This window comes from Cololabis saira, chromosome 9 (assembly GCF_033807715.1).
Source record: "Cololabis saira isolate AMF1-May2022 chromosome 9, fColSai1.1, whole genome shotgun sequence".
NCBI lineage: Eukaryota > Metazoa > Chordata > Actinopteri > Beloniformes > Belonidae > Cololabis > Cololabis saira.
In genome coordinates, this window is record NC_084595.1 from 24,413,499 (window position 1) to 24,552,264 (window position 138,766).

At 39.7% G+C, this 138,766-nt stretch overlaps 5 protein-coding genes across 7 annotated transcripts in view; 1 reads left to right on the plus strand and 4 right to left on the minus strand.

Annotated features, from left to right (window-relative positions):
- Positions 1–19,760, minus strand: part of bin3 (bridging integrator 3) — a 47,141-nt gene extending 27,381 nt beyond the window's left edge. Inside the window, exons 1-2 of the mRNA XM_061728913.1 lie at positions 19,642–19,760; positions 464–512 (exon numbers count right to left, since the gene is read on the minus strand). Coding sequence (XP_061584897.1) covers positions 464–512; positions 19,642–19,649 — 57 coding nt within the window. The 5' untranslated portion in view covers positions 19,650–19,760. The remainder of the gene's footprint in view (positions 1–463; positions 513–19,641) is intronic.
- A 314-nt stretch (positions 19,761–20,074) lies between these two features.
- On the minus strand, positions 20,075–28,426 carry egr3 (early growth response 3). The gene is given in 3 exon segments (XM_061728914.1): positions 20,075–24,500; positions 24,503–25,558; positions 27,960–28,426. Coding segments are annotated over 3 exon segments (1,257 nt in total). The 5' UTR covers positions 28,114–28,426; the 3' UTR covers positions 20,075–24,453.
- Positions 28,427–35,211: 6,785 nt separating this feature from the next.
- LOC133451019 (phosphatidylethanolamine-binding protein 4) lies at positions 35,212–98,288 on the minus strand (the record flags this gene model as incomplete). The annotated part of the gene is made up of 6 exons (XM_061729941.1): positions 35,212–35,309; positions 42,739–42,846; positions 43,468–43,513; positions 72,123–72,221; positions 97,920–98,052; positions 98,215–98,288. Coding segments are annotated over 6 exons (558 nt in total), but the record flags the coding sequence as incomplete, so codon positions are not given.
- A 2,369-nt stretch (positions 98,289–100,657) lies between these two features.
- On the minus strand, positions 100,658–110,299 carry LOC133450357 (rho-related BTB domain-containing protein 2-like). 2 transcript variants are annotated; one of them, XM_061728915.1, is made up of 10 exons: positions 109,994–110,299; positions 108,392–108,593; positions 108,184–108,287; positions 107,913–108,098; positions 106,867–107,807; positions 106,644–106,762; positions 105,712–105,862; positions 105,511–105,599; positions 104,545–104,650; positions 100,658–104,238 (listed from the first exon to the last, which is right to left on the minus strand). In XM_061728915.1, the coding sequence occupies exons 1-10, from the start codon at positions 110,056–110,058 to the stop codon at positions 104,036–104,038; spliced, it is 2,166 nt and encodes a 721-aa protein (XP_061584899.1). In that variant the 5' UTR covers positions 110,059–110,299; the 3' UTR covers positions 100,658–104,035. The 2 variants fall into 2 exon arrangements, with proteins under 2 accessions (XP_061584899.1, XP_061584900.1); XM_061728916.1 differs by lacking the exon at positions 109,994–110,299 and adding an exon at positions 109,837–109,855.
- ido1 (indoleamine 2,3-dioxygenase 1) lies at positions 110,091–117,967 on the plus strand. Of its 2 annotated transcripts, XM_061728918.1 has the most exons (11): positions 110,091–110,108; positions 115,254–115,327; positions 115,879–115,974; positions 116,055–116,174; positions 116,285–116,403; positions 116,510–116,524; positions 116,628–116,727; positions 116,896–117,013; positions 117,093–117,144; positions 117,261–117,409; positions 117,501–117,967. In XM_061728918.1, the coding sequence occupies exons 3-11, from the start codon at positions 115,909–115,911 to the stop codon at positions 117,878–117,880; spliced, it is 1,119 nt and encodes a 372-aa protein (XP_061584902.1). In that variant the 5' UTR covers positions 110,091–110,108; positions 115,254–115,327; positions 115,879–115,908; the 3' UTR covers positions 117,881–117,967. The 2 variants fall into 2 exon arrangements, with proteins under 2 accessions (XP_061584902.1, XP_061584901.1); XM_061728917.1 differs by lacking the exon at positions 110,091–110,108 and having other exon boundaries at positions 115,152–115,327.
- The last annotated feature ends 20,799 nt before the right edge of the window (positions 117,968–138,766 follow it).

A 138,766-nucleotide genomic window follows, 5' to 3' on the forward strand; every position in this document is an offset into this window, starting at 1 on the left:
ACATAGTGGCAAAAACAATGAAGGCAACAGTTGACAAAATGCCACAAATGGACCTCCTAACCAGGCTGCCTCTAATCCTCGCCAAGTTTTGTTTTTCCTTTGGATGGCAAAGGAAGCTGGAAACCCCGTCTTGGAGGGACTGCTGGCCTAAAAACCCATTACAGTGGAAGTGGTTTTTGCCAGCATGGGGAACTCCCACTCATTGTCACTTCAAGGTAATTGCCCCCTAAAATGGCTTAGACAAATTTGTACCCAAAAAGTTTTCAAGCTGAGGCATCAATTATAAAATATGGACTAATACTAGCAGCATGTATTCCCCTTGAAACTACAACTATGTTTTTAATGTATTTTTTTATTATTATTATTTTTTTGAATACCCATTTGATTTTTGATTTTTTTTTTTTTTTACTCATTGTTTGTGACTAATGTGTGAATGAAGTGAATGTTTCTTCAGGGGACTTACAGTTTTAGAGACAATCTGTTTTTTCGGTTGTCCAATCTTGAAGGGAATCCTGAAATGATACAAAAAGCAATGAGAGGTGACAGACATAAGCAAGTGGAAAATGACTACCTAAAAGGTGAGATTATTGAATACTTAGATTGTCATCAGCTGTATGATGCCTGACCAGAGGTCAGTACAGATCTTAGGGTGCACAAGTACTTCTTGTAGATCATTGACAGACAGCAGACGGCAGTTAATCCCAGTTTCTCTCAAGTACACACTCAGTGCCATGCACATTAACTTCATGTCATCACTGATCACATCTGGCTCCAATTGCATGCGGATATAACAAACCAGAAGTGGTTGTGCCCTCTTCTATGTGCAGTATTACTGCATGACCCCAGCTGGCACTCAAACACAGATGGTTTATTGTATATCAGGAAAATAGTAAGCCTTTTTCAGAATGTCAGGCAAGATCCAGCATATACTCGGACTCAAAAAGGAGCTAGAGAACAATGTCTTACCAATGGAATTTTTTTATGATGTCACAGATGTGGCATTAACGGTAGAGAACCTATCTGAGACAGTTGCTGCTGACAGGCAGGGTGAGGCAGCAGCTGCGTCAAAAGAAAGGTGTGTAGACTAATGAGATGGAAAAAAGGGGGTATGATATAGGGTTTCATTTTGCAAGCAGGAAATGCTTTTGATGTGTTGGGAAGACTATTTTGATGAGTTCAATCAAAAATACATTTTAAATAATGAAAAAATAAAAAAAGATTTAAAAAAAAAACAAAAAAAATGTTTTTTTATCTCTAAAAAGACAGCTTTAATGAGTGTGTCAGGCATGGCAATTTCCTTTGATTTCCTAGTTGTGTAGTACTTCAAGGTTACATTAGTTTTGAATCCATGACTTTTCAAAAGTTTTCAACTGGCTTGACCTGATTTCCAGAAACATTTGAATACAGAAGTTAAGTCATTTGATTGTAAAAACAAATTCTGCTTTTGTTAAAGAACTTTCACACACTACGTCGTAGTTTGAGCAAGCCAGCGTGGAAAATAACCACAGAAAAATTAGTCATCTGACATGACTCACATTTTAGTGATTACCTGAGAGATATACAATGACATCACACAAACATACAGTGCGTTTGTAGCTGTCAGACATTTGTATGGGATTTTTTTTTTACCTCCAAATACAAAAAGCTGAATGACTTAACAGAAAGTTCTTAGTGTAAACTTAGCTTGCAGATCAAATGGTGTCTACAACAAAGAGAATAGCTTCCCAAAACCACACAATAATTTAAAAAAATATAATATAATAGTTTTCATTTGTCAGTATACATTTCACAAAACACACTGAAATCAGTCGTCTGCTTTTAACCCATCACTGGTTGGGCAAAGAGCAGTTAGATCGAGGGCCTGGCTCAGGGGCGTATACTGGATCACCTGAATTGCCAACCCGGGGACTTGAACCTGGGTCCTCCAGATCCAAGCCCACCTCTGTGACCAATTTATTACTATTCTCAAGCCTCAAAATGTCACTTTTAAGACAAAAATCCCACTAGAGAATCATTTCATCTAGTCAGACAGACACCAACCAATCCCCAGAATATTTCTGCCGAATAAACTAGCTAATAAATTGAATGCAGATCCCAATAACCAGTTCTATCAGAGCTTTCAAGCTTCTACTTTCTGTGATGACTGCTCCACTTGCTGATGCAAAATGTGTAGTTTTTCCAAATGTCCTCATTATTTGTAAGCTGAGGGATCAGACTAGGGCTGCACGATTCTGGACAAAATGAGAATCACGATTTTTTTGCTTAGAATTGAGATCACGATTCTCTCACGATTTTTTTTCCAATATAACATTTATTGCACTTATTACTTTAACTTTGCAACAGCTGAACAAAAATATAATAACAATAAACATCTCTTGTCTTCTTTACACAAACCTTTGAATAATTTAAACAATACTAACAATTTTGAACAATATTTGTTCCTCCCTGAGTTGAACACCCTTTCAGAAAGGGGACTTGTAACAGATCCTTTAGTTCTGAGGCAACAAATTATTCCTCTGGCTGGGATGAACCCCCCATTGCCTTTTGCTGCTATTAAGAAGCTGCCGATACAAAAGGTAAACGTTACAAAAAATATGATGGTGCCTGATAAAATACTGGCATCAACTTTGTAACAGCTGACATTGAACATAAAAACAATAAACATCTCTCTTGTCTTTAAATAATTTAAACAATAATAAAAATTTAACAATATTTGTTCCTCCCTGAGTTGAACACCCTTTCAGAAAGGGGACTTGTAACAGATCCTGTAGTTCTGAGGCAACAAATTATTCCTCTGGCTGCTTTTTGCTGTAACAGCTGACATTGAACATAAAAACAATAAACATCTCTCTTGTCTTTAAATAATTTTAACAATAACAATTTTAACAATATTTATGTGCAATATGTGTCAGGTGATGAGAAAGGTAGATGTTTCTCCAAATGTAATCCACAATCATTAACAAAATATAACAAACACGACAACATGATAGTTGACCATGACAGGACTACAAAAACCTAGAACATAGGCCTAGTCCTTTTTTTATGCAGCCATCTTTAAAAAAAAAAAAAAAAAAAAAATTTAAATCGTCGTCATTTGGAAATGAGATTGCGTTCAAGCATGAATCGAGATCGCGATTTTTTAACGATTAATCGTGCAGCCCTAGATCAGACACACATCTAGAACTATGTAGGGTCTGCAAACACTCCATAGGGCCTCTCCAGCCAAGAGGCGGCACCAATGGTTGTTCATCAAAATGCCTTTGCAGCCAGTTGCTTAGCACTACGTCCAAACAGAACAACATACAAGATGACGTATTCAGATTGACAGAAATGGGAGAGAGTGTTGTGTAGAAGAGTAAATTAAATTTTTGCTCCAGCATGTCAGCAAATACATCTGCCTTGCAAGGGAATGATTTGAGTGCCATTTTTGGTTTAATTTTAAAGAAAAAGTCTTTACCTGTCAATGCCAAAGCCAATTCAACTGACGCTAATCCTCAACTACAGCCATTCAGACTTTACATCCACACTGCCGTCATCACGTAAAGCCCGCCCACAGATTCATTACTCACTACTGGTAAAGAAAAGTGAATTAAGGTAATAGCACTAATTTTATTTGATCAGATATTTTCTCGTTGCCGTATAAATATTTTATTTGATCAGATATTTTCTCGTTGCCGTATAAATATCTTTGTGGCTCTTCTTGATTGTATTATGACTTAACTGAACTACCAACAGTTCTCAGTATCTGACTACTAACTCAGAAAATTAGAAATAACACACACACACATCTCACTTGTTTGGGACACCGAAGCCTGAAAATATCAACTTTAGGCTACGTTCACACTGCAGCTCCCAAGTGACCCAAATCCGATTTTTTGCTCATATGTGACTCAGATCCGATTTGTTTATGACAGTGTGAACAGCACAAGTCACATGGAATCTGATCTTTTCAAATCAGATTCAGGTCGCTTCCATATGTGGTTCTAAATCGGATACAGGTCGGATGTTTTGCAATGCGACCTCAGTGTGAACGGGCAGGTCGGAATGAATGCGACTTTGACGTCACTTGAGAGCGACCGTCGTCATAAAACTGCGCTGGCGGGGCGGGGCGGGAGCGGGCGGGAGGCAGGAGTCACTTGGCAAACATGGAGGATAGCGGCGACGGAGCTAATCAGTGGAGGGACAGTGAGGTTTTGGACCTGATAAGTATTTGGGGGGACACGTCTATACAGGCTAAGTTAGAGGGGTCGTATCGTAACCGGTCTGTATTTGAGAACATATCCAAAGAAATGTACGAGCGCCGCGGCTACAGAAGGACGTGGCTGCAGTGCCAGAGAAAAATAAAGAGCCTGAAAGCTAAATTCAAAGAGGCTAAGGATTCAAACATGCGAAGCGGTCGTGGTCGCATAACCTGCCCGTTTTACATGGAGCTGGACCGTGTTCTAGGTGATAAACCCAGCTGTCAGCCAGTAGAGCTGCTGGATAGCTCTGTCGACACAGGCGAAGAGGAGCCTGAAACGCCGGAGAGCAGAGCTAACACTCCGGGGAGCGGAGCTACCTTTAGCCCAACATGGAGCTCGGAATTTGACGATGAAACAGGTAAGTGAACTAGCTGTCTCTCAGCTGTTTGTAGCCAACTAAATACGCAATTATTATTTATTATTTAGCGTTAAGAGATTATCACAGAGTAGTAAGTTACTGTGATTAATCTGTTAATTTTTTTTTAATCGTTTGACAGCCCTACTAACTACTGAGTCACTCCCATCGACATCTGGAGAAAGCGTATCTGTGCCTGCTACAGAGAGTGGAAAGGAATCAACAGCCACCAACTTCTCTGGAAGTAAGAAACCTAAAGTTGTGAAATCACTAATAAACTGTTGATTGCTGAGCTGAATGCTTAACCCCCCACCTCAAAAATGTGTGTTCCTACAGTTGAATGTTTGAGCTTCACTGTGCAGAATGATATGCAGAGTCTGTTTTCACATTCATCTGCTGAAAGTTTAAATTTTCTCTGAGCTAAATTAAAATCAGATATTAATAGAGTGGACCATGAACATTATTTGTGACATCACATATATTGGAGCTAATACTGATCAGATATTCAACTTACTTAAGTATGATGTGGAAACTTGAAGCCTATAGTGTACAAACATTGAGAGTGGACTTTACAGTGAAGTAGGAAATATCGTGTGTCCAGCAGTTAAACTTCTGAAATGGAAAATATTTGCGTAGTATATATTCTGGATTTTTTTAATGATGAAGGATATGTAATTGCAATGATTTTAACAAGATAATTGCACTTTTTGTGGAAAAATCATATCAGACACATTATTTTTCAAAGTAGATTGTTTGATATACATCTTAATACATGTCTAGGGGGATCTTTACCTGATCCATCCATGACTGTTTTGTACACTACTGTATTCTCTTATTACTGCACTGTATCACTGCAAACCTGTCTATTTATTTCTACCCTCCTTTGCTTGCCTAAGTATTTATTTTTGTAATTCTGCTACAGTAGCTTTTACCAAACACTTGCTCTCTTTTTTACAGCTTCATCTGCAAAGAGCAGAAAAAGAAAAACCAAGATGGAAACAACCCTAGAGGTCTTCGCGGAAAAGATCAGCACTGCCCTCAACACAGACGACACTGATCTTCACTTGAAGATGCAAGCAGCACAACATGAGCATGAGCTCAAACTGTTCTCGATGTTCACACAGTTTCTGGAAAGGTCAAACCAATCCATACGTCCACCTTTCTACCAGGCACCAGTCCAACCTCAACGCCTTTACAACCCAAGTCAACGGCTGCCTCAACACTCCTTCCACAACTTCACCATGGCTTCAGCTCAGTTTCCGTCATTCCCAGAGACATCCAACCAGCCTCAGTCCTTCCTGCAAGATCTGGCTCAACTACCCTTCAACCATACTCCTGCACATCCTCCAGATCTGGCACAGCCCCTCAGCCAGGCGCCAGCACACCCTCAACATTTGCCTCAGCCTGCACCCTTCATTCAGGCCTCAGCACATCCTCCATTCCACCGACCTCCAGAGGATGAGGATAACTAAATCACTAGTTTTCATCATAGACATATATACGTAGACGCCACATCGAGTGCTGAGCCGTACGTCAACGATGCCGCCATCTTGGATGTGGCAAGACTGCGCTGTCAGTTAGGCACCAAATATAATATATTTAATTTTCTCAGATGGCAAAAATAAGAACTTTATTGATCCCACATAGGAGTAATTCATGTTTATGTAAAATATGTTTTGTTGATGAGAAAATATGTTTCTCTATTTTTCTTATTTTTGTGAGGGGGATATATATTGTTTTTCGACACTACCTTGTTCTCTATAGCTGATATAACATTAATTACTCGTATGTGGGATCAATAAAGTTCTTATTTTTGCCATCTGAGAAAATTAAATATAATATATTTGGTGCCTAACTGTTTCCCAAGTATATTAGTGCGTGTGTGAATGAATAAATGAGATGTAAAACGTACATTTCTCTGTAGAAAGGCGCTTTATGAAAATAAGTCCGTTTACTTGTATTAGTTTACAGCGCAGTCTTGCCACATCCAATATGGCGGCGACGTTGACGTATCGCAGCAGTGGGCAAGAACACTCGATGCGGCGTCTACGTATATATGTCTGGTTTTCATAATCACAATATTGTGAAATGTTTTCAGTTTTGCAGAAGGATAAAGTTTTGTTCAGTTATTTTACCTTCAAGTATTTATGTTGCTCTGTAATGTTATTACACCTTATTACACATTTAATTTTGAACATGAGTTAGCCATTCCAGAGCAGAACTGAGGGACAAGCAGGATTTCTAAAAAATATATGTAATCCCTTCTATGGAGAACTATTTAATTTTATTTTTTTTTTTTGTAAATGAACACAATTTCTTTGTGACAAATTGTTTTGTATATTTTATTTTCCACAATGATCGCAGGTGGACATTGAACACGTAAAGTTGTAAATACAGAGCATTGTTACAGTTTTTATGTTGACTGTTTACATTAAAGAAAAAAAAAAATCATTACTCATTTCTATTTTTTTTTTCTGAGCCACTGAAGAAGGGATAAAGAGCTGCAGGTTGCCTACCCTTGAACTGAGGGAAAATAGTGGTTTTGTGGCTCTGTGGCTCAACGTTGGCTGTAAAAAAGTTCTGTCAGCGCCTCTCTGACCCTTGTTGGCTGAACATCTTGTGCAGCCCCTCCTTCTGCCCCTCTGTCGTCCTGAAGAACAGCTTCACCAGATTCCTCGTAGGCGTCTCCGTGCTTCTCACACAGGTTGTGAAGAGTGCAGCATGCACTTATGACGGTGGGGACAGAAGAGATGTCCACATCTAGGCGTTTCCCCAGGCACCTCCACCGCCCCTTTAGTCGGCCGAACGCGCACTCAACAGTCATTCTGGCCCTGCTGTGGCGCTCATTAAAATATCTTTGCGCATCTGTCAGGGCCCTTGCGTCAGTGTACCCTTTGAGCAGCCAGCTTCGCAGGGGGTAAGCAGGGTCGCCGAGCAGCATTATTGGTATTTGGACGCCGTTGATCTCTTCGGTGTCCTTAGATGATGGAAATATAAAATATGTTTAATTTATTTACCAGGGATATTATGTGTAAGTCTACCCATTTCTATTCACCCTATAATGTCACAAACTGCAATGTTAAAGTGACATTATGTGCTTTGTCTCCAAATAGAGGGGAGGGGTTGTGTTTCAGAAAAAACTCACTGGTGGAAAAAGCGCCCCTCTCTCTGCCATGGCGTAGATATGGGAATTCTTGAGAACCCTGGCATCGTGGACACTTCCAGGCCATCCAGTGTAGATGTTGGTGAAACTGTTGAGGGGACATGGAATTAATTGAACGTTTCATACTTAGACCAATGCAAACAATTATGAAAATAAGTACCAATCAATGATTAATCTTTGAGGCAATAGTGCACTATGATATAACATTTAAGTAATTTTGTAGGCCAAATGTTCAACTATCAATGAGTGTAAAAACAAAGAAGCAACTAGATCTAATACCAGTGAGTTAAGACGTCAAAAGAAAAAAAAAACACTGGTTTTATCTTTAACAATGTGTTGTATTTTAAAAGGTTGTTATATTATCCATTGTGTCAAATCTGCACCTGAAAAGTAACTAAAGCTGTCAAATAAATGTAGTGGAGTAGAAAGTACAATATTTCCCTATGAAAAGTAGGAGTGGAAGTATAAAGTAGCATCACATGGAAATACTCAAGTAAACTACAAGTACCTCAAAATTGTATTTCAGTACAGTACTTCAGTAAATGTATTTAGTTACTTTCCACCACTGATTAGAGTGCAGAGTGCACATTTTGTACTTTAGGTGAACAAAAGTATAAAGTAACAAGGATAAACAATTGATTCGTCAAAAATAATGACACTTCTCACGACTGGTTGTATCACAGTGCAGCAGCACTTTACATGTAACACTGATTACTCAATTAATGATGGTAGCACTAGTAGAATGACAAAACGATGTGGAAGAGATATTATTTCATAATAGACGTACCAGAACTGATGATCCACAACCCCCTGCAGAAGAACAGAGTGCCATCCTTTGCGATTGAAGTAGTCCGCATGATTGTCCTCGGGGGCAATGATGGGGATACGAGTCCCATCAATCGCTCCAGCGCACTGTGGGAAACCCCACCTCTGTCGGAAGCCTTGTAGGATGTCCCAGAGATCGTCTCCTTGAGGTAGCTTGATGTAGTCAGGCATAAGGACGTGGCGAACGGCCTTGCAAAAGTCGTGGACAATCATACAAACGGAGGACTTTGCAATGCCAAACAGGTTGGACATAGTCCGGTAACCTGCCCCTGTCGCCAGCCAATACAACCCAACTCCTACACGCTTTCTCAGGGAGATGGGTCGCCTGAACTGAGTGTCTTGTCTTGACAGTCTTGTGGAGAGGCGCTGACAGATATATTGAAAGGTAGCCCTCGACATCCTGAAATTCTGGATGAAATCTGTCTCGGTAAAGATGTTCATCACATCATGATCCCACCACTCCTGACTCCGAGTCCGCATCCACGCACATCTCTCTACAGACGAGGCAGCCATCGCTCCACAAAAAGCCATTATTAAGAATGCGGCTTTCTTTCTCCTCCTTCTCCTTTTCATCAACACTTGTTCGCAGTTTCGTCGGCTTCCACCACACAACAACTTTAAAATGTACCCCTGTACGCTCACTTCTGTTGCCTCCATGTTTACCGGCGTATGACAGGTGCTGCGCGTGACGTCTTTGTTATTGTTCTTCTGCGCATGCGGGTCACTTCAGGGCCGCGATGCGTTCACACTCGAGTCGGATATAGGACACATTTTAAAAGATAGTGTGAACAGCCACACAAAAAAATCGGAATTGGGAAAAAATCGGAATTGAGCATTAAGGACTGCAGTGTGAACGTAGCCTTAGTGAACAGTTTAGATTTCAACGGCCCTGTAACAGAGTAAAATTTCCCCACGTTCATCTCCCCCAACTTCACATCCTGCTGCACCTCTCAAGCGTGTAGCACGAAGGTCTAACAACAACTACGAAAAATAGGGCGGTGGAGAAGTATAAGAGCACAAAGGAATTTTTGCGATATTTAGCTTGGTAAGACCCACTATAGGCATGGTGGTTAAGTCACTTTTATGTCATCATTGAAGATTTACTCTTGTTTAGTCTCATCTTTGGTTACATTATATTTCTCTGCCATCATCAGTTTCTTGAGTCACTGAGTCATTTCATTCATGAAGTCAACTACAGCCCTGAGCTAGCCTCAACATTGGCTTTTCACATTACATGGGGTAGTTTTAAGAGGCCTGAATCATTCTGCGTCTCCAGTACTAGGAACGGCTGAGCAACAAGAATTTTTGGGAACCTCTATGAAGCCAAAACATGTACCTACTGTGGGTTAGTTACCAAGAGCAAAACTGAAAAACTGCTAGGAGGGATTGGTGTTGACCCGATGATGACTAGATATGATGTTAGCAGAAAATGACAGCATCTAGATATCTATGCTTTTAGAGTTGAGTTGTTCCTTCTTGTTCATTGGCACCATTGAGACTACAAAAAGTATCTCCAGTCCTTCATTGTTGATCTTGTCATTGCAGTTTGTTTTTTCATCTTTTTTTTCTTAAAGCGACACTACGTAACTTTTCCACCTTAATATCATATTTCAGAGTCATTGTGACGGTACATCAACTTCCAACAGGTTTAATGACACCTCTGTCATGGTCTGAGGGGTCTGTATCGCCTTCACTGGCACTATGTAACTTCGAGGTGCATGGTAGGAATCCTGCCACACTAAAAAACTACAAATTTTTACGGCTTTGACTGTTTTACGGCATTCATTTCCCCCTCCTTCCCGATTCGTAGTCGAGACGAAAGCTGGGCGGGACGTGGAGCGCAGAGCTCAGGTTGGTGGTGAGCTAAACGCGGAGCTGTTATCATGGCCGAAGCAGCAAAAAAAAACGAAGAAAATAAAAGTTTTATCGGAGGAGGCGAAAAAAGAAAGCGGGAGAGTAACAAGCTAAATGCCCGGACAAGAATAAACATTGGCCCGGCGTTCACTCGCTGGCGTGGTTTTGGTAATTCTAAAATTACTGACAATATCAACAACAGACATAGAATAATAATAGTAGGGCTGCAACTAACGACTATTTTAATAGTCGACTAGTCACCGACTATTGAAACGATTAGTCGACTAATCGGATAATTAGTAATTTTTTCTTAAATTTAGTATGTCGCTTTAATTATGTGGCAAATGATAATAAACACGAAAAATACAGGACTGTCTCAGTCAGAAAATTTGAATATCGTGATAAAGTCCTTTATTTTCTGTAATGCAAAAGGTCATACATTCTGGATTCATTACAAATCAACTGAAATATTGCAAGCCTTTTATTATTTTAATATTGCTGATCATGGCTTACAGCTTAAGAAAACTCAAATATCCTATCTAAAAAAATTAGAATATTCTGGGAATCTTAAGCTGTAAGCCATAATCAGCAATATTAAAATAATAAAAGGCTTGCAATATTTCAGTTGATTTGTAATGAATCCAGAATGTATGACATTTTTGTTGTTTTAATTGCATTACAGAAAATAGAAAAGAAATAAAGAACACAATATTCTAATTTTCTGAGACAGTCCTGTAGATATTTTATTCAACTTTGCCGCTGTTCATACAAAAAGTTAATAAAATGTCCTATTTAAAACCAAGGACAGGCACAGTGATCAGTCAGACATAAATCCATGAATAAATAAACATATATCCATTATTTTTCATTTTTTAAGGACAGGCAAATGTGTTATATAAAAAATAAAATAAAACGTCTCATATTTTTTCTGTATCAAGTGGGTGAAATGGGTTCTGGATGGCAGGACGTTCTCTGGGTTGAACTGGTGTATCATTTGTTGAAACCCGTCACCCAGACGTGCTTTCTCTTCAAATGCTTGTGCATTACCAACGTGCTCCCGTGATAAGCAAGGTCTGCTTTGCAAACCTTGCAAGTCATCTTTTTATTTACCGTATCGAGGCTAAAAGGTTCCAAAACTTTGGAAGTTTTGTTACATGCAGCTGCTCTAAAGGATGGGACGCCGTCATTATTGTTTACCCGTTACCGCTCGGCAGAGAACGTATTGAAGTGAGATGCCTCACTCCGTTGGAAAAACACGTCTGGCGACTATTGTCGACAATGGAATTCATTGTCGACAATTTTGATTATCGATTTTTGTCGACAACGTCGACGAATCGTTGCAGCCCTAAATAATAGTGATCATAAAATTGTGTAATTTGCAATGAGGAAGCTTTATAAAATAATACAATTGAATAGAATTACAGCACTAGAGGAAAAGCTTCAATACAAAGAAAATGTATAGAACATTTCTAGTATTTTTCCTGAGAACTGTAAAATTGTGCAGGGCTGATCTGCAAAATATAAGGAATGGGCATTCAGTTATTCACAGGTTATAAAGTATTTTTTTATTTTGTCAGTAAGTATGTTGGACTAGCGTATGAGTTTGTAATTTGGGGCGCATTATCTCGCTGAAACAGGACAGGGGGGCGGGGGTGACTTCACTAATAAAACCAAGTTGAACTTACATGTAGTGATTTTCAACATCGTCATATTATATTGTTTAGCCAAAAATAGATACATTATCTCTTCGCTATCCATCCTGAAAACAGAAAAGTAGTTTTGAAAGTCTGTCCCGTCTTCTCTCATCCACTATCAAAACAAATGCACGCGACGGGAGATCAGGATCTTTCCGGCAGTAAGCGCTGGTGCTCATGGGAAATGTAGTGTTCTTTCTGGTAAAGCACTACCGCTTTTGTCCAAAGGAGCCGCCAAACTCAACAAAAGCTGAAAGTTACATTGTGCTGCTTTAAACCGACTCGTCAGTCCATCCATTGATGCATTAACTGCCTCAAATGCACTCTTAGCAAAATGCCTCTGGTCCAAATGCTCAAATGATTTGCGGTCACATGATTTAAGTTCACGTGAGGGGGCTGAATGTAATTTCTTGCTTTTAGAGAGAGACCACTCACCAGGTACCCCCTGAAGGCCGAAAAATGGCCCTCTTTTAATACATGGCCCCTGTAAAGAGTCCAGAAGGCCACATTACAGGGGCCGTTTCTGGTAATGGAGACATGCGCAAACAGCCCAGCCCCGAAAAATCTCACCAGAACTCCCGCTAGTAGAAACGGCCCTAAAGTCACCACACAATTTTTTCAACAGGGTAAGCCATCTCCCTCCATTCCTATCTCTGCTGAAAGTTGAACATGCACAATAGAGTACAGCACATAAACAATACCGCGGCAGCCGACACAACACCACTGCAACTGGCAGCAAGGTTAATTAAAAACTCAGAATAGTCGTTATACAGCCCTATTTGGGATACTTTGATTTGCTAAATCCACCCCTGAAAATGTGCTGCTATGAACAGAAGTGAAAAAACAAGGTTGAAAAGGGTGCCTTTGCTCAGTATCATTGTGGACCTTTTGACCAAAAACTGTCTCAGAAATGTCATCACTGCCTCAGGAAAATAACAGCTAACTTGAATGTTTTCTACCACCACAAAAAAAAACATGTTGCAACGCTTCAATTATTTGCTCCTATTTGGTGGATGTGTTGGGGAGAAAATCTTGACTTCTACAGCAAAAAGTCATAAAACCAACTGAAGACCAAGTTAAGTTTTTATCTGCTCATGAGAAATGGAAAATATACCAAATGTAGTATGCTTTGGGAAGAAGAAGGAGATTGAGGAAAAGGGAATATAGTCGACACTGTGAGAATCCTTTAAAACGTCCACTCACACAGCTGTATTTCTGTTGGGAACCTCACATTTAGAAACATTGGTAAGTCTGATCCTGTGAACCCAGAACTCCTAACATAGCAAAGCCCAGCATCAAGACAGATGAAAACCGAAAATATTGTGCATAACACCAACTGAAGACCAATATATTTAGAAACCTAATTTTGGCCAAGAAGTGACAGGCCTGTCTATGAAGCATGAAGACTGTTTTTTTTTTCTTGTATATAACAGCTACACACAGCCCTTATGCCATCTCTGGTATTTATACTACTGCGTTGTTGTTTGCATTCCTCTGTAATTACTAGGGGTGCAAAAATGACTCGACATTATCAACAAAAGTTTATAATAAAAAAAGTTCCCAACGAATTCATTTGTCGACTATTGTCGGCAAAACAAAATTTCAACAGAGTGAGAGAGGCCAAGGGAACAGCGAGTCATCAAGTTACACACACCACCTCGATAATACCTCCTGAGTTGTCTTCCCTCCTCTAAACTCGGCTTCAGGCGCTAGCAAGGTAATACCTTACGCCTTATGTTTATATTGCCCCGTGCGGGTTAAACATGTGTTCTTCATCCAGGGATATTAGCAGGTTATGATCGAAAAACGCCTAATGAACATTTAACCCCACCAGTGTGGTGGATTACCTCCACGATTTACTCGCCAACCAGAAATTTCACCCACCATTGACACATGGGCAAATGTTAGTTTTGGACTTTGGCTGTGGAATACTAAAAAAAGGTTGGTTTTAGAAATTAGTCACATGAAAGCTAAAACCCTTGAACCCTAAAATGTGGTTCACTCTGTTCACTCTATGCTATTCCTGATGACTTCATCAATAAATTGAATCATTGTCAAACTGCATGGATGCAGTCCTTCAAGCTCATGGAAGTCATACAAGATATTAAATATGGATCATAGCATCACTACTTAATTCACTGCTGTTATGCAACATTAGGGGTGGGCAAAAATATCGATATGGCAATATATCGTGATACTTTTCCAGCCGATTCAATATCGATATTCAAAATTTGAATATCGATTTTTTTTTTTTTTTTATCCCCGATCTTTTTCCCATTATATCACCCTGTGCTCCTACCTAAGTGACAGTCCTGGGCATTGCCACTCTCTACCAACCCTGGGAGGGCCCTGCACTGAGCTCAGGTTTTATTTCACGTTTTATTTCATTTTATAATTTATTTTTTATATAACACAATTGCCTGTCCTTAAAAAATGAAAAATAATGGACAGAGGTTTATTTATTTATGGATTTATATCTATACTGACTGATCACTGCGCCTGTCCTTGGTTTTAGTACCCATCTTTCTTGTGTTTATTATCATTCGCCACATAATTAAAGCAACCTCATACTAAATTTAATGTTAATTTCATATGATGTAAATAACATGAAAAACATATACAAATATGTTGTAACTTTAGCTTGTATAGTTATAATAAAACATTGTTTTGACTCAGTTTGTCCCATGAATTGTCCCTATAATCTGATGAACGTGCAACTCGGATTTTAAGATCCATCACTATCATCTGATGTACATATATACAACTTGGATTTTAAGATGTGTAATGCATTTTTAAATTCTTCGGTGAACTATGTAGAATATAATAATCGGGATATCGCATAATCGGGATATCGCAATGTGTATCGTATCGGGGCTCAAGTATCGTGATGCGTATCGTATCGTGAGGTCCTTCCCAATACCCACCCCTATGCAACATATTTTTTTATTTGAAGTAGATTATTTGTTCAATTCTCAAATTACTCTCTGCAGGCAACAACACTTTTGTCTTGCCAAAATCTGACCTCTGTGTTCATGAAATGATCAATCTTTCTTCAGTGAAGCAAGTTTATTTTAGTATATTAAAACATAATATGGGAGGGTTTTAGCTTTCATATGAGACATTTCTAAAACCAATGGATTACGGTAATTAAAAGTCAGGTTATAAGCTGTTGTTTCTACAAAATGGATAAGTGACAAGACTTCTGTCAGGGACTGTAGTACACGTCACCACCATCATCTAAGCACGTAGGCAAGAACAAAGACATAAGTCTTCTCTATCCGGGAAATATGATGCACTAAGTGGAAGAACCAACGGCTTTTCACTGAAACTGCAAATCTGCACACCATTAGTGAGATAGAGCATAATTTGACCTTAGATATCCCATGAAGCACAGAGAGCCAGTTGAAGATGTTGGGAAGAGGAATTGTTTTGATGGTGACCCCAAAGTCAAACCTCTCACGTCATAGAAGCGAGTGAGCAGACCCTGCTGGAATTCATCAGTCAGCATAGCCCATAAAGAAATCCATTCAATTGTAGCTCACTCCACTCTTGACCTTGTGTTTGGCAGTGCATGATGGCAGAAGTTTTGCTTGCCAGCTTTTCACTGTTTGGCTGAACTGAATGACGCCATGTTGCTAACAGTCTTGACATTAAGAATTTGTAATCCATTATAAAGTGAGTTAATATACATACACGTCACAGTCACACCAAGAAAGTTAGTTTATCTTGCCTTCCTTATGAATTGCATTCATAAATACTAAGTAGTGAACTACGTAAATCTCACTATAAGCTCCAGTTGTTTTCAGATATGGGCTACAGAACATTAGTGTTGAAATGTATACCCCTTTTGTTAATTTCTCTAACAATTTTACATAAATGCATCCATGACATGAGTGCACAGAGCCATAACGTATGCATAATATGGTACAATACACAAAAGACTTGAGAATAAATCATTTGATGCATGAGGTCAAAATTTGGTTCGAGCAATATAGAACAAGTATGGGTTTCATTAAGATTTTATCAAGAGAGTATTGATACTTCTTAATGGTACTGATATTTTTTTATTATACTTTCTATAAATTCAAGCAAAACAAAGATATAATATGTGAATTGTTTCAACAGTCATGACATAATCAGTTTGAAATTTCTGCTTTTCTTTCACTTTCCCATTACCATGCTGTTTCATTTTATATCAACTTATCCGCATGACCCCAGACATACACTCTTCTGCTTAGTTCACTCTCCATACTGATCTCAGATCTGCATTGACTGTGTTCCTATACTTTGGTCTTGTCTGTTTACATTAAGTTCTCCCAATGCATTAGAAGCCATGTATAGCTTCTGCTGAAACTTAAGTTGGTTTTATTTCCCCTCTTTCTTTCAAAAGATGCAAAACTACAGGGCATTCTTATGGCACTGTCCCCAAACTCCATGTGATGTTACATGGACATGTCAACCATGCACATCAATGGACTGTGAATCTGAAGCTATCAAAGAATGAATCCCTAATTACTGAATAACCCCCGATCTCAAGACAGCAGAAGTATTGAAGCACAGATCAACTGCAGCCATCAACCCCGAAGCTCATCAGTCATTCAGCCCATTCAAGGGGAGAAAACATGCCACTGTGTAGCTTGGTGTCACTAAATGCAGTACACTGAACATGAATCAGATGTAAATGAGAGTTGCTGGAGGAGTTCAGAAAGAAAACTAGATAAGCACATTAAAGAAAAAATATACCAGCCAATTTCCACACTTCTTCATGTTTATGTAGCTACTGTGACACAGCAATCATGCTATGAAGACAAACTAGTGGATCCCTCTTCATTCCCCCTGTACGCTATAGCTCTGCATTTACAGCGATACCAGGAAAGTTCAATGGCTCTGTCACTACTTCCTAAGGCAGTACAGCCGCGGAGTGAAACGTTACACCATTACAGATCCTGTACAATTCACAGAGCATACCGTCAGCTTTCGTCATATTGTTATGGTCATTTTAACAGGACCGTGGTGCAAGTGTGCATGCGCAAGAGAAGCGCATGGACAAGAGAGTGATGCTGTGGTGTGTGTGTGTGTGTGTGTGTGTGTGTGTGTGTGTGTGTGTGTGTGTGTGTGTGTGTGTGTGTGTGTGTGTGTGTGTGTGTGTGTGTGTGTGTGTGTGTGTGTGTGTGTGTGTGTGTGTGTGTGTGTGTGTGTGTGTGTGTGTGTGTGTGTGTGTGTGTGTGTGTGTGTGTGTGTGTGTGTGTGTGTGTGTGTGTGTGTGTGTGTGTGTGTGTGTGTGTGTGTGTGTGTGTGTGTGTGTGTGTGTGTGTGGAGCATGCTGATGGGTGGAGAAGCTGACCGGGAAGGTTTGAACAGCGCAAGTAGACAGATTCAGCTGCATGTACAGCATCAGTACAGTAAATGAAAATGCTGCAGCTCCTCCAACTAGAAGTGTCTGGGTCTTTCTCACCAGCTGCTGTTTCATTTGTGAGCAGGTTTTAACCACGAGCGCTGCTTGTCCATGGAGCTAAGTGCAGCTCTGTGCTTAAGACCATGGTCGGCACAGGTATAACATGATAAGAAAGTTGTTAAATTCTCTCACTTCTCACTCGGTCATGGGATGGCCCTTCCTCTTACATACAGGCACCGTGGATGGCAAAGGGGGAAAATGTGCCGCAAAGAAATGCCAGTTTATAAGCGCCTAATGTGGCTTGTGATTACAGATTCAAATACTAATGTGAGGTCCAGGGAAGTGTAGCTAGCTCACATGACCATGAGAGGAAATGCAACCCAAGGATGACCGAAAAGATTATATGGATGGTAAGCAAGACTTGAATTTGCATTGAGACAGGGCAAAAATGTTTCTGGGAGAAGTCAAAGTCTAAAGCTGCGAGACAGGTGTACTGAAGCAAAACGTTTAAAGGGGACCTATTATGGCATCTAATACCTATTTTAAACAGGCCTTGAATGTCTTAAAAACAAGCTTTTGATTGTTTTTGCTAAATAAATTAGAAATTCAGCCTCTAAACCATGTCTTTATCATCCCATTCTCTAACCTCCTTCTCTATGCAGGATTCTGAGTGGGCGGGGAGGCTATGATGATGAGACACTGTGCTGATTGGCTGCCTGAATGACGCGATACACCGCTATGAAAAAATGGCGGAAGCTCCGGCCGGCGGAGTTACACCGTGTCCGTGTCTTCACGGTGTCCTAACTGCATGCGATGCGATGCGAGCGAGCGTCAGCGACAAAAATCAATTCCATTGCTTTATTTTCTATTGGACTGTCCTAACTGGCCGCGAGCGATGCTGCGCGACGCAGCGTTTTGAGCTTAACATTTGTCGGATGCAGGCTTCTATTTTCTTCCTGCCGCTCACATTGAAAGCCGGTTAAAAGCCGGTTGAAAGCGATGTAGGAAACGGTCACGGATGAGGAACGGCTGATCCAGTTAGTTGAAATGAGAAGTTATCTCTATGATACCTCCTCATTTCACTACAAAAACCTCAATAAAGTGGCAGCTGGCTGGAGGGAGATGGACAGAGAGCGTCCGATGTCACGCAGTGCGACGTGATAGTCGGACGCTCGCATGCGGTTAGGACACGGTGTTTAGTTGTGGCCCTTGTTTGCATTTTGGTTACGTAACTAAAGTGAGCAGAATCTGAACGGCTCGTAGAAGCCACATCACACTGGACGGCTCATCCGGGCAGCTGTACAGACACTGCAGAACTTGGTTGCTTTCCTCCTTCTCTGAGTTGGCAGGCTGAGGGGAGACCACTTTATATATGTTAAAGCAAGAAAATATGTTCCAATTAGATTTAGTGTAATAGTAGTAAAAGGGGGGACAACAACCACACCCAAGTACAGACAGCTCAACATACTCACGGTTTAACAATAGCATTAACTTCATAAAGGAGAGCAACATTAACAGATATCCTCTTAAGTTCTTAAGATCGTCACAAACTACAACCAGACAGCTGCTGTCCACTCATGATCAAATCCTTCTGAAAGGGTTCGTACCTGACCGGCAATCAGTTACTACTAATGATCTCTGTTTACTTTGAACAGTATGAACCAGTTGCCATAATTCAACCCCCTCTGAAAGACTCTCGTTTCTGCTCATTTGAGACAGTGATCTCACTACAAAACAAACTGTCAGCTATACCGTAGTAGCAGCTTTTGTTACACGACTTTCTGAGACAGACACGCGTTTAGATTGTGTTTTCCTTCGTCTAAACAACAAAAGTGTAAAGTTCACTAATAACTAAGAAGCTAAAGCTAATTACTTCTACTGTACGGGTCGTGTAGCACGTCCAGGACTAAAGGCTGATTTATGGTTCCGCGTTACACCAGTTAACCGTACGGTGCGCGTCGCCGCGTACCCTACGCCGTAGGCTCTGCGTCGATTTAACGCAGCACCATAATTCAGGCTTTAGCCGGAGCCCGCTCAACAAGCCTGTGAATAAACACACCTAAGACGGCATATGCTGGGAAATACCAAATCGGCGATGTAGAAAAAAAACCTACCAGCTCATTTTGAGTAAGCTTTTACTCCGGTTTCACATAAAAGTTGTATTATCTTCCGAATACCATCGCTTTCTACCACTTCCCAGTCGAGCTGTGAACAGGAAGTAGCCGGAGCTGAGCTGCTCCAGTTTCCTCCGGGGAAGTTTTTTTATTTTATTAATTTTTTTATTTTTTTATTTATTTTTTGACAGGAATAATGAAAACAAATAAAACAGTTAAACTTCTGTGCTAAAATGATAATAACTGCACCGACAGAAAGCGGCCACTTCTTGGTGTTGAATATATATAACTTTTTTTATTTTGTATTTGAATGTGTTTACTCGCGCGCATGGAGAGGCAAGTAATCTGAAGGTTTATTAGTTATATTTTTCTTTATTCAAGAACTTACATAGAAATAACAAAACAGTTGCATTACAACAAACGGAAGTGCCAGGTAAACAGGGGAGCACATCTCCCCACCACAAGGATATAGTAAAATTCATTTCAATATTCAGCTCATCATAAAAGGACCTTATTATAAGGTAATAAAAACATGAAATAGGCTAAAGACATCCACGACATTTTAACGAGTTCCCTTGTTTTCTTTAACAAAGAAAAAAAAAAGGCCAACAGAACAGTTTTCCCAATGTGTGTTTCTAATTGTCTGTCTTGCATTGTTGTTTGTCCCATTTCACCCAAATGTGACTTTTTATTGTCATGCATAATAAAGAAATGAGCACCACCCATCTGAGGGCAGCACGTTGGAACATTTCCGTGCACATGCAAACATGAGGATATACTTTTAATGAAATGAAACACAACACAACAGAAAACAGTGAGTATTGACTCCATCAGAACACCAGTGTCACTGCTGAAGATCACAAAATCCCTGAAGCCACCCTGTAGTCCATAAGATGACACGAGTTGCTTATAATATCTACACCATTATTTAATTTTTTTTTTCTCCTTTTTATTTCATTTAATTTTTATTTTTTTAAGAAAAATCCACATTTATTAATTGCCATAATTGAGCCAAAGCCCATGGCCTTGCCCAAGGCCAATTTCACGGAGACTAAATCAAACAGTTACACACAAACATTAGCACAAGGCTGCCTTCAGCTACAAGCAGACGGAGGTCACATTTATGATTTGTCACTCCTGTTGAGCTTTCGTCATGTATTGTTTGTGATCAGCCAACCCTGCAACCCAGTTTGGCACAAAGATGGCTGCTGATGTTGGCTTGCATCCAACATGGAGCAAAGAACGAGGATGAGGCAAAACCCATTTGCAGTACTTTCAGTGTCCTGCTTTTGGCCAACAGAACATAAATCACATATGATAAATAATTCTCGGAGCAACAGTATTGAGAGGCCTATTTCTGAGTTTAATCGTTTGTTTACGTATATATATATATCTATGGTATTCACATAGGGTGTTACATAGATAGGTGTTCTGAAGAAGTGGGGCAGCTTGTAGTACTTTAACTGCCATACTGCATTAAGGAAATAAATAAAGGACATAAAGGGGGTCATAAAGAATTTACAAAATCTACAAAAATATCACAACACAATTGTGATTGACACAGTGAGACTGATGAAAAATTATTTTTCCAAACTTGTACCGGTAATTACATTGCTTCATTCGGACGTGGAAATATTTTGGCGTCATCTCCAGCTTCCTTTGTATGGTTCTTCATTGGAAAGGAACACAAACACAGTTTTCTTTTGCAGGACAACATACATTTTGGTCAAATAAAGTATTAGTTATTAAAAGTTTACAGTAAACAATCAAGCATCAAATTATCCAACTCTTAAAGATAAACATTTTGGTTTTTATATCGCTTTAAGTGCTGTATATATGTTTTTTTTTCTTCTGATTCCAGATGGTTTTGTGTCAGGATGTTTAAGATTTCAGCTTAAACTCCACTTCTTTGACTTATTACCGAGCTAATTGTCTAGGATTATAGACAAGGAAGCAAATAAAATATGTGTATATTTTTAATTTTCAAGTAATTACATAGACTTTTGTTGCATTTGATCAAATTGGAATGCATACGGTTTATTTATCAATGCCCCCCCAGGCAATGGAACTGTGTTTTTATGATACAAACCCATTGATTTACGATATGATATGTTGCAGATTGCTTGAACTTTTTGAAGAAATGCAGGGAGGTCTGTTCAACCATTAAAATGAGTTGAGAAAAGACTCTCTGAGGCCAAATTAATTAGAAAGTAAATGGATACTTGCCAGGAAGCTCAACAGTAGAAACTGTTTGATACAGGAAAGGGAAAGTATAACCTTTCAACCTCATTTGTGCATGCACTGTATTCTCTGGGGCACAGTTTGTCAGAAAATTTCCTTTGGCCTCTGTTAGTTAGTTCATATCCTCTTGCAGCCCGATAGCTCTGTCTGTTGATGGGTCATATATTCTTTCTGCAGCTCTCATCAGTGTTTAAGTAAAATCTCTATGGTCGGAGAGCAAAGCCAGTCATCAGAAATACTCTCAAACAAAATGGCAAGAGGCAGGTTTTCTTTAAACTGTGGTATTTGAGAAATACTATAGGAATTTTGATATAATTGGAGTATATCCTATCACATTTAACAAGGTTACATTAAAAATATTTTTTTTTGATTGATGAATCCAGCACCACTATGTTGAACAGCTGTGTTTTATACCAGCTTTTGTTAAACTGCAGCATCACTGTTATTAGTTACTTATTCTTTTTTCCTTTTTTTTTTTCCTTTTTGACTACTGAACAGTAGTACGAGTTATTTGAAATATATGAATCGACCATACAGTGTCTGTTCTGCAAAATTCCCATTGAGTCAAAAAAACAAACTTAAATCAAATGTCCTTTTGCATTGCTATTTGTTAACACCATGACAATACTCTTAGCTCAAATTGGAAGAAATATTGGAAGAAATCAATCTATTTGGGACCCTGGCACCTGCAACCCTGGCATTTCCTTCCATCAGCCCAAAAATAAGTAAATGAAAAGTCAGTGAAAATCATTTGCATAACCGCCCCTGGGAGAACCAACAGTATCCCTGCAACCAGAAGGTTGTGGAAATTTAAATAACCACTTTTTTTTTTTTAAAGAGATTTTTTTTTAAATCAGAAAAACCTTGCCATTTATACAGAGAACATGCTAGATCATTTGCAAACTGAACCTTTCCACTCTGAAGTGTACCGATTATGCCATTGCTATTATTGTTATTATTGTTATTATTATTATTTTGCCTTGTCTTTTTTTCTGTGAAAGACATAAATCCATATTTGGCACTACTGGAGCAATCCAAAATGTTTAGTAATATTGTTTAGCAAATGTTTTGTATTATAACTATATAACTAAAAGCTTTAAGAGACATTTTACACAGGCGTTCAGTCAATTGAAAGATCTTCTTTATGTAGACATTTGTATTTACATAGTGTGCTTGAAGGAATGCACATAAATTAACAATTTAATACTGAATAATGGTGCACTTGAGTACAAAAAAGAAATTTCTACTTTAGCTACCTGCATACATATTTGTATACTGTACAAAAACACCAATGCGTTAGTTTACAGCTCAGTCTCTCTGTTTTAGAAAAGATGTAAACATGGATTTGGAGATTTTTATTATTCTCTTAAAATATAATGCTTATCTTCTGGTGTTTTAAACCAGGTAGTCTTTCCTCTTTTTTTTTACATTGAGAAGCACAGACAATGGGCTTCATTCATTTTAATCCTAATTCAACTTTGCTTTTATATACTGCTGGTTTGGAACCCAGTGTGCTTTAATTAAGTGGTTCAGTCTGTCTGAATGTGCTCTCAGTAAATTGGATTTACGGGTTGGTGGCATAAGTCATGACTGTATTTTATATAACTGCAGAGCTCAGGAAAACAGAGAAGTGAACAGCATCTATGAGCTTTTTTTAAAAAAAAAAAACAACAACCAAAAAAAGAAAAGAAAAGCTGAAATAATGTCTGGTAACATGACATAAAGTATCCATATAAAAAGTCAACAAAAACACACAGTGTCTCACAGTGACTACAAATAAATAGGAATTGGCAAAGGCATCAGTTGCTGCAGGCATGTTTGAACACGTAACTGGACAAAATTTCAGTTGACTTTGTGTGATCCAGACAGTCATCTAGATTTAACCGAACCATATCTGCTATTCTGTGAATGAATCTGGTCTTTCCGTGCTAAGCTGATACCACTGTTGGGTTTGGCAAATGTCAGGCACAAATATAAAAACAAGGTTGGCTGCATCACCACAATACATTTGGCACATTCTTTTGAGAAAACAACATTCAAATAGAAAAAGAAGAAGAAAATAAAACCCCACTACACCTCAACAAAAACAACAAAAAAAGACAGTCAAGTGCCACTAAGGTATTCATGACGTTACACAAATATAACCAATTGCACTTTTAAACAACTTAATAAAATCAATGCATACATCTCAGACAGCTGACCCTTAAACTGAGCTCCGTTTTGCCTATTTCCACCCCTGTCATAGACTCAGGCTTCTTTCCCATTAAGAAAATTACTGTAAAATTTACATATGTGTGGCCACCTCAAAGCCAAGAGATGAAAAAAGTAGCCTTTTTGACAGAATGTGCTTAACTTCCTTTCTTTGTGTTGACACTGTTACAGTAGCTGAGGCTCTGAATTGCTTGTTGTAAAGGAAAGCAGCCTTTCCTCTCTCTAAACTAAAGGCATCCATCTCAAAATAGAAGGAACTGAAAGGAGCAGGGGTGTAAAAGAGAAGAAAAGAGTCACCTATTTATCTGATAGTGGATGTGATCCCTTTTTCTTAAGTCCCTTTATGGTGTGTGGCAAGGGTCAAGTCCAAATACACGCAGTGACGGTCATGATGTCCCCACTGTTGGCGCCCCACAGGAGCTAGGCGGCGAGCTGTGGCTCCCAGCTGCCCCGCTGCTCTTGTCAGCTTGCTTCTTGTCCTTCTGTTTCAGGTGAACCTTTGCATGTCTCTTTCGCTCGTCACTTCTGGCAAACTTGCGTCCACAGAACTCACAGGAGAAGGGTTTCTCACCTGTGTGCGTGCGAATGTGCGTGGTCAGATGGTCGCTCCGGCTGAAGGAGCGCATGCATATTCGGCACTGGAAGGGTTTGTGACCTGTGTGGATGCGAAGGTGACGCGTGAGTTCATCTGAGCGCGAGAAGCGCCTGTCACAGTTCTCTGCTGGACAGGCGTGTGGCCGCTCATGGACCGGGGTTTTGCTGGGACGGTTCGGGTACTTCCGAGGTCGGATGGGCTTGAGGGTGAGAGTCTGAGGCGGGGGATGGTGCTGAGGCGGGTGCTGCTGCCCGCCGATGAACCCTGGGTGGATTTGTTGCTTGTCTTTGAATGCTCTGATGGTTTCCAGAGGGGTGATAGGTGGAGGGTTGACTCTGATGGGGTCCATGGTCTGGAAGGGCTTATGCTCCATCACGCCAACATCCCCTTGATGATGAAAAAGGTTGTAGTCAGGGATCATGGAGAAAAGGCTGCCGTCCATTGGCGCTTTAGATGTAGAGTGATAGTCATTGCCAGGGTAGGCTAGAGCTGTGCTGGTGGCGGGGCTGTGATGGAAGGAGACCTGATCTTGGTACAGGTCACCGCAGGTGGAATAGGCAGGCAGCGGAGGACCGTATACCTGCTCCATGTCTGACGTCTGTCCGCCCATGTTGGGTGCAGACGACGACGTCTGTGTAGTTACTGTGCCGGGCGATGGAGAGACACCTAGGATCCCTGCACTGACAAGACTGATGATGTTATTATCAGGGCACCAGCCGGAGCCCCCAATGCCACCTGACGGAGGAGTGTCAAAGGCAAACTTTCCCAGATAGGTGACGGTCTGCCCGCTGCGGTTGGACTGGAAGCTGGATCCATACTGAATCTCTGAAGTCCCCTTCTCGCTTCCCATGCCCAGATCCATGATATTATCTAGATGGGAAAAGAAACATAACAAAAACATAGGAACATAAATTAATTGTTCACCTAATTGCTCACACATAAATGTAAATCACATCACTTGAGAAGAAAAACCTGTGAAAGTGACAATAAAGAAAAAGTTGTGGAAAGAAAAGTCAAGAAAATGTACTTAAAAATGCCAAATGTATTTAAGTGGCAGTCCTAAATTTGTCTAAAATCCAACATATCTGTATATTTCTCTATTAAATGACAAAAGAAGAAGAATTAAATTTAAAAAAAGTCCCATACAGTTCATGAAGAAACGTGAGCGCTGGCAGACCTGCAAGTTAAGTGACTGAGTGCTGCATCTGAGAGAGTGGTGTCTCTCTCTCTCTAGCAGATCCCACAAGCTCTCATAAATCAAGACCTAAACACCCCCTTTGATCCAGTCATTGTGTCCCTCAGGAGGACAGCCAAACTGAATGGAGAGATTTGATGTCTTAACAGCAGGGAGGATTATAAGGCAGACGCCATATCTATCACGCTCAAGAATTTAAGACACATTTGCAACAAAGAACATCTGGAAGGAAATTCAAGTGCTTCCTTGCCTGTTTCAATATTATTTAATTTGCACATCTCAATTGTATATTTCACACGCACACTCCTACAAATATTTCACTTACTCCAAAGATGCCAAAAAAGCAATCATAATTCCAATGTATTAATGGAAATGTGTTGTAATGTCATGCTCTGATGGGTAAATGTGAGACAATGTCAAATTTGAAAAATAATTCTTTCCTAATTAGGAGATAAAGCAGACATTGTTTTTTCTCCATTTTAAAGAAATCATTTTCAGGGGTGATTGTATTCACTCCCAGCGGTGACAAACTGCTGGATTTTGGCTCAACACATACAGTATCGTGTTGTAATGAGGCAGCGACAAGTGTGTATGGCTCAATATCATATCATTTGACACATGATTCACATGAAACCTTGTGACCTTTTTATTTTTGGACATGACATTAAAAGATAAATCCCCACAATATTAATGAAACAAACATAAGATCTTTAGTCTTTTCAATTTTTAGTAATATTTTAATTTAAAAAAGGCTTTTTTCCCTTGTAAGTGCAGACACTCCTTTTCCATCTGTTAAACACAGCAAATGTGTGATTTAAAAAAAATATCCAAATTGCTACTTGCCAATAAATGAATAAAATAAAAATCATCGTCATGTATTAGCCTTTTTTCCATTTAAGGTCTGAAATTAAATCCGAAATGAAACATGAAATCATTTTATTATTGTAATTGGAGGGAAAAAAGAGACTAAAATGTTCATGCGTGCCATGCCTTTGCAGGCGCATAGACATCCTCAAAAAGTTTATTATCTGTAACACCTAGTGCGTGGATAAATTAAATATACACTTCTGGGATAAATAAAGGGAAGCAATTTCGTGGTAAATTCAAACCAAGCTTTTTGTCTCCTTTTTAAAAAACGCATAAGCAATAGAACTCAAGATCAAAATGATTTCCGCATAAGTCAAATTCGGTGAGATTTTTATTTAATATGTATTGTTATATTCCGCCCTGCGTTGACCTATCACCTTAACAGGTGAAGTTGCACAGTGAAGGACTGTTTAAGTGCCAGTGTGTGACTTTGAATTGGACCAGTCGGTCATGTTTCGGTGCTCAACAGCAGAACAATATATATATATAATATATATGAATCAGTGTCTTCGGCCTCGCAATTTCTTGAATATATGAGCGGGGTTCACCGGCCTGGCGTTCAAACGTGTTTCACGAATGAGAAAGCAGCCACACACGCCCACAAAAATCCAGTCGCACGCGCACATATAGTCGTGAATGACAGTCATTGTTGAGCTGACCCGCCTTTGCGAGTGGGTACAAAATATGACACATTGTAGTTTGGCCCCATAAGTGTCATCCTGATTTCATTCAGGAGCCGGATGCGTTTCAAATGGACTGCTGCGTGAAACAGTCTTTTCACAAACACTCACACCTGTACATTTCCTCAAACAGATTTGGTAAATTAAAATCTCCACACGTTTGTGAAAGCTTATTAGACGTAACATCTCAGTCATTGTGTAAGTTGTGGACTGAGTGGGTTGAATTTTGCACGTCGCGCTTGAAAGGCTGACACCTCGGCAACGCAGAAATGAATCAGGATACTATATAAAAAAAAGGGGAAAGTAATCACCCTGACTATTTTAATTTAAGATACTTTGATTTATACAAGGTGGTGTTACACCTGAAACCGAAAATACAGGCTTTATGAATCTGCCTTCATGCGCAACAGCCGGAGCGCAAACAGGTGCTTGGAGCGCGGAGACAACTGTTGCCGCGTCCTCGCACATCACAGCAAACTCTTCTCACAGGAGCACGCTTACACACACAAAAGTCAAACAAACTTCTTACCTGTGTTCATCTGGGAATAATGATTAATAGATTCCGTATTGGTGAAAATATTCATAGACGTCGGGATGTCCTCTTCTGGGTAGAGACTGTCAGGGATGGTGTTTATTAAACTGCTCATGGTAAGAGGGATCTTGTCCGCTAGTTTCCCTGTCATAGCAGTTGTATTCAGTCCGACATTTATAAAAGCACAACAAAACGCGCAGGTATCCAAACGCCGGGCAAATCACAGGTGTTGCTCGGGCGTGAAAACAAGGAGAGAGGAGCAGGGATGGATCCTGTTGCTGGAGCTATCCAAGTATCCCGCGGAGGACGAGTCGCTTATCTCCCCATGCAGTGTGCTCGCAGCCTGCTATTGTTGTTATTAATCTGATCGCTGTGGAAGCTGACGGGCTGCTTGTGGGAGAATTTGAAGTCTGTGAGTCAATGAAGGAGGAGGTGGTGGTGTTGCTTGAACAAGAGCGGCTCTACTTGCTCTATTGGAGCTGGATAGGGGACTCCAGTCTGCTTGTATTAAATAGGGGGATGGAACATTCGTGTGACGTAGATGCCCATATATGGACATGGGCGCCCAGCGCCAGGCTCTCCGCGCGTCAGTCGGTGGAAACTACAGTGGAGGCAAAAGGCTCCGACGGAGAGATAGCTGTAAAAAGTTAACCGAACCGAGAGATGCCACCGCAGCTGCGTCCTCCTTTCGGGATGAGCAGGCGGTTGTCTTCTGTTCCCGTCCTTGTGAAAATCAAAACAGGGATTTTAGCAGGGTTTTATCTTTATTAGAGCTCTGTTGTCAGTCCTTGTGATATCTGCAATACACTATCAGGCGGCGAGCTGTGTGCGCGCACGACCAAAACAAAGGGTGTGTTGTGTCTATAGGGGCTGTCACTCATTAAAAAAGGAAGAAAAAAAAAACAAACAAACACAAAACAAAAGTATTTTGTGTCAGTAGTTATACCTGTGCTGAATTAGATTACTGTAATATTAATAGTCAAATTATTAAAAAGTACATTATTGGCTTTATTTGGAGGCCTCCTCTTGTCCATTAAAGTTCAATATGTATAAGTGTTGTCACTTTTCTCCTGGAGAACTTTTCTTCCAACTAATTTCTAACAAATTTTCAAGTAGCAGCAACTGTCAAACAAAGGCAGTAACAGACCTAAGATAATCGTTTGTAAATATTGCAAGGCTTTGCACAGGCTTGCTTTGACTTGGAGCTCAAGTGACCGGTTGAGTGGAAACTCCTAATAAGGCAGTGTCCGGCCACGCCCCTTCATGACTGTATTTGGTCATGTAAGTTCCGGGTGAAGTAGTAGTGGAAAAGTGATCGGAAGCCACAGACGCTTAAAAAGATGACAGTGGACAAAGCGTCATGGCTCGCTTTTTTTTTGTAAACCAACTTGTTAAAAAAACACTCTTGTTTTCATAATGTTACAAAAATATCCCCCTGTTATTTAGTTTGATACACAAAAAGCCAAACAACTACTTGGGCTTTGGGGGTCATGAATGCATACATATATCATCAGAGGTGTCAAACGTATTCACATTCATTACTCAGGTAGAATATAGATACTAGAGTTTAAAAATACTCCTGTAGAAGTTGAAGTATCAACTCAAGTGTTTTACTCAAGTAAAAGTATAAAAGTACTGGTTTCAAAACTACTTAAAGTATAAAAGTAAAAGTAATATAAGGGGGAAAAAAGCCATTAAGGACAAAAGCCATTGAAAATGAATGCATCTTAGTATAATGCAAATATATTAAAGAACCATATATGTGTACTATTGAGCATTAACATATGTGTTTCAGAGAGCAGATATGACGACTAGTTGCCTATAAGTATTGTAATGGTGCAAAAAGTCAAACTTCAGAGGCATGTTATCATTTATCCTAACCTTTATTGGAATGTACATCCAAGTTTAGTTGCAGGAATCTGAGGCAACGGATGTAAGAACAAAACTGGACAAGAACATCTGAAACAACCACAACCAAATTCACTCTATCCGGATGGAGCAATTTAACTGGATAGTTTTTTTTTAAAGGCCAAAATGAAATAGAGTAACAAGGCTGTTTTTAAAATGTAAGAAGTAAAAAGTACAGAAAATTGCGTGAAAATGTAAGGAGTAAAAGTAAAAAGTCATCTGAAATATAATCACTCCAGTGAAGTATAGATAACCAAAATTTCTACTTAAGTAAGGTAACGAAGTATTTGTACTTCATTACTTGACACCTCTGTATATCATCATACTTATTAGTTAATATTACTTACACTCAAAATTAATAATACAATGAAATATTGGTCAGACTTCACATATTCAGTTTTGTGCCAGCAGCAAGGTGAAATAGCCCTTTGAATATTCTCAGAAAGTAGTGAATGAAATGCAATGATTGCATATACAGACCAGAGAAATTAATAGTAAGCATACCTCAATGAAGCAGAAGTGTAAACAGAGTGTGTGGGAGAATTAGTCTGAATCATGCTTGGTGTTTGGGGGCTTTCACAGACAGAGCAGCCAGTGATCAAGCCAGACTCACTGCTGTGGGCAAGTCGTCCATGTGCATGTGTTCATGTCATACCAGTAAAGTTGAGGATGTCTGGTCTGGTACCAATGTATTCATTTTAGTGTGAATACAGAGATATGTTTTGTATTTTGGTGTCGTCATCCTTCTAATGTTGAATTATAGTTTATTTTATGATAAAAGAAAAGCTGATTCTCAGTAATCCATGTCAGAGGAATCCTCAAAGGAATCTTCTTGTTGGTTCTAGGATGTTTCACCTTCCATCTAAAAGGTTTCTTCAGGCCAAACTGACTGGTAGGGTGTTCCAGGTTTGTAATAGATATATATCATAAAGCTGTTAACTTCCTACCATTCAGTTTGAACTATAAGGAAGCCTCCTAGATGGAACCTGGAACATCTCATAGTCAGGAACATCCAGTTGCCTCTGGGTTACATGATTATTCTCTCACACTTTGTGAATTGATCCATGGCAAACTGAAGTTAAAATTGTCTCTTGGGTTGAAACCAAAATATGCAAGAATTTAAACTGAATAAAAGAAGTATGATGCAGAATGATGACACAGTGTACAAACTAACATATTTCCCAGTTTAAACAATAAAATAGATACACTGGAAGCTTGCACAATTAATAGTCAGATATGACCCTGCATTGTGCTCTCTCCTCCTCCTGTTAATTCATCCATCCCAATAAGTGTCCAAGTTTGATCAATAGAGTGGAGGACTCATGGAAAAAGGCTTCCTCTATGGTTCATTTTATGGATGCAAATCAATGAGAACTCCCTCAGGTATTATTCAGGACTTACTGTACCATTGTGTCTTTCCTCGGGGGAAGTGTTTGTATAACTGGAAAGTTGGCCAGCCCATCTGGAACACTTACCTGTTGCAAGGCCTATTTCCTCGACTGTGAGCGGGATCACATGGGAAGGCACGCAGCGCTTGTCAGTGGCTCACGGTGTGAGGTCTCTCTGGCTCCAGCGGCCATCTCTTTTGCATATGGGGATTCCATGGAAGCACAGGTTCATTTAAATGACCAGTGGAAAACTCACCAGGCACCGTGGATGTACAGTCAAATTAGTTTTGTTTTTTCCATGTCTAGTGGGGAAGACTAAAATACATTTTTTGTTGTTGGTAAAGCAGATAGACAGATAAAACATTCCAAGTTACTACAGCAACTTTCCATCCTTTATTGGCTTCCTTAGAGTAAATGCTTTTATTATCATGAGTCTGCATCCTGCAGCACTATAGCAACAAAACATTAGAATATATATATAGTATATGATTATCAGCAGATGGGTAAATTAGGTGATGGAAAAAAACACACAAAGGAAAAGATGTAATAATAATAATATTAATAATAATATTCAATTTTATTTATATAGCACTTTTAAAAGATCTCAAAGAAGCTTATGTAGTGCACAAACATCATGCAAAATGGATTATTCGCCGATCCTTTTCACATTATATGTATCAAGATATAAGTAAAAAAATCATATGGTTCTTATTGGGTCATAAAATCAGGCAAACATAATCTAAGATAAACAAACACAACATATTAGACCATGTCATTATTTATTGAACAAAAACTAAGCTGAAATGCAGGAACAGTGTGTGAAAAACTGAACACCCCAGATTCATGTAAGACCTTTAGGAGCTACAACTTGAAGAAATAGTTTTGCGCTTGATGTTAACAGTCTCTTACATCACTGTGGAAGAATTTTGGCTCACTTTTCTTTAATACATTGCTTTAGATCATTGAGGTTCGCAGGCAATCGTTTATGCACACATTCACTTTTCCTCAGGTTGCAAGACAGCATTTCACTCAGGTTGTCTCTGACTGTCATTGTAACATTTTGATTCTTTTATTTTTCTGCCATTCTGCTGGAGATTTGCTGGTGTGCTGAGGATTATAGTCCCATTGCATGATTCAATTAATGCCAAGCTCTATCCATTGGACAGATGTCCTCACATGGTAAGGTACTTTGTACACGGATGACTGCATGGTCAACTCAGTGACTGCAAAGTGCCTAGGTCTTGTGGCTGCAAAAAACCCCTAAAATAAACAAAAAAAGGCCCAAATCATTACTCCTCTACCACCGACATGCTGTATAAAACAAGTTTATATGCATGTATCTAAATTCATTTAATTCATCAAACAAACAAATCAATCAAAATAAAGCTTTGTTAAATGAAACATTAGACCTGAGGAAGGTCAGGCTTAGATTACGATGTTATAAATAAATGACTTCTATGACACAGCGACCTCAAATCCCCAAACAATCTTTCTAAAGCACAACCAGCATCTCTCTTAAGGCTGACAAGCATCAAAATGTGACTTAAGCCCATGCACAAGATCTGATTAAAGTAAATACTTGTGTGAGCACAACGCCTCTAATGGCTATGGTTTCTAAGGATTAAATAAGAAAAGCAGTATAATTTTTCAGTTTTTTTAATCACATCGGTTACAAATCCATGATATTATGTGTTATGTCCACTATTTTGCAACAGTTTAAGTTGAAGATCGTTCAGTTTGTGCTGAGTCTGCTGTCTGTCTGTAGGGTTTTATTTTGCTCTGTTTATGGGAAGAAATAATAACACACATTCAGGGAACAAGACAAGCACAGACACCGTTGCCAAAAAAAAATAAAAAATCTTTAGACATCAGAAGGTACATTTAAAAATGTCTCATTTGTTCCTGGTGATAGTAAATAAGGGGTCATTGGTAACTAAAATGTGTATATTTATGTGCATTCTATTATTTAACAGGGCTCAAATCTCGAGGTAGTTTAAACTGTGGTCTGGGGTCAAAAAGCTAAATAAATAAAAGGTATAAAGTGGTGAGAAGATCATATTGTGGATATGCATTGAATGGATGTTAACCCCACATTCATTGTGCCACGGCCCCACTATAAACGAAGAACTGCAGTACTTGTGCAGTAAAACAAATCTTCTGCACTTCCTCAACATCAATTTCTACATTAGATATTTTTTTTCTTGCTTAGGCAGCAAACTTAATGTACAAAATCCTTTTAATGAATGTGTTGTAAGTCTGAATGTACATAACAAAAATAGTAACTACTTTTCTCATAATATCACTTGTTATAAGAAGCTGCTATTTCAGATAACCCAATATACTGCTTAGTGCTAAACTACAGCTGTCAGGTTTTTTTTAAATCATAATATTTAAACTCTGTTGACATTTGTAGTAAAAATAATCACATTTAAGGAAGTTGAGTGGCAAAACCCAGCTGTTTTGGCAGGATGGTTCCAAAATATAAAGGAGAGAAAAAAAATGTGCAGTGCATTTGGAAGTACAAAGCTTGGCATTTCAATCGCGTACTGATGGATTCAAGTAGGTGGTGTTTGGAAGAAATTTCTCCCACTTGGCATCCACCACAATGAGTGTGGAATTACAATCCACTTGCCTGTTGTTAGAAATGTGATTTCATAAGTCAAATAAGATGGACAAATCAAGGTCAAGAGCAGTAGACACAAAGACAGATATTTAACATTTGTTCAAAAGTGATGGATTCTTTCTCTCTAACTCTCTGCTCCTGTGCACTGTTTTGGTTGTTTTGTTTGTGAATTCAGATGCTTTGACTGCTAAGTCAGGGAGACAAACAAAGCAAACACAGGACAATTTGATCAATGATCTCCCAGAGTTCATGGAGAGGGCACATAGGGGTTTACCAAGGCTGGCTTAACCACCAAAGGAACAAAAAACTCCATTACCTACTCCTGCCTAGCCCACTGATGAGACACCAAACTGGGGTCAATGAAACCACCAACTAAAGATTGATCATAAGAACATCAAAGTCATTTCATGTAAATCCAGCCTTTTTCAGACATCTGGGGTATTGATACAAACAGTTCCCAGAGGAGAGTTGCTGGTTAGAAACCAATATTCCTCATGGGGAGAACTCTGACCCACCTTCTACACAGATCTTTAAGGTCTGAAAAGAATTTAATTGTGAAAGGGTTGAAAAGTTTACCCACACCATCCTCTGCAGACCTGCCAGGTGAGGCGCTTATGCAACTCTTTCAAAAGTTCAAAATGGGTTCATCATTCCAAAGTTACACTGAAGGACAAATTCAAACGGAGCATTTTTCTTTACTTCTGATAAATCAGTGGAGTACCTGAAAGTAGCTCATTGTTTCCAGTTGGGGTGAGAGTGGTCAATGGAAATATGATAAACAATTACACAATCAGCAAGTTCCCTTCACTTTGTGCATGACAGGCCCTGTAACCCCGCCCCCTGTCTTGTCACTCTAGAGTATTTTGGTTCAAGTTCCACTGCAGCATCCGGCTGTGTTGCGGTCTCGGTTTCACCTCCCACTTCCTTTTTTTGGCCCTGACGTGTTTCCGCCCCTTGAATTAGAATCAACTCTTTCCACACTGAGTTGTGATATCAGGCTGTCTTCCTTCTCTTGTCGACAGTGTTCGGAAACTATTAAGAAATCCCCAATGAAGTCGAAATCTATCTCCCAAATCCTTTGCTCTAGAGACCACGTGATGGAGATACGGTACAACATCAATACCTAGCATTTAGCGCAACACAAAGAGGAAATATCTCTCTAACGTAGCGATAAGATAGAAGCACAGAGGGCAGATATTTGTAATCTTTGAAGAACTTCTACAGTTTAATGCAGGGAAAGTGGAAAAACAATATAAGGGGGGAAGCCTTTCATTTTCAATACCTATACTGACACATTCCTCTTCATCCATGCCAGGCATCTGAGCATCTCTCAGTCTTTGAAGGTCTGGGTGAGAAACTGCAGAGTGGCCACAGGTTCTCCCAGATCAAACCTTGCGATGAAGTTCTGAAAATCCCATTTACCAGAGGGAATGAAAAGACAAGCAAACACAGATATTCATAAGTATTCACAACAATTTTGTAACTAAATGACTTCAGTCTGTCTTCAGTCTACTACGAGACAGCAAAATACTACATAAATGACATGCACTCTGAGTGCACTCTGATGCAGTATGAGAGCAATTCTTATGACCGCTTGGTCTGTGTTTAAGGGATCTGAGGCCTAACTGAGCAGCACATGGCTTTGGGATGTGAGTCACTGAGAACAGCTCTGCTGAAAATAAAACATGTTGCTGAAATGATGGAGGTGGGAACGCAAGGACGTATTGGCAAGAAGATATGATTCAATCGCCTGGACTGTTTTTTTTCTTCCCTCCCCTTTTAAACAAACACCAGACGGCCATCCGGCTGGTATGACAATATCACTTCTTAGATTTTGACAACCACCGATTCCCTGCCGCTTCCCCTCCTTTGACAAAAGAAGAAAAAAACAAAAAAAAAACAAATTTGGGCTTGCATTCTTTAAAACTGCAAACTTTAACAGAGTCTAGAACGAAAGACCGTCTCTATCTTAAATATTGTGAAAAAGAAAGTCCTTTGCTGCTTTGCATTGTAACCCAGGGAATCAGTGACATTCTGGTATTTCCATGTGCAGCGCAATTACATTAACAGCTGCTCAAGAAAAGAATCGGAAAGTTAATCTTTTGAGGAGAAGGCCAACTATTGAAATGGTCCAAATCTGTAGAGAGAATGGCCTCACAGTTAGGGGTCAAATCTGACAAAGTCTGGATTGAAAAATTACTGCTTTTGACCTCTTGCTGCAGCTGCTTTACAGGCCCTCTCTCTGCCTGTTTTTGCCATCAGAGAACCACATGTTGTATCCAGAAGACATATACATTGCCTGTGCCACGCACATTAAGCCCACTTATGATCACTGAAGAGACAAATCACAAGGATTAATTAAAATTTCTGATATTTTAAAACAAAGTGTATTGCTCAAAGTTATTTTGCATGTGTTCCAGGTTGAAGATTTAAGAAAGTACAGTGACAGCACTGCTGAATTATCACTAAACCATTTTGTTCTTACCTTGCCCACATGTTTAGCTTGAGACACTGACACCTCCATGTGTCTGGGTTTGCCATGAGCTCAGGTCATGCTCTGAGCTCAGCTGGGAAGGATGGTGAATAATAACTGGGAGATGAGCAGATGAGTACTCGAATCTCACCAGGTCCTCCTGTGAATGAGGATTGCCTGCAGAGAGGCCACCAATAATCAAGTGAGGGCAATGACCCATCTGTATGACAGGGCGAGCCCCAGTGGCCCCTCTGGCCTGTGCTTCAGACGCAGATAATGCACCGCCTCTGCACATCCCATCATATGTCAGAGGTAACACTTAAAAGAGAGCTGAAGGGTGAAACAGCTGAGAGACAAACTTTACACTAAATACTGTGACATAGTTGACGAGTCATGTTGCAAAAATGACGCTTATGACAGTCATGCATAGATGCATTTTTGTACCAGGAACATGCCTTACAGTAGTGTTGGGCAACATTTCCTCTAATAAGTATCAGTCGAAATCAGGCAGTGCTTTTAAGGCTTTACGTATAATCCTATCTAAAGCTGTGTAATCACTGGGCATGATCCAAAAGTGATGCAAATTGACAATATTTGGTGCTATCACACTGGCTGGTACCGTGCAAATACAGAGACTTGCAAGTGACCTTAAAATAGGCTGATGCCTGTTTGTAGTAGAGAGGCATGTTTCCGCCTCTCTCATCTTCGCGCTCATGGAAAGGACAGATAGTGTGGGACCTGAGGGCGATGTTAAAGTCTTCCTGCCTCTCCTTTTGTTTCCACCTTGCTTCTCTGTCTGGGCATGGCAGGAAGATCAGGACTGCTGCGAGGTAACACAGAACTGCTACATTTAGTGGTGTGGGCGGTGTCCCTGTTAAACCTCTCACAGTGTCTCAGAAATACTGAAAACCCAGTAATCTTTTTCTTCACAGTAGAGCCGTATCACGGTAAGAGTGTTGCTGAGGTTCTTCACTTGACATTTGTAGCAATAGCAAAGGATAATTTGATCATCATTTCATAATGGGTAAATGATTTGAGTCTCTTACAGGTCAGAGGGTCACCTAATAGACCCTGCCTCTGGAGAGGAAGTGTCTTAGATGCCTCAGCAGAGCAGATCCCTGTAGTAGTGGGATCTAGTCGGATGATGCTGACACACTGTTTGGCTGTCGATCTTGGCTCACAGCCCGCCGTGAGCATAGTATTGTATCATCCTGTAGGGATATGACACATGGTGAATCAAGTCTGATGTGTGGCTTTCACTTGTCACGCTGCAGTCGATGTTTTAGGAGACGTGTAGCATTTAGCAACACAAGGAAACATACCTTAACTGAGGGCTAAAAACTTATGTCCTCAGAGTTGATGTAAAGACACCCAACTCCATCCATCCTCTGTAGAGGAAGAAGTCAAATAATGACTGGCATCCATATATAAAATGTTGGATTTTCTTTCTTTTTTTATTTGAAAAGGGCGAAAAAAAGGACAACCAATTGAACATACTTTGACTCCGTCTAAATATCAGCTATCCCTGAGGGATCATCCTGTTAACTTCTTGGTTGCCTCTGACCACAAAACCCACAAAAAGCTTTAAAATCCTGGATATGATAGTTTTGATGGAAGGAATCAGAACTAAATAATAAAAGAATATCCAAATCATTAAATATCCCCTCGCATACAGTGAGGAGCAGTTATCAACAAGTAGAGCAAATGTGGTGCACCAGTGATGCTGGTGTCCACATACAAAAGGTAGGTTTGGTATGAAAACAGAACAACATTAAACAATGTATAAAAGTTAGAACCTCCTAATTTAATTCTCTGTTTTGGGTGTAAAATATAGTAAAACTCATCTGATCATAGTGGGTTTAAGTAGGAGACAAAAACAACCCCAGGCCTCGATGAACTGGTCCTCAGTAGCTGTGCAGATCTTTATAAAAGCAAATCCGTTTGCTGATCTGTAGCATTCAGATCCATGTTAACACAATGCCAGGAAGGAAAGACATGACTAGTGGTTTTAGAGTGGCATTTCTTTAGCTGTACATTCACCTCGAAAGGGTTATAAAACCATTCCTAAACAACCTGGAGTTGATTACTCACTAGTTGACATTATTCAAGATGGATAACAATCGTCTCAGGAAAGGATGTCCTGGCAAATGTACCCAGACCCTGCAGGCTGCACTGAATATTTTTGATGTTAAAGGCATGACCCAACGTCAATCCAACTGAAAACCTTCGTAGGACCTGACGCCGTTTTTTTGCATACACATTGCCTTTATAATTTGAGAAACCCAGAAGATTTCTGCTCTTAAGAGTAGGAAAATATTACCATGTTAAGGTATGTTGCTCCAGGAGAGTTTTACATTTTTTCGGTGTATGTCATCATTTCTTCCCTTTTCCCAATTTCTGATTTATTTTACACTTCTTTGTGTTTGGTAAGAAATAAGTACTGATGCATTAACAGGTTTATCATTCAACTATTTAAGCTCTATATACAACCTGATGATCATTTTCACTGAGAATTGATGTGATTACTTTATTGATTATAAGGATAAAAAAAGCAAAAAGCAAAATAAAGGAAATATTGTAATTTAACTTATACACATTCATATATCAACCTTCAGTTGTTTAAGTTTTCCTTTAATTATTGATTTCAGTTGAATTTATTTCACAATATTTGTAAGTACATCAAGAAAGTTAAGGAAAAACTAAGAAAATTGAGAAACTTTTACTCTAAACCTGTCAAGAAACAACGGATATAAAAAACCCTCAAAAAACCCCAAACTACATGCAGCCAAAATTCAGAGCATCAACATGTTCCTTTAAGGCTGCCGACTCCTGGCTGAAACTCAAGCTTGCTGTAGCAACCAAATCCTGGCTCTCTTGACTCCACGCAGCTCTGATTAATGGTAGAGGCTGTGGGTGGGTGGTAGACATGGATCTGCCCATTACCACACTGCAACATTGCAAATGGCTTCAATTACTGTGGAGTCTGCTGAGCTGGCAGTAGGGGCCCAACGAGGCAAGATGAGCAACGGGTGCGATCCAGCAGCTAACTCCACTGTGATCCATTCATCCACACAATATGATCGTCATACACGTCCCCTCCCTTCTAATTTACAGTGGGGGAAATGCAATCTCAACAATGAGTTATTTGGATCAAGAAGGCTAATTTCCCTAGAACAGGGGTCAGCAACCCGCGGCTCTAGAGCCGCATGCGGCTCTTTAGCGCCACCCTAGTGGCTCCTGGAGCTTTTTCAAAAATGTTTCACCTTTTTTTCCTTTTTTTCCCCTTTTTCTTCTTTTTTTCTTCTTTTTTTTCTTCCTTTTTTTCTCTTTCTTTCTCTTTCTTTTCTCTCTTTTTTCTCTTTTTTTCTTTCTTTTCTTGTTTTTTTTTTGCTTTTTTTCCCTTTTTTCTTCCTTTTTTCTCTTTCTTTGTCTTTATTTTCTCTTTTTTCTCTTTTTTTCCTTTTTTTCTTTCTTTTCTTGTTTTTTTTCTTTTTTCTTCTTTCTTTCCTTTTTTCCTCTTTTTTTTCTTCCTTTTTCCTTTCCTTTTTAATCTCGACATTTCTGCTTTTTTCTCGACATTTCGACTTTTTTCTCAACATTTCGACTTTTTTCTCAACATTTGAACTTTTTTCTCGAGATTGTACTTCAACATTAATCTCAACATTTTGACTTTTTTCTCCACATTTTGACTTTTTTTTCTCCGACATTTCTCCTTTCACCATTTGTCTTCATTCTAAGGTTTATACAAGACCTTTCATTTTTTGCGGCTCCAGACATATTCGTTTTTTGTGTTTTTGGTCCAATATGGCTCTTTCAACATTTTGGGTTGCCGACCCCTGCCCTAGAACCTTTTCTGCCATTTTCATCCAACAATTCTGAATTTGTTCCTCTTGTGATTTTCAACTTCTGCTTCTTAATCTTTGACGTCTGAGTCAGGAAATAGAGGGTTGCACCTGTGAGCAGTGTATATGCAAACTCTTGTGTAGAATGTAACGACACTAGTCGAACCCCTCTCGAGACCTCAGGGCTTCCCTCCCGGCATTGTAACACTGTTTCCCTTGACAAACTGACTTGTCAGCACCAAACAGTAGCAGGACATATCAAAGGCTTGCCAAGTGGCTGACAAGTATCATGAGGGCCTGAGCGCCCACGCGTGCCCACCCCCAACCTGGCACGGGGGCATCCTCGAGTCAGGGACAGCCAGAGCAACGGGGATTCCCTACGATAACGCCCATACACACGTTGCCAAGAGCACAGCCTCCCTGGAGATTCTTGTGTAACAAGCCAGCTGTCTCCATCAGTTCACTGACCCATATTCATAACCTTAACCTTGGAGGCACTGCAGACTCCCACGGTTCCCCACAACAGCTCTGCTCCACCTCTAATTGTTCATCCCCTTTATTACTTAAGTGATGGTCAGAGATGAAAAGAAAAAATAACAAATTTGAGATTAAATTGAGTCAATGACTGCACTACTGGAAGTGGAAAACGATCATTAGGAGTCTTCCACCCACGACTAAATGCTTTGCCTTCACAAATCGCATCAATTAATGTCATGGGCTATGAAAAATGCTCTCTGTATCACACCACATGGAGGGAGGACAGACGCTAATAAGTGAACATACTTAACGGAGGAGGTGGGGAGACATGGGATTCCCTTCGTTCTTCTTGGTGACCATGTTCACCACCATGACCATGTTGAGGCCAATAAAAACTCAGCAGGTACACCTCCAGATAAATGTGCTATTAACTATGAAATCAAATACATGTTCTCTATAAACTAGCAGGATTTAAAAAAAGGCAGCTACTCTTCTCAGTATAGACACATCAAGTCAGGCATTTGATTATCCAGAAGTGAATTTCTTCATTCAATCTGCCTTGAAAACAGAGAACAGCTTGTAGATGTTAGGGAGTGCTACAGCGGGAGTTAAACTCATCCATATGATTGAGGATGGGTGGATCATCTCAGTTGTATTGCTTCATAATGTAGGGGATTAGTCCTGAATTAGAGCTAGTGGCAGAAAATGCTTCATCTTATTATTCATAGAAAACATTAAAATATTCATGCTATTATTTCTTCAGGTTAATAAGCTGTGACATAGTGAATACCCTCACGTTGTGATACGGGGTTCATCTCAACCTCCCCAAATATGAGTTGGACAAAAAAAAAAAAAATACTACAAAGTACATCTCTTTTGACATTTCTTTTTCCAAAACTTTTAACATCAAACAGACTTCAGCCTAATGTGCCCGGATTGTTTGCTGACGAAGCTGTCAAAACTTCAAACGGCAGAGACTGGCAGCTCCACTTATTCACGGCCGCAGTGCTTGAAGTCTCAAACCGCCCTGATCTCCCCTCAAATCACCGGCTGTGACCCGAGTAGAACAGACAGGGAGTCACGCCTCCTGCGAGGTGCTGCGCTGTGCATCCAAGTGCTGTTTCCCACCTTCCCACAGACTTCAGAAGATGGAAAAGTAAGAAAAAAAAAACAACAAAAAAACACAACCTCAGAGAAAACAAAACAATAACTGCAAGACAAACAAGGTTGACTTCTGAGAGACACAAAGCAAAAGGTATGGTAACGATAGCAATGGTAATCAAGGTTAAGACTGTATATGTGTTTTGACATGGCTGACTGGGGATTGCAGATTTGGTAGAGGTTAACAACACATGGTCAGGCAGACTCGTGCAGGTGTGCGTGGGAGCCAGTAATACTTGTCTTGACCCCGCAGGCATTAACACAGCCGCAGACTCACTCACTAACCTCATTAACATTTCCCTTGTCAAGTTCAAGCACTTTGAGAAAATTATCTACCAACAGCAACTCCAAATACTGCGATTATAACCTCATATTTGTGTAAATGACATATCCAGACAAAACAAAGCCACTAATCCATATGTCTGAACCTAATTTCTTTGAACAACAGAAACCTATGGTTTTGCTAATTTGAGAGGAAACGATGAATTTATCCTATTTAGTTAAAAAGCCTTGCTGAAAAAAGGTCATCCGAAATCTCCTTGCTTTTCTGGAGAACCATCCACTGAAAGCCTTTATTTCTCTGCCTCTAAAGAAAAATGTCATTCAGAGGTTAAACATCAGTTTTTAATTTAAACAACTTACTTGTGCTTATAAGTCGCTTTTGTGAAATTAACTGTCTCCACAAATGATGCAACATTCACGTCCCATCAAGTTTGAAAGGTGAAAGCACACCAGCTGCATCAGGTCTGGAAGGGTCATATGACTTGTAATGTCTCCATCGGTAATTTAAAGACTAACTGCTGCCGGCTGTTTTGGTAACTGAGAATAATCACAGATGATATAAAAGCAGGCAGAAGTGCTGCAAACTGAAGATGTGGGTGAGCGGGGGGATTACCGCGGGAAGACTTCTCCTCCTCGGTGAGTGACACCGGTGTGTGTGGAGGCTGCTCAAACAACACGAACTGGTATCGGTGGAAACCAGACTTCTGCGGCGGCGTCGGTGGATGGTAGTCTGGTCTGCCGGGGAAAAAACAAAGAATCAGAATCAAGATAGCTGGGAGTGCTGAATGAAAGAGCAGCATCTGGATTGGCACGTCTATCTGATTTGTTTTAAGATTGCATGATACTAATAACACATGTAGAGCCATACAATTGTAACCTTGAATTGTGAGAATTTTTTCTGAAATCCTGGTTGTGGTTGATAAGCAGGATATCAAATCTATTTTTTATAAATTGTCTTTTGCCCTTATCAACACCGCAAGAGAGAAACCATGCCCTATTAGATGGGAGAGGGTGATGTTGGTCCGTTTCTGTGTGAATGTAAGTAGTTTTGCACTCATTATGCTTATTTACACTCACACAAGTAAATACAAACTAAATTTACTCAGGGGAAAGAGGTCATATAGTATCAACTAAAATGTTACACATAAATAATACTTAAAAAAACCCCTCTGTGAGCAACAGTGAAAAAACACATTTGAATTGATAATAATTCAATATTATTACAATAATATGAAATAATAATGTGGAATTATTCCAAGTAATTATCTGAAATTTACCAAAGCACACTGTGCAGCTATGCTTGTGGTAAAAAAATTACAAGAAATAAATAATAAATTAATAGCTTTCTCACCAGTCAGGGTGTTCCCATCTATGCGTCCATTTTTGAGAGCATTGCCCTGAGAATTCAGATACAGAGTCAGTCTGGTAAACCATTAAACGCATAATCAGGGGTCAAAAACGAGCTGTTAAAAATGTCCATAAAAATAAACAATGTGATTAACCATTACAGTACTTCTAGCGACATGTTGCATGTAGATAAACTATCACTCAATAACCTCAGTCCTCACTGATGAGATGGGCTGGATCCCCTTTTAAATTATTAGGTAAAGTGTGCTTAGCAGGTTTTAATACATCTGGAAGAAATGTGATACATTAATAACAAAGCAAATGATTAAATGCAGGTACAACATCCACTGACACTTGGGTGATGAAAAAGGATGGAAGTTGTTCTTTTTATTAGTTATTTAAAAATCCAACCTTACATGAAGCTTTACTACAGGCGTGTATCATAATTGTTAGTTAAAATCAGCCAAACGTAATTATATAAAATACCCTGATATACTAATGTCTTAAGATTAAAAAAAAAAATCCCAAACAAAAGGTACGATTCCAAGTAAATTAAACCACTGAGAAGATTTCCAATTTCCCATAATATTAATTGTATATTAACTTTCTGTTGCCTAGAAACAGCCATGTAACCCGATGAGAAGTATTTTTCACAAGCCCTTTTCTTTTGTATACTTTTCAGGTTGAACTCCCTCATTCTCAGGAAGCACACTGTCAGACTCTTCACACAGTAAATTGCACACAGACATGTTTGTTTAATATACTTGGTAATTTACAGCAAGATAGCTGCATCCTTGAGTGGGAGGAAAAGGCCTAAATATGTTGTCCATGAAACCCACTTGAGGTAAGCCTGGAAGTCCCCATCACAGACACCAGTATGTGGTCTCAGTACCTATGTATGTCCTCTTTTCCCCACACACAGGCTCCCCCCACAGGGTAGCAACGGTACTGTGTTACTAGACAGCAAACCAGGACAAAGGACATGGAGGATAAAAGTTTTTTTGTGTTTTTTTTTTTTTTTAATCCTTGTCTCTGATCTTTAGGCAGAAAATTCAGCTTTGCCCGAGGACTGAACCACACAGAATACTCATTCTTGAAGGTCAGTAACATTTAGAGAAGATTCTTTTTAGAGATGTGGATTTAACCAGCTCAGATCATAGTACAGACAGCAACAATGTTTTTCTCATCTTGGGAACAGAGAAACCACATTATGCACTCAGTAATTATGACATGTTTTTTTTTTAAGAAATAAACAGATTACTCTGTGTAAAGACATTTATTTTCATCCTTTGAGTTCAGTTACCGATGAATGTGTTTAACCATGTCTGCAGGAAAGGTTCTTTTTTTGAATTTTGATTTGATTTTTTTTCATACATGATATAGAAGACTATCAAAGAACAGCCAGAGCTCAACTATTTTTGATACTATTCATGATACTTACTACTATCTGAATCAAAGTACATACAGAAGTGCTGGCTGAATATTTAAAGCCATAAACACATATGGCACACATGGAAATCTACATGCATGAAAAAGGAATTAAGCAGAACTGAAGCACATGCCTTTTATTGTGCATGTTCCTATCAATAATCTTGTAACTGCTGTTCAGGATGTTTAGCAGAAAGTGGTAGAGTGCCTACACTGGCTGATACAATTCAGAAGATTAGCTTCAATTGCGAGTATCTTCATCCACAGATCAGTGTGAAAAATAGCTTTATTTAGAAATAGCAAGAGTCCTGTAGCCTGCAGGATCCGAGCCCATCGCCATAGCAACAGGTAGTCAACATTTGAGTGTGCAGCATTTTTTCCACATCTTAATGTTTGGTTCTCACTCATTCTTTGTGCCAACCCTTGCCCTTTTAATTTCAGCATAATACACTCATAACATAATCTTGAAATTTAGAAAAATATTAAAAGACAACTCTATAACATACAGCACTGACAAACCATGTATTTATATTCACAATGCATCAAAATTGCAAAAACCACAGATGACATACTGTGTTTTGTGGATTCCAGAGCAGAGCTGGTATCACAGAACTTGTGACAAGGCAGGGCAGTGTTGAGGTTTACTCTTTATATTCACTAGGGAGTGACGGGCTCACACTAATCTACAGGACATTCTCGTGTGGTGGGCGGCCTCCCTCAGGGACCCTGCTATGGAGGCGTGACACAAAGTATGAAAAGTTCTGTCTGCTATATGATTGACAGGTACTTGCTGTGCAGACTGTGTTGCTTAAAAAGGGTTGGGAGTAAATTAAACGTTTCCCTCTTACTCTATTTAACATAATAATACATTTAAAAAGCTTTTGCCTATGTTGATAAAAACAAAATCACACAATGACTTGTACAGTGACTGAAAATAAATCAAGACTGATGTTTGTCAGGTTAGAATTTAATTCAACAAGAAAAGAAAATTGAGTAGACACAGAGTTCAGAGCTACTTTGTCCGAGCTTTAACGCCAGACATGTTCTGAAATTCTTTTTCAACAGCTACCAAAGAAGACATTATCCTTGATTGGATGCAAATAATTATTTAGACCTGGACATTACATTTTACAATATACTGGGAAAGATTTTCAGTTTTAAACTTGTAATTTCATTAAGACTCATCCACTGAACTAAAGAGAGGTATGAAATAATAGGGAAAAAGGATTATTCAAATGCTATACCCAATAATAGCAATTTTAGAAGTTAGCAATTATAAAAAGAAGATAATTGAGATGCTCAATGACTTTTATGTTGCACTACAAATTCAGCTAAGGTCTCATTTGCAGTGGCAGTTCTTCCATCAATCCCAAAATGTACTGTGTCAGATTCAAAAGACAACAGAAGAAAAAAACAACAGAAAAGCAAGCATAACAACTTTGATTTGCATGTATGGTTCTAAAACAAATAGGTAAATGTGTTTAATAGTCAGGATTGTGAATCTGAATGACCTAAGATATGTTTTTATTCAGAAGCCCCACTATACGATCTAATTGTAGACAACAGTACTTTCTGTTTGTTCAAGCAATGTTTGCACCGAATAGGAACATATAAAGGAGTCGAGCTTATATGTGTACTTCAAAACAAAAGGTTGGTATTTCGATCCACACCCCCAACAACGGCTGGTCTGATGTTGAAGTCCTAAGGCAAGATGCTGTTGAGAGGCATCGTGGGGTGAATTTGCCAGCGATTTAGCCCTAAATGTTGTGAGCATGTCAACTGATGTGTCGCTGTTGTGATACACAAATGACTACAATCCAAGTTTCTCTACTCAGGTTCCACCTCCAAAACATATATACTAATGTGACTTTGTTTTTTTGTGTTGATGTGCTGATCCTGGTTGTTATTAGCGCTGAAACCCATCAATTAAAGATGCCTACTGCTGACATGAAGCACGTCCATTGGTTTGTTAGAGTCCACGAAAAAAGCAACTATAATGATAGCAGTTATTTTTATCCAAAGTAATGGTAATAGTCCACTCAATTGTTTTTCCTCACCTTTCCTGTAGATCTTGTACTGTATTGAACATCCAACAGGCTGTGATAAATAAGTAGGGCCATGTCTTGCCTTTTGGGAGCCCTAAAAAATAATCTGAAAGAAACTCCTTTAAGATCTCTGATGCATTGATCTATTACAACAAATGAAAACTAGATAGATTTGTAAGTCTAACATGAAAAATTCAAGTTCACCTATCAAACTAATGCTAGCTAAAATAAAAATTGTTGACACCAACTGAAGTATTGTACATTACTATATACGGTTTTACAAAGGGTGTCTATAGAAGCTGTCATCATTTGTTTAACTAGCCTATGCCATTCATCATTTTTCTAATAAAAACATGCAACAGCATTAGCATATGATTAACCTCATTCATCACCAAATCTAGAATAAAAAACCCTGAAATGCTCCTTGAAATGCCACTATAGCCAAATTAATTTACTGGAATGCGAGATATGTTACATTTGGAAAGAGTTAATCTCACTTTTTTTTAGGTCTCACTTCACAACCAAAAAGTTCACCAGAGATCATAATTTAAAGGCTTATTTTTAAAATAATTTTTCTGGGAGACCATGTCCCTTGACCGCCCTAGCAATGCTGGTACAAGCTCGGTTAAGCCCAAAATAATTACAATGCTTGACTATGCCCCTGACACTTTAATGTGACTGTAGAAATGAAAAGTGTGAAATGTTGTATATAGAATTCATACATATAATAAGTGCTGTAAAAGTGCATATGGATGAGAAACAGACTCTTGTAGAAACTAGAAATGGTTAAAAAAGGTGCTACATAAGTAAAGAACATTTTCAAATTATTGTTGAACTCTTCATCTGAGAGAGAGTTGTATATCCATACATAGGATATCTTTAATGCAATGCATAATATATGTATTGAGGACATTATAAAATTCTGAAATGAAGAAAACGGAAAGGATCAAGAATGTAATGCAGTCCTTTAAAGGCCTAAATGCTATATTTACAACACAAAGATATATGAAAATAAAAATATTTACATGTGCTATGAATCCCACTAACTGCAGATGATGCTCATTATAAATAATTCATGTAAGTTACACATTTAATCAAGTGGCATATTAATTTAGTGCTACAAAGTCCACTGGCATAATTTCATAAAGTCTTTCCTTCAAACACAAATTCCGTATATGGAGCATAAATTACCTGGACTGAGTTGATGACAATATTATTCAAGAGTTATCTAATGAAACAAAATGTGCCTATGCCCAGCATCTTCATGTTTGGCGCTATGCCCTTACTTGTGACTATGATGGTGACAGTGAGAAACATTTCAAAGCTGAACATGTCAATGTGGTGTATATTAAAGCATGAGAGTGTTGACATCTTTTATATCGGGAAATGCACCACTGTGACATTACCCGATACACAGTAAGAGAGTGAAAATCATTAAAACACTAAACAGCAGTGGGAGAGAAATGATGGCACCTGAGTGTCACGTATTTCTGGGTGTCACTTTTATATCCAGAGGTAGTTTCTTCTGGGTCCCTTGGTACATCACCCTGGAAATCAAGGTCAACCCCACATGCACCAATCTAATTCTTTAAATCAAAGAATAAAGGTGCGGGTATACTTCTGCGTCACACACACGCAGAGCACACGGCGCACCCGTGACGTCGTCACGAATCCTTCGGACTTCTCCGTCTCTCCATTTGGTCGCGGTGCAGTACCCCCCGCGGCCACTAGTTAGCGATCTTTTTCTGAATGGTTTATCCGACTTTTTCCGGTCACAGTAAATCAAAGAGATAAGGACAACTATTGTGCAAAAAACAAAAACAAAAAAAATCACATATAAACGAAGAAAAGAGCCCTGGAAGTTCACTACTGATTCAAACCGGAAACCGGAAATGCTTCGCTTTCAAACGAACCAATCACAGCCCTCTCGGTCTGCGTGTGGTCCGCGTCTCCTCGACGCGTAGTTACAATTTTCGGGAGGTGCACGTCACTGACGGCGCAGGTGACGGCGTGTCCTCTGCGTGTCCAAAAACCACACGCCGTAGACACGGCGTCGTTTTGACGCAGAAGTATAATTCAGCCTTAAGAGAATTAAGATGGCTAGGGTACTCAAGCAAATCCTGTGATCCTGAACAGGATGAAGTGGGTATAGATAATAGATGGATGGGTGGTTTATAGTGACATTAGATTCCAAATGGGCCTGGGTTCAAGATCCTACAATACGAAGCTTCTACATCTGAAAACAGCCAATGATAGGACTTATCTCTGCCATCCAATGTACATATGAGGCAGATATTTAACTTCCAAGAATGGCAATCTTGGAAAACAGCACCACAGATTGAAATATGACAATGAGTAATATGAAATACCATCGTATATCAAATCTTTGAGATAGTCTCTCTTTTTCTCAGTACAAGAGTAAGTTACGTCTTCAGATGGCGGATCTAACTTGCAAATCTCCAGCTGTGTTAGGTGTGAAGCTGTGTACCGTTTATCGTGTCCGAGTTTCGTTTCATGTTTTACTGACTATTTTACACTCTGACTCAAAGGCAAAAAAGATCCCAAACAACCTACACAGTATGAGCAATGTATTATACTGAAAATACTAGAAAAAGATATGCAGCAGCGCTTCTTCTGTGGGTCGAGTAACAGCCTGACATCCCAACCAACAATATTCACTGCAACAAAACTAGCTCTCAGTTTTATGCAGAGCTAAACTGTGGCAGATCTGGATCAAAACATTTATCATTATCCATATTATCAATTTGTTCAGAGAGGATTTCTATATTTATACCATCATGTAAAGCTAAGAGAAGGTTGTTGATGCGGCACCGAGACAATTCCAGCTCATTTACACGGGGCCACCAAACAACTACAGGTGGCATTGAAGTGAAATCTCTCACTCGATATTTTACATCAATTGTTAACTTCTCTCACTTTTGGAGCAGAGGATGAGCAGCGAGTTTGTATAATGTGTGTACATAACTTCCGCTAGGAATCCTCTGACAAGAACCAATAGGAGCAAACAAAAAATGTGGTGGGTTGGTGCGGGGTGTTATTTCAGCAGGAATACCCACTTGCCCAACAACCGTTCTCCTTCTCTGTGTGGGTGAGTGCTTCCCTTTGTCAGCAAGAGTTACTCATGCACCTTCTTGTGTATCCAGCACATCCCCCTCCCTTGCACACCCTGTAAACCCACACCTACGACAATCAGCACCCACGTTCGTCTATTACTCTTCTGAGAGCATCATTCTCCCTTTTACTTGCAGTCAGGCTAACAGACGGGGAGAGAGAGCATGACAGATGGTGTTCACAGCTCTATTTCTGAGGCTGGACTTGTACCGCCACAGCCACCCCACACACATATACACCCCCCTCGCCTATTCCACTCAAGCCAAGTGCTTATGACTACCTCTTCATCTTCCCCTCGATAATCAGCCCATTCATTTGCAGGGTTATTGTGAATTGAAAGTCTGCGTCTCTCAAGAAACCTCGGGGTTTACAGGTTAAACAAACAGAGACAGAAAGAAAACGTGTGACTTAGTTAAAAGCACTATTTCTGTTCATTATTATAGCCTTACCGGCACAGCAGGCCACACTTTACCGACAGATGATACAGCAAGTTATATACTTAGTGAAAACACTTACTGACTTGTGATTCTATGTTATTTTTAAACAATGTTCCAACATGACGAAGCCACCTAGAAGGCCTCTCGATGAGCGCGCCCTTCCAGGTGTCCCTTTGTCGAAACCAGGCCTTCATTTTGGTGTCTACACACCTGTGTAACTGAGTGTCAGTTGTTAGTATGTGCTCACACACAGACAGAAATGGAAAGACCAATGTTAGATGTTTATGTTTAAGAATGTTCACCCCAAAATTCTGTCTTTAAAGCAAATTCAAGTCTGACTTTGCGTTTCTTTTAATAATGAGATCCTCCTGGATCTTGTTGCATGGGTCCCATTGTTTCAACAAAAGACGATGGATGGTGCAATTGGACAGTGATGTACCTTGACCTTCGAGTTCAGCTTGAATGTCTTCAGATGTGTTTCTTGGCTCTTGCTCTACCATCTGTACTATCCTTCTGATCAACCTGGGGTTACATTTCCTCTTGCATCCACGTCCTGGGATTTTGGCTACAGTCCCATGGGCTGTATGTCTCTTCATAATATTTGCAACTGCTGTCAGAAGAACATAAGGCTGCTTGGAGATGGTCTCAAAGCATTTCCTGTTAACATCTTATCTATAAGGTTTTTTGAATTCCTTTGACAACTCTCTCCTTTGCGTAAATTCTTTTTCAGTGTGTTGGACACAAGGCGAGATAACTATACATTGGCACATTTTCTGCCTTTAAATGGGTCGGATGGCTGACAAAAATATTGAAAACACCTGTGATACTAATTATGGCTAAACCAGTAGTTTAAAAACATCATGATGAAGCAATGACTCGTGATCAAATTCAAGGCCATACCCTCGAATCTGTCCTGGCTATTTTAGAATATCTTAGTAAAGTAAACAATAAATTATTTATTTTTACTGGTTTAATCAATCACATTCTGTAGGTATGCAGGAATGTGAGATAAACGCTCTTAATTTAATCACATTTCAGGTTAATGAAGCATTGTTTCAAGTTGCTGTACGGGTAAACATTTTGTCAACATCTGCATATGCGCAAAACAGAATTTCTGCCGTGCATCAACTCCAGTTATGCAACACAGAAGTGTGTGCAGGTAACTGTATATCAGGAACAAAGTTGCTTCTGCTTTTTCAATTTGGGAATCTGCCTGTGTGTGTGTGTGTGTGTGTGTGTGTGTGTGTGTGTGTGTGTGAGTGAGTGAGTGAGTGAGTAATTATTTTAATTTGATTAAATATATAATCAACTTCAGTAATATAAAATATTTTTAGTCTCTCACAACATTGTAGAAGAATGTTGTGTGGTGATATGTTTTCTGTTGGGTTTTTGGTCCCTGGCTGCTGGCTGTTGTGTTTTCTGTTTCAGGCTGGGCGGGTCTGTGGAAGTCTGTTGGCATCACACCTGCTGGTCGTTGGTAATCATTTACCGTTAAAAAGCCTGCACCCTCCTGGAGTCCGATGCCAGATTATTACCTCTTTTGGAGGGAACACAGAAGCCTGAGTGGTTGCTCCTGCCCACCCAGCCTTCGCCTAACCCAACTCAACAGCCCACCTATATTAAATTGTATATATTTTAGTAAGAGCTGTCATTTGTCAATTTACTGTACAGTGAGCAAAAATAACTGACTCAAATTCCCTGTCTTGTTTGACCTGACTTGGCCATATACACATGATTCTGATTCTGACCTTCGAGCCCTATCCCTCCTGGACCCATAGACATATATAAAGGCTAGATGACTCGCCCGCGCTGCTGCCAATGCAGAGCGACATCGTCACATGGCTTAATGTTTAATGGTGCCTGTACTGTTTAAACAACCTTAACTTGCTCAATTCTCAACAGATTTTCAAACAGTTTCGTTTGTTATGAACGTCAGAGATGTAGTTATGACACTGCATACTTGTGAATAATTATTAACATTGAAAAACGTACTTTCAAATGAAAATAACAAAAAACAGATAGCTATGACATGGTATTTATATTAAATCAATATTTCTATAGTATTCTTAGTAATATTTATATTCACATTATAACATATATATATATATATATATATATATATATATATATATATATATATATATATATATATATATATATATTACATTATAACATGTATTTATATGACATAACATGTTTATATATTATTACATTATGATGTATTTATATTATGACATTATAACATGTGTATATATATATATATATATATATATATATATATTTAATGACATAACATGTATTTATATTATTACATTATAACATATATATATTATTACATTATTACTTGTGTATATATATATTTATTACATTATTATATTACAGCTTCTTTAAAATCCGTCGTACAACAAATCCTGAAATTAGAGGTAGATTGGTTAATAATATAATATTTTTGTCTGCACAGACCACTCACCCTCCAACAGCAACAACGATAGCGCACCAGAGAGTGTCCTGTGGCAAGATGGCCGCGGGTGAACGACGCCGGAGACTCCGCCTTGAGTCATCTAGCCTTTATATATATCTATGCCTGGACCATCCTTGGATTCTCCTCTCTGCCCTTTGACCTGGACCTCGAATACACAACCTGCACTCTGCTTCCCCAGTCACTCATTCATTCGCTGACTCTGCAACACCCCCCCACTCCACCCTCTGCAATTAGGACTGATCACTCACACCTGCCGCTCATTACTCTGCCACTATTTAGTCCCCTGCTCCACTCACTCTCATTGCCAGATTGTTCTAAAGGCTGAATTATGCTTCTGCGTCAAAATGGCGCCGTGCCTACGGCGTGTGGTTTGGATCGACGCAGAGGACATGCCGTCACCTGCGCCGTCACTGACGTGCACCTCCCGAAAATTGTAACTACGCGTCGAGGAGACGCAGACCACACGCAGACGGAGAGGGCTGTGATTGGTTCACTTGGAAGCAACGCATTTCCGGTTTACGGTTTGAATCAGTAGTGAACTTCCAGGGCTCTTTTCTTCGTTTATGTGTGATTTTTTTTGTTTTTGTTTTTTGCACAATAGTTGTCCTTATTTCTTTGATTTACTGTGACCGGAAAAAGTCGGATAAACCATTCAGAAAAAGACCGCTAACTAGCGGTCGCGGGGGGTACTGCACCGCAACCAAATGGAGAGACGGAGAAGTCCGAAGGGTTCAGCACGGCGTCACGGCTGCGGCGTGTGCTCTGCGTTGGTGTGACGCAGAAGCATATTTCAGCCTTTAGCTATCTCGATAGAACACTCTCCAGCGTTCTCTGTTCTGACTTCCCATTGCTGACCCTGCCTGTTTTTGGACTCTGCCTGGTCTCCGGTTCCCCGGTACCCGACCATGTCTTCCAAACCTGACGCTGATTATTGCCTGCTCCTTGTCCTGCCTGCTCTGTTGTGGTACATAAAGTGAACCAGACTAGCTACCGCTGTGTGCTCTGTGTGTTGCATTGGGTTCTCTGCCGGCCATTACACCCTTGGCTTCCTGCGGCCTCCACTCCCCCTCTACGTACCTAAATAAATCCTTAAGTCATTCATCCCACAGTCTTGTGTTTGCTTTTTGGTCCAAATGCCAAAGACTCAACATTTTGGTCTGCTTTTCATCACCACATTGCTTCAATACATTGAGCTTCCTGAGCATTTATTTACATCCTCACAGCAGCTTTGTATTGGGTTGAGATTTGGACTTTGAGTAAGCTGTTGCAATACCTTGATTGTTTTCTTTTGAAGACCATGCTGCTGTTGATTTGCCACTGTTTTTGGGATCATGTAAATACACTTATTACCCCTTTGTATGACTCAATTTCAGCCTAACTTGATGACTTCTGGGTCTAGAATAGAGGAGTTCAAAGTGAACTAAATAGCTGCTATCCCAATCTTGTATGAAAGCAAGGCTATTGAGGCCATGCACCCTGAAACAGACCATGTGCTTTCTTATTGACACTAATGGCACTTTTCCACTAGTACTTACTCAGCCCGACTCGGCTCGTCACGCCTCTACCCGTTTTGTCCCTGTTTGTTTTTCCACAGCCAGGGGAGAAGTGGGCAGGTTGGGGTGAAGCTGCTGTGACGTACTCGATTGCGCAACCGCTTTGTTCGTGTCGGCGCTGATCAGAAATCAGCTGGGGCCGCGAGCGGCTGAGAGTAAAACAGCCCGTCTACATCCCTTTTTTAATTCTCTCGTCAGCCACCAGGTTTATGAACATCTGCACCTCAGAGTTGGATCACCAAACAGACGTTTTGCGCTTTATAATAAAATTGCCGCGAGCGCGAGTCGCTCTTGCGCTGACTCCAGCTTCCTGATTCAAACGTCTGACGGCCCCGCCCCCCGACCAATCGGTGGTGTGGAGGGTGGTGACGTCAGAAATAGTCCCGGCTCAGCCCGGTTAGAACCTCGGCAGAATGGTTACAGAAAAAGTATCTGCTTGGCACGGCTCGGCCCGCCTTGGCCCGTAGTGGAAAAGTGCAAGACGGGGCCGTGGCGGGTAGAAGCGAGCTGAGGTGGTACTAGTGGAAAAGGGCCATAAAAGTGCTAAACGGGACCAATTAAGACCACCTAGTCTCTGATTTAAGACCTCAGTTTTCAGTATGACCATGTGTGAATCATCTTTATCTTTGTAAAATGATTGACTTTAAATTACAATCTTCCCCAGACTGATGAGCAGCTGCTTTCTATTTTTGGATGCAGCAATTTGAGATTTCCAAAGACATGCTAATAAGTTTTTAAATGCAGATGAAAGACTTGGGAGTTGCCAAGAATGCAGAGCAGGATAAATATATAGAGGAAAAAAAGGGGAGGTTTTGGCAGTTCTTTTTTCTTTGACCATCACAGTGAGAGTGACATTACTAGGAACTGGGACAAATTAGTTGGTATTGCTGATAGGAGACAGTGGGTGTATCATGTTTTACAATACAGGTGGAGATGAGTCTTCAGATAGACTGACTGAAGTGGGGGTAGGGATGCTTGCAGTGCTTGTTCACTTGGATATCGGGCTGTGAAGAAGAAACTCTGCACCCCAGATGTTGATCTGTGGCTCCGTCTTTCCATTCCTGCATCTACTGACAGAGCTCACCTGTGTTATCTGCCAATGTTGGTGTCATGGCATCACCACAGTTGTTGCCAGGCAACAAGTACAAATCAGAAGCATTCTTAATAAACTCAGAAAATTTCAACCACATTTACAATCCAACACACAAGTTTATTTTAAATGTCACAACAACGTAATTACTGTATGAGGATTAATAAAGTTTTATTCAATTAAGATTTTTCCCATCAGCAGCGTAGAAGGTTGGTATTTCACATCGAGCATGGTGTTCCATGTTCAATATAATGCCATGTTCATTTGGTATCCTTGTGCAGCACTGCCAAACCGTTAGGGGTAAAATGGTTTACTGTATTTTTCGTGAAAAGGTGGTATTGTTGTCGACAGAAGATGCAGATCTACAAGACATCACTACGTCACTTTGCAACACTATGGTCACTTCTAGATTAGTTGTTTGTTTGGCTCATGGCACTGACGTCCTGCCAAAGCGCAAGATGGACAATAATAGAAGCATGGAGAGATGCATAATAGAGAAAAACAAAGTATATATATACACTGTATATATATATATATATATATATATATATATATATATATATATATATATATATATATATATATATATATATTTATATACATATGTGTGTATAGGCCAAGAATGAGACTTTAGTGACTGAATATAAATAAGTATAAACCAAATATGCGTTTTATTACTTTACATAAAGCATGTGCATTCATTTGATAATTTGATACTGATACTTGTCTGTTTGTTGGTCATTTCATGTTCCCTAGTACCATCGTACTTTCTCAGTGATAGTCATGTGTCTTAACTGATTCTCAGTCATTAACATAAGGTATGTGAAGCCCGGCCTTTTCAGTTGCATGTTCTTCCACAGAAGCTTGGATAATATTTAATCTGTTAGGGTATGTTTGGGAAAACAAGAACTGACAGTCAACAATGCGTTAGTCCTGAAAGATTTATGAATGTTTCATCAGTCACAGTTGAAAAGTTGTGCAATTCTTGATGAACCTGTCAGGACGTGCGTTTCCATATAGCAAACGATAACTGCTAGTTAGACAATGTGATATAGTTTCATGATCAGTCTATTCTACAGGACTGTCTCAGAAAATTAGAATATTGTGATAAAGTCCTTTATTTTCTGTAATGCAAAAATGTCATACATTCTGGATTCATTACAAATCAACTGAAATATTGCAAGCCTTTTATTATTTTAATATTGCTGATCATGGCTTACAGCTTAAGAAAACTCAAATATCCTATCTCAAAAAATTTGAATATTCTGGGAATCTTAATCTTAAATCTTAATCTTAAAAAAAACATTTTTGTTTTTTTAAATGCATTACAGAAAATAAAGAACTTTATCACAATATTCAAATTTTCTGAGACATTCCTGTAAATCTAATATGAAAGTTCCATCAGTGGATCCAGGTTGTTGCAGACAAAAACTCAGAAATTATGTGGAACCAGGAACTGAAAGCTGGTCTTTTGCTGAGACCAGAACAGCTCATCTGCTCACTGTTGTTAACAGTTGTTATTGATGTATTGATGTTTTATAATTCACAACGGCTGTACCTTTTTTCTGTTGCTAACAGTCTTGGTGTAGGTGGAGACTGAATTGCACAATGATTAAGAGTATACATGTACAGTTACATCATAAACTGTCTGAGGAGCCGTTGGAGATTGATGTTTCAGGAGAAATTTAGAACAACTGAGAAGCTGTTAATATTCAACTTTGATTTTCTTTTTTTTTTTTTTACGTTGGACTGTTGTAGATATGTTTGCTTGCTGAAAAGTGCTTCTCTGACTGGTTTTAAAGAAGAAGAAGCTGCATCTAATAATCCTTTTATCAGAAAACACTTCCAGGCAATCCCTGTTTACATTTTACTCATGGTTTCATAGTTACTTTTGTACTTTGATAAAAACATTAAATGCAAAATGCACCTTAGTTAGCTATGATCCCCCGTGCAGGTGATATGCGGCCATATACAACGATTACTGTATATGGATAGTATATTTTTCTGTATAATTTGATGTTATGTTAGGTGCAGCTATTTATGTAGTCAGTATTCTTCCTGTATCCACCCAAAAGAAAACAGAAACAAAACAGAAAACAGAAACAAAAAATACCTCCCTATTCCCTCCTTTTTTCGAGAAAGCCTAAAAAGGAGTCTTGATAATCTTGTATAATAACAGTACAGAATATTTACCCTACTTATAAACATCAGCGGTCTGACATGGATGCTTGACTGAAAAAGAAAACCTAATGGTGATCAACTGATCAGGGTGATGTGGCCCAACCTTAAGAAAGTGAGCAGAGGGGATTCACTCCTAACATGCTTCAGTGCATCTACAAATTAACCGAGTTAATGAAGGACAGTTAAACTAAATGGTTCAGTTAAGAAATTAATTTAGCTTTGGTAATGAGCATGAGTTGGAAACATAAATAGTCCAGTTATTAACTCTTCATTCAACTATAGCCATCACTGATATCACCTGACACACTATGACATACTAAACCCGCACTCTTTTAGTCATGCTCATTAGCAGGAAGATATACTATTACTCAAATCACTGAATTAAGAAACTAACCACCAAAACTCATTATCCCACCCAACTATCCAGTCTAATTTGCATACATTACAGATGTGACTTAAAGTGGTCATGCTGTATTGGTCACTTAATTTTCAGAGCGCAGACTGGGCCCAACTGGGCAGAGGAACAGGCCAAAGTAAGAGTATTTGAAAAGGATAATCTCATCCAACTTGGGTGCTGCTTCCTTTACAACTTCTCTGTGCGTAAGGGAGTTTGGGTGTTGATGAGTCTGTACTTTAGCACTGTTGAGGAAAGCCCAAGCTTGAGTTCCCTAGGTAACAGCCGGTTTGAGTGGGGGCTGTCTGACTCATCTGAAGGGAATCCTGGAACCTAAACAAGGCTGCCCACTCGCCCCACCCCCAGCTTCATCAGCACAACAAGCAAACAAGGCATTGACATGTCCCCCCAATATAGGGCTTCCCACTAACGGGGGTGGCACTGGAAAATTCCCGAGTTTGCCTACAAATACCATGTTCAAACATGCATACACAACCATAGGGCCTCACTACTTCATAGCTTCAGTGGTTTTTTCCCTGCCATGAAATTCATGGAAATTGTAAATAGATAGATTACAACAGAGCTGTAACCAAAATAATTAATTAAATAGATACAAGCATGAGCTGGATTTTGATTAATATATAAAGGGATGGGGGAGACGTGAGGGGGCAGGAGAGGAAGTTTAAGCTTATTAAACAGTCAGTGGTACAAAATTAAAGTAATTTATGAGGTGTGAAAAGTGACGCAAAAATAAATGAGCATCAATATACTGAGGGCTCGTGCATGAAGTAGGAGGAGAAAGGCAGTGAGAAAAAGAGAAAGATGAAGGGGGAGTAGGTGTAGGTGGACAAGACAACGAACTCTCTGCCTACACAATTAATGCAATTATTAAGAAATTAAAAGAGATCAACAGGCGTGTAATTGACCATTTAATTAGCTCAAGGTGAGTCTGTTCTTTTGACTTTGCAAGCATTGTGGGCCTGCACACAGGTAGATGGAAAACCTGTGGTGAAAGATCCTGCATTTGCAATAAATAAAAACAGCACCAAGGAATTTCATACAGTGATCCCCTTAGTATTTCAAGGATCAAGGATCTTTCATATCAGATCCTTAATCCATTCAAATCCATTGATTTGTGTATTCCCAAGAAATAAAGAATGCATACCATTGAAAAGTACATACAATTTAAGAAACAGTAAATTCTGACCACACAAAAGCTGCACACAGCACACAAAGCACATGCATATATAAACCCTGCTGTTAATAAAAGCCATTTGATTTGCTCCTGTCCACAGTTGCATCTGCTGATAACTCTACAGTTCATTCAGTGTCTTTAGTCATTAACAACTGAGAGCTGGTACAAAGGGATTTAAGAGGCAGCATTACTGTTTTGAATCGCTGGATGTTTAATTCTTCTATTATAATTGAGGCAGCAGCGAGACAGAGGTTATAGTAACTGCTGGAAACCTGTCCCACTTCACAAAAAGGTTAATGAACCTTACAAGTCCTATGGGAGATGGAGTATGCTGTTAATTTGACAAACGTGGGAAATAAATGCTTTTATGCTTTTATTGACGGTGACCAATAGCGGCCTTTGCTGGAATGAAAGGTTTTAGTCTTTTAGGTGCTTTGCTATGAAGCAAAACAATAATGTGGAATGCATTTATTGGAAGAAACTAAGTACATAATTGTTTGAATAACAATTTCAGGCCAAAAAGCATCTTCATTATTAATTCCTACTTTTGTGGAACATATACTGTGCAGAAATGCACAGTAACTTGATTCATGTTATGAAACAAATGCCTTTATTCTCTGAATACATTTGTGGGAATATCAGGTTTTTAAAAGCTGTATTTTAAATTCTGCATAGTTCCACTTTCCATTTTGTGCACCAATGGTCTGGATTTTTATTTTAACAGGGCACAGAGGGTACAAGAGCATCGTGTAACTGTGTCAGTACTAACCTGAATCATCATGAAACATGGCTATGATACATTTCATCAAGACAAAGATGTCAGGCACAAGTCCAATGATGCATACAGTGTGCATAATTAACAGATTAAATGTATAATCTCTCTCTCATTTGAAAAACACTGGCAGAAGCAATCTGGCTTCACAGATTTTTTAGAGTGGTTGAAATCCAACTAACAGCCAGAGTTCAAACACAAGTGCAATTTCATCAGCTGCTCAAAACTTTTACAAACTTAGGTAAAACAAATGCAAAATCTTCAACAAGAACCAAATAATCCTGACAGAAGGAATAATTGGTCAGAAAATTGATTTAATTTGTAGTAGATTTTCCTGCTACCTGGGGCCAAATATAACATGATAATGATAAAGACACATATAAACTTTGCACAAAAAGTAAAAAAATTACTGTTCGGTAGATTATTTCTTTGCTCTAACAATGCTTCTTGGCAATAAATCTTCTACCATTGGAAAGCCTGTTTATTTCCCTTTTAAATGGTAACACATTTGTAATGCACATGCATTTGTGGGATGAGCAGCAGAGCTGAGCATGTGGGTTGTGCCCATGAAAAAATTGCCAAATCTTTTCTGCCAATGCCAAACAACTTATTTTGATGTTGCTACTGCCACGTTTGACTGATTTGGATAGGGAAACTTCTAGCTGGGGTTCCACAAAACCAAGTTGCAGCATTGTTTGGAGTGAGCCCAAGTATCACCTCCAAACTGAAGGCCAAGTTCCATATAACGGGTGATGTCAGAGACAGGCCTTGGTGTGGGTGTTCCAAGAAGACACACCCCAAGAATACTATTTCCTCCTGCTGTCAGCATTTAGGTACCATAGGCTGTCTTCTACAGATTTGACGGTCAAGGTTCGCAGGACAATATGGCCAACGGCTCCCTGCCCAGAGAATCTGGAACAGACTGTATGCACCCAATCTCTGTTCTCATGAGGGAGCCAGGAGGCCTGACACGAGTACACTTCACCATCAGGCCTGTTAGCAGTGGTGTCGGCAACATGTGCACTGGAACTTGAACATGTGGAGGAACATTATGTTCAGCAACAAGTCCAGATTCTCCTCATGGCAGTTGGATCACAGGTTCAACGTGTGGAGAAGGCGAAGAGAACACAATGCTGATTGCTGCACCAATAGAGGGACTTTGGTGGAGGCAGTGTGATGGTGTGGGGCGGGATCTCCTTCACTGGAAAAACAAGGGATTATAAATCGAGAGATGAGATAATGCAACCAGTTGCAATCCCACATCTCCACAGTCTGGGAGCGAACTCTATCCTTGTGTATGCACGGTGACACTCGCCGCTACAGAGCTGGGTTTATCAGAGACTACCACTAGAATTTTGGAGTGGAGATGATGGAATGGCCTGCCAGCAGTCCTGACTTCAACCCCACTGAACAGTTGTGGGATCAGCTTTAGTGTGCTGTCCGTGCCAGAGCGACCAACACAACCACGTTAGCGGACTTGGAACAAATGCTGGTTGAAGAATAAGATGCCATCCCACAGCAGTGTGCGACAAAGCTTGTGACCAGCATCAGGAGGTACCAGGCTGTTGCGGCTGTGTATGGTTCTTCCACACATCACTGATGCTCCTGTTTGTTAAATGGTTACATTGTTAAATTGCCAAAATGTGTTGTTTCTTCAAACTTCAATCATTCACACACCAAAGAAGAGTCAATGTTGTTTGGCATTGGCAGAGAAGATTTGACAAATGTCTCATAGGCACAATCCACACACTCAGCTCTGCTGGTCATCTCACAAATGCATGTTCCTTACAATGTGGCACCAAAGAAACAGGCTTTCCAATGATATATGTTACAACAAATAAATAATCTACCAAATACTAATTTCCTTACTTTTTTGTGCTAAGTTTAGTTTATGAGTGTGCCAGCAAGGTGGCTCTTGAATCACTTTTACACACATTCACACATAAATATTAATACACATGCTATTTTAAAAAGAATAATTATGACTGATTACTTTTACATTGTAGTATCACTTATTTTAGTTAACTAAAACTAGCAGATCATCATTGACGTTTCAAGGGGCTGTTATTATTGACCAAGCAATGTTGACTGTTGGAGGATGTGAAAAGCAGATAAATTCAACCATTTTCAACAATTCATTTTTGTATTTGATATAAGGAGATTACAAATGCATAGGTCTTTTTAGGCATATTGAATAAACACTTCACACCTCTCTTTCTGGAGGCGACAGCGTCCTTTATTCAGCATTCAATAGCTAACATCAGCAAAGCTCTTTTTAAAATGTTAATATCAGTCTTTATAAGCAGCAGCATTATAGGAGTAACTAAACTAACACTAAGCCACACTAAGGCTGTCTTAATAAAGCATAGAGCACACTATCATATCTTCCTGAAACCAGTGCTGGTCTCGCTGTCTTCGATAACACCATCTCTACCGAGCCAGCTCACCCTCTCTGTCTCTCACTTTCTCCCAGCTAGACTACGGGCACCACTTTCTGTGCCTGTGCGTGCGATGCTCACTACAGGAACACATAAGAATCCGTACTCCACTATCCCTCTTAACCTCTGACCTTGGCTTATTGTTACCTGTGAGTAGCACTGTGGCAAACATGTTGTACAAGTACTGCACAGCCCTGCAAGCTGTTTTGTGTTCTTCAAGTATGGAGGGCAGGGGAGGAGGGAGGAAGAGAGTGAGCTATTTAATCCCCCCCAAAGGAACTCCCCTCTCAACCCGTATCGTGAACTCGCAGGCAAATCGCGTTGCTGGAAGGCACAGCACACACACATTGCTGTCTTTTTAATTTCATCAACTGAAAGAAATCTATACAGTGCTTTGGAATCTGACTGTGCTGCAGAGAGAAGTGAACTATACAGCACCCTGGAATGTAAACAGGTTTCTGAGCAAGTGTAGCATAAAAATACCACATTGTAACAAACCTCTTGGCTATGATAATGGTCAATAGTACAGTTTAGACGCCTTACTTTTTTTTGGGTGCTAGTCCAACTGCATATCAATAAGCATAAGTTGAACAAATTCAGAGAACAATTCAGAGGGAAATGTTGCAATCACTCTTAATTGTTTATGGTTTACATGGGTGAAATATTGGCTTATGTTGAATGTTGTGTGTTTGTGATGGTTTTTCACTTGCCATTACAAAAAGCTTTATCTCCTAAGAATATTAGGAATGCTGTTATTAAATCCCTCGCAGTCAACTGCTTGGTTGAGGACAGATACGGGCTGTAATCTGCAAAGAATGGCCTCATCTATTGTTCAGCTTCAGTAATTGTTACACACTCACAGCATTCATAGAAATGGGCACATTATTTAATATTAGTACAAGAGAGCCAGCCTTTGTTCTAATGTTTTCTATCAACATCAGCAGCTTTTTCAGACCTCCTTTACAAAGCTTGGGTACCCTAACCGTAACTATACACGACATTGATCTGAGAACTGTGCTGCTGTTTTGGGTTTTTTAGTTGTAGTTGTAGAATCTGAACAACAATAATAACTAAAGTGAAGTTAAGACAGGCCACTACAACATCAGCCAACTTTGCGTTCATAGCCGTCACATTTAATCATCATGCCAAAATACAAGAAAATACATTGGCTGCAGGAGGTCTTTTGCGGAGTCTTTGTTTTTGTGTGCAATTAACTGGCATGCATGCTTTATACTTAAGTAAGGGCTATTTTTGGTAAGCGTAATTGTTAGTGAGTTGTTTTTATCAGCATGCCTCAATCCCCTTCACTGTACCATAGCAGGAGACACCCGTAAGGGAACGCTGAAACCACCCCACCCCTGACATTTCTTCTGTTACCCGCCCCTCTCTCCTCCTTCCACTTTACATGCCCCCCCCCACTCTGTCAAAGTTGACCATTTTACAAATGAACAGGTACGGAGGCTCCATCAATCTCCCCCACCTGTACCCTGAAACACACAAATTCACACGCAGGGCCAACTGCCAAAGATCCTGCATTACTGAGTAAGGAGGGGGGGGGGGGGGGGATGACAAAGACGACAGCTTGTGTGGGGGAACATTGTCTACGGCTGCGACGAAAAATCTTTTCAGGAAAAACAGGATTTTATACACAATGGTCGTGGGTGTGAAGAAAGGGGGCACATATTAAAGGAAGTGCCTTTATGTGTGCAGAGCTACCGGTTTTTAAACTGCATTTACATGGAAAAGGTCCAAGATGCTCTTTTTTTCCCCCTACTAGGCTATAGTGTGACAGACTGGATCAGAAAGGGCTTTCCAGGTTGTCCTTGTTTTCTTGGAGCGTAATCGTGATTCTATGTATCCAGGACAGTGTACAGGCTGGAAATAAATGCCACACAATGGCACAGAGTAGACCTACTTCTTTAAATAAAATGTGCTCTCTCTGAAAAAGAGGTTAAATTCATATAGCAAATTCAGCAGGAATTTGGGTTCTTGGAAAACACTATTAGGCTTTGTGTAAAAATATATGGATGATCATTCTCTTGCTGCCTGAACAGCGTTCAGGATTTCTGGTTGAAAACTACAGCAGATCATGCTACTCGCATTGTAAAACTTGCTCAACAATCTCATCTCAGCAACCACAGAAGGGAGGTTCGTTTTTATAGATATGGCGAGAGGTTTGCTAGGTTATCAGCTACTGTATAACGAATATAAATGTGTGTGTGCTTGTGTTTGTTGTATGTGGACGGGGGATGAAGCTGACAACTGAGCGGAGGATTCTTATGTAATTCTCCCTTTAGGTGGCAGAGAACAGTGAGAGCAGCAGCCCACACTGAAGAAGAGCCTGTTTGTTAATAAGCTGCAAGTAAGATAAGATCGATAGTGTTATAAGGTGTTTGTGCATAAGAAAGGGGGTGCCCAATTGTGGGAAAGCACTGAAGACAAGTGAAACCGTGTTCAGGTACAAAGTCGGTGCGTGAATTTGTACCTGAAGTCTAAAAGTGCTGATTTCTGTTATTCTCTTATGTTAAGTCTTTGACAATTTCCTGCATATATTAACACACATCGATGGATGCAAACAGGAAATGCATATATGCATTAATGTGTAGCCTACAGTTGTATGCAAGCAAAAATGGCATGCTAAATAAATAACAGTAACAAACACTAACATATGAATATGGCTGTAAGGAGGGTTTGATGTGAGGGATGACTTCCAGAGGTTGAACTCCGTGTAGCACCACCTCTGACATTTGTCTGGCTGCAGTTGACAGGATGAGCACATGCTCTAAATGTTAAGCACCTCCAGCTGCGCATCATTGTTAAGGACTATTGTTGGCTTTTACCAAGGGAGGATTTGAATTGTTATGAAAAAAGGTGAACGACCTGCAAGTAAATGTTGTGAGGGCCAAACTAATTCAAGATAGAATATATAAGAGGGTAGATACATCTGATAACCCCCCCTCTCTCTTACAGACAGTCACATACATAAACAGGGGCTAATTTAACTAACATTTCTTCCCTATAGATACATGCAGATAGTAGTTTGTTCTTAATCTTAAAGACAATTAACACAAAAAAGATTAGTTTCTCCAGTCACTTTGAGTTTAAATAAAGAATGACAACAGATGCACCAAATGTATTTTATATTAGATAAAGGAGCATCATATGACTTGAAACCATGAGGCACTTATGTGTAAAAGTTTGTGAAACCATTAACAAGAAAACTGTTAACCTGGGTTATGAGCATGTTTAGCAACTTTGCAGTTAAAAAAGAAAAAAAATCACATTAAAAAGGAAAACTGCGCACTTCCCTTGCGCCCACCCCCTTGTCATAAGATATGGATGTCCCGTAAGGTTATTTGTGTTTGCTGGGGAATGAAGTGCTCAACTGGATTAAAAACATACTGCATATGTTTGGAAATCTGTTTCCCTGGGCGTATGAGTGGAGTGAGTGAGCGTGAAGCAGCAGCTTGCGTCTCCTCCAAGAGAGAGGGCAGACACTCTCATCATTAGCTGGGCTACAATGTGCTCCTGTACCTGCTCCAATCTGCACAGCCAGGCTCCACTCTGACGCCAGACAGATGTTCCCAGCACAAGGTGCAAAGTACCGAGAGGGGAAACAAGAATGAGCAGAAGAGAGGCAGAAGAATGGAAATATTCAGCGGAGCTCACAATAAGAGTTTAATTATGAATAATACCAATGCTTCTTTGTTCTCACGATGAAGCTAGCTATGGTTCGCCTGGCCTTTGGGAGATTGTTTTTGGCTTCCATATGGGGGCAGCTGTCTGTCAGAAAAAATAAACATTTAAATCATAACATGCACACATTAAGGACAATCCCGGTATAAAAAAAAAAACCCAATACAGAACATGTATAGTTATTTGCAATGCTAGATACATTTTTTGCTAAAACAAACTTTTGCAGCAGTTCAAAGTGTAATCATAGTATTTGGTGTTGCACAGATAGTTAGAATCTGCAAAAGATAATCTTTCTGCAAAGTGCAGAGTCTAGGAGTGCAACTAAACACAAATTGCGGGTATATACTCAATGTATATATGTATATATATATATATATATATATATATATATATATATATATATATATATATATATATATATATATATATATATATATATATACTCAATGCGGGTTTTGAGTATATGAAAATATTTTTGTAATAAGACACAGGAGATGGGTCACACTTGAAATACTGCTGTATTTGCTCTTATTAATAGTAAGGCACAACCTCTAATGTAATATTTGTAAATAAGTGTTATATTTCACTTATATCCATTCAACAATTGTTGATACCAGCTTAATCCTATAGAGGGCCACGCTGGAGCCTATCCCAGCTCTTTAAAGGCAGGAGGCAGGGATTCATCCTGGACAGGTCATGAGTCTAACACAGTGGCACAAACAACCATGTATGTGCAAACAAACTTACAGGCAATCAACCTAACAGATGTTTTTGGACTGTGGGAGGAAGCTGGGGTACCTGGAGAAACCCCACACAAACATGCAAACTCCATACAGAAAGACTCCTGTTGGACGGGGGAGTCGAACCAGGAACCTCCTTGCTGTGAGACGCCAGCCACTAAGCCACCGTGCTGCCTATTTCACCTCCAGAACTATGGACATAGCTATATATTTATTGCTATATTGACTGTGATAATGTCCCTGTCAGTATAATTTCATATTTCACTTCCAGAACTATGATATTATACTGAAAGTCGCCCTATTTTGTTATCATATCCTTCAGTTTTCAACCCCAGTTTCCAATGTTTTTGGTGGGGTTTGTTCCATTAAAGAAAGAGAGAAACAAAGATACAAAATAATAAGAATTGATCAGATTTTAATAGCTTAACACTGAATGCAAAAAGGTCTGCAGTTAAAGGACATCTTGAGGTGTGGAGCAGATGATCTCTGCAGGCCACAGAATTCACAAACATAAAGCCAGCTGGTCTGCTACAGTCACAATACTCCACTGTTTGCATGCGAGTGAGTAACAGTAGAACACAGGCTCTGTCCCACTTTGGGAGCTGCTACAATAGAGGTGGATGTTCAAACATGCGTATCCCTCATGCACTATAATCATGAGCTGTCCAACTGGCCTTCAGCTAGTCAAGGAGAGGAAGTTCACACAAATATATTGGTATCCAGCCCACACACAAATGAGGGGAAGCTAGAAATGAAGAATTACACTGATTCAAAAAGTCACAGAGCAGCCCTTAACTGTTTATGACTGGTCATCAAATGTATTGTCTATTTCCAGATGGACGTCAGCTTGTAAGAAGATCAACTAACGCCTCAAAGCATTTGCCTCAGGTGGATATGAACAAATTGCATTTATTGCACAACTCGCCCCGAAAAATCCAGTAATTATTTTATATTATTCTTACAATTATATCCATAGAAATCTAATGCTATACATCTCTATTTAAAATGGATTTGAAAGTAAAATGTTTCTCTTATTGTTTTTTTTTACACAGTTGGAAAAAGAATAAACTCAACTACTGCTTTGCAAGTTTTTATTGCATTATATTAACTCTAAGACCACTAAAACTATGAGAGTATGAAAAGAGAAAATATCACTCAATGCTGTATTTATACGAGCAGTCTCCATTCACATACAAATGCTTCGCTTGTTAAAGTAATTATTGCTGAAAGACCATACCGGAACATCTGTATTGATTTAAACTCTAGGAGAGCAGAGAAAAGGAGGGAGAGGCTCACAATCTGGAATTCGACAGAGAGAGCGAGACAACAATCTGTTTTACAGTTATTTTGGTAATTGTTCCTAATTGATGTAAAAACATGCCGCATGTTGCAAGAGATTCTAAATGACTGTTTCTGTAGCTTATGGGGTCAATGAAAATGGGCAGTTGCAATTAAAATGCATATACAACATCTAATAATGTGATTCTAAAAGCAAGTGGACAGCTGGTGAGAGACGACAAGACATCCCGCCACACAGTCTATGCTTAATTGCTGGAATAAATTGTTCTTGGCAGTCCAAAGTAAAGATCTGATAAACACAGTGAAATAAAAAGTTTGACACCTCTTGTAAACTTATAAATTAAGACTTTTTTTAACCTGCTTATTCTGCATGTTTAAAAATGTGTGATAATCCCATAAATGATGACCTTAAATAGAGAATCAAGAACTAAAACGTCTTCTTCCCATGTTGTTGCTTTCATGTAATTGATGTCATGTAATTTATACATATATATATATATATATATATATATATATATATATATATATATATATATATATATATATATATATATATATATATATATATATATATATATATATATATATATATAGTGATAATGACATCATCTTTTATTTTTTACTTTGCCCGATTTGATAAGTTGATGCATAAATCAATGCCTTACAGGACACAAAGAGAATAACTCTAATTTAAAAAACAAGGCGTTCTGATCTATGCTTTAATCTATGCTTTTTTGGGCTGGTTTCAATGCTTTATTTGCACCTTAATGGACTGAGCGTCATTGCTACGCCAGTAATGAAAATAGTAGTTATTTTGTCTTAAATTGTCAGAAATACATAAAAGAACTGATGCAATGTCCCTTGTTTGTCCCTGGTCTCTTTGAACAGCAGAGTAACATTACATGTTACATTTCTTTAATGCTGATTCATTTTCCAACACCTTAATTCAGACTGTGCATAACAATCTGCAGGTTGATCTTATGCAAATATTTAAAAAAAATCTAAGGCACATATTTGTGAATCAATAGCATTTCACCTCAGCACCCCCAAAATCAAACCAGGTTTGGGTCATATTTATGATTAGTAGATGTATGAGGACAATCAGTCAACAAGATTACATTATGTCCAATTACTGTCCATTTGTACAGTCAGACAGAAAAGTCTATCTAACTTCTAGAATTTAACCAAAATGCAAAATTCAATCAAAATTATGTTTGGGTCACCTGAAATCTCAGCTTATAAAATCTGTCTCAACAAAGGTTCCCTTTCCTAAACAGAAAAACACCCAAAAGAGTCAAAGGTTTCAGCTGGAGCCAGTCCATTAAACGCTCCTGTTTGTGGATTTAATACTAAGTGCTACACACCGTCTCTAATAAAGGTCTAAACTGGTGTGGATGAACACTGTCAAGTCTTTGTGGCACAGCACAGCACCTTATAAAATAAATGAATAAATAAAAACATTCAAAAATATCTCCCTCAAGATGTCATGGCGTGGCTGACGCACTTTGGAGATGATCATCACTTGTCAGTAAGTTGACCATCATTGACATTTAATGGAGATGAAAAGCATACTGAATAATGTCAACACACATGGTCTAGGTTGTGTTACATTACATCAATACATATATGTTTGAATAATATGGCTGCTACAAGTTACTACTTAAGAAGTTCAAAATACTGATCAATTTGACAAATGTAAATAGAATTTTCCATTAACAAAAGTGTGGCCACGTAAAGGCCCAACACACTAACATAAAACACCTTTTCACACAGATGTAATTTGTTTTCTCAATAATAGTTATTCCCTAGTTAAGTCAATTCTGTTGAATTACAAGCATGCATTTACCCACAATTTAACTTGCATTGCTATCAAAACCATATAACAGACCAACATTCCCAATATATTCAGACTCCAGACTGACACTTCAAACAAAACCGAGGTTGCATGATGTCACCTAGCGACCCTGGTCAATTAAACACCTCCCACAACAGTTGGCATCACTCAAAAGGCTCATTAACCCTTCTGACCAACCACCAGTCACAATCAGAAAAACATCCCGTCACACTGGCCAATCCCTACATGGGCAACACAGGTCACCACCCACACAAGTGACAGGAAATTGAATTGCAAGAGAGAATGTGGTCTGTCTGAGCACTTGAAAGATATTTGTTTACTCACAGCTGGTAATGTCAGACTGTCTCTCAAGGCTTAAAAAATAAAAAGTAAAGGTGATGCCTAGTGCAATTTCATAAGACAGAGATTACTAATTTTCTTTATATTGGCTACGTATGTGACTGATCTGAGGTAAATGTTGAAAGAAAGTTGTTAGAGCAGAGGAGCACTGTTGCATAAATAATCCCTTTAGCACAATTACAATAAAGGTATTTCAAAATATGTCGAATTTATAACTATTGTGAATTTACTTAAATATATAAACCTCAAATCCATCACATTTGGATCGCTAAATGAATGTGCTGCTTATTTAGTGTACAAGCATGTCTTATAAGATGAAATGAGAACAGTAATACATCTCTGAAGCAGCTTTGTGTGCTTGTTTTTCAGACCACTAGACTTAATCTACTGGGTTGATCTCCCGGATCTCTGGGGATTATAAAATGTCTGCAAACCTCAAAATATTTGAGGCAATCAACAACTCAACATGCATTTGGCGTTGAAATGCAAGAATGTGAAAACACACAAACGAATGGATAAAAAGGAGTGAAAAATGAAGAAAAATAAGGGGATCGGAGCCGTGCCCATTTCGGGGGTGTAAAATATGGAGAAGTGTGGATCATTGGGGGAGCTGCTCTGCCTGGGGGAACAGATGAAGGGAGGACACTCTGCCAAGATCTCTCCACTGAAGGGGGAGCTGAGGGACCGGAGCTCTATGGGAGAAAAAGTGTGCGCCTCGCATGCCGCTCTCCTCAATCTCAGTCTCACACACTTGCATTGACACGTCGCAGGCTCTCAGCAGCAGAGGGAAATTGCTGCTGACAGGGCCTTGCAAACTTTCACAGCCATTTAGAAAGACTTACTCCCACACTTTTGTCACAGGCATTTATTGCACGAGATACATGATATGAAAAATTAACATTTTCAAACTTGGCACTGTTTTTTTTTTTTTTTTTTTTTAAACCAAGTTAGGCTTAAAAACCATTCATAATTTTTCTGCCTCACGATCGCCCCTATTGCAGATGTAAACACAAAACATGCCAAGTGAGACCCCAAGATTATGAAAATACACAAATTTCAAGTAAGATAGCGAGAGAGAAAAAACAACCTAACATAACTTACAGGACTGTCTCAGAAAATTAGAATATTGTGATAAAGTCCTTTATTTTCTGTAATTCAAAAATGTCATACATTCTGGATTCATTACAAATCAACTGAAATATTGCAAGCCTTTTATTATTTTAATATTGCTGATCATGGCTTACAGCTTAAGAAAACTCAAATATCCTATCTGAAAAAATTAGAATATTCTGGGAATCTTAATCTTAAACTGTAAACCATAATCAGGAATATTAAAATAATAAAAGGCTTGCAATATTTAAGTTGATTTGTAATGAAACCAGAATGTATGACATTTTTGTTTTTTTAATTGCATTACAGAAAATAAATAACTTTATCACAATATTCTAATTTTCTGAGACAGTCCAGTATATTTGTATCAAACTGTAAGAGTTTCTAATCCAATAAAAAGCACTGCCCGTATCACCAAAAACATCTGAGGTTATCTTGAACAAAGTGCATTGGTTATTGCAGACTTACTTTACCTTTACGTTCACAACCAGCCAGGGCCTCCAGTAAGCAGATGTCTGTTTGATACGACTTGGGGCATCAGGATCGACCATCACCAGGACATACATCTTTCCCTGCAACCAAGAAGAAATTCATATATCATTACACTGAACACAGGCTGAGTATTTGACTCAACGGCCTTTTCAGTGGAAGGACTGCCTGAAATGCTTTCCTTTCCTAGATTTAATTTAATCTACCTAATGCTGTGATTTGATTTTGTGGTTATTTTTTTTACATTGTGTTGTCGGCTGAGTTCAGAAAACTCCCAAAGACAGCTCTGGGTTATTCTTTTATCATCTTAACACAAGGTCATAACATTCTCAAAATTCAGCTGCCGAACCTAAAATGTTAAAAGCAGGAAGAAAACTGACCTAAAAACTCAATAAGACACATACAAAAAAACATACTGTTGCAGTGCTTATCATAAACGTATCCTTTTCTCAAACAAACTCCGTCCCTTCTGTTATTCTTACATTTATTATTACTGTGACATCAACAAAATGACAACATTCTGGATCTGATACCAAATCGTCTTATTAACATATTCACAGTAATTTTCTGCCACTTACCAAGTATCTTTATACCCCTCAATCTGTCAATGGATAAAGTGAGAGAAAAAAGCATCTTAACTAACACTTGATCACAGTTATTGGACGTTGACTTGGCGCTTTAATTGCCGGAAAATCTTCACTCTGTCTGTCCCTAAAAGTTAGAGAATTATGAGAGCAGATTGAATTATTTCAAGAGCACATTTGTCATCCCTGGTCCCATGCCCAAAATCTGCCAGACCATATGATGGGCTTTTTTTTCTCTTTTTTTTTTATAAACTTCCTCTACAAACAGAGACACAATGTCCTCTTACTGTATATGAACTTCGAAATGAAACAAGAGCATAATACCGCTTTAATACACAGAAAACAGATGCAGCCTTCCCTATATTGAAGCACTGTGCCAAACAACATTGTCGGGGTTTCAGTAAAAGATTTTCAGAGGACCAAATGCTTTCATGTAGACATAAACCCTAAATGTGTTTGTTGTGTTCCATCAAGACATTCTTACAGGCCTCAGAAAATTATCCTAAGCCGATGTACTTCAATGAGATAAAGAAGTAGTCATGTATTTTTCTGCAGATGCTCATTTTCAGAAGGATTCTCTGCCTACCTGACAAGCAGTAATATGCGTAAACAACTAAGCCTAATAATAGGATAATACTGTAGTCTCAGCGATAGTGCCTGCAGGTAACATCCAGACACACCAGCAACAATAGAGCCTCCTCCACAGCCTGTCAAAAGTGACTCTGTATCAGTGACCCCCCCGGGCAGCTTACCAACCATGACCTGTTGCCTTCTCCAGAGTTGTAATCCTCATTTGTACATGTTTGCTAGCAGGCAAATAAAGTGTGATAATGGAGTTATACTAATATCTAAGTAAGACTCTGATGCATTCAGAAATATCATGGCTACAAACAACAAAACAGCACGCACGCACACACACACACACACACACACACACACACACACACACACACACACACACACACACACACACACACACACACACACACACACACACACAAAGGCAATTTAAGCATTTAAATTAAGAATGACCTCCAGTCACATTTTCTATTGAAGGAAATTGCACTTCCTTCATTGAACATTTCACGAAAGTTACCATGCATGGGACAGGGTTAGATTTTCTCAAGCTAAATTTAGAACAACACTAAGAATGTTTCACATTAATTTCAAGCTGTAGTAAGAATAGCATGGCTTTTATTGGAAGCAATAACTTTCAGTAATTTCCACACATATTTAGTGCTTAAATTTCTACCTGTAAGAATCTGGCTTATCCAGCTGGCATGGGCAGTAAATAACACAAGAAGCTCCTATCAAGCTTGCACTTCACACATTGTGGCATGTACCCTTCTCTCTTACGAGGACATTTTTTTTTTCTCCATCTGTCGAAGTCCACATTAATTACACACAGATATGTGTGAAAGACTCCAGGGAAAAACAGATGCATAATCTACCATCTGAAATAATTTATCAGGGCTTGAATAAACTAAATGTATATCAAAACATGTTTCAAGAGGGCTAATTCTCATGGCTCTATCCTGGGAGGCAAGCATTTTCCAACAGTATATTGGAAATCATTTTATTGTGTTAATCACCACTAATAATGAGAAGACATTGGAGCCTTAATAATGATTCAAAATAAACTTTCACACTCAAGGCAAACTGAAGTCAGAGGAATCAAATATGTCAGTGGAGACTTGAAATGTCTGTGATATTTCTGTTTTCACTGTACATATACTTAATTGAAATGGTTATACAATGGTGAGAGGTCAGTAGTGTGCTGAGGTTTTTAACGACTACATGTCACAGCAATCTGAGATAAGTTGAAGTCAAATCTCGGCCCGTATTTACCACAGACATCGGAGCTAAATCAGGTCATTTATGTACAGGGATATGAGGCCCCTGGCTGGAAGCGAGGACGATGGAGGGTGCATCTCTCAGGATTAACGTATTTGAGACCAAATACCAGGCAGCTGGAATCAAACCTGCCCTTCTGACATGGCTACGGGTCAGTGGTAGAACAGAGAAGGGGTCTACTCTCTTCAGACGGACTTATGGAGCTTCAAGGGACAGTATTTTATTAAGGAATATATGAACTCTACCTTTCATGATATTTTATAAAACAGCATTAACACCTTTCTACATCATCTTAGATTCAAGTGACAAAAGAAACTAGAGTATTTATGGCAATAACTCATCACAATAGCCTTACATAAGGACTCTCTGCAATAACCATTTGTACTTTCCATTTACACTTCTATTGTTTATATTTTTCGTCTTTTTTAATTATTTACAACCTATTTTTCCTTTGGGATTAATAAAGTATGATCCAATTTACTTCAATTGCAAAAAGGAAAGATTGCAAAGAAAAACAAAAAGAGAGGGAAACCATTGTCTCTGCGGATGGAAAACTACTGTATTACCTTTGAGTGAACTCTGTTGGGGATGAGAATCAGAGAGATGGCTAATTGCTGCTCTCGTGGAGCTGCCCGGGCTATCAAACCCCGCTCTGCTAAGTGACGACATCACGGAGGGCGAGAGTGAGTTAGCGAGAGGGAGGGAGGAAGGAGAGGCCCCTCTGTGAGTTTACAAGTTCATGCTTTATCCCTAACCCAATACCTAACTGTGCCATTCATGCAGCTGCCTATTAATACACCCATTACTTTATCCCCCATGTTCCTCATCTCCATCTCCCCTCTTCATCTTCTGCACAGGGAACTTACAATGTTTAATTTATGGTCAGCTGTGGACGCTGCTCATCACAGAGCAAAGGAAGGTATTGATTCCAAATCCCTGTTTAAGTAGCAAATATACTTGAACTCGTTTGGCAATTAAAAGCTATTTGTTTTGTGATGGAGACTGATGATGGCTTAACAACAATCGACAGCAGCTTAGAGAAAGGTGAAGGATTAGTTCGTAAATACAAAAAAATAAGAACTATAGATCACATCTGTAGAGGCTGATATGTTGGAGGAAGGAGGAAATTTGTCTCAGACATATCAGCAACAGTTTCTGCAAGTAAGATCGTATATAAATGTTAGAAAATACACAAAATGTGCTATCTGGTATAAAAGTAACTTTTAGAGCAAAGTAGTGAGGACACAGTGAGAACATGTCATTTTAGAAGCAGGAGCAATAAGAGAGGAAAAGGAGCAAGTGGCAGAGACGTTTAACAGTGGTAACAGTATCAGGGTCAGAAGATAAGGTTCATTCTGGTGGAGAGGGAGTCAGGGGTCAACCCGGCAGCAGAAATTGAATCCTGAGCAGAGAGCAAGGGGGATGTACACCCAAAGATGAGATGGAGAAAGCAGGGGGGGCATGGCACTCACCTAGAGGTCAACAAGCTTACAGGTGAGGAGGTCCTCATTGTCATTAATAAAACCCCATCCCCCACAAGTCAGCATGGAAACCCCATTGTTCCTCACTGCAAGCAGTATATGATGAAACCTTCATCATCAGCATCATGACTGACATGTTGGTCAGCGTGAGAAACTGACAATCAAACAAAATCTGATTAACAGACATACAGTGAGGAGAACAAGTATTTGATACACTGCCAATTTTGCAGGTTTTCCCACTTGAAAAGCATGTAGAAGTCTGTAATTTTTATCATAGGTGCTCTTCAACTGTGAGTGATGGAATCTAAAAAAAAATCCAGAAAATCACATTGTATGATTTTTAAGTAATTAATTTGCATTTTATTGCATGACATAAGTATTTGATACATCAGAAAAACAGAACTTAATATTTGGTACAGAAACCTTTGTTTGCAATTACAGAGATCAGACGTTTCCTGTAGTTCTTGACCAGGTTTGCACACACTGCAGCAGGGATTTTGGCCCACTCCTCCATACAGATCTTCTCCAGATCCTTCAGGTTTCGGGGCTGTCGCTGGGCAATACGGACTGGTGTGTGGACAGGTGTCTTTTATACAGGTAACGAGTTCAAACAGGTGCAGTTAATACAGGTAATGAGTGGAGAACAGGAGGGCTTCTTAAAGAAGAACTAACAGGTCTGTGAGAGCCGGAAGTCTTACTGGTTGACAGGTGATCAAATACTTATGTCATGCAATAAAATGCAAATTAATTACTTAAAAATCATACAATGTGATTTTCTGGATTTTTTTTTAGATTCCATCACTCACAGTTGAAGAGTATCTATGATAAAAATTACAGACTTCTACATGCTTTTCAAGTGGGAAAACCTGCAAAATCGGCAGTGTATCAAATACTTGTTCTCCCCACTGTATACACAAGTCTGTACGTGGTTTGTATCAATGTGGTATCCACAACCGCATGGCAGGATCCCTGTTTTCCAGCAGAATATTGTATTATAATGACATGATCAACATTGTTCACTGTTCACCTTTAATGTTGTCGCTAGAGATGGTGTCAACCATGTCTATTTATCTAGCTTACAGAGTTTGCTAGTGAAATAAAACATCTACCGGACCAATGTTCCCCAAGTTTTCGTACTTCCAATTTGTGTGATAGCATACATAACATGATGCAAGCTCAAAAAGCTGAGGAGACTTAAGCTGATTATCCAGATTAGTGAAAACAGGAACTTTAGTGCCCGCTCTATTCACTTTTAATCAAACCAAATCATTTTAACCTCAATATTTTATTTACAATGTATTAGTTTTATCACTAGGTTTACATATTTTAGGATTTAATAAAAAAATTCCCACACCTTATTATTCTTTTCACTATTGATGTATTCCAAGTGAGTTAATCTGAGACTCTTGCATTTTATCTACGATGTGAATCAGCCAGTCACATGTAATTAACTTTGAATTGTACTCATCTGTATACAAGTACAAAACACATATGAAGTTTGATTGATTCTAAGGCCCACATAATTTGCATACTATGCCAGTTCCTATAATTATCATCCATTTATTTATTGGAAGTATACCCTAAAAGAGATCTTTATGAGAATATTTTTCTCTTTATTCATTTACTTATATCAGTTGTTATATGTATGACTGCCTAAACATGTGGAAAGATGAACACATGACTCAAATCTGGCTGAACAGAAACCTAGCTGTTTAACTGTAAATGTGTCTTTTAAACATGCAGGACACTCTGCTCCACAATCCTCAGAGCAAAGATGAACTATCTAAATGTGAAAACGTTTGACTTGTTAGCCAACTCAAAGACAGTACTACATGACACCATGCGTTCTTATCTTTACCTTTGAAAGTTTTACATTTTAAAACATTGTTTGTCCATCACACCAGTCTGGGAGCCCCTATAAGCTAGTTTTTGAAACCATAAAAATACATTATCAGAGCCTTTTGTCATTTCCTTATTGTCTTTTAAAATAAATCTTTCCAACATTTGAAATGGTTTAAGTGCTCACCAACAGTGAAGACATGTTTTGTTTTTCATTCACTGGTACTTTAAAGAATCCCTCATTTTAAAGCCTGGGGTGAAACGTAACCACCACCACCAGCGCTCTTAAACTATAGGGGTGAATTATGCTGGTGTGAGAGAAGAGGATGCAGAGGATCGGGGTAGATGGAGACGGATGACTTGCTGTGGCGACCCCTGAAGGGAGCAGCCGAAAGTGAAAGAAGGAGGACGGTGAAACATAACATACCGAATCCACACTGACTCTATGTTTTACCACTGAAAACACTGATATTATAATTTAGCCGACAAATTTGATGACACAGTCTCAGTGTTTTGCGACTGAGACTTCCAGGTGGTGTTTAAAAGAAGTATTAATTTTTTCTGGGCCACTGAAGCAGTTATTTACCGATCACATTGTTCAATGACACAAATAAATTAAATTAAAAGAGACTGTCCATAGTTCTCACTGTGTTCTGATGTGCTTTAGATAGTGAGGGCTGCTCGCTACCTCCAAACCTGCCTATATTTAACTCGGCTTCCTCCCACACAGGAACAGAGCGCGAAGTGTCTTATAAATCCACACTTTGAAAAGCCATATGGTCAAAGGACAGTCACGTGTGGATACAAATGCACATTCTAGACCTAAACACAGATAATGCCTTGCTGCTGGGAAGCCAAACAGAGAAGCAAGTGAGCGATTAAGAGGCAGCGGTTCAAGAGGAATTATTGCAAAATATAATACACAAGTTACATATAAAATGTGGATTTATTTTGAAAGAAATATGTAGATTTGTCATGTTATAATCAAATCAACACACAGAAGGACAAAAAAAGAAAAAAACTTCAGTCCGTTTACAAGTTACAACTGCCCTTTGTCGCTTCAAAATGAGTGAAGATTTCCTTCTTTTGCCCATACGAGAAAAAGCAACTCTTTGAAGAACTTTGCAAATGTTTTAAATTCAGCCTTTTCTGAACTTGGTTTATGAAGCCTTGTGCTTCTGATGTGTGCTGTGTAAGTGCAATGAAGCCACAGTTAACAGTAAGATGGTTCACAGTCTGATTGAAGCTTGAGGGGGGTGAAGGAATTAACAGCAGCCTAGGGAATCATTTCTGCATTTCTCTCAACACTGAAGACTTCTTTCACCGCACCATGCTTGCGAACACAGCCGTGCTCATGTTAAGCATATTAGTCACCCTGGATGCGATCTTGCTAGCTGAGGCTTTCAACACTTTCTAGTGGTGGCTTTACGCACATACACCTACTCACTGCCATGAAAGCATCTCTGCAAATGCACACACTCAGACACAGTAACTGCCGCTAACAGGTACACCGAGGTAATATGCGGTACAGGTGCTGCGATATGAGCCTAAGTTTCAGTCTGTGATAAATGAAGTAAGAGGGAAATATTTTTGTCGTGTAGTTTGGCTGAGGAGAACACAACAAAGTCAAACAGGGTAAATTACAGTCCTGGTCTCATATCCATAATTAATCTGCCAAGCATGTCACACACTGGGAATCGCAGTTCTGCTATTTTCTGCTATCTTACCTCCACGCTGACTGAAAAAGTTAAAATATGAGCACATTCTGCTAACTTACCTCACATCTGGGAAGCTAAATCAAGCTTTCATGAAATATTCGGAGGATTAAAGAACAAATGATAAATATATTGTCAGGTAAGCAGATACATAATTTAAGACCTCAAGTTTATGAAATGCCATCTCAAAGTTAGAGCTCATATTTTGACTTGTGTTCTACTTTTTTCCCTTTTTCTTTTTTAGTTGCACTTTATTTCGGCAGCTATTGAAGCGCGGAAGACTGAGAACCACTATGAGTCTTACGTATTATCTATTTTGACAGAATGTCTATGATTTCACGTCTTGTAGATAAACTATATCGGAGCAGTTCTTTTTTGAGGGGACACATAATGCAGCAGCAACAATTGTGAGGACGATGAGAAACATGTTGCCATGAGAGGATCTTAGTTGTAAGCACTCTGACACCCATTCCTATTTGGCCATCAAAGCTGTTAAATGTGTCAGGGCTGTTCACAGGCACTGCGTGTTTCACCCGCCAAGATGGCTTCCACATTTTCTCTATCATGAATAATTATGGTATCTGATGGTAGTACTGTGAGAAAGTGTAAATTATTCCCACATTTTCTTGTGCCCTTTGTTCAGTCACTTTTGTGTAGGAAGATGCTATTGACGCCATTCATGGATGGCTACCAAAAGGCATCTTCATGGGGCGGCAAACTCAAGTGCCTACTAAGGGTGGAGGTGATGGTGGGGGGTCCTTGTCGTGTGGGCTGAACCTAGTCCAGACTGCCAGTTGACAGGGCCGGATTTTCCAGTATCGAAGAGTCTTGTTTCAGTGGGCGAAGCTGGGAGAGAGGACTGCCCAGGGCTTGGAAGCTTGAAACAGAATATTTCGAACAGACAAGCACCGTCTGTGTTCCAGTGTCACCAGCCCACCCGTCTGACAATTAAGACCATGTCATCAATGGTTCTGAGTAATTCAGGGAGCACTCTTGACACTTTAGAAGATGTGGAGATTTCAGACATCGGAGCATTTTGAGGTTCCAACTACAGAAATGGTACTTAAAATTACACGGCTTGAGGTATGAAAGACACAAAGCACAGCACAAATACTCACCTACAGGCAATACATTACAAACATGAACAGCAATGCTTGATTAAATGGAATCACAACACTGCACTCTGCTTTGAAGCCCTAACACAATCCACAATATGTCCTCAAAAACACACACTCTGCTCACAGCACAGAAAATCCTTAGTTTTGGAGAACAGGTTGAAATAAAATAATTCATCTGACAGATCATTTTGTGCATGTTGGTATATTTAGTGCTGTCAGAGAGGACATCACAGAGAATGGCACTTACATCACAATGCAAAAACTGTTATCAGAGGAGGTACAGGTTTATGGTTCAAGGGCTCGTCCATTCATAGAGAACAAGCTCAGCCTCTCTGCCTGACACACTGATAAAGACAGCACAAATAAAACAGCTTCACAGCTCCATCTTTGCCTCTCCCCAAGGGAATAATATATCACCCATCTGAATGTGGCACATGTTGAATCATTTCCAGCGTTGATGATTCATTTGAATAAATCAGTCTTTTTCATTTTGCCAACTTGAACCGATGCTGAAATAAGGAAAAACTGAACTAATATTGTTAAAGAAGAGAAAGACCAGGTGTTACAGTGTTGTATACTGTAGGACTGGTAATCCTAATCCCCTTTCAAGTAACAATTAATAACTACAGCAATAATCTTTACCTATATGTTTTTGCAATTCCTTTTTAGCTATCAACCAACCAGCCTACCTCACTTAGAGCAAATCCAGGGGGATATATTGCCGCAGGCAGATAGGATCTTATCCGGGATTTGCATAGATAAATGACCAGAAATAATTCAAGTAGCACAAAAGCCAGACATAGTTTTGACTTGTAACATACTTTCGACCTGATCATATCGTCTTGGTAAAACCGGGTCCCAGGAGTGTAATTTCTACACATCGCTAATTCAAAAAAAAAAAAAAAAACACTGTATCTTTAAACTATTAACATATAGCAAATTATTTTAAGAAATGAAATAAATATGCGGAAATGGAAACTTCAAATATCTTCCACAAAAAAACAAACAAACAAAAAAAAAACTAAGCACACACAGGATCAGCCTATCGGCAAATATGAGAAATCAGCAGCTTGCGCAATGAAAGGGGTTATATCTGTATTCAAGCTAAGAGACATACTCTAACATACACAGACACAAATCCTGTTGAGCTGAGCTGAGCAGAGATACCCTACCAGCCCTCCAAGGCACAATTAGGATTTCACGGGGGGAAGAAATCTACATTCCTGCACACATGAAAAAAGTCCTTTCTCCCTCCCCACAACAATATCAACTTTTTACTCAAGGAAAAACCTGAAGCACCACTCGATAGGATTTGGACACGAAGTAAAAAAAAACAAAAAAACAAAGCCAGTAAAAAAATAAATAAAAAACAAAACAAAAAAAAGAAAGACAGACATTTAAGCTGGAGTTGTTAAAGAAAAAAAATGTTTGAGGAAAATCCAGTCCTAAGCCTCCCAGTTCCAATCAATTTCTTCTATTCTGTGTGGTATGAAAAGAAGGAACCACTCATCGTTTGTTTGAAGCGCTTGTCTGTGTGGAGCTGGGCTAGGATCAACAATATTTTGCATGGACTCCCTGAATGTACGATTATCACACCTCAGACATTCAGTCCAAGTACGAGGGGTCAGGTACCTGCCACTTTGAATAAAAGAAGAGATTGAGCAAAACACATACATCCTATTTCATTCGATATCTAAACATCAAAAGGGTCCCTGCAAAGTTATACAACATGATGCAGCACATACAGGACAAAGATTCAGAAAGCAGACACATTATCTACAACAAAGTAATCGGTAAGTACCAATTTTCACTATGACTTGTCTGGTTCGTTTAAATGCATTTCTCATAGACTAAACTTCCAACTTATTCAAACTGTGCAATTCTGTCTATGGCCTTTTCTTCCTCCAAGAGCTTCATTATCTTTAATTAAGTAACAATAACATCACATGATGCATGAGTGTTTAATATAATCCATATACACTAATGTAGAAGATAAAAAAATATATAATTGACGTGGACTATTCATTGATGAACTAACTAATTTGATTAAGGCAAGGCAAGTCAGTATAGTTAAAAAATTATCAAGTTTTGAAACTCAAGTTTAAAAGTAACAGAATGCAGATTCGGGACTTTTGTCAAATGAACCTCAGAACAGCTGTGTCCTCAACCTGGATTTAAATTAAATTAGTGTTTCAGAGTTTGTTCCAGACATGTGGAGCATAGAATCCGAACGCGCCTCCATGTCTGGTTCTGACTCTGAGAGCTGATAAAAATAAAAAAACAGATTCAGATGACCTGAGGGGTCTGGAAGGTTCACACTGGGTCACAAGGTCACCGATGTACTGTATTCTGGTCCTAAATTATTCATAGCTGTATAGACCAGCATCAGAACTTTAAAGTCTGTCCTTCCGACGGACAGGCAGCAAGTGTAAAGACCTCAGACCTGGACAGATGGGGTCCACTTTTTTGGTGTTAGTGAGGACTCGAGCAGCAGAGATCTGAATGAGCTACAGTTGTCTAACTGATTTTTTAGGTAGCCTACTGCATTGACTATAGTTTTTCCAGGTCCTGCTGAGACATCAGATTGTTTATCCTTAATATATACTTAAAGTAATAGTAGGCTGAGTTTGTTATTACCTTAACGTGTTTAAAAAAAATTTGGTCCATCACTACAACCAGATTTCTGGCCTACTAGGTGGTTTTTTAGGTGTCTAGATTAAAACTCTGGAGTGACCTGTAATTGTTTCTCTTTGGCTCAAAAGACAATTATTTCAGTTTTGTTTTTGTTTTACTGGAGAAAATTGTGGCACATCCAGTCATTAATAGAGAGCCTGTATAGGGCTTTGGTCTCTTAGTGACATTGTCATAAATATACTTATATTGTTGTTCTTTATAATCTGTGCCAGTGGGTGTATGTAGATGTTAAACAAGACAGATCCCAGGATGGAACCTTGGGGAACTGTAATTCTTGTCTGCTCAGATATAAAGTTGCCTACTGACACAAAGTATTTTCTGTTCTCTAAGTATGTTTGTATGGATACAAAAAGTATCTGATCATCATCAGTTTTAGAGAAATGCAACTTTGGATGAACAATATATAACCTTCTTCACTGTGGACTTAAAGGGATTGTGACATGAAAAACACATTTTTCTTGATTTTTTGTGTTTTGTTGGGTGTCTTGACATCAATTACACCCAAAAAACAACGAACTTTTAACATTCAGTGTATTGTGTGCTTTCTAGGATTTTCCGCATAACTATGCAAAAACGGCGCATCTGGTTTGGTGGCGGATCGTTACGTAACGATCCGCTAAATCACCGCCCCCTCCACCCAGCTCCCTGCCTCCTCTCCTCTCCAGCGCACCATAAAGGCTGATTTATGGTTCCACGTTACACCGACGCAGAGCCTACGGCGTAGGGTTACGCGGCGACGCGCACCGTACGCTGAACCCAGGGCGTAGGCTCTGCGTCGATTTAACGCGGAACCATAAATGAGGCTTAACACGGAGCTGTTTAGAGCCTCTTTTGTTCTAATCACCGGAGGAAAACTGCTAAGAAGACCCGCGGCCACTGACTGGACTTAAGATAAGGGGACAGTGCTGCTTGCATGCCTTTATTTTTATGATTGTTTGCTGTGGTTCGCCCTCCTGCTTTTCCGTGCATGCTTCGCCTGTCGCTCCCGGCTTAACTCTCCGACGCCGCTGTGAGCGTATGGCTGGAGGAGGAGGAGGTTGGGAGGAGGAGCGGCGCAATGATTGACAGGAAAGGGGCAAAAGGAAGCGTTTTTCACGGCGCAAAAAAAACACTGTAATAAAAAGCCAGGAATAGAGTACTAGAGTGAAGTTTTTCTTGTTACACTCTTTTAGACACATTTGAGGGATGTTGGCCAAGACTTTTAATAGTGTTAAAAGCATGTTAAAAATGATGTCACAATACCTTTAAAAATGAGGCCAAAAAGAGGGGGATTGCGGGCAATACTAAGTACCCCTATTGCTTCAGTAACATTCAAGAATGTTAGGGCACATTTACACTATATAATTAGTACTGTGCTGTGACCAGGCTCCCTTCTTATTCCCACACACACACTATTAGTCCATTCTGATCTCAATGGTGCTTTAGCATAATTGTAGCCTGCACATACATCATCACATCTCTACATAAGGTGCCGGATTATTTACTTAAAGCACAAAAATCAGCACAGTCAAGGACAGTTGGACGTAGCAATATGACCTCGATGTCAGTAGTATCACAATTAATTGAACATTTTTATTTTAATTTTTACAAACAACTATTTCTGATAATTTTTTGAATACTTCAAACAATTGAAACCAAAGCACACATCGCTTGAAATGAAAATGAAAACCCTTTGTTTTAATGTGAAAAGAAAGTTAGCTGTCAGGGTTTGACATTTCCTGCTTTATTTTGAAGCCCATCGGTGCGTCCAAAATGCCATACTAAACAGTATATACTCAAAAAGTATACTTCAGTTCGGCACACTTTTGAGTAAATATCAGTAGTATGCATTATTCGGACGTACTACCAGAGACGTTCTATAAACGAGACAGCCCACTACGGTTCAGTTTCCTGTATCTGTGTCACGTGGGTTTCCTCACTGCCACGCCCCTTTAGGAGACAGGAAGTAGGTCCTGAGTCTATTGAGTCCTATGGGAAAAGTGAACGTGAGCACAGATTATTACCAATTCCTTCGCCCCATAGTAACCTAAGTAAATATGGGGCCCATTTTTCAAAAGCCACAAACCTTCTGAAAATTCTGACACCGAAATGGCAATTTTCAGACCGACAGATTAGGAGGAAATGAACTTTGTTTGAGACCTGTCTCTGTCTGAGCAAGGCACTCTCGCGAGATTTGGCTCTCATAGCTCTGCTCAGAGTCGTTGGTCACTGCAGAACTGCCAAAGTCGTTTTCCCAACGGATAAAATGAAGTTTAAAACTAAAATAAAACTTGCTTCTTTGCTTAATAATACTGTTATTGTTATTATTGAAGTATTTTTGGAAGGGAAAAAAAATATTAGACTGATCCGATGATCTTGTAATGGGTGGGCGACCACGCCCACTTAGGAGACAGGAAGTGGATACCATTTCATACCATTGGCAGTAACGGTAATGCGCTATCTTCTGTATAGAGTTCTTTGGTACTACTCAGAGCGTACACGGCACTTCCTGCTGCTGGGAGTGGGAGTTGTTACCATGGTAACAACTGCTGTCACAGCAGCCGTAGCAGCGCACCGCTCTTTCCCGTTTATCCTGGTGACAAGATGACATTATATAATATTATTATATATGAATATTATAATATTAATATTATATAATACTATTATTATACTTAATATTATACTTATGACATATACATATCTGCGCAGCCACTGACACTGCGCGCAAACACTGCTGCATTGCATTGTGGGAAGTTTCTGCTTAGCTAGTGTCCATCAATCCACACTAATAATAATAATTTATCCGGGATGAGTATGGATAGTGCATACTATTGAGTACGTACTAATGTTTCGGATGCACCAAAAAATCTCACATACTGTTTTTGCCTACTCATTAGGGTAGAAGTATGCAATTTCAGACGCAGCCCATGTCTTTGGCTGTATCCAAAATCGCATACTAACGTGCTACATGCTACATACTGCATCAGTATGTACTGTATACTGCCTACTAAATGAACGATTCAGTACGCCCCCCCAGCAGACCGTTCACACAGCAGTAGCACCCAAGTATCCCAGAATGCATTTCGCACCAAAACGACAGTGGAACAGCCCCCCAGTCTCGCGCTCAGAAGGTGTGCCGATTTTTTTTCAGGCGTAAAAGTAACCGTTAAGATCCCCAACCTGGGCTCAGTTTATCCAAATAACGCCTGTTAAGAAATTTGCTCCGATGTTTTAGGGGATGAGAAGAGCCGCCGGCTCGAGAGCAGCAGCAGCTCACAGCCGGAGTACAAACGTGATCGCCGGGTCAACCTACGCCGTCGTCCCATGGAGAAAGTGATCCAATGAACTGACCTGCAGCTCTGTGGAGAATTACCGCTGGCTGAAATAAATCATTTAGGAAGATAAATGTTGGTTTAATAGATGAAACCTAACAGTTGTAGCTCCCACATTAGTTTGTCTGAATATAAAGTGAAGCTTCATGTTTTTACTGGAGCCCCAGAAGCAGCGCTGCTGCTCTGTCTGTACATCAGAGCCGTCACAATTTTAATAAATGTATTAAAATGAACATATCAGTCTATTGAATTTCATTTCATTTTATTAAGCTACATATGTTTGGGTTTTTATTTAGTGCACCTCTACGTACTTGGTACGTATAAAATGTAAAAAACATAAAAATAAAAAACGTAATAAAAATAAAAATAATATCACGCGCACAGTACAGTACTGATGACGCATAATAAAGTGTATTTGGTATTTTGTAATTATAAAAATTGTGCTGTCCGGTCGCCGCTATTTTGTATTGCACTTGTGTTTTCTCAATAAAGCTTGTAAAAAAAAAAAAAAAATGGTGCTGTCCGGTCAAGGGCGTATTGCATTCTGGGACATAGTAGGCGAGGTAGACTGGTCTGATGCATGCTGTGGATTTTATCCAAATCAGTATGACATCCGGGTATTTTTCGCATACAGCAGATTTTGCTTTTGTTCGCATACTGCATACTACATACTACATTTCGGCAAAATCAGTACGTACTAGTAGTACAGTATGCGATTTCAGATATGGCCTTTGTGTTTAAGTTCTGGTTTGACCTTGCTGTTCCCCATCTGCCCTGATCAACTGCACCTGTGTCTCGTTAACCCTTGTGTATATCTAGTCTTGTCTTTCTCCTGCTCCCTGCTGGTCCGTACTGTTTCATCCCTCCATGTCTTCCACATCAGGTTTTTTGTCACGTCCATCTTTTTGGTTTTTTCTCGATCCTGCTCAGCAGCGCCTTTTGTTTGTTTGAGTGAATAAATCAGTTTTTGAGAACTCCTGCCTCCTGCTCTCCTGCATCTGGGTCCTACTCCAACCTTCCTGACATTAGCAAGCTAACAAAAACACAAAAACAACTTCTGACACCCCACTACACATTGCACCACCACTGCAAAGTGCCGAACATACTGTGTAGTGTGCTACATAGTGGGCAGTGGGTGTTTTAGGACACAGCATCTCGCTTGTTAAAGTATTCATTGTTGTTGGAAACGTGACTGTGCTGTAAGCTTTGAAACAGATCTGCGGCGTTCACCTTTAGTCTCTGAAACTGTGTTTCTGCAGTGTTCACATTTCATTTCTCTTTGTTCAGCATCGTCTTAAGAAAAGTCAAACTGTGTCCAAACAATGCACTGCATTTTTCTTTAGTACAAGCTGTTGGAGTTACTTAGTTGTATGCATATTTGAGTTCTCCTTCATGGTACTTCCATTTGGTGGACTGGATGAGGGGGAGCCATGTGACCATGTATCCAGTTGTAAGTTTGAATAATGTTTGAAAGAATAGTGATTAAACATGCACAGAAAATATAATGAAAATACTATTGACTGATATTTTTACGGTCAGATACAGCCCTTTTTGGATAATGGTGCTATGTTGTAATGTTGTAACGAGGAGCTCAGGTCTCCTTCTTAACCTGAGGAGTGAGCAGGCCGGTTCTTTTCACCAGACAGGGTGGGGCCTCTCTGGGCGGACGTAGCACGTGGAAGGATCATGTTATTCCGGCCAGATCCTCCCCACCCCATCTGGCGCCCCGGCTGGCCAGAGGGGGCATGTGTAGCCCAGGACTGCTGCATGTTTTTGTGAGGGTAGCTCACATTAGCTACCCAAGGGAACACAGGGAGAGCATGCAAACTCCACACAGAAAGGCCCTTTCGCCGACCCCACCCAGGGTGTGGGTGCTAAAGTCATGGAGGACTTCAGCACCCACAGCGTCTTGTGTCTCTGCCTGTTCTCGTGTCTGTTTGTTTTTTCTCTTGCAGATTTCCAGCGCTTGTGTGCTCATTGTGCTCATTGTATGTTCCCATGTGTTTTTTGTGTCTTGGACTAGCAGCAGGTGTCACCCCGCCCGCCCCAATGTGTGTATATGTATATATATATATATATATATATATATATATATATATATATATATATATATATATATATATATATATATATATATATATCTCCATCCATCCATTATCTATACCCGCTTTATCCTTTGCAGGGTCACAGGGGTCTGCTGGAGCCTGTCCCAGCTCATTTCAGGTGAGAGGCAGGGGTTACACCCTGGACAGGTTACCAGTCCATCGCAGGGCCTATATATATATATATATATATATATATATATATATATATATATATATATATATATATATATATATATATATATATATATATATATTATTAATAAAATATATCATATATATTTTATATATATGCAGACAAGGTAAAAAAAAAAAGATTGTCCCTTACTGTTGATTTTATGTATTTTATGTCTTCATCGTATATGTATGTTTTATTGTCTTATTTGTGCTGTCTTTACCAGCACTCCCTGGGACATTTCCTGGATAAGTAAAGGCTAAATAAAATTTAAAAAAAACATACCCCCGCCACATACATCTGCAACTGTGCCGTGCCCAAACACACCTCTTCCAACCACGCCTGAGACCAGGAATCTGGTCGTGCTGGAGCACAGAATGGATCACTTACACTAGTGAAACCAATTTTATGGGTCTGTTGTGCGAGCAACTTCTTCCACACATGTTAGTCAGAATCAAATTCAGAATATGAAATTGGACAGCGAATTCAATGGACAGCATTTACTTGAATAGTCATATTCTCTAGGCATGCAGTGCGTGTCCACAAAGCAAAAGCTTCAGCTGTCTTTTACAACATCAGTGATTGAGAATGGTTTCTATCCCCGTGGATTTGCAAGTAACTCATATATAACATCTTGCTTTTGCTTCATTCAAGTATTCTGTTTTTTAGTTGTGAAGGAAAGTTGGTCAACCATGGCTGCTATTTGAGGTCCTGGGCACGTAAAGGTGCAAATTCATTTGTTTTTTTTTGGCGACAATTCATGGCAGGCTGATTTATGATCAAGGCGAAGTGTGCTGCTAGATTTGCAGGAAAACTGAAGCTGAAAGCCGGTGCTTTTCCAATGCTAGAAACTCATGAGTCTGAACCGAAAGTGCTTATTAAACTGTCTGTGTTATGTTGGCAACAATGATACCAGGCACACCACTGAAACAAAATGAGTGGACAAGAAAAATAAAAGAAATAAAGGTACTTTAATGACCCAATCAAAGCCAAAATTCAACCCATCTGAAATGCTGTTGCAGTCTAAGAGAAGTATGCATAAATAATTGCCTGCAATTCTCAACTAGCCTAAACTAAAGCAACATAAATAAAAGGCAGGCCTAAATTTCTCTACAGCAATATGAGATATACATCATACTTTATATAGTATAATTATTTCAAGTAGTTATTGCCAAACGTGGCTCTACAAATTACAAAGGTGCATCTACATTCTTGTATGGATTTGAAGAAAAAAGGACTCTTTTCACTACATGAAAAAAAATCAGTTATGTCCAATTAAATGAAATAAATCTGAGATCATGCCAAGAATGCTTTTGCACATTAGGCCACTGTTTGAACTCTTATCTGTATAAAATAAATTATGCCTGTGGCACTAGCACATAGACTGTGACCCCATCATTTCTGATTTAAATATGACACACGCTAAGCTAAATACCATGATGACAATACATGGCTAAACACTTCAGCTACAATGAATGTCTCTAGTGATAAGATCTGGCAAAACTAATGCCCTGAGGCACATCCATAGAGCATAATGCCAAATAGGGGCATTAGTGGCACTTAAATTTGACCAGGACCTTTTAGCTTTCCAATTTGTGAAGTGATGTTTTAAAGTACAACACACTGAAACTGTCAAAACTTATTCTCTCATTTGTGTAGGACATAAAGAAAAGGTTAAGCTCATCGTCTATCTGAAAATGCCCAAATCTGAAGTCACACATAAACTTGGCATCTGGATAAATCATGCCATCACTGCACTTCAGTTTTCTCATTATCCATACCTTTCATGACATTCACAGAAAGAAACAAAGCATCATGCCAACACCTACTCTGTGAGAGAGCTCTTTCAGTTCAGCTCAAAAGCTGAGAGCTCCAAACCTCCACACCACAGTGTGGGCAGTGCTGGCAGAGCCATGTGCCTAAGAACCCTGACTGAGTGCAACAGTTGGACTAATAACAGAACCAAGTAAGTAAAATGGACACACAACAGGGACTGCTCTAGGTTCACAGATGAGAAGCCGGTTGACTCCTGCCCACCTCTCTCTTATTCAACAATGGAAGGTGTCCACAATACCTCTGAGGTCTTAGTGCCATGAGGGGCGGTGAGCTCTCAGCTTCAGCCACTTCAGGGTAAAGCAAATCACTTTAATATGTTAAGAAGATTAAGCTGGATAAATGTCTAGATACATTTTTTGAAAAGCCACATAAATCTCTAGTGTTTTTATTTGGGGAGGGGCGGTGTGTGAGTCAGTTGAGACGATCAACACAAACCCACCAAAATGCAACGCGATTGGCTGGGAAAAATTGGGCTTATTTGAGATTTTGCATTTTTAAGCTTCTTGAATCTAAGACCATCCCACCTCTTTCTTATTATTTTTAACACCAACCTTTGTGACAACAAAACTCGGAAGAAAAAAAACAAAAAAAACACTGGTCACAGTTTCATCTGCTCTCTCAGCTTAGACTCGGCTGTCTTATCCTGCTTATGTTGGTTTTATAGCTTTACTTGTGCAGGTAAACGTTTTACCTGATTTTTAATCTGCTGGTGAAAACTTGTTAGAAAATAAACAAAGAAAAAAAAGAAAGACTTTAAAGTTCAACTTTCTTAAAGTGAAGCACTTGAGTAGCTATGCAATTCCATCATGCATTTAAAAAAAGAAATAGGTATATAATTTAATCAAATTAATTAATTGAAAAAAGCATACTCTAAAATGTAGGTTGTGTGACTGAATCTCTTTTTTAAAATATTAAGAATTAGTGATCTGAGGGTGTCCGCCTGTCAGCCTGCTTTGCAGGAAATTGAGTGTGAAAATGAAAGAGAGAAATGGAACAAATAATGTAAAGGGATTAACAAATCATTTGCATAACATTTTCAATGCTCGCAAACTACCGGATCAGGAAACTGAGAGTGAAAGCATTTTTATCATTCCCTCAGATCAATTAACACATCAATAGACCTGATCTTGAATACTTTAAGCAGCCTCTTAATGTCAAAAGGAAAGTGAATTTCTTAATAAAAGCCCTCAAAAACACCACCAAGGTAACTAAACAAGCTGCAAACTGGCTGAAAACACTGCTAAGAAACTTGAGCAGTCTATCTTACTTTACTTTCAGTCTGCCAAACATGTATTAACCTGTTTTTTCCCTTTCACACTGTCTCTCCATCCAGAGTTAAGACAATAAGACCACTGGGGAGATGAAGGGGATGGCATTATGGAGAGTTAAGCATTATGAGAAGCCCCGGAGCTGTTCTTAAAGAAGGTGAATCAGAGGATTGGGACACAACTGTAACTAAACCCTGTGCCGGACCACAAATGAGAAGCAAAAAAAAATAAAAAACCCCAAAAAACATGCCACTAAGCCAAGCATCTGGGTCTTAAGCAAACTTCTCTTGATCACTTTTAACTTTGTAATTACTTAGGTTCTAAAACAAAAGAGGCTGTCAAAAAAAAAGGTAATTTACTTCAAACCTAAGCTTTAAAGTAAAAGTATCTATAAAGTTTTTCACAGTCTATAGTCACACTTTTCATATTTAGGACAGATTATACCACCAGAATGTAAAGAAACCTTTTTTTTCTTTATCGTCTTCTTCCGTCTCTTCAGAGCAGATCACATTATGAAAACGTACAGGCTTCTTATTGTGCCAAAGTACGACCAAGTCATCTCCAGATCTTACAATGATTCTCTGGCAAACGTTAGTTTTCACCGGATCATATAAATAGAAATTTAATCTTGTATGTTTGTCTAGGTATCCACAGCAGCAGATGCACTTCTCATGCAGATTATGAGTCTTTGTTTGAACAGATCTAGCAGTCAATGTATATGAACTGATGGGAGAAAGCTTCTGCTGGAGTAGTGAATAATAATCAGGAGGAACATGCTGAGATGGTATCTTTTATTAAGGACCTGTTGCTGTTTTTGTTAAAGGCAATTTGAAACTAATTAATTAAGTTCATCACTGCCATGTTTCCTATAAATAAAACATGAATGGGACAATTTTTGTAAAGAATAAATACAAAAATATATAAATGATCAACTTTTGTTCAGTTGGCTTCAATTTCTGATTAATTTCATTTTCTCTGAACTTTTGTCAACAAGATGCAAATCAGCAATTTTCCTTGAAACTGATTCTCACACAGAAATCTGACTGCTGTCATTTACAAGAGCATTTCAGTTTTATACATTTCTTCTCATTCTTCTACAGATGAAATAATGATTGATAAAAAAAAAATGTATAAAACCCACAACCCCAGAATGAAAGTGCTGCTGTCTTCAGATATAGATATCTAAATACATAGAGGACCGCCATGGCATAATAACATACCTGGGTATGTTGAGGAAAGAAGAAAACAGGAAAATAATATGCCAGAAAGGAGAAAATATTACTGCATTGGTCAATGAAGGATGTTTCCTGATATCTTTTTTCAGGCATGACAAATGGCAGCATTTATAAGTACAGTTGTGTGCACCTGCGGTGATCTGTACAGCACACACAGGCAACAAACTGCAGATTGTTGTTCTTCTGTGTGAGAAGTTGGCAGAGGTTTATTGTTTCTATTCACTGCAGTTAACATATTTCAGCAATCCATGCTCATAGTCACTAAAGTTTGCCTTTTCTTTGCTTTTCTGAAGTGTGCATGAATCAAATGTGTTATGTAATAATGGGCAGTGACTGAAGGGAGCAGCATACGGGTCATCTTCTCGAGCTGTTAGAAAGACAAAGGGGAACATTAGCTAAGGAAATAAACGCTCTGAGTCTCTGCCAAGCATGCCACTTTGAAACAACAGAGCCTATAACACCCACCCGATGACAGTGAATACAAAGATAGATGACTATTACAATACATGCTTCACTTTTTGACCCTTCATGTCTAATAAAGGCACATGGTAGAGCCTTGTATGTTCTTCTAACCATGCACCTTTGACTTTGTGCAAAATGAGGACCAACTTCAACAGAAATTAAAAACCTTATCCCGTGCTCTTACATCCCCAACATGAAGACCTATCAGGAATCCTGCATGGGTGGACATGTAGGCTTTCCTAGGAATGACAGGGTCTGTTAGAGAGGAACCCCACCCTCGCTTTCTCCAGCATGCCAACACAGAGGAGAGTGGGCAGCGCTGAGACGGCAGCCTGCCGTGGGCACTGCCAGGCTTAAAGCTGCCCTGTCGTCATCAGAGGCTTGTAGAAAAGAACACTGAGATTCACAAAAAAAAAGGGAGGGGGGGTCGTTGCATTTAAATCCTCTCTCAACGCCCCCACATGTTTTAGCAAAGCATAAAAATCATTCACGGGGAGAGAGAAAGCGAAAAAGAAAAAGATAGAGGGAAATATAGAGGAAACAGCTATTAGCAGCAGTAAGCAAGCTCAAGAGATCATAGTGAGGCAGCTCTAATCGCAGTAATGGTTTAAACCCTCATTCCATCCACCAGATGCAAGAAATGTGTACCCAAAAACAAGGCTTTAAAATCCCCCATGTCTAAGAATGTGTCCTGTGGCTATGGTCCCTACTAAAAAAGAAAAACCTCCAAAACTGCCTCCAATTTAAGAGCGACTATGTTGTAAAGATAGAAGTGTTGCGGTCTGTGTTGTTCAGACGAACTACATCAGTGAAAGATGACCATAAAAGTATGTGGCGATGCCTCAGATGAGAAATTAAACATACCGTAGTCATCCTCACAAGGATGAAACCAAATCATTTTGTTATTTTATTCTATTTTTTATTTTTTAAGGACGAGACTGCAGGCAATGTTAGAAGATGGATTAAAAAGGAAAAGCATATTTGAAAATGTATATATGCAATCAGGCTATTTATAACATGCATAAAAAGCTCAATTAATTAAAATTGTTTCAGAGGAAGGAATTCTCTTAAATGTTATTTGGCTGTACCAAATGCACACCTGCATAACTTGCCATAAAGATTAATATATTTTGAGTTTTTTAATCCTTTCCGTAAATCCGAATTTCCTAAATGCATTTTAGCCTTTGTAATCCATTTTAATGCTGATGTTTAATGTTGAAACACTTAAGTCCAGATTTTAAAGAAGCTCTGAGGCATTCATTATGACATCTGAAAACTTATTTTTAAGCACCAGCTACAGTTTTGATTTGAATCTCTGGAAAAAAGCTGAAAGTAAAATATAAGACTAAAAGCAAAAAAAGAATAGTGCAAGTAGCTTAATGTTCCCTTAATGCAGATGTCATAATGTTTACCAGTAACTGTTTGGGTTAATTTAAAAAAAGCTATTAGATGAAAAATTTTAATAGAAATTACAACCTAAATTTTGACAAAATACCAAGTATGGTTTCTACACTCACTGATCACCTTATTGGGTATTCTCTATTAGGCAAACCTGGTACAGTATATCTAATAAAGCCACCAGAGAGTGTATATAGCTATGCATTGGCCTCAAGAAACAACTTCTATCTAAAAGGGTGACTTATAATATGATATTAATAGAATATGGGTTTATTTGCCTATATTTTTGTATACATGTGGCAGTTTGCATCTTTCAAAAAAATTTCAATTAATTAAGTTAAGTTATTGTTGTCAAAGAGGACAAAATATCTATATCCTTAAAATTTACAAGAGGATATATGTTAAACTGTAGCACCAGCTTAAAACAACTATTTCTAAATATGTCTTGTGAAGTACAGCATTTTTAACACTTTTTACTATCTTTACTTAGAACACTAACTGTAACCAAGCCATGTTGTTATGCAGTTTGGTCCCTTTAGCCAATAGATATCCCACTCACGATAAACACGTTGGAGGCTTTTTGAGCATAACTAGTATGTCTAAAAATGCTCCATTAACACACATGCCAGGTTTTTCTAACACATAAGTTCAATCGGTGAGCAGTAGCTCTAAAGTTTGTACACAGAAATCTACAGTTTTTGTGGCCCTTTGCTTTTGTTTTTGGTCATGAGCACATATTTAGAGGCAGGTTTATGGCAGCACTGCCCACTGTGTTTTATTACAATTACTCAGCAGGCTTGCATCCCGTCCCAGTAATGAAGTGGGTGTTACAGTGGGTGGATTCGAGCAGCCACTATTTTGTATTCCTGCTATTGGGTACAAGGGCTAAGTGACAGAGAAAAGCAGCAGTGCTGGCATCATGGTGCAGTGACAGAACGCGTGGTGGACCAGCAGCACAACCACAGAATCACAGGCAACAATCTGAATCTTCTGCAGTTTGTGTTTACATAAGTGTCAGGAGAAATAGAGAATCACATTTCGAAGCCTGGTAAATAAAGTTTGTATTGATTTAATCTAACATGTAATCCGTTTTGCTGTCTGACACTGATTCTGGCAATAACAGAGAATCATGTAAGACAGCATTATAGATAATACGACCATAGATCAAATGGAGTTTGGGCAAGAGAAGGGCAATAGATCATGTTCAAGCTAGACTGCTTAGCTCTGGAATTCATAAACTAGCTCCTAAATTGAGGTGGCTTTCAATTTACAGATGTAGCATTTTCTGCAGGTTTTCAGAGGCCATGGACATGTATCACTTTCAATCTTTTCAAAGAAAAGAAAAGAAAAAAAATACACTGGGAAATAAAAAAATATATATAGACACATCTATTTAATTAATTTCTTCATTTCTACATCTTAACATGACATGCCTGACGCTTTATATGGCCAACCCATTTGCTGGGTTTGTTTGTATATTTTTTTAATCATGCAGCACAAAAAGTTTTTGAGAGTGAGCTGTCATGTTTATGTTACTATTGTGCTATTGTTCCAGGATCCCAAGTGCTTCTATTTCTCATCAATAGAAACCATTCTTACAGATATAATAATAATGATAATAGTCATTGTGATAATAATCAATAGTGATATTAATATTAGTAATGTTTGTTGTTCTATTTCAACTCAGATCTGCTGTATTTGAGTCGCTACTGTAACTTGACTTAAGCATCATTTACCACAAAAGGATATTGTTTACCACAAAGACTGGAAAAGGATATGGCTTTGTTAGCTGCCTGCTGCATCTCATCTCTGCCTTTGATCATTTCAAATCACAACTCAGTAAAGACTGGGATTTATTGTCTCTAGATTTGCTATTGTTTTCTTTGATGGTTTATATCAAAATGAAACTAACAACATTCATCTATTCCAAATACTTTACATCTTAGGTCATATTACATTTTCCACATTATTAAAAATGTGCATAAATCATAACCTTTGTTCAGGTCAGCGTCTCGTTGAAGGGCCTGCAAGTTTGACGTGCTAGCACCACCCTGTGGTGACAGAGAGTATTACAATCACCACAGGTCACACAAATAATAAACGGCGACGCTAAAGCAGATGCTCAAACTGAAGAGACAGCATATACTAATAAAATAACACACACACAAAATACACACAATTTCACATCTGTAATTGATCAAGTTGTTGAGATTTTTTTTCTCCTGACACAATGAACTAAGTTCTGTTGTACTATGGTATACATGGAGCTTCTTCAATGCATTACTGTACTCTAGTGTTACAAATGAGCATGTGCATACATAAACTTGAGTTGTAGTGTAAACATTTCATGGCCAGCCCTTGTAATAACAAATATGGCCTTGTTTGGTATTAATTAAATATAATCATTAGGTAAAGACATGTATAGTAAATAATAGGAGTTAGAACCTATCCATGACCATAACAGTAGACTAAACTAAAGTACAATTATATCAGGCATGTCCATACTTGTACAGGTTTGTGCAAGTACATTGGGTTTGTACTATGCTTGTCTGCTTATTTTTCAAAATTGTTTATTGTGTCTAATATGCTTCTCAGGATACATTTAAATTGCAAAACAACCTTTAAAATATTATGCTACATGGCCGCTTTCAACCAGATACCACTATTATAGACCCACAATACTACAAGTACTAAAAACACACGTCTTACGTTCTTTGCTCCAGTGAAGTAAATTTGCGGGGCTTTCCACACACTGCTGATTTTCTCTCTGAGTTGCTGGTGTTTTGGGATTATGAGGCATTTGTCAATGTCCAGTTTTGGATAGATTACTTCAAGTCCACCACTTTATTGAAGATGATTAAAGATGAAAATTATATATTTGTATGGAGCTTTAGTGAATAAACCCATAGTTAAACATTCCTATGCTGCAATGAGCAAAATTATTTATACAAAATGTAGTAAAAATGTCACCATCACAGCTCTCTGAGACAGACAAAGTGCTTACTGACAGAAGGAAGCATCCAGGAGGTCCAAAGTATCTTGTCTTGTTTCCATCTTGAGAGGCCCCAACATTGAGAGAAATAACACCAGAAATTATGCTTGTGTCTATAGAAAAGCAGTGCTTCATGAGGATAGAGGTATTTGTTTACAGTCTTTCAGTCTTTGCTTATAAAACATTCAAGTTTTGAGTTGCATCCTCAGATTTCAATAGTATCAATAGCTGGATATGCTATGGGATGTAGGCCAGTAGTATTCAATCAACTGTTTGTTTAAAGCCATCTCAGAACCCTCTCTAACAACCATTGTACAATTCATAGTAAACCACTTACAGTTCATGGCAGAGGTCAAATATCCATCTTTTATGGTTTAATATTAGCAGGTTCTAAAGAGAGCTCTTATTTATCTGAATGGAAAAATAATCTACAGTCACACATCAGTTTGGATGACTGGGAGGACACATGCCTTCCGGCCCAAACTATAAATACAAGATGCAGGATAAATGGTTCCTTAGGACTTATATCACAACCGTTAAATTCCGCCACTTAAATCCCAATATTCCCAACTACTGTATCAAATGTATGGATGAAGTTGGTACCCTACTACATTGCCTGTGGAGCTGCCAAAAACTGCAGATATTCTGGAAAGATGTTCTTGGCTTAATCTCTAAATTGACAGAAAGGTTCCAGTTGAAGCTAAGATATGTTTGTTGCACATATACACTAAGGATTTCCCAGCGACTGTAGAGGAACGTAAACTAATTCATTTCTGTCTGTCACAAGCTAAACGTGTAATTGCCTTAAAATCCAAGGAGATTCAGGGATCAACCTCTGGCCAACGGATTACAGAGCTGTCATCTAATTTGGCACCAGAAAAACTGATTTACATGGCAGGAGGTTGAGGACTTTTACAAGATGTGGTCGTCTTTCCTAGCCTTCATGAATAACCTAAATGTGCAGAACTTGACGAGGACTGTTGCAACCACCTTTATGATCTTAAAATGGCTTATTACGAGTTCCATGGCTAGAGAATGTAGATGAAGAGGATAACCGAAATGGATAACCGAAATTATGGATTTATTTGGATATATGTGTCTGTATGCATACTACTGTTCACTGATGTTATATTGTTGTGTTTATGAATATATGTTCATTAAATTGGAAATGTAGTAAAAAAAGTAAAAAAGTAAAAAAAGTAAAAAAAAGTAAAGTAAAAAAAATATGCCCCACTTATCTGGGTTAGTGTAGCAACATATGTGCAAGAAAGTGGCAGGAATAGCAGGGTTTTTATAGTTAGTTTTTCTCTCCATTTTCCAACTTCATTTAGTCAGTATTCAGCACTTAAAATGTTTTGATTTCTCAAATTTAGATTGTTCCAGCCAAGGTTATGTTTCCAGCATAGGTTACCATGGCAATACAAGCTGTTAAGTAGTGAACAGCAGTTACTGTACATCACTGAGCCAAAAAATCTTCCAGTGTAAATTATGCTGAAGCAGAAGTTATTTTGTCCAACCACAGCCACAATGTAAGGTAGTCTTGAGGTAGTTGTGGCAGGATGCATTTGTGTCATTGAGTATATTATACATCATTGGATTAAAATTGTTTTATAATGCCTACAATATAATCTGATGACAATATATAATTTATAACAAATAGTTAACATAATTAGCTTACTGCTGATTTCAACTCAAATACAAACACAAACATATTTTTTTTTATTTTGTGTGTGTGTGTGTGTGTGTGTGTGTGTGTGTGTGTGTGTGTGTGTGTGTGTGTGTGTGTGTGTGTGTGTGTGTGTGTGTGGTATATATTCACACTTGACCACTTTTTAAGGCCCTTTATTTGATCTTCACATAAGTAATTTAGTAATTAAGTAAGTTTGCTTTGTTAAAATCATGTCTGTGACGGGGCTAGACAACACAGCAACGTTACTATATAGTTGATAACACCCCTACATGAAAGGGTCACTCTTAATTGGTGTTTCTAATTTGTTAAAATCACTTTTAAAAATCACTTAAAAAATAGAAATTCATGCAATTGAAGAGGTCGCGCGCCAGGCCACATTTGAGCTCGTGCGATTCTATATTTATTTTTGTAACACTGACACACATCGCCATTTCATGTCATTGCCTTCCCTACCTTGTTCAGTGATGAACAAATCTGAGGTTATGGCTCGCACTGAAAACGCAAAGAAAATATAACTTAACTTCTTACTGTTTAGAGCTGATTTGCTTTCCCTTTATTAATGTGGAGCGTCACATTTCCACGGCTGATTTATGGTTCCGCGTTACACCAACGCAGAGCCGGCGTAGACTCTGCGTCGATTTAACGCGGAACCATAAATCAGGCTTTACAGGTCCCGACCGGCGCGTGGAGCTGCAGGAGGTTCACATGTCATCAAAAAGATGGCTCTCACAAGAGAACTCACGCTGCACATGTAAGCTCCTTGTTTATTTATTAAATATATTGTTTCTTACACATTTTCAAGAACACATGCTACAGAATTTCAGTTTTACAGCTCCTAAACCATAAAAACAGCTCTTGAGAACAGAAAATACCTGGAGACTAATGAAAATGTCGTCCAGGTTTCAAACACTGAGAAAAACATTCAAGTTCTTTTTTTTTCATTTGTTGTTTATTTATTTATTTTATTTAATTTTCAACCATTTCTGAACAAGGCCTCTTAAACTATGCAGTAGTGATTGTGCAGCATATACATTATATTCCTGGTGCTGCTAAAGCTTTGGTTTGTGCTTCTCTGCAGCTGTGATATAGCACCCAAACATATTGAAAGGGCCCAGTGGCAACTTTGTCATAATTTATGGTGTATCCTTTTATTTATTCATTTTATTTTGTTGTTTTTACCTGATGTTATCTACTAATCTAGTGACGTTGCAATATATTCCGGACAAATGCAATTTGAAGAGAACCCAGTGCTACAAAGCAGTGCAAGTTTGTAGTTTCAGAGCCAGACATTTGAATATGCATAGTATACAGCAGGATCTACGTTAAGCTATGCAATAGTTCTATCAAGTCATATGCAAAGTTTGAATAGCCGAAGTGAACACACACATATATTTACACATTACCTAACTTTCATTTTTCACAATATTTCAGCATTTTCATTCTATGTAAGCTCAAAAGCTAAGCTCATTAAAGAAACTTTAATGAAATGCATTTTAAATCCCTGCATTTATCTTATGGTAAATGTCACAATCTAATGACCAGTTGTTAGTGCAGCCTAGTCTGGGCTTGTCTAGCCTCTTTAATATGTTTTGTGTTTGCTTTTAAATGGACACACAAAAGAGTGTTAACTCCAAAGCACACTTGTCGAACGCCTCAAATCACGGCCCAACTGAATGATTTACAACCAAATTATGGATTGTGCACATTTACAAATACATACACAGCCTAGAGAGCACCATAGCAGCTTAAAATACAGCAAACAAGCTGGCAACCACAGTAGCACTACTTTACATTCAATACCACACACACTGTACATTAAGGCATGAGGTGTTGTTAATGCAAAATATTAGCAGAATGAAATGCATGTCTGTGATCATTTTCAGTCACACTGAGTAGTTTAACTGGGCATTGCATGTTAGTGAAATTATATAATTAAATTGAACATTCAGAATTACTATGAAGCCTGCTCGACAGTGTTTTTGGAGGCACATTCGTCTCCTAATAACTGAACATTTGTGCCAAAATATTTAAACAACTAGGATAAATTGTGTGAAAGTTCCTGTCTTTCATTAGCAATAGAAACTTTAATGTAATTAAGATTTATTTAAAGCTACTGCTCAGAGCACCAACACCACCTCTTATCAATTTTAAATGATGACAAATAATACATTTTCACAATCACTGAACTGATCAATACCACAAAATCTGTTAAGTTGATACATTTGTGCAAAGGAACAATGATGTAAAAAAATTAAAGCAAGCTTTTCTTCAAAACGTGTTAAAACAAGGAAACTGGATTTTTTTTTCTTTTTTTTTGAAGGCAAAAAAAGTTGTTTCAAGCCTTTGAGAGTCACTATGAGCTGGATGAGCTCCAGCGTATGCTGCAGATCATTGATTTGATGACAACACTATGTTTCTTGGATCTAGTGTACACTTTTATAATGCCATTTATATATGAATATGTCTACTTCACTTTGCACTGTAGTCCTATTTTACTATTAGTCAACTGATGGATTGAACTGCCCGTAAGTTGCATGTATACTAAAGTAGGCTATATACAGCTATAGAAAAGGCTGGAGGTCAGCACAATGAGTATTCAGTCTTTTTCAACAGTTTCTAGCTGCACAGTAACTAAATACAAGTCAGATAAGTCAAGTTTATATTCGTTATTACTCAGTAAGAGTGAAAGATTTTACGCACTGCCTGCAGTGTACAATACTAGGTAACAGCACATTAGAGTGATGCAAGTCATTTGCAGCGCATCTGATATTTAATATAATTTACAATACTACCCATCTTCACATATCTTCACAACTTTTCTGGAAACATTTTCAGTATAGTGGGTTTTATGTCCTCTTCATGTCATTTTTTCATAACACCATATAATCTTCAGTGCCGCTCTCCAGTGTGGTGCTACAGGAGGTTCTTGTGTGCGTCTTTGTAGAGTCCCGAAAGTGCTCAGGGTGTGTAGAAGATTGAGAATGGCTTCATTCAGGTGTGATGAAGTCTTTTCATATGCACATGTTGTACATATCCAACAGCAAACAGTCGGGGCAGTCTGTTATCAACTAAATCTCTAAAGGCCAAATCCCCACCAGAGATAGATCCAGTCACAGATGGATGGAAAAGTCAATGTAGTCGCTTCAGCTTTGAAAATAATTGTGTTGCTTTCCAGCATGACAGTGATCAATATGAAGAAATCGCTCAGTTTAAAACTAAATTATTCTTGCCATATGTGTGGTAGAAAGCCTCATTAAGCAACACATACCAAATATTATTGGTCTGGTTCATTGTTTTCTGGCGTTTGACAGAAAATACATATTGTATATTCTTCTTGAGTTTGGGATGTCTTGTGTAACAGGAAACTGAATGCGTTCATGTAAACCAAAGCCCTTTTGTGACAAAAGGTCACAATGTACAAGATTAAAATACTTAAATGTTAAGTGTCCAGTCTCACACCATTTTCAGTTATGCAAGCTGTACACAAAAACTCAGAAAATTATGTATGAATGTAGAAAAATAAACAGAAACAAATGTTGCCAATATTTTTTTTTTATGTGCAGACATGATAATAATGAGGGTGGTTGGAGTGAATGACTTCAGTAACTGTCAGGCCGTGTTATTGTTACATCCTGTTGGTGAGATCATATGGATTGGCAGATTGTACAAACACTTAAGGACAAAGTGTTTTATCTCTGAGACGTAGGTTCTGTGTTGAGTTGCTGGTTGTTTGCAGCTGATAAGCAGCACTTGGTTATCAGTTCAGGTTAACAGATGGTGAGGTGGAAAGTTCTGTGCCAGCAGGATGGTAGTTTTAAAATTCAAAACTCAAATGGTGGAATATATAACAATTCATACGAGTTACACTGTGCCAGTTTTCAGTAAGGTTCATATCACTGAGGTTTGCGTCTTATACATACCAAATTTGAAAAAAGAAGAAAAACAGTCCTCATTTTGATCATGACGCTGAGCTGTCCTCACAAACCTGGAGCATTTGCCTTCACAGGCAGGTTGAGGAACAGTGGGCCTGATTAATCGGGGGTGGGCCATGCAAGCAGGACTTATCTTCTGAAATATTCCTTTTTTTTATGACTTGTACACACAAGGATGCACTCCAGATTGGACCCACCCTTACCCACCGGGTCAGATGACCGCAGATGAGCCAGAAGGAGAGTTTGAGTTTGGGGAGGAAGGAAGGTTCCAGAAGAGCCACTTGCGTTTACATTGCCGTCTCTGGTACAAGTAATCCTCCTTGTCGCGCTCTTTGCGTGCTCTTTGGTAGTGGTCGTCTTCTTTCAAGTACCAAACAGGTGGCCAGCGATGCTTCTCGAAGTATTCTTGGTTCTCTGCATCAGAATATATTGTTTCAGAAATTTAAAAACCCTGTTCTTAAAAAAATAAAAATAGAATAGTTGCATTGGATTATTGATCAAATCACAGTATGGCCGTTACCATTAATTCTGGGAGTCTATTACAACACTGGAAAAAGAGTTTTACATTTTAACTCGCCCATGGATAAACACCCAACACAGCTATTTCAGGTTGTAGAACCATAAGGAATTTCTTTTAAGCATTACTGTTTGCCAGAAGAAAGTTAGATACTGTATGTGTAAAAGGTCATTATAGTGCCGCCAGAGTATTTTCTGTGTTACCTGTAGACTTGGCTTTCATATCCCTGGGAAACTTGCGGCAGACGCTGTTGTAGTTGGTGCAAATGTGATGCAGACACCATCCAGTGAGCTGTAGGGCGCCGTGGAACTGTAGATATATGAAATTAAAATGTCATTTCTTGAGCAGGATCTGTTGCTTTCAATGTATACCTAAACAAAAAAGTTGAATCTTTGAATGAAAAAGAAATTGTTGATAGAGAACTGTTGTGTGGTTTTCCATCTCGTGACAGCCAGCATAGCTCAACTGTGAACATGTCCTGCTTCACTTTAACTAAACATTCAATTTATTGTTTTGTCGTCAATATAAGCTAGAACAGTTGTGATTAATCAGATTCCTGCAAACTAAACTAGTGACATCTGCAATTTTGCTTACAATAAGACGTACACAACAGTAGCTGTATTAAAAAGGCAAAACATATCACAAAGGACACTTCTCACCCTGGACACTCTCTGTTTGCACAGTTGCACAGGTAGACAGTACAGAGCAATAAAAACAAAACCAACCCGATTCTCTACTCAAAAACAAACTATAAATTGATATGAAGGATTGTGTGCATGTGTAGGCTATTTTTAATTATTTATTGGTTTTAATCAGTTATTTGTTTTATTTTATGTTGTGTGTAAATGTTTTATATACTATAGTATTTATCTATTTATTTTTTACCACTGACTGATGGCACTTTTAATTTTGTTGTCATATAACAATGACAATAAAGATCCAATCTAATCTAATCTGATCAAATCTAAAATTTTGAATAGATTTGTGAATATTTACCTTATTAATAGAGTACTGTAGAGTATTGCAGTGGAAAGTCAGCATTTAAATATCATCTTAGCCTCCAGAGAAGTTGTCTTTACAGTCAACAGAAATCCAATAGGCTAAAATATGAATAAGAATTTAAATAAATAAAAGAGGCTTTGCCTATCTGGAATAACCGCACACAGTACCTGGGCCACATCCAAGTACACCAGCACATCACCATCAATGTCAGCCCCCATCATCGCTGCCTCCGTCAGGACTGTTACAGTGTAGAGCTCTGAAAGAAACATGAAAGCTGACATTTTAGTCACTGACTTGAGCGTGTACACAAAGGGCTTTGTAATCCCTCCCTGTATTTTGCTGGGTCATACCTAAACAAAATGTAATACCTGTAAGTGCAACCAGGTGGGGGAGACAAAGGCGATTGGCAAGAACAATAAGCTCCATCGCATCCAGGTCAGGCCGGGAACAAAATCTCCCCGTGTAGAGATATTCCAGCACAGCTCTCATGCAGCTGCGAGTTGTGTTAGGAAACTGCACCTTAGACACGGGAATGCAGAATGTCATGACTCAAACATTTAGCTGGTTTGTATTTTGAGTACACACCCTATGCTTTCTGGAAATTTCTGTTGGTTATATAGATTTTACTGCATGTAAAAGTCTCCAGAGTTAAAAAGCCGGACATTGACACCTTAGAAAGCTATACTACTATCTGAACAACCAGAGCTGACTGGTCGACAGAAGCTGAAATAAAATGTTTCAGGGAAAAGGGGAAAAGAGGTAATAAAAAAAGCAAGAAAGAGAAATAGATGTAAATCTATTCTAATAGACGCCAAATCAACAAATATTTAACCTATAAATATTATAATATGAGTTATTTTAGATACAATCTAAAACATTTTTTTAAAGAATCTGCTTTTCGCTATTGTATTTAAATTAGTAAAATCAAATAAAGTGAATTATTTTCAAAGTACAGAAATAAATGAGAAAACATCAAATATTTCAAATTCATAATCTTGATCATGCACCATCTAGTTCCATTTAAAGAAAACTTTGGAGGATAAGCTGACTTTGGATTATTGCAAATAACATCATATGAATCCCAAACAATCATCAGATGTATTTATTTAATTACATGGATTATTAGAGTGGAAAATAGAAAAGAAAAAAAAGAAACATACACCACAGACATATATTTGATTTCATCTTTTTCCCATGAGACACACTTTGAACAAAGTGTATCTATTAAAGTGTATAGTACACTTTAATAGTACCACTGTAAACAATGTGGAATGCATCATTTGCTTTTATTTGGACCTACCTCTTTGGTGCAGCTCTCCACAAAAGGCCCGCCAAACATAGCTGCCATCCAGTCGCAGCTAGAGATGAGTAAAGGCTTGTGTGCCATGATTGTCCCATCATCTAACTTGAATATTACATCTGCAATATCAAAGTTTGATACTGGTAACCACAACTCACAACTCTATACGTTTTTGCTTAAACCAATAAACATGAACAACCAGGGTTAAGGATTGTTCACTCACCAGAAAAGGTGCCTTTGGCCAAACACTCTTTTACTCTGTTTGTGCGGCGTACGTGGAAGGCTTTGGTGATTTCTTGGTTCATGAAGGCTTCATTGTTAAGTATGTTTGCCACCATCATCCGCAGGTCAAAGACCTCCAGCAGCTCAGCAATGTGTGCAATTTGCATTAATTCCTTCTCGTTTTCATCTAGCTGACCTGTATACAGGTAGCGGAGTACAGCTCGAAAAGGACCGAGTTGCATGGACTGGTCCATGTGCACTACAGTCATGAGTCGTGGGCTGTATGTGACAGGGTCGTCTACCAGCTCCTCCTGGATGCTGGCGAAGGCTCGACTCCACGAGGAAAGCAGCCTTCCCCGTCGGCCCCCCTCGGAGTCTTTCAGGGTCCCGTCACTGGTGCAGGCCCTCAGATTGGCCCTGTCTCCGTCATCACTGCTTTCGCAAACGTCAAAGCTAGCAGCACGGATCAACAGCTCTCTGCCTGAGAGAGGACCGCGAAGGGGCCTTTCAGGCTCTTCGCTCTGTGTCTCCATAATAAAGAGGTCATAAAACTTTGAGGAGGATGTCGCCAAGTATATCTTGTGTGCAAAGATTTTCTGTCGCTCCTGCAGGACCAGGATGACGTCAGCACAGTGTGGGTCCTCCAGAAGACCAACGGGATGCTCCTCTGTGGTGGATGGGGGAGGCGGTACAGTGATTATAGGTGGGGGAGGTTTTGGAGGCAAGAAGGGCGCTTGAAGGAGAGGCCGCTGTACATTTCTGAGGTGAGATTTCCAAAACTGCAGATGACGGCGTGAGATGAGAGCGGCTCGGATGGCATTATCAAAAACGTCCTTGACTCCAAACTGAGCAACAACACTGGTTTCATAATATGGCACTCCTAGCTCTTTGGCCACCTCCCGTCCTCTCTCTGGAGGAAGAATCTCATTGGATTTAATGGGTCTGAAAACAAGAACACAATATCAAAAGCAAATGTGACTTGCATCTTTCTGATATTAACTGAACACCTTGCATGCGTAGACGCAGAGTTCATAAAAGCACCAGTACCTGGCTAAAGGTCTCCGCGCCCTGTTCACTGCCTCCAGGTCTGCATAGCGCAGGTCCAGCTGACAGCCTACCAAGATAACAGGAGCACGTGGGCAGAAGTGCTTGATCTCAGGGTACCACATGGTCTTCACATGGTACAAAGAGTTAGGATTGGCAATTGAGAAGCAAAGTACCACAACATCCGACCTGAAGGGAAACCGCAGTTGAAATAAACTTAGATTTCTTTATTCCAAGTACCAATAAACTAGCACTGATTTATAGAGTTTCTCACCTGCCATATGCAAAACGCCGGTCCTTATGATGGTCTCCAAAAGTATCCCAGAGCCGGAGAGAGACACTGACATCATCCACAACATCCCTGGAGCGCTCTAATACCTAATCAGAGATAAAATATAGATGGATATTCCACCAGCAGCTTCTGTATGGTAAATCACCTCAAAGACAGAAATGCTAATAACTTAATACTACTTCATACTCACCTCTTGACATACTCTATATTGATCAATTGCCCAGACTGTGGGCACATGTGTAGCAAGTAACTGGTACTGGGTCAGCGTGGCGTTGCAGGCCCGGGCACAGATAAGGCGGGTCTTTCCAACTGCATTGTCTCCAACCACCACGCACTTGATAGTTTCAACGTTCGGTCTCTCATAGTCCATATCAGAATTTGTCAAGTGGGACCTGTGGAAATAATCACGAGGCAGAAAAAGCTGCTATCAGAGCCAGAGGTCTCACATTATACCGTCCTGAACACCACTGCAATAACGTTCAACACACACAAACACACACTTATGTATTCTCATCTGCGCCGCCCCATCCGCCTGCAGGGCTATCAATGAACCGTCCCATGACTTCCCTGTGCCCATTCAGAAGTTTTGTATCCTTCCTCTTTAAAGTGATAGCACATAAAAAAGAAAAAAATGAATGACTGAGATGCTGTAGTCAATGAACTTAACAAAAAATAAATAAATAAAAAAATACAATGCTATAACATATGACAGTTTGAATATATTATGTTTAAGAATTAAGAAAAAACACAAAGTTTTAATTTAGCCTAAAAAGACGTGTCCCTGTTTACCTGCTATGAGTTATCAAAACCTGACGGGGTTATGTCTCATATACCATTAGGTAATCCCTATGGCTAAAATTGCTTCCTCTTTGACTTTATTACCCTCTATGCTCATCTTATCATCCTAACCCCAATAAACACAACGTCAAGTTTTCATGTTTAAATACTCAAGTCTTGCCCAAACACGCACCATGAAAGCATCACAGGCTCAGAGGACAGCACCTTTACAAAGTCATTCATGGTTAGATTGTCATAGTGCTATCATCTTATGAATGAGGTAATTTAACCCTTTCTTATCCAGCATTCATTCCTGCAAGCATGCCAAGAACCCATAGAGGAAACAAAATGAGATAAAAAAGATTAAATTAATAATAATAATAATCATAGCCACTTTAAAGCATATCTTTTGATTATCCACACTTAATCCAGCAGATGTACCGTTTTCCTGGGTGCTATAATTTGCCGAGACTGTAGGGATGAGCCTACTACTGTTTGTTTTTCACATGGTCACTTGCAGCTCTGTGTCATTCATAAAATCTCACTGACTGCAGTCTGCATCCATAGGCTTGGCTCACACCTCTGGATGCATAACCAAAAAATCCCAGTATGACCTTAAACCGGGCCTGTATAACCCGTCCATCCACACCGCCCTTAATAATAATGCTCATCATGTCATGTGCCATTTCCTCATAAAGCCTTAGTACACTGCGCAACTCTCGAGTATGTTAATGATTTTTAATATGGTCGGATATTCTACGTGATCCATGTAGACTATCATCTTAAATGCAAGTAATGGATAAGCCTGCATCCTCCGCGCACAGCGATTACAGAGGTGGTAAAGTGTGCATATCCTACCAGGAGGCGCGACCATGCAGTCCCTCCACCAGCAGCAGCCTCTATCAAGAGGCTTTGCTGCATTACATGTTATGTAACGCCCCGTCACTGACTGTTGAGCTGGTTTATCCGGCTCGAGCGACGGAATAAAGAAATGCCATTTATGAGCCCTCCTTACCGCAGCGTGAGGAAGTGCAGCATCGAGCTGGTCGTTGAACGAGAATAAAAGCAGGACTCCTCCATCGGATGCGGCTTGCACCTGACGACGGCTCGTATTTAACTTCATCTTCAAGGCAAGGTTGACCGAGGCTTGGAAATAGCAGACCGACCGGAGCGGAGGTTTTTTTTTTTTTTTGTTCTTTTGCAAGGGGGGAAGGGGAAAGTCCACTGGTGTAGTGCAATAAGCGCGAGTGCGATGATGCCCCCCCAAGATGAAATATAATGAAAAAAGGCCGGGAGGCTGGAGTGGGTTGTGGCCGTCATGGAGCCATCTGCACTCACCGAGGCCTCTGGAGCTAATAATAGACACAGAGAGGGAGAGAGAGGCTGGGAGGGAGAACATTCATTACAAAACACTGATCCACTTTAAAGTCGCACAAATCTCATTCCTAGGGCTGCCACCCGTCCCTTGAAATACGGAATTGTTCCGTAACTGGGAATTAAAAGTTGCGTTCCGTATTGAATCAATTCAATTCAATTCAATTTTATATAGCGTCTAATACAACAAAAGTTGTCTCTAGACGCTTTCCAGAGACCCATACCCAGAACATGAATCAATACAGACACATATTATGCTTATTTATTGATGTCATAATATACAGGTGAAGGTCGGAAAATTTGAATATATTGCAAAACTTGATTCGTAGTAAATTCAACTAAAGGTGAAACAAATATATTATTTCCCACTACATGCAAAGTGAGATATTGCACTGCGTGGCCACCTAGTGGCCCTTGCATGTAATGTTTACCTGGGAAATGGTTCATGTGACTTCCTACCTGTGCAGGGCAGGTGTATATCATTAGGAATTCCTGTTTGAGCAGTACCCTGAAGAAGGCTTGCGCCGAAACGCGTGGGTCTCTGCTCCCATGTTTTTATACGTATTAGCCATGTTTCAATAAAGGGTTTTTAATATTTTTCCACAAGAAGAGTGCCTTGGACTCCCTTTTTTGACTAGATATAGTTTTTTTCCCCAATACCAAAGAGCACCTTCAAGATTTTTTCTGAACAATTCCCTGAGCACTTCGGATTTTCTCTTCACTTGACAACAAAAGTTGTCTCTAGACGCTGTCCAGAGACCCATACCCAGAACATGAATCAATACAGACACATATTATGCTCTTATTTATTGATGTCATAATATACAGGTGAAGGTCGGAAAATTTGAATATATTGCAAAACTTGATTCGTAGTAAATTCAACTAAAGGTGAAACAAATATATTATTTCCCACTACATTCAAAGTGAGATATTTCAAGCCTTTATTTGTTATAATTTTGGTGATTATGGCTCACAGTTTATGAAAACCCCAAATAAAAAATCTCAAAAAAATTAGAATATATTATGAAATAAACAAACAATTAAATCATCAAAATTATAACAAATAAAGGCTTAACATATCTTGCTTTGCCTGTAATGAGACTATGTAATATATATGTATTAGTTTCACCTTTTAAGCTGAATTATTGAAATAAATGAACTTTTATACCATATTCTTCACCTGTATGTATATTATACATCTGGGCTGATGTGGACATACACAGCATAGGAGGATATTTCAGTTACTAGTATGGTTGGTTGTCTGTACAGTCATGCAAGTTCAATGCTATTAAAGCACTTTCAACTTTAAATCAAAGCGTTTTGTTTTTTCATATAAAATAAATACATTTCTATGCATTTTAGAAGTTTTGGGGATGTCTGCGCCTGCGCTGCTGAAATGGGGGCGTCCCTTTTTTCTATTTCTGAAAGGTGGCAACCCTACTCATTCCACAGCTCCGAAGCAGGCTGGACAAAGTGGCCACCAGTCCAGCATGAGCATGTTTCCATCGCTTTAACAGAGTGGACAGGATTATATAGACTACTTCATGCACTCATTCAGTGGTGACTGACTGAAAATAGTGCTGGACTACAGTCTTCAACATGATAAGCTCTTTTTTTGACAAATATCCATATCGCTTTAACTGGTAGATTGGTTGGACTCATTAGAAATTATATGAAGCCATGCATCTTCAGTAGTTGTGTCATTTCTAAAATTATTATTATCACCTTTATTTAACCAGATAAAAGACCCATTGAGATCAAGACCTCTTTTACAAGGGTGACCTGGCCAAGGAAGGCAGCAGCACACGTCCACAAATAACACACAAATAACAGCAATCACAAAATAAACATTAAAATGAGAGTGCAAACTGTTTTAGCAAATAAAGTGCAGTAGTGGTGACTCCAGTAACATGTAGAAAAAAACAACTTCAGTAATAATTTTAAATTTAAAAACACGGGCACTGCCGAAAGGATTCCCATTGTTGGTTTTTTAGAAAAGAGCGAAAGGCTTCAAGTGAAATAAGTTCAGGCATTTTCAGTTCAAATTGGAGGATATTCCAAGCAGAGGGAGCAGAGAAACTAAAAGCTTTTTTCCCCAAGTTAGTCCGAACACGAGGAACAGCCAGGTGCAAAATGTCATTCGACCTTAAAGGTATAGTCAGTAATGTTGGAGAGCTAGCAAGATTTGAAAGTGGCACCTCCTCTAAGCCCCGCCCCCTCCTCCCCCTCCCGTCAGCGCTCCGTCCAAAGCCACGCCCCCCACAAACTTTGGAGAACGCGCATTTGCAGGAGTCGAGTTTTCCAGGACATTTTGGACAGCACATTTTCAACAAAACTACCCCATGTCTCATTCACCTGTAAGCGAGGCCGGTTTTAGGGGGGGGGGGGCAGGGGTGGACTGTGCCCACCCAAACATGTGTCCTGCCCACCCAATCAAAGTTATGGGGATCCTTTATTTTTTTATAATTTTATGTTTTTATAAATATAAAAAACTATCACAACATATCTGTAACATTTCTGATTGGGTGCGCATCATTTTTAGACACAACAATGAACGCATACCGCAAAAGTTGTGTCTCGGCGGAGGGACCCGACATCCCAGCAAAATGAGCACAACAGAGAAGTGTTCAGAACAGCACACAGAGCACACACTGAAGGCTGACTTATGGTTCCGCGCTACACCAACGCAGAATGCTGCGCGTCGCCACATACCCTACGCCGTACCCTACGCCGTACCCTACGCCGTACCCTACAGCATACCCTACAGCGTAGCCTACATCGTAGCCTACGGCGTAGCCGTGGCTCCAGAGCTTGCACAGCACTGCAGCGCACCGCCACCGGGTTCTCTCTGCCCTCGCCGGGATGGATATGCCTCGAGGGTTCTGCGTGGCAGACCACTCGTTTCTCGTTTTCTTCAGCAAACGTGACTCGAGTGTGTGGAATTTTCCGGGAAGATTTTCGACGCGACGAGTGCGCGCATGGAACAGAGGGGGGCGTGACTTAAAATGAAGGCATCTGATTGGTTCTTTCCCCCCTGCCAATCCTCTGGTCCTCTGACCAATCCGTGCCATTCGGAGCGCAAAAAACCGATTGGTCAGAGTTTTTACAGGATTAAAGCTGTCAGAGAGGTCGGATTTCTTTCTTTCCTTTTTCTGAACACATTATTCACTGGCTACTCTTAGGATGGAAGGACCATTTCACCCAGTATAACAATATATGTTTTTGAATACGATTACAGACTATACCTTTAAGGCATAATGGCTTTTAGTTCTCTGAAGAAATAAACATAAATAACCAGGAACCAAGCCAAGAAGAGCCTTATAAATCAAAGGCATCCAGTGTGTAAATCGTCTTACATTCAGAGAAGGCAAGCCAGCTTTAGCATACAATTCACAGAGTGAGATGGCTACAACCAGTTATGAACCTTAGAGCACAGTGGTAGACCGGAGTCAAGGACTGTAGACAGCTGGCTGACGCTCACATACACAACATCGCCGTAATCAAGAACAGGCAGAAAAGTAGCTGATATCAGAAACTTTCGTGCTCTGAGTGAAAAATGTGCCTTGTTTCTGTAATAGAAACCGAGAAACTTAGTTTAGAAATTGATAGCAGTGTATTTGGTTCATATATACTGTATCATTACACATTATTTGTTATTTAAAACAATTACAGGTGTAGCATTATTGATTATACAAGTATTTCATGTGCAGTGATATTGTTTTAAAGGCAGAATTGAGCTATTCAGGTTTAGTTTCTGATTCATGGAATTTACTTTCATTTACTTCATGGAAGTCATCGTAAACAGATGATGGATCAACCGAGAGGGACTTTTCACTGCGTGTCAAATAGCACTTGTTGGCACTCTTGTTGGATGCATCCACTCTATCCATAATTTCGCATGAAACACTTTACAAATGTCCACAACAAACCATCATCTTTGGTTGTGCTGCATTAAGTTGCTTGTAGACCAACACTGCAGACCGAGGTTTGCTCATCTTACTGTAACCAAAAGGATCACATTTAACTTTACCTTTATACCTGCAAATTTTGTAATAAAATACGGTAAAAAGCGTTAAAAAGAGCTCAATTTGATGTTTGCTTTAATTTGATGTTCACGAATTCCCTTTGTGACTCACATACTTCTGGATCCAGCAGCATTTTCAAGTTGTGGGTTTTAAACGAGGTACCAGTTCTGCAGTGATCAGTCTGCTCCACTAGATGACGCTAGTGATCTATATTTCCCTTATCTGCTGCTTAATTCAAAGCCATGAACAGTTACGTGTAGAATAAACTGAAAAGTTAAGACAAATGATGAAACTGTGATCAGTAAATGATTCAAAAAAGAGGGGAAAGAGGGGTGCTATATGTCAGATTTCTGCTTACGTCACAATCGTAATGAAAAGTATCTATTTGTCTATTTATCAATGTATCAGTCTGCCATTCTATAAAAAACGAATAAGGATTAGGGTTACTTTATGGAAATGAGGCTAAAAGAACTGGTGTTAGGGTTTATTGTTTTTGTCTTATTATTCTAGGAATTCTGTTATTTTCAATGATGACGCATAATCTGCTTTTCTTTTAAATAGGCTGCTCTTTCCTGTTTCAGTTTCCAAAACAAAGAAAAGGTTTTTTATTATTATTAGTATTAGTATCAATCACAATAGAAATGATATGTCTTCCACTAAATGATTTGCAGAGGAAAGAACTATTTATCTGTTAAACTTTACTTGGAATTGCACAATCATCTATGTCAATGTTGTGTCAGCAATAACCATGGATGACAACAGCCCGTGTCAGAGTCCAGTCCAGTCGAGCTGTGCTCTCCTGAATATTCAGACAGCGATAGGATCATTACTGCATTTGGATTTGTCTTATTTTCTCTATGGCTTCTGCTGAAACAGACCCCAGGGCGCCTTTCTCTTTGGGTCCCTACTATGTCTCTGAGGACCTCGGCTTTATCCTTAAGGAACCCCTGGTAGGTGGAAAATCTCCTCGGATATACAGTACACCTTAATAATTAGCCAGACAGTCACTTTGAAATGTTTGCTGTCAGGCAGCTAGGAAACAAGTGTCTGACCATTACTCAACACAAGGACAATGGTCAAGAATGATTCAAAACAAGACTTTACATTTGACGTTGGTAATGATGCTGATATAGCTATAAATGAGGACATACACATAAGTTATTGCTCATAGTCCTAACTGGTATTGACTGACTGGTACAAGAACAGTAGATTTAGACGAGGTGAAATTTGGCTTCGGCCTTGATTTTTTTTTTGTTTGTTTGTTTTTCTGTGAACTGAACTGTACTTCAACAAGCAGCATGTGATTCCAAGTACACATTTTGCTTAACACTCTTTGTCAAGATTCGTGCATCTGTAGAAAAAACAACATAATGCAAAAGTTCTGAATAAAATGCAAGATTAAGATGCGTGAAGTTGCTTCATCTCATGTACATTCACATTTGGTTACTGTTGTTTTATTTTGCCACAAACGTATCTCTATACTGAAATTCTCCCCTGACAGGGAGAGCTTCCACCTTACTACCAGCCATGGATGGAAATTGCCCTTAATGTCCCAGAGCTTGTGCACAGTCACAAGTTGCGCTCCTCTATTACTGAGGTAAAAGGGGACACCAAACTGACAAGAACAGTCCACTGTTTTCATTGAGAGATGCGTCAAGCGTGTTATTTCCTATTCAGATGCCGCTGCTGAGCACCAAGTTTCTCCAGAAACACAGAGAGCTACGACTTGCCCACCTGGCCCTCAGCATGATGACCATGGGTTATGTTTGGCAGGAGGGAGAGAATGACACTGTTGAGGTAAAACTGCCAATAAATCTATACTCCCTTCCTTCCTTTACCACTTACACTGCAACATCCAAGTTGTATGAATGATTTTCCATTTCTTTCCTTCACAATTTTCTTCAAAGATGCTGCCATGTAACCTCGCTGTTCCATACTGTGAAGTGTCACAGCGCTTAGGACTTCCCCCAATTCTCACACATGCAGATGCAGTATTGGCTAACTGGAGGAAGAAGGATCCAGAAGGGTAAGCACATGGATGTCCTGCAAGAGCTTTGATCAAATCCTACATGAGTGTCAGTTAAACATTTTCCCTGTGCCTTTCTGTGTCCATCTTTAACCTCCCATGCCAGGCCTTTTGACATGGAGTGAGTACATTTTCATTTCAGTTTTAGTCCTCTACCAATACTGCACCATTGTACTATAATTAAAACAAAGTTAACTGACTCGTGTGGACTCGTGTGGACACAGGAACCTGGAGTTGCTGTTCAGCCTCCCAGGAGGAGACAGTGTCAGAGGTTTCTTCCTGGTCACTCTGCTGGTGGAGCTGGCAGCAGCTCCTGCAATAAGGGTGAAGCTGTATCACAATAAGAGCAGTTCTTATAATATGTAATTGTGAAAAAACAAAACAAAAGAACGCTTGTAGTTGAGATATTGATTGAAAAATGTAACCTCATCTCAAAACATGAATTAAACAGAAAAAGATTGAGACACAGCGATTGGTGTACCTGTATTGCAGAGTATTCCTGTGGTCATCAATGGTGTAAGGTGTGGTGACACCAACGCTGTGGCCGGAGCCCTGGAGACCATCAGCCTGTCTATAGAGGACATGACAGACGCACTCAAACTCATGCAAGGTAGCGACTCAGACATGTGATCAAATGCATTACAGTTTACCATTCTAATAACTATTTTGGTGAATCTTATTTTCTGAAGTGTATGTGGAGCCTTCAGTCTTCTATGGAATTATGAGGATCTACCTGTCTGGGTATAGAAATCTTTTTTTATCCTATAGTTATCATGTATTTGTAAAGTTAATTTTTATGAATTTATTCACATTTGCATACTTTACCATGTAACATGCCTGTCTATATGAATGTGTAGGTGGAAAGACAATCCTTCTATGCCAAAAGGCCTGGTTTACGAAGGGGTAGAAAAAGAGCCACTGGAGTACTCTGGTGGTAGTGCTGCACAAAGCAGTCTATTACACTGCTTTGATGAGCTTCTGGGAGTCAAACATGAAGAACAAAGTTGTAAGATGGCCAATTATTTGCCCATTGAATGATTACACAAATGCTGAAGTTGAATATGAAGGATTCACTGAGCTGGCGCTGCCCTTTCCAGGTTCCTTTCTGACCCGCATGAGGAGCTATATGCCACCTGCTCACAAGCAACTGATTCAAGACATCTCTTTGCAACCGTCCTTAAGGAGTTTTGTCCAGCAGCAGGCCAGTGAGCATCTCAGTCAAGCCTATCATCTCTGCGTCTCTAAACTCTTGGCTCTGCGCAGCTATCACATCAATGTCGTGAGCCGTTTTATCACTGTGCCTGCTGCCCGTGCTCGACAGCTCCGTAACCAGAGCCAGGAGTCCAAGGAAATGATCAGCAGAGCCCCCACTGCACTGGAGGAGAGGGGCACCGGTGGCTCCGGCATCATGACCTTTCTAAAAATAGTGAGGGACCATACGAAAGATGCCCTCCTGCCCGGGACGACAAATACATAAAAACAACAGCTCATGGGAACTAATATCCACGAGAATACCCAAAGCCGTCAGGCTATTTTATATCTAATAAAAGGATGACTTTTGGAAGATTGTGTGATCTTTGTTGCTTGACTTCAATGTAGCCTGCTGCTGTGTCTGAACAAATTCTACCTTAATAGGTACAAGCGATACCATTATTTCATTTCAAACCCTAATTCAAACAATTATGTTTTTTTTGGGGGGTTTTTTAGCCATTAAATTCAAACTCTTAAATTTTTTTATTTGCAATGCTAGGGGGAAAAAAGTAACTTATGTGTGGCAGGATTTAGACCTAATTCATCTTCCACTGCGTTTAATGGCGTTGGTTCCAAAGTTCAACAAAATTCAACAATTTATTTTCATTTATAAGTTTTTGCAAAAAAGTTAAATGATAGACAACTAATCCCTAGTAAAGCCATGGTGGGGCGCTGAAGGGCAACATTATGACAGAGAGCAAGGTATGGCTTCAGAGGAGCTTGCCTGCAAAATTTGTAGTAGAGAGTAAATGGCCACAAAGACATGCTTGCTACTGAAAAATAGAAAAGCAGAATAATCAGCAACCCTATAATATTGTCATGAATCATTAATTATAGGTGTATGAAGATTGAAATCAACACTCCTCACAAAGAACGGGCTGAAACCAGGCGTCACAATATAATCATCCTTTGTTAACGCTGCTCCGCGATGGGCTTGTCATGTCTAAGCACAATGAACAATGCTAAGCAAAGATGCATCATCTATCAGAGTGGTTACCTCAGCTCTCCTGCCTTCTTCCTCCAGCCCACATCCAGCTCTTACATGCCCCACTTTACTTCCTGGACTGAATGTTTGGAAAACCCGGTGCAATGAAGGGATGAGTTGTGCCATGAATGGTGCATGCTGTGTAATCTTCACCTTCACTGGCTCATCCCCACTGGTGTTTCATTACAATAACAGCCTTGCGAGATCAGATAAGGCAGACAATGGGCCAATAAAACACGACAATTTCCCCCAACCTGAGCGATCTACGTTATCATAGAGAGATCTTTCCTTCACATGCTGATCACCAGGAAAAACAGTGGAAGAGCATTAAAAGGAAAAAAAGAAAAAACAAATACCCAATGTCCCGATTTTACTGTGAAGGCTGTTTAGTAAAGGTTTTTGGAATATGCATGAAAACATTTAAGTCGTTTTGTCCAATTTTTCTTTTGTTCTTCCAAGATAACGCAAGGAGAAGCCTGAGGTGAGAAGGTGAAAGGTGAGCAGAAATTGTACAGGGATGAAGAGAGTTGGGTGGCGGGGAGGAAAAACAGTCTGTTCACATCATGGTGATCTGATTAGAGCCTTCTTCCACAGCCAAAGCAAATAATCCCTTTCCTTAATGCCACGTATGTGGAGGACTCCCTGACAACCCAGCAGTAAACAGAAGCCATCTCCAAGGATGTCTTCATTGTGTAGCAGGGGCTTGGCCTGAACGGGCCCTGAAGTTTCACCTAGACTCATGTGGGCGGTTTCAGTTTAGGATTTGACACGTGCGTACACATCTACACGCTAACTTTACAGTTCATTTGTTCTGCATGGATAATGATGTGAGGTGTAATTCATTGTGTTCATTGTGCTGTAGCTGAGTATGAACTTGTCATGCAGATGCTCCCAAGACTTAACTCAGAAAACTAAATACATGACTTTGGGCAGAGCAAAGGGGATTTGGAGTCACACTTGTTTTCATGAAATCTATTCAAACATCCATATTTCATCTGTCAGAAACGACAGGATTACAGCTGAAGGCTATCCTTCTGGTCAGATGAACGGATAGCCGTGCCTTGGTGGTTAACCACAGGATATCCTGGATTCTGTTATTTCAGAATTGAATTTATGATGTAGCCGCTCAAATCAAGCCAAGTAAAGCCAGGAACTTTTCTCACACTGTAAAGCGGCCTTAACAGCAGCAGGGAGGGACGATTGTCTTTGGCGTACACAAGATGGGCGTAGTTAGGAAATTATGGGCTGCATGTGCAACACAGTAGGTGACTGGGTGTTTCTTCCACTTTCCACTCATCTTGAGTTCACTATCTTAGTCAAACATCTATGCCTACACACCCACAGGTCAGACACATCTTAATAATTTGCTGAGAAGAAATACCCCTCAGTTAAACTGGCTTATGAAGCAATGAAGCTCATGTTACTATCTGCAAAGCTGGACTTCTTGGGACCTCAAAACCTTCAGGTTAACCCAACATAAGTTGTATTTGTAATTTTATCTTTATTTTTTTTGTATTTTTGTTTATATACTGTATACATGTATACTCACACACACACACACACACAGACACACACACATAGGATGGGTCGAAAAATTTCAATGGTAATTCTGACAATAACGATGGTCGTTATCATCATCATTGGTTACTGCCACCAACATCCCTGTGAAATCAAACATCCGTTTTGGAGGACCAGCTGAGGATGGACCCTCGGCCGCAAGACCTCCACCTTACCAACTATGGACCACTGGCAACCAGAGCCGTGGGCAGGTCCCTGAAGACATGCTGCCCCATCCCCAGGCTCCTCAACCCCAACACGCCCCCACCCACGGCAACAGCGCCGCCAAGGGGAACCAAGCCAGCAAACTTCAACCCCATACACCAGGGGTGTCAAACTCATTTTGCTTGGCGGGCCTGATTTGACTAATTTTATTCTCGCGGGCCGCACGCTCAAAATAACAAAAACGCTGCGAAGATTTTTTTTTCTAATTCTTTTTTTTTTACTATTGTTATCTAATCCTGTATCAGTTTAGTTAATTTTAAAGGAAATATGCACTTTGTTTACACTCTAATTATGTAGAATATATTTCTTCAGGATCTTTTCTTGAAATTTCTTCTTTTCTTTTTTTTCAAATTATGTAAGATACTTTTAATATCATTTTACAAAGATAAACAGAAACAAGTTTGTTTTTATAGGAAATTTAATTGAAAGCAAAATCTTTCTTATTACATCCGAGAGTGTTTCTTTGTGATTTAAAGATTTTTCCAGTACAATTAAGTGTATTTATTTTTAAAAATTGGCGCGGATATTTACGCCAGTGTGCCGAAAAAGTCAGCACGTCTCTTTTAACTGTTTTACTTTGTCACTATCCTCGTATTCAAAACTGAAATTCTCTGAATAAATATCTTCTATCATCTTTTTTAACAGATATTTTTCCTGCGAAAATATATAATACTAGTCAGTTAATAAAAATAGACAACCGTCTACAAAGAAATAAAATCGGCAAATGCATTATAGAAAACTAAAAAAAATGTCAAACTGCTCTCTTTGTGGAATAACGATGGATTTGTAGAAGAAATATATTATCGGATATGCTGCGATTCATGGCAATTATTTATGCATTGCTTTTTAGTAAATTAACATTTCATTTTTTTGCGTTGGAAACTTCTCGCGGGCTGTATGAAAATCTCTCTCGGGCCGCATAAGGCCCTTGGGCCGCACATTTGACACCCCTGCCATACACCATCAATCCTGTCGCCAAAAAAATGCTCCCAGCATCAGACCAGGTACCTGGGTCGCAGAGCCCTGCAAGACCACCGCCAACCAGGCACACCTGAGATGGCAGAGGGTACCCCTCCAGCACCGCACCCAAGCATCCAGGACAACCGGAATTCACTTTGAATGTTTGTACAGAATTATTATGATTATTTTTTTGATAAACTGTTTAATTAAAAGATAGTGGAAATGACCAAATCTGATACTATTACAGATCATTTGAGGGGTGACGTGATTCATGAAGCCAAGGATGTAATAATGAATTCCAGATTCAGTCAAAGTTTGGTTTTTCAGCTGAAGCTAGACATTTTTTTTTGCCATTAACATAAACTCAATTAATACACGTATAGTTTTCCCAAAGATGGCATTAATAGAGGTTTTGGTTTTCCAGTTCATGAGGCTTGTTTAGTTGACAACGGTTATAGGGCAATAGAAAGGATTGTGCTGTTATTCAGTGTTATCACAGAGAAGTCTCCCAGATGACAGGAAGAGGGTGACAGTGGGATTGCTTGGTCTTCTGTAAGGTGAAGCAAGTTGAAATTGTTCATAAATGTATCAATATCTACTATTATGGGTTTATTTATGAATGAAAACAGTTTTATATAAAAGTTTCTGAATTCGTCATTGATTTCTTTGAGTTCATAAATAATGTCTTCTGATGAGTTAACACGATGTTTGATTTTTCCTTATGTCTTTATCCCTTAATCTGAGTGGCCAGATACTTGAACTCAAAATGTTCATATCTAAGTCTTTGAATGAGAAACCTAATCTTCTAGTTTTGGTAGTCATCCAACTGTAGTTTATACTTTTGCAGATCAGACTGAATTTGAGATGTTGGGTTATTAGCATTCATAGTTTCTAATTCTTTAATCTTCTTTTCCAGGATTCTTTCTTGTTGTTCCCTCTTTTTCTTACGGGTGGAATATGACATGATCTGTCCTTTTAGCACAGTGTTGCCCGTTGTCCAAAGAAGTGATGGAACTATTTCTGGTGAGCCATTTATTTCAAGGAAGGATGCCCACTTTCTCTTAATATAATCATCAAAGTCGAGATCATTAAGTAGCAATGTATTAAATGGCCACCTGTTGCTGTTTTTTTAATTATTTTTTTTACTTTTATTCAAGGTAGGAGTGATCTGTGCATGATCACTAATAATGATGTATTACAATGTCAATTATTTTTTAGGTAAAGAAATTGCTAGTAAGGTAATAGTCAATACACAAGTAGAATTGATGAGAAATAAGAGCATTGGTAGGGAATTGAGGTGTTTTAGCCTCCAACCATCTCCAAGACCATAATCGGTCATGAACCTTTTTATTGTTTCAGTTTGATTTGTAAAATAAAAATTGAAGATTGGTAGCTATATGTTTTACTGAAGTTGTTAGATTTGTCCAGTGCAGGATTAATAACTATATTAAAATATATACATAAAATCATTGGGAAGTCAGATATGTTTGAAATTAACTGTAAAAAAAAAAAGTATGACAAAAGATAAATCATCATTGTTTGGTCCATAAATACTGGCTAGAGTTATTTAGGTGTTGTCTATTGTTAAATGAATAATTATGGATCGCCCCTCAGTATCTGCGACTATATCATTATGGATGAATGAGATGTTTTTTGTTAATTAGGGCCCGAGCACTTACAGTGCGAAGGCCCTATTGTATCTGTAGGAATTTTTCTTTCTTTCTTTCTTTCTTTCTTTCTTTCTTTCTTTCTTTCTTTCTTTCTTTCTTTCTTTCTTTCTTTCTTTCTTTCTTTCTTTCTTTCTTTCTTTCTTTCTTTCTTTCTTTCTTTCTTTCTTTCTTTCTTTCTTTCGACGAAAGGAGGGCCTTTTTGCCCCCCTAAACCTGCACCAAAAGTCACCAAATTTTGCACGCAAGCCAGGCCTGGTGATAAATTTGATATTTAATGGTTTGCATTAATGGGCGTGGCCTAATGGCTCAACAGCACCTCCTAGAGAACTTTGTGCCTCAAGCCCCACCATACGGTTTGACATACATGCACGAAAATCGGTACACACCTGTATCATGTCGTTACTTAAAGAAAAGTCCCTTGGCGCCATGGCCGAAACCCAACAGGAAGTTGGCCATTTTGAATTAATCGTGTCATTTTGGCGAAATTTATGCCATTCCTTCAACCGCTTCTTCGCCCGAACCATAACGTGCACCCAGGTGTGTTATACATCAAAATGTGCATCTCCATCCTGCGACGACGCCCATTACTTTTCTCAGTCAAAAGCATTACCGTGGAAACGATAGATGCCAAAAAGCGCACCCCCACTTCATCTGGTTGGTCCATATTTGATAGTTCCTACTTTCTGCCATAACTTTTGAATGGTTTGACATAGAGAGTCGTGGGTGGTGTCATCGGACTCGGTTTTGAGTCCTTGACCATAATTGGTGCAAATTAGCCCCGCCGCTTCTTCTAATTGGTCAATATTTGATAGTCCCTATTCTCTGCCATAACTTTTGAATGGTTTGACATAAAGACTCGTGGGTGGTGTCATCGAACTCGGTTTTGAGTATTTGACCTTCATTGGCATGAATTAGCCCCGCCCCTTTTTCTGATTGGTCGATATTTGATAGTTCCTATTTTCTGCCATAACTTTTGAATGGTTTGACATAAAGAGTCGTGGGTGGAGTCATCAGACTTAGTTTTGACTCCTTCACCTTAATTGGTTCAAATTAGCCCCGCCGCTTCATCTGATTGGTCGATATCTGATAGTTCCTACTTTCTGCCATAACTTTTGAATGGTTTGATATAGAGAGTCGTGGCTGGTGTCATCCGCTAAATGTCCAGGCCTGAAGACATCTACATGCAAGTCATACAAGCGCTTCCACTGCAGCACGCCTGAACGTGCACAAGGGTGCGAGGGCCCGTTCATCGCTACTTGCAGCTTTAATTAGGGCCCGAGCACCTTCAGTGCGAAGGCCCTATTGTATCTGTAGGAAGTTTTTTCTTTTTCTTTTTCTTTTTCTTTTTCTTTTTCTTCTGACGAAAGGACGGCCTTTTTGCCCCCCTAAACGTGCCCAAAAAGTCACCAAATTTTGCATGCAAGTCAGGCCTGGCGAAAAATTTGATATTTAATGGTTTACATTAATGGGCGTGGCAAAATGGCTCAACAGCGCCCCCCAGAAAACTTTGTGACTCAAGCCCCACAATACGGTTTGACGTACATGCACGAAAATCGCTACACACCTGTATCAGAACACAACTTAAAGAAAAGTCTCTTGGCGACATGGCCGAAACCGAACAGGAAGTCAGCCATTTTGAATTAATCGTGTCACTTTGGCGCAATTTATGCCATTCCTTCGGCAGTTAATACGGCCCGAACCGTAATGTGCACCCAGGTGTGTTATACATCAAAATGTGCGTCTACATCCTGCGACAACACGCATTACTTTTCTCTTTCAAAAGCTTTACCGTGGCGACGCTAGACGCCAAAAAGCGCGCCCACCCTTCATCTGGTTGGTTCAGACCGAAAAAACTTTGCGCCTCAAGCCCCAGAATAAGGTGTGACGTACATGAACGAAAATCGGTACACACCTGTATCATGTGGCAACTTAAAGAAAAGTGTCTTGGCGCCATGGCCGAAAACGAACAGGAAGTCGGCCATTTTAAACATTCTGAATTAATCGTGTAATTTTGGAGCAATATGAGCCATTCCTTCGAGAATTAATACGGCCCGAACCGTAATGTGCATCCAGGTGTGTTATACATCAAAATGTGCGTCTCTATCCTGCGACTACGCGCATTACTTTTCTCTTTCAAAAGTGTTACCGTGGCGACGCTAGACGCGAAAAAGTGCGCGTCCCCTTCATCTGATTGGTCCATATTTGATAGTTCTCCAAAAGTCACCAAATTTTACATGCAAGCCAGGCTTGGCGATAAATTTGATATTTCATGGTTTGCATTAATGGGCGTGGCCTAACGGCTCAACAGCGCCCCCTAGAATACTTTTTTCTGCCATAACTTTTGAATGGTTTGACATAAAGAGTCGTGGGTGGTGTCATGGGACTCGGTATTGACTCCTTGACCATAATTGGTGAAAATTAGCCCCGCCCCTTCTTCTGATTGGTTGTCCCTATTTCCTGCTATAACATTTGAATGTTTTGACATAGAGAGTCGTGGGTGGTGTCATGGGACTCTGTAATGAGTCCTTGAGCTTCGTTGGCCTGAATTAGCCCCGCCCCTTCTTCTGATTGGTTGTCCCTTTTTTCTGCTATAACTTTTGAATGGTTTGACCTAGGAAGTCGTGGGTGGTGTCATTTCTGATATGCTTATGGGGGGCGGTGGCCGTGAGTGCGAGGGCCCGTTCATCGCTGCTTGCAGCTTTAATTAAAATTGTTACTCTTATTTGCCCTGAATTGAAATTAACAGTAAATATGTGACTGAATTGTGGAGTCATTCATTTTTGGAGGTCTGATTTAGAAGCATGTGTTTATTGTAAAAGACATATGTTGGCCTGCAATTTTTTTATATGATCAAATATATATATATATATATATATATATATATATATATTACATGTGAATTTATTCCTCAGATGTTCCAACTTACAAACATGAATGAGTTCATAGCATTAGGATCTTATTGTCTGATTCTTGTAGCTGTGTAAATCGTGGCAATGTACATAAATCTGTTTATATGAAGATTTGGACAAAAGCTTGGCATAGATTAAATTCTTCATAATTTACATAATATTATTGAGGTCATTTCAATTCTATTTTACTGACAAGAATTTTATCGTAGTTAAAACATAGTGGTGTTGTGAGTTAATATTGTCACCGATGATGTCTGACATTGTGCCCCAAAGCGATGTGCAGTTGTTGCCAGAGACAATGTGGCTCCAGTCCAAAGTTACTTTGCTTGGCTGGTTTTTGACGACAGCAGGGCAGGAAGACATAGAGAGCAAGATGACATTTCCCTAAAACGAATCAAACATTTCTTCAAATGAATTTGAAATTAATATTTAAACATGAACAAAATCCTTTAAGTGAAACGATTGCTGCATTTCTTTGAACAGCTCTCTCAGTCCCGTGATCATTAAACAGCTGAAATCATCTTTTCTTTATTAGGGAAGTTTCCATGGAGGTTTCTCTAAGAAACTAATATTTTCTCTGTTGTGGGTTTTTAAACACATATTTCTACCTAGTAGTAATGTTAAACAACTCATAAAGCTTGTGTCTCATCGTCTTTCATATCTTTTTTTTTTCAAACAAAGTACTTCTCTGTACCTAATTTGAGCAGTCTGGGAGGCTAGTCTTTTGATGTAGTCATCTTACAACGGCTTTATCACTTCCTCACCCTTGACTAGACTTGAATGCCCACATGAAAAAAAAAAAGGGGGGGGGCTGTTATGTTCACAGCCAGCTTAAGAGACTGCTTTTAAGGTGTAGAATTACTGTTGTTTCCAGCACTGATGATCCAAACCATATGATGTCACTATCTGGCTTGACAGGAAAACAGACGTCACTTTTGCAGCCGGGGAAAAACTTGTGACATTTGGCCCCCTGTCATCTACATACTGCTTCATGCTGTATTTTATGACACTGAGACTGTCTCAGCTTTGCTTCTGATAGATAGCTACACTCTGTGCTTACAGTCTTGGAAGTTATAGTGTTTAGCTCACTAAATATACTCTAGTAGTGTGTACACTGTTGTATGTTTGCATTTGTGCCAGTTTCAATCAGTCCCTGACCCCAGCACAAATAAACTCAAAGCGGAAGACAGAAGCACTGTTTAAAGTTGCATTCAAAATGAGTGTGCGTCAGTGCTAATAATGATGAAACTGATATTCAGCTTGTTCCCCTTCTGAGTCTCCCCTCAGAACAATAACACCCAAATGTACCGATAATTGACCACATCTGTTGCTCCCGAAAAGATTATTGTTTTTAAAGGTTTCTGTTCAAACACCAAAGTTAAATCCAGTCATCCAAGGTCTCCCCATACCTAAATATCTGGATAAGCTGAGTGGCAATGATTAAAAACCCTGTATTTCAGCAGAGACGACGTACATGAGCGTCAGCAAATGCGAGCGAGAACAAGTGGCCAAGTCTGCCCTAAACACTGCCCTGGTGTTTGGGTGAGGCAGTCAGAGCAAACTCCACTCAAGAGGAATAGGTTATTCTAACCTGTAAGAATGTCTCTTTTATCTTGTTAATTACATTGTCTGTTTTGTTAGGTTTCGCAACCAAAGGGGACTTGATTAGGTTTGGAAAAACATCAAGGTTTGACGTAAGATAGACCCAACCGTGAATAAGTGTTGAAAGCTATTTCAGTTAGTATCTCTTCCCAGTCTGTAGACCCGGCAGTTAGATTGAGAAATAAGGTTTTAGTGTCAGCATTAATCATAACAACACCAACGTCCTTGTCATAGGACCAAAAACATAAAAGATAAATATATAAAACAACACAAAATGAGCGATAACTCGTTTCACTTTTTATGTAGTGCTTTACAGGGCTTTGAGAGCAAAATATAAACTCAAATGCAATGGACTTATTGAAAATATGTGTATAAGTGATGGTTACTAGATCTAAAACGTACTCTTCAACTTCTGGAAAATAGTAAACTGGGAAGATAGAGAGGAATTGTTATCCGAAGAGTTAAAGTAAAAAGTAGAGAGGAATATGATAATTGTAGTAGTGAAGTAGTGAAGTCATGGTTATATTGCTCTTATATTTTCCTAAACATTTAATCAGTTAATGAATGATTCTTATTTGCAAATTTGGTGCATTTCTTCCAATCTGCCTCAAACCAGGGTTGGTTGGCACATTTAGTTGGTTGGCAAATATTGCAGTTAATGCAAATCATTTAAAGGATTGATTCACTTCATTTGCTTTTTAACAGGAATCACATGTGTCACATTTCACATATAGACAGAAATGCCTCTGGTGCATAATTCATACACCAACTTTTGCATTAGCTGCACTCAACCCAGGGCCTGCTTTGTCTTTTGATATTTACCATAAGCTTTTGATGAAATCTGCTGTTCTCACGTCCTTCCAAAAGTCCCTTCTCCGCTTCTACTTTTTCCTCGTCCAGCTGTATTTTTACGGGTGTGTCGTTCATTATGACGATCTTCCTCTTCCTTCTGACAGCAAAAACCACTTTCCAAGGCTGAGCCTTAGGAAACAACCGCAGATCTTTAGGGCTGAAATGAATAGCAGAGGACCTCTTGGACCTGAAATAAGATCTCCACTGCAGCAAAAGGCTGGTGGTGAGGACTGATAGGGAGTGGCATTCGTAGACTGGTGGTGAGCAGATGCAGTGGTAGGAAATGGACAGTCTAAATGTTGATGGGACAAAATCTTTGTCCTCAAAAATATCTCTGTTGAAAGGGACACGTTCCAACTGACTGGATGTTTGAAAAATGAATAAGTGGCATCGGAAATAATTTGAGGCACATCACAAATGGGCCTTGCTTTGCCTGGGTTGTTTAGCATCCAGGCATTTTTCTTAAAGTCCATACACTGGAATTCCGTGAGGTTGCAACAAGAGGGAACCGTGTAGTGGAAAGGACAAAATTTTGACGCCATTATCTATTTTCATTAACTAACCTCAGGATTGCAAGTGCTCATTAGACAGAGACAGGGTCTCCCTTTAGTGGATTTTACTTTTTCCACAAAATGCTTGTGTCTAAGACAACATGAAAGAGCCCATCTTCCCCATGTTCCAAGCAGCCACGGAGACCAATATTTTTAATATGAAGGTGGATTTATTTACAGGAATTTAATTAAATGAGATAGAGCTTGATCTGGCTTCAAGGTGGACCAAGGCCAACATAAACAAAACAGATCTAACTGGGGAGTAATCAATCTAACCTAACCAAACATAAAGAAACCAAACAACAACTTACCCCCTGACTAACATAAACATGAGAAAACAAGGTTAACCAAAATGGCAGTCCACCCCTAATTAGCTCTAACAAAAGATAATGTGATTACTATTAAGAGCGGGATCTGAAGTGTGGCCAGTTGGGAGAGGAGGGAGATGGGAATGCCTCTTCTGCCTGGGGCGTCATCCAGGCCCTTTATAAAGCAGGTAAGAGCCGATCAATGGCCGAGCTGGAAGCCAATCCCCCAATCACCTGGGGCCTGTACTACGAAGCAAGTTCAACATACCCAGGATATCTTTTCCTTATCCAGATTCACTAACCCGGACAATTGCAATCACGCTAAGCGGTCACACGACGGTGGTTATCAACTCGGTATATCAACCCAGGTTTCTCCAATCTGGATATGAGCGCGTGCACATAAAAGGGGCGGTGTTTTCAGCGCATGACCAATCGCAAGCATGGAGAAGTCCGCTGTCAGAGCCGCTTATTTCAGTAGCGAAGAGCAAACAATAATTTTACGGAAATATGATGAGTATAGGCATATAATACAGGCAAAAAGCAACACAGTTGCAGCTGCAAAATGCAGGAAAGACAGCTGGCAAAAGATCGCTGACTGTATAAATGCGTAAGTTCATAGGGATATAAACATCACTGCCCCATCATTAGGGCATAAGTAGATCTGACTATAATTACAGTTGTCTATTCTGTTAAATGCATGTGTTGCTTAGATGTATTCGTATGGCGTGTATGACAATTGTAGCCTCATTCCTTCAGCTGCAACCCCAGCGGAGTGAAACGCACATGGGAGCAAATAAAAAATAAATATAAAAACATAATTTAAAGCGGTAAGTAGGCTCAAGTACAACAAGTACAAGGCTTTAGTGTTTCTATCACTCTCTGTTTTAGGATGATATCAGTATACAAAAGCACAATGAAATAGCATTGACATTACTTGCAGCAAACAGAAAAAAAAATGACAAGAAGAAGATCGGAGGGATCCTCTCACGATCCGCGCACCGAGCTCCACTGGATTCTCTTCGAAAGGGCATGCCATTTTCCAAGAGAGCTGATTGGTCAGTGGGCGGTGCTTTTATACCCGGCGATCTGTATCTCGAACATAACCTGCTCCGGAGCAGATTAGCTGTTCAGCATAAGTTACCATGGCGATGTACCCCGGTGAGAAGTGAACCACCGTCGTAGTCCTGAAAACCCAGGGTTAAACCTGAAGTTACCTCGCTAAACCCAAATCCCGCTTCGTAGTACAGGCCCCTGGTCCTCGCACACATCTATTTACATATCATCAGAAATGAATATACACACCTGACACAGATGTCCGCTCGAAAAACACAAACATATTGACATAAATACGACCACAGTCGTAACAAAATCAATAAAATATGTGTAATTCAACCACCCTGATGGCTTTGGCCCTCCTTCGCAGTGATTGGCCACTGAGGAGGAAGTGATCCTATATGCACCCCTGTAAAAGTTAAATCGGGGGGGGGGGGGGTCTGTTCCCTGTGACTGAGACTGCCCAAGCAAGGGTGACGAGAGATCCCCGGTCAGCAGGGGTCACTGAACCAGCCTATTTATAGCCCCACCTGGCAACCACCTTGTTTGGTGTCTGCACCATGGCAACACCCGTCTCATTCACATTCCATGATTCAGATGGAAGAAACCTCCACCTTGTCATCACCGCCTCTGCATTCCTAATCAAGGCTCCAACATTATTTTTGGTTGATGATTACTTGGGCAATGCTTGCAGCGCCTGGCTTTATTTTTTGAAGGAAAAAAGTGTTTCAAGAATGCTGTGAACCAGTCTGGAGGACCTTGTTTCATGTCTGACCAGGAGTCAGGCCTTTTAATGGAATTCACAAGAGCAATTTCATAGGCGAATTTCTTGACTTCCTTTGGTGTTAAACTAATATATATGTCAGCCAACTTTGCTAGATACTCAGCCAGCTTACTTTACAGCTCTGCTGAAATATTTGCGTGTTTTTCTTGGTATCCGAACCGAAAGTTACATCTACTAACGGAACGGAATAAAAATACATTTTACTGTACTTAAGTAGGTTTTTTCAGGCATCTGTACTTTAGGCAGCAGAGTATTTTTTTTCTTCTGATGACTTTTTACTTTTACTCCCCTTAGGTTAGTACAAAAAAACATTACATTATCAAAAGAGGCAACCTACACAGATGAGGAGTGTACGAGAGAAAACTTGCTGCGTGACATGGAAAATGAAAGGGATCCAGGAAGTCCGAAGACGATGCAGCAGATTGGGGAAAGCCAGACATTTCCCATCCATGCCTGTATTTAAAAGAACTATTGAACGTTGTTTCTCCAACAGTGATTCATGGCGAATGCCGTCCATCTTGTGCCAACCTAAAGCCCACGTATAAGAATGTCTAATCGAAGCCAAGTTGTTTTTATCTTATTCATCATTTCTAATCGCTTTTCAACTTTAGCCATGCTATTGGGCCTCTGGTCAGTTCGGTCCTGATTATGGTTAATTTGCAACAAACCAATTGCGTCCAGTGATTTTGTTCCCTGTAGCTCTGTACCGGCTGTCAATAAAGAAGAATTTCCTTTTTTTGTGTGTGTGTGTCAGATTGTTTTAGTTTTGCCGAGTTGTCAAAAGATGTGTATTATTAATGGCAACAAAAAAACATTTGACTCTTTTACTGAAGTATATTTCAGACCCTGTACTTTCTTATTTTACTTGAGTGAGGAAGGTGAATTGGTACTCCTGCTTTTACCAGAATAACTTTTGCCACCAGTCCCATCTTAACTGATTTTTTTTCTTTTCTGCTGAATAGTATATAAAAGCTCTTTGCTGTAGTCCTCTTCCAGTTCTTCCCCAGCCATGCTGCCTCCAAAATAATCTCAGCTAGTGCGTTCATCTGTTTTTTATAAATAAAAAAAAATCTTGAAAACTGCCTGACCATTTTGATTTTTTAATTTGCCACAAAAAAAGAGAAAAAAATCCAAATGCTAATTCATGCTGAGTGATAATAAAAACATAATCATTATAACAATAAACTATTAGTCATTATTTTTTTGTAATTATTGCAACAAAAAGAACAATCATGTGTCAGTGTGTAAGTGTATTTTTAGTTAAATCTCGATCAGTTAAACAATGTTTCCATCCATGACTGTTTTAGAAAGGCCTCAGTGAGAGGGATACTTCTTTACTTTAGAAACACAAAAATGTGAAAGTTGCACTGACCAAAAAAGTAAATGACTTACAGCCATTTTGTGATTATGGGTTGGTCTAGTCAAGGGAAAGGTCTTTTTGAGTTAAATGTTTTGTCTGTGCCCTTTATTGGCCTTGATATGAACAGTGTTTTAAACCTACCTGTAATCCAACCAACCTGTCTCTCCCACCACAGTCTATGTGAAAAGTGGCAGTAAAAATGACAAAACTCTGAACAACTCCCTCACAATTTGATTAGGTTTGTTGAGTGCTTTCTTAGGCAAGCTCAGCTAAACATTTTAAATCTGATTTTGATGTCTGCTACAGTGGGGCAAAACAGTATTTAGTCAGCGACCAATTGTGCAAGTTCTCCCACTTAAAAAGATGAGAGAGGTCTGTAATTTTCATCATAGGTACATTTCAACTATGAGAGACAGAATGGGGGCAAAGAATCCAGTAAATCACATTGTAGGGTTTTTACTGAATTAATTTTTAAATTCCTCTGTAAAATCAGTATTTGGTCACCTACAAACAAGCAAGATTTCTGGCTTTCACAGAGCTGTAACTTCTTCTTTAACTTCCTCTGTCCTCCACTTGTTACCTGTATTAATGGCACCTGTTTTAACTGGTTATCAGTATAAAAGACACCTGTCCACAACCTCAAACAGTCACACTCCAAACTCCACTATGGCCAAGACCAAAGAGCTGTCAAAGGACGTGAGAAACAAAATTGTAGACCTGCACCAGACTGGGAAGACTGAATTTGCAATAGGTAAGCAGCTTGGTGTGAAGAAATCAACTGTAGGAGCAATTATTATAAAATGGAGGACATACAAGAACACTGATAATCTCCCTCGATCTGGGGCTCCATGCAAGATCTCACCCTGTGGGGTAAAAATGATCACAAGAACAGTGAGTAAAAATCCCAGAACCACACGGGGGACCTAGTGAAGGACCTGCAGAGCTGGGACCAAAGTAACAGGTTACCATCAGTAACACACTACGCTGCCAGAGACTGAAATCCTGCAGGGCCAGACGTCCCCCTGCTTAAGCCAGTATGTCCAGGCCCGTCTGAAGTTTGCTAGAGAGCATTTGGATGATGCAGAAGAGGATTGGGAGAATGTTATATGGTCAGATGAAACCAAAGTAGAACTTTTTGGTAGAAACACAACTTGTGTTTAGAGGAGAAAGAAAGCTTAGTTGCATCCAAAGAACCCCAAACCAACTGTGAAGCATGGGGGTGGAGACATCATCATGGGGATGTTTTCCTGCAAAGGAACCAGGACGACTGATCCGTGTAAGGGAAAGAATTATTGGGGCCATGTTAGATTTTGAGTGAAAACCTCCTTCCATCAGCAAGGGCATTGAAGATGAAAACATTGAAGCATTGAAGATGAAACGTGGCTGGGTCTTTCAGCATGACAATGATCCCAAACACACCGCCCGGGCAACGAAGGAGTGGCTTCGTAAGAAACATTTCAAGGTCCTGGAGTGGCCTAGTCAGTCTCCAGATCTCACCCCCATAGAAAATCTTTGGAGGGAGTTGAAAGTCCATGTTGCCCTAGAGCAGATCTGCATGGGGGAATGGGCCAAAATACCAGCAACAGTGTGTGAAAACCTGGTGAAGACGTTGTAGTGGGAGTGGTAGCGTAGTGGCTAGAGGAGGGCTGGGGTCTGGAGGATCCACCTTCAAGCCCCTGAATTGCAACTGAGGTCAACCACTTTGGGCCCCTGAGCAAGGCCCTTAACCCTTACTGCTCCCCGGGCGCTGTACAAGAACGGCAGCCCACTGCTTGTAGTTTGACTAGAGATGGTTAAATGCAGAGGAGGAATTTCCCCACTGTGGGATTACTAAAGGAAAAAAATATTTGTATTTATTTCATACACTTACAGAAAACATTTGACCTCTGTCATTGTCAACAAAGGGTATATAATAATGTATTGAGATTAACTTTTTTTATTGACCAAAAACTTATTTTCCACTATAATTTGCAAATATATTCTTTAAAAATCAGACTATGTGATTTTCTGGATTTTTTTTTTCATTCTGTCTCTCATAGTTGAGATATACCTGTGATGAAAATTAGAGGACACTCGTCTTTTTAAGTGGGAGAATTTCCACAACTGGTGTCTGACTAAATACTTTTTTTTCCCCACTGTAAGTGAACACATGACATTCAGATGGGTTACTCTCACCGGATTAGAAGGAGCCCATGCACGTCACTGCCTTTTGTGTTAAAGGTTAACAAAACTTTTGTGACGGGGAATACAGCTCAACCTTTCACTGACTCACTGTTGGCAATTCCAGGTGTGAAAAAGCAAATGTGCAATCTCACACACATCCTACTACTCCTACAAGTGGGTGTACACAGACACACAAAAATGAATAGTCTAAATGCGGATGTAACGATACAACCCTCTGACCTCCAAACAGATTCGTAGTGTGTGTGTGTGTGTGTGTGTGTGTGTGTGTGTGTGTGTGTTTGCAGGGTAACTCCACTTTCCCCACTTGAATTTCCTATCATGCCACACTATTGTCCTCCTCTCTCTCGCTCTGCTGATTGATTTCCTCTTCCTCTGAGTTGTCGCTAATGTCACCTTCCCTGCCAGCGCCCACACGCTCATGTTATCAACAGCTTCTCATCCGGGTTACAAAAATACAGGAAGTTTCCCCGGGGATCTCCTGTATGGAAAAGAAATGTCCATCTCTCTATGTCACACACTCGCATGTATTCCATGAGAGATACAGAATCACAGTGCATGGAATGGGTAACAGGAATAACCGCAGGGGTGGATTACACAGTGGGTGTTCAGAGATAATACCAGTAACCTCATAATCTGATAATATCTGCAATGGGATGTTCACACTCATGCATTCATCACCAATGTTTACCAGAGCGTTGAAAGGCTCACTGACAAGCCAGAAATGAAATGATACATAATACAGACCAAACAGTGAAACAGAGGCAACATGCATACTGTAATTCATTCAGTGTAGTTCAATTGCAAATCTGTTTTGCAGCAATAATTTAATAGGTTGTGACCAAAGAGTCTTTCTTTCTAATCTCTGCTGCTGCTGTTTAGATGTACTGTACATCAGTTCAGTTTCTGAAAACCACAACTAGTCCGCCTTTCTGCGCGGAATAAAGCTTCCTAATCCACACTGATGATGGCTTACTTATGTCAGAAAAAAACCGGGCTTCCTTTGGAGGGCAGCTACTGAGAGCGGAATGAAAATCCAGCCATTGCTCTCTAATCCCGAACTTCCCAGTAAAAACATTTTGCTTCCTGCATGCGAGAGCTGGACTTGTTTGCATGCGGAGCTGAAGCAGACAGAGGGTGGGCTGCTTAAGTAAGTGGACTAGCTGATGACAGGTAGGGTCATGCAGGTGGCAGGAATGGTGAGGTGCAAGTTCTGGGCCCAGAGACAGTGGTGACAATAGGAGAAGCAAGTTAATAGATGCAATTAGCATTGATAATAGTAATTGCGAAAAAGCAACAAATCAACCAGAATAAAACAACCATTTGGTAGCTTTAAGAGGCTGCCAAAGAGACTATCAAATTGAAAACACTGACTTAACACAACATCAATTTGGGACTGCCTACATCTGAGAAAACATCATTCAGAGAGTTGTTCAGACTTGCAGATTTGGTGAAATTAAACACCCAGATCACAGCAGTGTTACCCAGCTTTCTCATCTTTATCTCCATCCATCCAACCTTATATCCTCCTGCATTTGCCGTACCTCGGACGTGGGAAGCAAAGCCTTATGACGGATAACCAAAGTGGCTGATTTGTGTCAGGGTTTGACACTTCTCCCCCAGTTTGAGTTTCAGTTCTGTCCCTCCTGTTTCCCCTTTGCCCTGATTGTGTCTGCACCTGTGTCTCGTCGTGTCTCGTTATCCCCTGTGTATATCTGGTCTTGTCATTCCTTTGTTGCCGGTCGGTCCGTACTGTTTGTTCCCTCCATGTACTCCTGGTTTTCGATCCCTGTATACATGAGTTGTTTTTGATCCTGCTCTGCAGCATTTTAGTTTGGCTTTTTTGTGGAATAAGTCCTTCTGTTTTTTGAGAACTCCTGCCTCCAGCCTCCCTCTCTCTCCTTGCGTTTGGGTCCTCAACACCACGCCTTGTGACAGAACGGACCGACCAGCATGGACCCAGCAGGAGAGAGTGCATCGGCCCCTGCTCCGGTGATGGTCCCGGACCCCCCACAGCCTGCGCCTCGGACCCGGGTACCCCCGCAGCCAGCGCCACGGACCCGGGTCCCCACTCGGGCAGCTCCAGGGATCCTCTGCCCCCCGACGCCGGCTCCCCGCATCCTGTCTGCCCCTGTTCCGGCGCCCCGCATCCTGTCTGCCCCTGTTCCGGCGCCCCGCATCCTGTCTGCCCCTGTTCCGGCGCCCCGCATCCTGTCTGCCCCTGTTCCGGCGCCCCGCAGCCTGTCTGCCCCTGTTCCGGCGCCCCGCAGCCTGTCTGCCCCTGTTCCGGCGCCCCGCAGCCTGTCTGCCCCTGTTCCGGCGCCCCGCATCCTGTCTGCCCCTGTTCCGGCGCCCCGCATCCTGTCTGCCCCTGTTCCAGCGCCCCGTATCCTGTCTGCCCCTGTTCCGGCGCCCCGCATCCTGTCTGCCCCTGTTCCGGCGCCCCGCATCCTGTCTGCCCCTGTTCCGGCGCCCCGCATCCTGTCTGCCCCTGTTCCGGCGCCCCGCATCCTGTCTTCCCCTGTTCCGGCGCCCCGCATCCTGTCTTCCCCTGTTCCGGCGCCCCGCATCCTGTCTGCCCCTGTTCCGGCTCCCAGCATCCTGTCGGCCCCAGTTCCTGAGGCAATCCTGGATGGATCGGTCAAGCCCCCAGACCGTCCTCCCGACCAGCCTGCCAAGCCCCCTGACCAGCTTACCAAGCCCCGAGACCGACCCTCGGATCCGCCTGTTACGCCCCAAGGGCGACCCCCCGAACTGCCTCGCCGGTCTGCCCGGCACCGAGGACGGCCCCCAGAACACTCTTGCTGGTCTGCTCGGTCCCGAGGACGGCCCCCGGAACTTTGGCCGTGTGTGGTTTGGGCCCTCCTCCGGGCCCCCTCCGCCTGCCTTGGGTGTGGACTGTTGGGACATCTGGGATCTGTCCCTTGAGGGGGGGGTACTGTCAGGGTTTGACACTTCTCCCCCAGTTTGAGTTTCAGTTCTGTCCCTCCTGTTTCCCCTTTGCCCTGATTGTGTCTGCACCTGTGTCTCGTCGTGTCTCGTTATCCCCTGTGTATATCTGGTCTTGTCATTCCTTTGTTGCCGGTCGGTCCGTACTGTTTGTTCCCTCCATGTACTCCTGGTTTTCGATCCCTGTATACGTGAGTTGTTTTTGATCCTGCTCTGCAGCATTTTAGTTTGGCTTTTTTGTGGAATAAATCCTTCTGTTTTTTGAGAACTCCTGCCTCCAGCCTCCCTCTCTCTCCTTGCGTTTGGGTCCTCAACACCACGCCTTGTGACAGATTTGTCTGGAGAGGTAGGTGGGTGAGTTCTACCCCCTACAACCAACTGAACAATCTGGTCTTAAACCATTGTATAAACCATTTATAAGCACTATGCTTCTGCCTGTGCCTTTTCAGTCACTATTTTGTCGATAATGTTTGTGTTGATAATCCTAGTGTGATGTGACTGAATAAAGAATTTCAATTGTTGTTTCAATATATTTTGTTGTTTCTTTGTAATTTAGGGGACTGCTCTGTATATGTAGTGCCTCCTGTTAATAAACATAGTGAGGTTTAGAGCATTCATTCAGCTTCAAATTATCAGTAAACTCACCATTTGCTGCTGATGCTTAGTGTGCATTATTATGCATTAGAAATGTACCCAATGTCATTTTTTACAGTCAAAAAAATTATTATCTTCTCAATATGCCATGATCTTACAATATAAATTGAGTAAATCCGGCAACTATTGATAATTCCTACGGACAAAATATATTACTGGTTCAAGGGGTCCCAAAGAAACCTTCAGACCTTCTGTCTTTTTCGATTTTGAATATCCTGCAATCGCTGACTTTCTTCATTAATTTCTGTTCCCATGTCACCCGGCAAGGGCCTGGCTACCTGTCCAGGGTGTATCCCACCTCTTGCCAGATGGAAGCTTAGCTTCAGCCCCCCCAGTCCAACCCTGAACAGGACGAAACAGGTATGGAAAATGAATGGATGGCTGTTCTGGAGCACGATTTTGTGAAAAAACACTGTATTCATAACACAAATGATTACAACTTGTTCTGCCAAAACAGTGTGCCAAAAGCAACCAAATTTAAATTTAAGACCTATTACTTTCTGCCATGCAAT

Bases quoted from the DNA above. Each gene is read 5' to 3' on its own strand.
- ido1 (XM_061728917.1), top strand. From the start codon at position 115,235: ATGGCTTCTGCTGAAACAGACCCCAGGGCGCCTTTCTCTTTGGGTCCC. The intron at 117,014-117,092 runs GTAGCGACTCAG...TATTTTCTGAAG, and splicing joins CGCACTCAAACTCATGCAAG to TGTATGTGGAGCCTTCAGTC. The intron at 117,145-117,260 runs GTATAGAAATCT...ATGAATGTGTAG, and splicing joins ATGAGGATCTACCTGTCTGG to GTGGAAAGACAATCCTTCTA.
- LOC133450357 (XM_061728915.1), bottom strand. From the start codon at position 110,058: ATGGAGGAGTCCTGCTTTTATTCTCGTTCAACGACCAGCTCGATGCTG. The intron at 108,288-108,391 runs GTGAGTATGAAG...ATCTCTGATTAG, and splicing joins AATATAGAGTATGTCAAGAG to GTATTAGAGCGCTCCAGGGA. The intron at 105,863-106,643 runs GTAGGTCCAAAT...CCCGTGTCTAAG, and splicing joins TGGAGAGCTGCACCAAAGAG to GTGCAGTTTCCTAACACAAC.